Source organism: Diabrotica undecimpunctata, chromosome 9, assembly GCF_040954645.1.
Source record: "Diabrotica undecimpunctata isolate CICGRU chromosome 9, icDiaUnde3, whole genome shotgun sequence".
Taxonomy (NCBI): Eukaryota; Metazoa; Arthropoda; class Insecta; order Coleoptera; family Chrysomelidae; genus Diabrotica; species Diabrotica undecimpunctata.
In genome coordinates this window covers 83,209,051-83,353,229 of record NC_092811.1, presented here as the reverse complement: position 1 = coordinate 83,353,229, position 144,179 = coordinate 83,209,051, and the positions used below count along the sequence as shown (strand labels likewise).

The following is a 144,179-nucleotide window of genomic DNA, read 5'->3' as shown; positions in this document are numbered from 1 at the left end:
CGGGACCTTTACCTATTCCATACTTCAAAATGCATCAATGATCAACGATTTCTCGGGTATTTTAATAATTCACAAGTATTGGTAAAGTTTTGAAGTATCTAATGAAATAAATTTATTGCTGAAAAGTATTTATTGCTTTTATAATATAAATTTGGATAAGTGTGAACTGCTTTTAGAAACATCTTTTTGTTTTTATGTTGTTTTAGTAACACATTTGCTGCCACTGTTCTTGTGAGCGTTAATAGTCTGACTTTGTTTCGTAGCCGCGATGAAAAATGATTAACCTTAGACTATTGATTTTCCATAATTCTCTGAACATTTATTTGTTGCATCTTCTGATAAGGTGGCTATCTTCTAGTGATGTTGTCGACCACATTGACCCATCTTATTCGATTCACAGCATCTCGAAATAGATCAAGTCACGTTAGACCAATCCATTTCCAAAGATTGGCGAGACAGGATATACGTCTAAGTTCAGGGCCTCTTTTGCCCACAATCTTGCCTAATAGAATCAACTGTACAAGTCGGTATGTTCTTTAAGGTATTAATAATTTCTTTACTCTTTTCTTTACCTTTGGAGATTAGTTGTTAGTTGTGTTGTGTATATTTGAGACCCTTAACATACGTCTGTAGCACCACATTTCAAATGCTTCTAACCTTTATATAGCATCTTCTGTACGGCTCCAGCTTTATACTCCGTATAGGAGGACACTAAAGACGTAACATATAAGAATTCTACTATGTATATTGATACTTAAAGATAAGTTACAGATAATCTTAGAGGACCGTTAAGAGAGTTTCTGACGTTTTCAATGCGAGTTTTTATTTCGTAGCTATGATCCCAGGTATTATTAATACTGCAGCTCAGATAGCATATGTTCTCCATTGTTTCAACAGTGCATCGTTTATTGTATTTTGGGAGTTTAAGTTGGTATTCTTACCAATTATTATTTTTTTCTTTTTACAAGTTACTTCAAGAACCTCTTAAAATAAAAAAAATTTATTAAAATTTCCTTTATAAAAAGTATATTATGAATAAAAAAAATTTAATTTTTTATTAATATACCTTTTATAAAGGAATTTTTTAATTAATTTTTTGTGATACATGGTAAACAGCCAACTACAGGAATTTAGTTTCGTTGTGGCTCTTAAAACACATTTCATACTTCTATGATTTTTGTCCATGACTTTGCATGTACCTATTCATTTAACAAATTTCAAATCAATCTCGTATGTTGTTTTAACTTAAAAAACAGCTTAAAACCAATTTCACTTTATAATCTATCTTCAGTGTGCAATTTCATATGATTTTTCATATTACGTACTTGAGAAAAAGGCTTAAAACAAATTTCACACTTAAACGGTTTTTCTCCAGTGTGCAATCTCATATGTTGTTTCAAACCACTGGACTGAGAAAACAGCTTAAAACAAATTTTGCACTTGTATGGTTTTTCTCCAGTGTGCAATCTCGTATGTTGTTTCAAACCATTGGACTGAAAAAACCGCTTAAAACAAATTTCACACTTAAACGGTTTGTTTCCAGTGTGCAATCTCGTATGTTGTTTCAAACCACTGGACTGAGAAAACAGTTTAAAACAAATTTCGCACTGGTATGGTTTTTCTTCTGCGTGCAATTCCATATGGTTTTTCAGACTAGTTACTTGAGAAAACGACTTAAAACAAATTTCACACTTAAACGGTTTTTCTCCAGTGTGCAATCTCATATGTTGTTTCAAACCACTGGACTGAGAAAACGGCTTAAAACAAAGTTCACACTTAAACGGTTTTTTTCCGGTGTGCAATATCGTATGTTGTTTCAAACCACCCGACTGAGAAAACAGCTTAAAACAAATTTCGCACTGGTATGGTTTTTCTTCTGCGTGCAATTCCATATGGTTTTTCAGACTACGTACTTGAGAAAACGACTTAAAACAAATTTCACACTTAAACGGTTTTTCTCCAGTGTGCAATCGCATATGTTGTTTCAAACCACTGGACTGAGAAAACCGCTTGAAACAAATTTCACACCTGTAAGGTTTTTCTCCAGTATGCAATATAGTATGTGTTTTCAAATCACCGGAATGCAAAAACCGCTTAAAACAAATTTCGCACTTATATGGTTTTTCTTCTGCGTGTAATTTCATATGATTTTTCATATGACCTACTTGAGCAAAAGGCTTAAAACAAATTTCACACTTGTACGGTTTTTCTCCATTGTGCGTTCGCAAATGTATTTTCAAAGGCCTTGCTTCAATACACTTCTTAAAACAATCATCACACTTGTAAGGTTTTTCTCCTGTGTGCAATTTCATATGGTTGTTCATATGACCTACTTGAGCAAACAGCTTAAAACAAATTTCACACTTGTACGGTTTTTCTCCAGTGTGCACTCGCAAATGTATTTTTAAAGCACTTGCTACTCTAAACTTCTTAAAACAAACATCACACTTGTACGGTTTTTCTCCAGTGTGCACTCGCAAATGTATTTTCAAAGCACTTGCTGCACTAAACTTCTTAAAACAAACATCACACTTGTTAGGTTCTTCTCCAATGTGCAATCTAATATGGTGGTTCAAATTACTTGCCTTAGGTTGACCCATAGGTCTATTAATGATTTCCATTTTGTCTTTCTCTTGGGGTAATCCTAAAATAAAAACCTACTACATAAGAGAACATTTTCAAAACTCAGGTTTTATTAGTGTACTTAATTTAGCAATTTTGATAACAAACGTATTTTAATGGAGGTGAATAAATCATATATTTCAGAAATTAATATAAATCAAAACATATCAATTTATTAGGGGATCAGTTTAAAATTAATCATTTTGAAAGTATTTTGAATGAATAGGACTGCATTCTTAATATGATAGTTCAGTTATACAGTAACAAACACACAGTTTCAAGAACACCTACAATTTGAATTATATTGAAAAACATTGGGATTTAACACACACAACAGAAGTTATCTGCAAATTAGCATAACACCCTTTACGAAAATAACATTTTAGTTTAAAATCATTTTAAATCTGAAGTTTTGTTTATTCAGGACTGCTATTTTTTTCGTTCTAATATTAATACTATGTATATATCTTTATAGTGGAATCTATCATTTGCAGTATTTTAACCCTTTCAGATCCGGTGTCTATTGCAATGGACATACATTTACGTAAGCCCTACAACAAAATTAAACTCCTGTAAATTGCTGACAACTACATATTATTTATTTTGCATATCTCAGTTACTACTAGTCGTAAAAATTTTCAGTTTAGTTTGAATCATAGCCAAGTTAAGTGCTTTTAAAGATAATGTGACATGGCGAATTCACGATACCCCGGAAAGCGTAAGTAAATATCATGTTTCTTTAAGTCGTATTTGTTATAATGTTATATAATATGTTAACATTTGTTATATGTAACCAAATATTAGTTTTTACAGGATGTTTCAAAAAAAGGTAACCCCGTCTCTAGGGTAGGTAAAAAACTGAAAAATAATTGGGGTTTGCTTAGTAAAAAAATTTTGTAACGCCATCCGTTTTCAAGATACAGGGCGTTGAAGAAAAACAAATTTTACGCATTTTTTACGATTTTGCCGAAACTACTGGCAACATTGTAATGAAATTTTATACGAATATGTTTTGGAAGCTGATACATCCCATGAATTTGTTTTTATATCTGATTATCATAGAGGGCGCTAGTTACACGGATCGTACTAAGTATTAGTCAATATAACTTTTTTAAGAGTATAATTATTAATCAAAATTTCAAGTAAACTTAAACATCATTCAATTTTACGAAAAAGGTACTCCTAGTAAAACTCTATACTGTGTACCGTTTTCGAAATATTTTGATTTGAAAATTATGAAGTAATAATTGATGCTGGTAGTAATGATAAAGTTCTAATAGGTATACCTCTAGTTTCTCCAAGTGTGCCATGGAAATCTGACATTTATTGATTGTTATGACGATAAATCAACAATAATTAGAGTTTTGAAACCTTGTTATTTGTAAAATCAAATCAAAATGTACTCAAATGTTGAATACACTGACATGTTATTAACCTTAGGCGAATGTTTAGGATGTTCTAGTGCAGCTGTGACACGTTATGCAGAAAAGTTTCCTAGAAGAAACTTACCAAGTAAAAAAACATTTAGAGCCATTGAACGACGTTATCGAGAAACTGGGAATGTGAGACCAAATAAAATAAACTCTGGTAGACCAAGAACAACAAGAACAATTAATAAAGAAAATAATATTTTAAATTTACTTGATCAAGATCCAACAGTTAGCGTAAGGAATATAGCAAGACAAACAAATACTTCTTCTTCAAGTACTTAACGGATACTGAAAGAACAGCAATTACATCCTTATCATTACAGATGAGTCCAAGAGCTCTTGTCAGATGATCTACCGGTTAGAGTGGATTTTTGTGAAACATTGCAACAAAGGACAGCCCACAATAAAAATTTTTTTAAAATACATTCTTTTTACGGACGTGGCCACCTTTACGCGACAAGGTATGTTTAACTCCCACAATGCACACTACTGGTGTGATGAGAATCCACGAGTCAAAAGGGTATCACATTACTAACACTCATTTAAAGTTAATGTTTGGGCAGCAACTTTAGGTAACAAATTAATAGGTTATCATATTTTACCTGGAAATTTAAACGGTGATATGTATCTGGATTTTTTAAACAATTCCTTATTCGAGATATTAGAAGATTTAACGCTAAACGAGCGAAGATCTTTATTTTTTATGCACGATGGAGCTCCACCACACTTTGATAGAAGGTGTCGTAATTGGTTGAGTAATCATTTTCCGAATCGATGGATTGGTAGAGGTGCAGAAGCTCCGATTCATTGGCCTCCTCGGTCATGCGATTTTAACCCTTTGGACTACACCGTTTGGTCGTACATTAAGGAAAAAGTCTATGCTACAGAGGTAAATTCACGCCAAGAATTGGAAGAAAGAATTCAACGTCAATTTAATGACATCATAGCTGATCCCCTACCGTTTAGAAGGTTAATGGAATATTTAGAAAAAAGAATAGACTTGTGTATTCGAGAAAACGTAGGGCATTTTGAACACTTACTGTAATTGAATTTTATTTTGTGTTCTTAGTCATTTATTTAATTTTCTTCTTGTGAGTTTTGTTTAATTACTAACTGTTTTATACCAGCATCAATTATTACTTCATAATTTTCAAATGAAAATATTCCGAAAACGGTACACAGTATCGAGTTTTACCAAGAGTACCTTTTTCGTGTAAAATTGAATGATGTTTAAGTTTACTTGAAATTTTGATTAATAATTATACTCTTAAAAAAGTTATATTGACTAATACTTAGTACGATCCGTGTAACTGGCGCCCTCTATGAGAATCAGATATAAAAACAAATTCATGGGATGTATCAGCTTCCAAAACATATTCGTATAAAATTTCATTACAATGTTGCCAGTAGTTTCGGCAAAATCGTAAAAAATACGTAAATTTTTTTTTCTTCAACGCCCTGTATCTTGAAAACGGATGGCGTTACAAAAATTTTTTACTAAGCAACCCCCAATTATTTTTCAGTTTTTTACCTACCCTAGAGACGGGGTTACCTTTTTTTGAAACACCCTGTATAATAGTAGAAATATCAATTTTTATACTGCTTATTCGACATAGATAATTTATTGTTGTTTTTTGTCGATAACAAATATTAAAATATGATGTCCATTACAATGGACTACAGGTCAATATTAATATTTTTGTTTTAGGTTTTAATCCGGATAATCCAAAAGACCACGAGATTCTAAGGTCCTTTTTAGATGATGACGATGAATTTGAACAATTAGCTAATAATGTTTTATCTCAAATTGAAGATCAATCAGACATAGACGTCTGTAATAAAGAAATTGATGCGGAAATTGCTGGTTTGTCTATCGGTGATGCTCCAGGCTCTTCTCATGAATTATCTAATGTAGGTAAAAAATATTAATGAATACTAAACAACATTCTAACCTTTGGTATTTTTAGGAGGTGCAATTAATACATAACCTTGTTGATACTTTACAGAAGAATTTAATCATTAAAATAAACCATTTACCTGAGTATGACAATAAAAAGGAAGCATCCAGATGCAAAAATGTTGGGTGTAAAGGGAAAACACATGTTTTTTGTCAAAAATGTAATGTACATTTATGTTTTGTAAAGAACAAACATTGTTTCAAATATTTTCATTTAAATTAACTCAACATTTGCTTAATACAAATATACTATATTTAATATAAATATCGTTTGTGTTTATTTTCCTAAATTCGTATTATAGTCCCAATGTCCATTGCAATACACATTCTGTCAAACGACTACCTGTTAAACAAAAATGTCAAAAATATGATTTTAGCCTTTTACAATCTTCCATTACGAAGATTCAATAGAAACATATTTTTTTTTTCTGTAGAGAAAAAGTCAGGTCTGAAAGGGTTAACATGTGCAAAAAGTATTCTATCAGCAATTCTCATTCTAAATATTGGTGATATCTGAAAACTCATGATATCAAATAAAGTGCCAAACATTAGCATACTATGTAACAATAAAACACTGAAAACTTTGTTTTCAAGAGTTCCACAAGATTTATTTAAAATCTTATCACTACAGCTGTTTTATCTCTTGAGAAAGGCACTATGCCGAAACAGCTGTGGTGATAAGATTTTATAATAAATTTTGTGGAAGTCTTGAAAGTTGTTCAGTGTTTTATTATTACATAAAATGAATTTCCATCAAGTAACGGTTAAATCCATCACTTATTAGCATACTAAATTATCACTTATTTAGGAATGCAAATGGGAACGTCTTGAGTCCAAAAGATCCTTAATAGAGTAAGGATAAGTAACCATGGGCTCAGAACACATCTATGGACAGTCAAGGAAAGCAAACCTTCTCGAGAAGAGCTCCATAAACTCAATATGTCACCCTTTTTCGGAGTGGGAACGCTGGTTAGAAGAGTGGAACAACAAGGCACTTATATTGTCCTCCTGCAGCCCTAGAGGATAAGCGATAAGACTTTGCTGACTTATCAACCAAACACGTTAAGCTTTTATACCCACCTAAAGCTATAAAGCCCAGGTTGTGCATAATTCATAGTAACAGAGTAGATTGTACACTACACTAAGCCCGGTGCTCTCCACCGATGATATTGTTACAGGTATTCTTACTATAGCCACGGAAGTAGGAGAGAAGAAACTGGTGGTGTGTTCATTCTACTTTCCGGGTGATGAAGCTCTAGGTCCACCAAGCATTATAAGCGATATAGTTGCATATTGCCTAGGTAAAGGATTACAGCTAATTATAGGATATTATGCCAACGCATGCAGAACAAACATTACCGCAGGGAGTGAGTCTATTTTTAATTTCATCTTATCTGAGAGTTTAATTATATTCAATATAGGAAACAAACCAATTTGTGTCACTAAGGCACGCAAAGAAGTATTATATTTAACACTCACCACGAGCAAAGTAAGTGATATTATAACAAATTGATATGTGTCTGATGAATCCTCATGTTCGGATCACAGACATATACGATTTGACCTCAATTTATTTCCATCAGAAATTAAATACAGAAATCGTAGAGATATAAACTGGGTAGGATTAGAGAATCTCTCAGTAGAAATCTCAGGGAAAGTACGACCTTGTTTAAAGGCGTAGAGGCTACAAAGTCGGAAGCAGAAACGCTGAGCGAAGCTATAATGAAGGCTTACCATGAAAACTGTCAGGAAAAAAACAAGGAAGAATACGGGCTGTAATACAGTATGGTGAAACAACGGGCAGAAATCCGAAGCCTATTTAACAAAGCTAAAAGCAACCAAGATTGTAGCAACCTGCCTACAGGTATAAGCTAACGGTATACAATAAAAAAATGCGTAAAACCAAAAGGAATTCATGACGAGAGTTTTGCGAGGAGATTACAGATATTCCGGCCTGCTCTCGAGTCCATACAGTTGTCCATAAATGGCAAATTTACGGAGACCAAAGAGAACTCTTAAACACTCACTTTCTGGCCTCAACAATACTGAATGATGCAGATAGGCGAACCAACATAGGCCAAAGGCCGACTAGACCAAGTTCTATAGAATGGAATATAGAAACTGCAATCACAAAATCAAGCAGAATTAGATAGGCTATTAATAAATTTCAGCCACATAAGTCTCCAGGCACAGATGGCATATCCAATACTGTTGCAGATTGGATTAGAGGTCATATACTTGCCCAAGGTAGGTAAAGTATCAGACCTAACAACAAAATTATATAGACCAATAAGCCTATCGTCTTTTCTATTAAAAACGCTGAAAAAGACTTCTGCATAGGTGCATAAAAGACGAAGCGCTAAAAGAAAATCATCTAAGCAATCGTCAATATGCATACCTACCTGGTAAATCTATCATCTAATGGTGTAGGAATTCACCAAGCAAAGACAAGTGAAACAGTTCATTATAGAACATTCGCCAAAATTTACAGCAGACCTAATAAGCAAAGACAGGAAAACAGTCAAAGCCATAGTAGGTCTGTTAACAGGGCACTGTACCCTTAAAATTTGTTTAAATTTAATGAAACATTTTTAATAGTAGTTTTAGGATGTAATAAACTGAATTATAATTATTTTTATTGTATTGTTACGATAAATATACTGGCCTAACTTTTATGACTAATTATTCTGTTTTATTGTAGAAATTTCGGTGGAAGTCTAGATTCAAATTATGGTGAATTCTCCAACTTGATGTTCTCGACTATTCCAGTATATCAGGATTTCGTATATAAATACAACATTTTTATATGGAGGGCCAGTTAATACTCAAGACCCGCGCTCGCGAATTTGTACGTACGGATATAATAAATTATTGTCAGATAAGTTAATATAAATAAAGAAATAAATTAAATCCGTAAGTGTTATAAATATTGAACCTTTTAATAAATTCACAACAAATGGTGTCAGAGTGAGATCGAACATAAATTAGACTTATAATAATAATACAAGTGAATATTTGTAAATTGTGAAAATGACGACGATTTATGAGCTGACAGTGACTAATTTAAGAAGACATCTCGAAGACAGAGAATTAGCTTCTACCGGAAAAAAGGCTGAGTTAGTCCAACGACTAAAGAACGCTTTGCTAGAAGAAGGACTAGATCCAGAGACTTATATATTTGAAGATGCTGTTATCTCGTCGATTTCGAAATTAGAAAACAAAGTTTCTGACGATATTTCGAAAGTTTCTTCTGATGTAGCCAAAGTTTCTGGTGATGTAGCCAAAGTTTCTGGTGATGTAGCCAAAGTTTCTGGTGACATCGCCTCATTAGAAAACAAAGTTTCTAACGAGATTTCTTCGCTGGAAAGCAAAGTCTCTGCTAACATCTCTTCGGAAATCTCTAAAGTCACTTCTGAGATGTCTGCCCTGGACGATAGAATATCTTCATTAAAAAACCAAGTTGCTGCCGATATGTTAGCCTTCGAAGAAAAGATATGGAAAGAGATGGAAAAGAAGATGGAGGAAACAGGGACAGCAGAGAGAGGTAACAATCCGATTACAGTGGAGATAAAAGAAGACGAGACGAAATGTAAGTTGGAGACACGGCCGAAATTTGAAGGAAGTGGAGGTTCTATTCATGTTAAAGTCCCAACTTTCGACGGAAAATCATCATGGAACAACTACATGAAACAGTTCGAATCAGCCGCAAGAGCAAATGGATGGTCTGAAAAAGAAAAGGCGGTAAACCTGACTATCGCTCTTCGAGGAGATGCCTTAGATGTGCTTCAGACCATAGCAGTAGAGGAGACCGATGATTTCGAACAACTGAAGAAGAGGTTAAATATGCGATATGGCCACGAACATTTGGAGCATGTATATCAGTCGCAGCTTAAAAATCGTAGACAGAAGAAAGATGAGGCTCTTCAAGAATATGAGGTAGATATTGCCAGACTAGTACGATATGCTTATCCAACAGCTCCCGAAGACATGATGGAAAAATTGGCCGTTCAAACGTTTATTGATGGTCTTCGTGATCATGAAATGCAGAGAACACTACGATTAGCTCGTCACAAGACGCTGGTTGATGTCTTATCCGCCGCCCTCGAATACGAGTCAGCTACGCAGGCCTCTGGTGGGTACAGTAAAGTTAGGACTGTAGAAGAGGAAGGAGATGAAGATAAACTTGACCAGCTCGTTAACATGATGAAAAGCATGACATGCAAGAAAAAGAAGACCATAAAATCAAGAAACTCACCATCAGGAAAACCAGAACGAGTCAACCTTAGGGAGGCAGCTTCGACCCGGAACTCTTCCAAAGACCCTCTCATACTAATAGCTTCTTTGAAATGTCGTGAAGATAGTGTATATGTAGATGGAGACATAAATGGTAAAAAGCATACGTTGTTGGTGGATACCGGAGCGACCAGAACCATTATACGCCCGACAGTTATAAACAGCCGAAAGAAACTGTTACCAACGAGGTTGCGACTTCGGACCGCTACAGGTGAAAATGCCAACATTCATGGAGAAATCCAGGTACAATTGGGAATTGGAGCAGAAAAGTTCGTCCATACTGTTATAGTTGCTGACATCGAAGAGGATGTTATATTAGGAATGGACGTAATGAATATGCATGGATTCCAATTGGATTTTAAGAATAAGGTAATCAAAGTTGGCAACGAGGAGGTATTTCTCCATCCACATAATGATAACACTGTGCAAGCAGCCATTACAGAAGATACAGTCGTGCCTGCGAGAAGCGAAACGATCATAGTAGCGCGGCTACAGGGATTTGTGGACGAAGGGAGACCTGTTATGATGGAGCCTTGGAACCACGACGATGAGGTTGGCCGTGGAATCATAATTGGAAAGGAATTGGTGACTTCGGCTAAGGAAATTCCTGTGAGACTTATCAATGTCAACGACTACCCAGTGACCATAAAGAAAGAGACAAAAGTAGGAACTTGTGTACCTGTGACATCCATAATCCGTCAGGCGACAACATCTGATAATTCCAACGATAAATTCGACCAAATGGTTGCAGTTGCAGGACAGTCTCTAAATCAGATGGAGAAAAGGAAATTAAGGGAATTTCTTCGGCAGTATCGTGATATTTTCGTACCGAAAGGAGGAAAGACGGGAAGAACTACGGTTGTTAAGCATAAAATTGATACTGGTAATGCTAAGCCAATTCGTCAAACAGCTCGACGATTACCACAGGCGAAAAGAGAGGAAGCTGAAACGATTGTTCAGGAAATGAAGAAAGACGGGGTGATAGAACCTTCTACGAGCCCATGGGTCTCTCCGGTGGTCCTGGTTAAGAAGAAAGACGGAACGACGAGGTTCTGTGTGGATTACCGTTTGCTGAACAACGTTACCAAGAAAGATAGTTATCCTCTGCCTCGGATCGATGACACATTGGACACATTGGCTGGAAGTAAATTGTTTTCTACTTTGGATTTGAAGTCTGGATACTGGCAGGTAGAAATGGACCCAGTAGATAAAGAAAAGACAGCCTTCACCACAGGATCTGGATTGTGGCAATTCAACGTTATGCCATTTGGACTCTGTAATGCTCCTGCGACATTTGAGAGGCTTATGGAAAATGTGTTGAGAGGGTTATCTTGGAAAACATGCCTGGTTTATTTAGATGACATAATCGTCTTGGGGGAGACATTCGAAGATCATTTGAGGAATTTAGAAAACGTTTTTAATCGACTTAAAGCTGCCCAATTGATGCTAAACCCCAAGAAGTGCCAGCTATTTCAAGGTAAAGTCAATTATCTGGGTCATATAGTCAGTAAAGAAGGAGTGGCCGTGGATAAGGGAAAAATCGATTCCATTAAGGAATGGCCCAAACCAACTGACAAACATCAAGTGAGAAGTTTTCTTGGACTATGTACTTACTACCGGAGGTTTATTAAGAAGTTTGCAGATATCGCTAAGCCATTAACGCGACTTACAGAGGAATCAAGAGAATACCGCTGGGATATAGACTGCCAAAATGCCTTTCAAACGTTGAAAAAGCATTTAATAACAGCACCAATTTTGGGGTATCCACTGCCAGAAGGAGAGTTCATCTTAGATACGGATGCAAGTAATGTGGGAATTGGAGGAGTGCTGTCTCAGATTCAAGGAGGACAGGAACGAGTCCTCGGATATTTTAGTAAAGTTCTTTCAAAACCTGAGCGGAATTATTGCGTCACGAGAAGAGAACTTCTGGCAGTAGTGAAATCAGTAGAGCACTTCTATCAATACCTCTATGGAAGAAAGTTTCTAATCCGAACCGACCATGCCGCCCTTAAGTGGTTGATGCAGTTTAAGAATCCAGAGGGTCAGATAGCCAGGTGGATCGAACGACTCCAAGAATACGATTTTAAGATTGAGCACCGGGCCGGAGTTAGCCACAGAAACGCTGATTCTCTTTCCAGAAGGCCATGCTCAGCAGAGTGTTCCCACTGCAACAAAACGGAATCCAAGGAAGCAGCAGTGCTAAGAACGACGATTGTCAACGACGACTGGACGCCTACTAAGATCAGGGAAGAACAAGAGAGAGATCCAGTTATACAGAAAATCCGAAAATGGAAAGAGGAAAACCGTCGACCACCTTGGCAGGAAATATCAAACCTATGCTCAGTAGTTAAGACGTATTGGGCCCAGTGGGACTCATTTATCATCGAAGATGGCTTGCTTAAACGAGTCCTGGAAAATGATGACGGTGCAGAGAAAAGAAGACAGTTGGTGATCCCAAAGAGCAGAATAGCCGAAGTACTTCGTCAGTTACACGACAGTCCATCGGGAGGGCATTTTGGTGTAAGGAAAACCCTTCAGCGAATTCGGGAACGGTTTTATTGGATGAACAGTTCCGACGACGTAAAAGACTGGTGTAAGAAATGTACTATTTGTGCTACGAGTAACGGGCCTCACCGGAAAAGGAGAGCTCCTATGAGACAATATAATGTTGGAAGCCCGTTTGAAAGAATAGCTTTGGACATCGCTGGGCCATTTCCAGAAAGTGAAAATGGAGGCAAGTACATGCTGGTAGTAATGGATTACTTCAGTAAGTGGGTCGAGATTTACGCACTTCCAGACCAGAAGGCCGCCACCGTTGCAGATAAGTTGATCCAAGAATATATCAGCCGATTTGGAGTGCCTTTGGAGATCCATAGTGACCAAGGCAGGAACTTCGAAAGCGATCTATTCCAAGGAATATGTGATAGACTAGGCATGAAGAAAACAAGAACTACAGCATATCATCCGCAATCTGATGGTATGGTAGAACGGATGAATAGGACAGTTGGCAAATATTTGACAAAGATGGTGTCCGATCATCAGCGAGACTGGGACCAATACCTTCCGTTCTTCACAATGGCCTACAGATCTGCTGTTAACGAATCAACAGGCCAGACACCAGCGAAAGTCCTATTCGGACTACCTTGTGATCTAGAGTTTGGGTGTCGACCTGGAGAAGATGTAGCAGGTGAAGATTATGTGATCGAATTACGAAGAAGAATGGACGATGTACATGAGTTGGTCCGTTCCCACCTTCAGATCGCTAGCGACCGAATGAAGAAACGGTACGATACACAAGCCGAAAAGGGTTGCTTTAAGAAGAACGACAAAGTATGGCTGTATAATCCCAAGAAGCGAAAAGGTTGTTCTCCCAAATTGCAGCAGTTTTGGGAAGGTCCATACCTCATTATGGAGAAGATCAACGATGTCATCTACCGAATAAGCAAGATTCCGAAGGGAAAGCCGATGATAGTACATCATAACCGGCTGGCGTCTTTCGAAGGTGACCACGACGTAGATGAAGAAGTGGAAGTAAACCAAGTCCACGATGTGTCTGACCTCACGTTTGAGGAATTCATGGGTGCCTATGGAGGTACCGGTAAAGCGAGACATGGTGTTACCACTGAAGAAAAGCAAGATCTACTCGCGCTCCCCGATGACTACTCGCTGGCCCTCACCATCCCGGCCAGTATCAAAGACGCACCAGGGTTGGCATCCGTCTTTCGAAGGAAGTTTGGTCGAGTTGCAGAACTTCAATGCCAGGTGCCAGCTCCCGGTAAAACCTTGAAACTCCAAGATGCATCACGTTACCTTTTCTACCTGGTAACAAAAGACACTGCCCGTGACCAACCTACCTACCGAGATGTATGGGAAGCCTTACTTCAATTGAGAGAGCACGTACTAGAGTCCGACGTGCAAAAGTTAGCCATGCCAAAGTTGGAGTGCCGCCAATTAGATTGGAGGGTTATCCGAAATATGGTGGAGGAGATCTTTAAAGACACCGAAGTCCAGGTGTTAGTCTGTTGCAATCCGCATAGTTACTGGTGCGGAGAGAAAACCGTCCCTTGTCATTTTTATACAACTGGAAGTTGTAAAAGAGGGTCCAGTTGCCGATACCAGCATACAGTTCCGGTTCCAGTCCCGACAAGGTTCCAGGAGGAACCATCTTTTAAGAGGGGGGCAATGTTACGATAAATATACTGGCCTAACTTTTATGACTAATTATTCTGTTTTATTGTAGAAATTTCGGTGGAAGTCTAGATTCAAATTATGGTGAATTCTCCAACTTGATGTTCTCGACTATTCCAGTATATCAGGATTTCGTATATAAATACAACATTTTTATATGGAGGGCCAGTTAATACTCAAGACCCGCGCTCGCGAATTTGTACGTACGGATATAATAAATTATTGTCAGATAAGTTAATATAAATAAAGAAATAAATTAAATCCGTAAGTGTTATAAATATTGAACCTTTTAATAAATTCACAACAGTATTACATTTCCATTATCCTTTAAATAAAAAATTATAAATAGCAGACAAATTTGATGAGTTTAGATTTACAGATTTATTAATAAAAGTTTCATCTCAGCTCTTCTTGATCATTTACTGGATTTTTTTTGAGCAATGTTCGTTATAAACTATATTCGTTATATATATATATGTTCGTTATAATTGTTGAATCAACAGGTTTTATTTTACTGATATATAAATAGAACACTAATGCTTATTGTTATGAAAATGTGCAGCATTTGACTATACAGTTGAATATGAATATGTGCACAAGTCGTATTTTTGAAATGAAACTATCTCTCGGGATAATATTTTGCTCGGGCCGGGCCGAAATCCTATTTAGCGTGACTCTAGAAATCGAGACGCTTGTAGTAACCTTGCGGTATACCGTAATTATACAGAATATAGACACATATACACTCACTATAATTTTATATATTTTCTAAGAACAACTCGAGATAGACTGGGCTAATTATGATTTTAAAATACTGTATGAAATAAAACAAATAAAATTTAATGAAATTAAATAAGATTAAATATAAACAAAATAAAAAAGTAAAATAAAATTACATAAACTTAATAACATAGAATTATAAAAAATTGTAAAATTAAATAAAATTAAATAAAAGTAAATAGAACTTAAATAAAATTACTACTTAAATTGGAATAAGCTACAATTAAAGGTTAAACTAAGTTTATTGACGTTTCAATTTCCACTTCGGAAATCTTTCTCAAAATACAAACATTAGTAAATTCACTAATTTAATAATAATTAATAATTTAATAATAATTAATAATTTAATAATAATGAATAATTTAATAATTTACTAATGTTTGTACTACTAAACTAAATAAAATTAAATAAAGTTAAGCAAAATTAGGTAAAATTGAGTAAAATTAAATCAAATAAATAAAATTTTGTAAAATTCAAAATTAAATTAAATAAAAATTAAAAAATTATATAAACTTAAAAATATATAAAATAAAAATAAAATTATACAAAAATAAATAAAATGTAATCAGATAAAATTAAATAAAATAGAAGTAAATGAAATAAAATTAAGTAAAATTAAATAAAATTTACTTAAATAAAATTATAAAAAACTAAGTATAAAAAAATATAAAATTAAATAAAATTAAATTAAATTAAGCAAAATGAAGTAGAATTAAATCAAATAAATAAAATTTGATATAATTTAAAAAAATTAAATAATATTAAATAAAACTAAGTAAAATTAAATAAAATTAAACTAAATTAAATAAAGTTTAAATAAAATTAAATTAAATAAAATTATAAAAACAAATAAAATTATAAAAAATAAAAGAAAATTAAAAAAAATTTAAAAAAAAAATAAAAAAATTAATCAGATAAAATTAAATAAAAGTTAATAAAAAGAAATAAAATGACATAAAATTAAATAAGATTAAATAAAATAAAATAAAATAAAAATAAAATTAATTAAAGTAAACAAAAGCATATTTTAGGAATTTTATATTTGTTTATAGATAAGTATTTACAAATAGAAAGGGTTCAATGAAAATTAATTGTTAGAAATCAAAGATGAGTGACATTTAACTTGAAGTATTCATTTCATTTCATTTTATTAAGATCATTTCATTTTATTTTATTAAGATCATTTCATTTTATTTTATTAAGATCATTTCATTTTATTAAGATCTTCGGGGCATTTAATTTAATTTACTTAATTTAATCATTTGTTTAACAATAATTATTTATTCATTATTTAATACTTAGTTTTAGTATGTACTTGTATTATGGTTAGCATATTTTATTTTTGTTAAATTTTGTAAAATGGTGACACCCCGTAAATAAATAAATAAAAATAAATAAAAAAGATATAAATTTGTCTGAAACCAGAACTCTACCATTCTCCAATAATCTCTATTGGACCCACATACTCCCACATGATGATATTTCCCTCACCAAATTTAACAAGGAAGATACCAGTATTAGTACATTAAGAATTCTTTTTCTAGAACTCATAAACAAAAATAAATATAACATAGTTCTTTACACTGAAGCGTCAAAGACTGAAAGTGGTGTTGGATATTCTGTAACCACTGTACAACAGCCTATCGAACTCTCTAAAATTTCGCCTTGGTGTAGTATCCACACTGGAGAACTACTAGATATTTCACATGCTTTCAAATATGCCCAACAATATCCAAATACACACATAGCCATATGCTCTGATTCACTTTCCTCTATACACTCCATTAATGCTATATTCACCAACCATCCTATAGTCCAAGATATTCATGACACATATCAGCTTCTTATAAACCAAAATACTACTGTCATTGTCGCATCATCCATGGACAACATTATCAATATACAAATTTGCAACGATCTCAAAGCTAGACTGAAGAAGCTTAATTTATCCACCTGGCAGATTCACTGGAATAAAGTTACTTCAGCGCTGCATGAAATTAAACCCCCAGTGAACCTTCTTACCTAACCCAGTTTATCTCGAAAAAATATTGCAGTCATACAGAGATTTCATATAGGACATACCCATCTAACTCCAGGCTACCTGATGACATCATCTTCACAACCAAAATGTCAGCACTGCAATACGACTCTCCGAATCAGACATATACTTATTGAATGCATTTTTTATGCCAAAATACACCAACAGCCTGATATCAGTGCTAACTTCAACGAAGTCCTAAACAGCACAAACCAAATCAACAAGGTTATCAAATTCCTCAAGAAAAAGTCAACTGCTCAACAAAATATAAATGTTATGACAAGTATTTATTATTTTCTCTTTATGTTAATTTACATTATTTTGTAATTTATATGATATTACCATGCATGTTAGTTAATTTAAATTAAAAAAAAACTTATTCTTTGAGAGTACTGAGAGATGAAATCAAGGAGAGTAAAATATGTGAAAACTGTGGTTTTGGTATAGAATTTTCCTACAAAAATTGAATTTTCTTTTATAAAGAAAATCATTGTGCTGCGAAGATTTTCTTCCTTATGCCATTTTATAAATCTATGAATGATCAATAAGGAGTATTGATTTTATTTTTAAAAGATTTGGCATACGGGCTACTAATGGTATTATGACCAAACATGTAATGTTAATAGGTCAGTATCAAGCCAATTAAAAGTTTGTTAGTTTTCACAACAAAGACCTGCAAAAAAAGGCATAACGGCAGGTCATGAAAATGAAAAATTGTACCTTGGAAAAGTTGCGAAAATTTTGATTTTAAGAAAAATTCACCCTGGTTCAACTCTAAATTTCCTTTTTTTAGTTAATATGACATTTTAAGTACACAAAAAGGCATAAGAGATAAAATCAAGGTTAAATGTATTGAAATCTAAAAGCCTATATTAAAATAATATTACTTAGGTACTGATCATTATGTAAAAATTTTGAAATTTGAAAAAATAGTAGTTTGGGCGTTAATGGGTTAAAATCTCGAAATAAAGTCATTTCAGATGAAGGAGTCAATTTCATTTATAATTTTCCTAAAATAGGAAAAACCAGAAAATGTTTTTATGTTCCACTACTCTATATCCATAAAAGGTTGTGATGGACAGTATATAAAGTAAAACTGGATTAAATTTTAATACTTGTTTAATGTCTGTCCTACCTTTTATTCTTATATATAGATTTTTTGTTATTAACTTACCCATTTCATTTGTTTGTTTTTCTTCAAATAGTGTAAGTTTATTTTCATCTTCTTCTATTTCAGTCTTTAATGAGAATTCATTTAAGTCTAAATCATCAAATGATAATGAATCATGAGTACTTTTTCTATTGTGGTCCAGTTTAATTTCACTTTTAAAGTTATCTAAAAGTGCCTCATCGACCTTATTAGAATATATTTCTACTTTACAGGTATCCTCACTAAATTCTTGTTTTATTTCCATTTCATTAAACAGATTGTAAGTATTCCAACATAAATTTATTGGTTAAATATGGGTTTCCTACAACAAACCCATCAACAAACCTGCCATCAAACCTGCAAGCTGCAATAAACATAACCTGATAACCAGAAAACCAGAGAATAAGAATAACCGAACTGAACACAGAGAAGCGACAGTCCTTTGAAGTTACGTGGCCAAGGCGCCAATGACAGCTAACAACCAGAAAATTAATAGTTAGTGGGCATATCACACAATATAAATTTTTAAGAGCGTAAGCGCAAAATTTCGGGCCAATGTTTTTTAAATGCATTCATTTTTTTCGAATCCTGAAAAAACTAATAAGTATTTTTGAAAATTTTAAACGCAGAATGAAAGACTACATTATTACTGAGGGCCGAAAGTCCCTGAAAACTTCTATAATGTTTATTTTAATAAGTTACAGGTGTGAAAAAAAAGAGAAAATTTAGTGTGATTTTTAATTTCAAATATCTCATTCAAAAAAACTTTTTGTTTATTCTAAGGGACTTTCGGCCCTCAGTAATAATGTAATCTTTCATTCTGTTTAAATTTTTCAAAAATATTTGTTAGTTTTCTCATGATTCGAAAAAAATGATTGTATTTAAAAAGCATTGGCCCGAAATTTTGCGCCTACGCTCTTAAACGAAACAAAGAAATTGCTAAAAATCTTAAAATTACAACAGAACAAGACTTCAAAATTGCAAAAACATGGTTGCAAATAAACAAACTTACATTAAATTATGAAAAAACTAAATAGGGAGTCATCTACTTTTTGCTATATACAAAAGTTGTCTGCCAATTTTTAATTCGTTTCGTTTAATATGGTTTTTTAACTTAAATGTACACAAACCTAAAACGATAATCTTCTTTGGTGGTTCTTCGATATCTTCACCGTGGTCAATTGTGTTTGTCGTATTATATGAAAATATTGAAGGTACTGCGTCATGCGCCAATGTTTTTCTTCTATTTCCTTTTACAATAACATTATCTTCAAAATGCAGTTCACAAATCCTATAATTATTATAAAGTGAATCCATTTTGAATAAAAAATCTTCTCGTCTGCAAGCTTCTATCCACACTTTGGCACTACAAATTTTTAACAGAACAAATTTTAAACAAAGAACTTTTTCTGTATTTATAAATAATACTTTATTACTTACAACTATAAGAGTATTAGTATATTCTAAGTATATTATAAGTAATGAAATATTTAACTTTTGTCAATATCTAATCTTAATAAATTTACAGTTTTCTCCTGACTAAGTCACAAAAATGTCACTAAATATTGAGATATACAACAAATAAAGTTTTAATATTTTTTATTTGTAATTCCCATTTAAAACTCCTAAATATTTTATGTACTTCGATCCATATATTTGATCTTTTTTATTTATATTTAACGAATTAAAAATTGGCAGACAACTTTTGTATATAGCAAAAAGTAGATGAGTACCTATTTAGTTTTTTCATAATTTAATGTAAGTTTGTTTATTTGCAACCATGTTTTTGCAATTTTGAAGTCTTGTTCTATTGTAATTTTAAGATTTTCCCAATTATCGGTCTAATTATGTTTCCAACAATTTTTAGTTTGAGCATTTTAGTAATTTCTTTGTTTCGTTTAAGAGCGTAGGCGCAAAATTTCGGGCCAATGCTTTTTAACATTTTTTTGGAATCCTGAAAAAACTAACAAATATTTTTGAAAAATTTAAACACAGAATGAAAGATTACATTATTACCGAGGGTCGAAAGTCCCTTAGAATAAACAAAAATTTTTTTGAATGAGATATTTGAAATTAAAAATCACACTAAATTTTCTCTTTTTTTTTTTCACCCCTTTAACTTATTAAAATAAACATTATAGAAGTTTCGGGGACTTTCGGCCCTCAGTAATAATGTAGTCTTTCATTCTGCGTTTAAATTTTTCAAAAATACTTATTAGTTTTTTCAGGATTCGAAAAAAATGAATACATTTAAAAAACATTGGCCCGAAATTTTGGGCCTACGCTCTTAAATCAAATATTCTCGTCTATAAAACCCTCTATATATTTTTATTTCCTAAAAATACTATATTCGTATTGTTGTCTTCGAACGCGCTGACAACCGGCCACCATCTGTTGATTTTTTGACCTGAGCCTTCGGAGACTTGCGTCTTTCAATAAAAGAAATAGCACTGACACCAAATTTAATGTTTTCATTTTGAACTATCCCTTGGCAGACCAAAGTTTATTTTTTATAGCTCGGACAGACACGTCGGCGTCGGCTTACTGTTCGAAAGTCAAACCAATACTATTATGTAATATTTAATAATAATTACTGTCCAATATCAAATCTTCATAATTCATATCCGAAATTGGACAGTATAATTTTATCACCCAGTAGACCGAATGAATCTATTTGTTATTAAATACACACACGTAGTTAATTAGGTTACATACACATTTGGTCAATTATAAATAATAATTTGGACATCAGTCAAAAGTACTGACAAAGTTAAACAATTTACATAAATTAAATACACATATCACGCTAGGTACGCGAAAAATATTGACCCAAATAGAATTTATATAAAACTAATATCTCTTGACTAGAGAAGCATTCAATCAATATTCACTCAACGAACATATAGTCTTCAACGATCAACTTCATCAGTCTCTACTCAAAGTAATCCCGGGTCTACACCCATAGTGTACGTCTCAACAATAAACTCTGCTACTATTATTTGGTGTTTCCATTACAACAGAACGAACATCTTCACTGAGCCAACGAAGGGAATTTGTTCATGGTCCTATCGAGAAACAGAATACTTCAAGGAAGTTTGAGAGAGCCTATACAGTCCACGCCAGCAACACCCTCAGTAGCAGAGAGAGACCACTAGACCCGGGAGAACGAGAGCCATACCAAAGCCAAGAGCCACACTAGAGCCGAGAGCAGTACCAAAGCCAAGAGCCATACTAGAGCCGAGCGCAGTACCAGAGCCGAGAGCAGTACCAAAGCCGAGAGCCATACTAGAGCCGAGAGCGGTACTAGAGCCGAGAGCGGTACCAAAGCCGAGAGCCATACTAGAGCCGAGAGCGGTACCAAAGCCGAGAGCCATACTAGAGCCGAGAGCGGTACCAGAGCCGAGAGCAGTACCAAAGCCGAGAGCCATACTAGAGCCGAGAGCAGTACCAAAGCCGAGAGCCATACTAGAGCCGAGAGCAGTACCAAAGCCGAGAGCCATATTAGAGCCGAGAGCAGTACCAAAGCCGAGAGCCATACTAGAGCCGCAGAGCAGCCAAAGGACAGGACCGATTGCAGAACCCACCAGAAGCGAGGGATCCTCAACGTCTAAGAACACAAAAAACCGTAAGTTTTTGAATAATTACAAAATCTTCCAACTTTTACAATCTTACAATTTAACAAGTTTTTTTTTATTACAATTTAACAATTTAGAACAACAATCTCCACTCTATCAATCGTATAATAATGTACTTTAGAATGCATACCATTTAAATAATACAGAGAATTGATAAAACAAAAATAAACGTCATTCACAACTATAATTAACTAAACAGTAATTTTGTATGACAATTTGAAAAAAGAAACGTTCATACATATAGCTTGCTTTTAATTACAATTAAATATTTTATTTCGAAAAATTAAAATAATTACGTAGCAAATAATTTCATTTATTTTGATAACAATATATATATATATATATATATATATATATATATATATATATATATATATATGTATATATATCATTATAAGAGTGTGTGGATTACATCTTGACCTACCTCAATGCAAAGAATAGCACAGCAGGCAAGGTCAAACTCATATTTCGCTAAATTGCACATTCCGATAGAAAAGAAAGTGTTATAATACAGGTATACTTATTTAATACATAACGTACATTTAGTATTGTCTAATATATTTACCGCTGAATGTAAAAATTTTTAAAATAATCATGGAGAGTCTATACGTTAAGCAAGCGGAAATAGGAACAGAAATAGTGAAACTCGTTTCAAATACAAAAAAGGATTCCCAATCTCGGAAAAATCAACAATACATCCGGGATAGACAGGAAAAATTAGAAGAATATTGGGCAAAATTTTTAAATAACCACGAAAAGCTGCTAGAAGGGGGTATAACGAAAGAAAAATATTTTGAAACAAAATACTATGATCAGGTATTTAAGACATACATTGAGGGGAAAACCCTGTTGGAAGAATATGGAAGGGTGCTGAAAAGAGGAAAAGCACCGAAAGTAAAGGAGATACAGATAAGAAAACAAAGAATCGAGGAATTATTACGGCCAGAAAATGAACAAGACTTGCAGGAGGATGAAGAATTGCAGTCAGAGTTAAGAGAATACATGGAAAAGGTGAATACACTAATGATTGAAGCAGCAGTAAATGAGGAACTGGACGCTACAGATATTGGAGAAGTAGAGAGAATAAATCATCTAAAGAGGAAAGTCAGGGAAGTTTTAAAGAAAATAAGGCCAGGAATGCAACGGCCAGAAAGCACACAGAGGAGGGACGGTGTGACATTGCCGCAGGTAAAAATCCCTGTGTATGAAGGCAGATATGAAACGTGGAGAACTTTCCACGATCTGTTTACTAAAGTAATACATGAAAACGACCAGTTATCAAACGCAGAAAAAATGCAGTACCTAAAAACTCAAGTAAGAGGGGAAGCCAACAGAATGATACAACACTTAAACATATCCGAGGCCAACTACGAAGTGGCCTGGAACATGCTAAAAGATAGGTATGAGAACCCAAGGATGATATTGTTTAAATTAATAGACAGGATGCTACTAGCGCAGGAAGTAAAGGAATCTTCTGCTAGAGCATTGAAATCACTACATGACACCTTCCACGAAAGTCTGGAAGCCATAGGAGGGTTAGGAACAGACACGGAAGCGTGGAGCCCATTGATAGCCCGAATTATCATAACGAAATGGGACAATGAAACTAGGAGGCTGTACGAAAACCACATTGGAGACAGTAGAGAGATACCGACGTACAAATCGACACAAACATTCTTACAGCGAAGATTTCAGACACTGGAACTGCTGGAGTCAGAAAAAAGACAAGAGAAGCAAGGAGGATCTCTTAGGAAACCAAGAACACATTGCGTGATATGCAACGGAGATCACGGAGTACCGAACTGCAGAGAATTTCAGGAACTCAATGTAAGAGACCGGAACAGGATGATAAAAGAAAAAGGATTGTGTACAAACTGCCTAGCACATAAAAAAGAAAAACAATGTTATTCACAATATAGGTGCAGACACTGTGGCGGAGACCACCACCATATGTTGCATTATGAAAAAGGAAACACAAGCAACAAAAGAAACTCCAATGAAACGAAACGAGAACAAACACAAGAAAGAAATGGAAGAGATTCAAACAATAGAAGAAACGGGTACCAAGCTGATAGGTACAGAGGAGGAAATAATAATCCATACAACGCCAGAGAACAAAATAACGGAAGGCGAGAAAATACACAAGATACCAATGGGCCTAGGAATAGCAACGACCAGCAAAGAGGGCAGAATTCAGTAAACTGTGCAAGCCATAAGGAAGGTGAAGCATTACTAGCGACAGCTGTGGTACGCATAAGAGATGCGAAAGGAGATTCACACATAATGAGAGCACTAATCGACCAAGGGTCACAATGCGCATTTATAACGGAACAAGCTGCGACGACGCTAGGAACAACAAGGAAGCCCATACAGGCGACCATATCCGGGATAGGCTCGTCAGGAGAAAAAACAGCCAACTGGAGTATGAAACTTTTAATCGAAACTCATTACGAAAGTGACTTCGAGATGGAAATAGAAGCACTAGTACTACCGAAGATAACAAGGAATTTACCGGAAAAGGATATAATTCTACCGGACTATAACGAGAAAAATGCAATACTGGCAGATCCAAGATATTACAAGGTAGGGAAGATAGACTTACTACTAGGAGTAAAAGAATACAGTTACATATTGACAGAAGGGATGCACAGAATAAGTAATGGACTCCTGAGTCAAAACACCAAACTAGGATGGATAGTTTCGGGAATAGCACGAGAAAGGGAGAATATAAAAGCAGAAGTATGCTGTATGATATCAAGACAAGAAATGGACGTACAAATAAAGAACTTCTGGGAATTAGAAGAAGTAAATCAGGATACAAGTTTCTCAGTGGAAGAACAAGAATGTGAAGAACTGTATCGACAGACTGTAAAAAGGAATGAAGAAGGGAGATACGAAGTAAAAATTCCGTTTAGGGAAGACGTCGCAAAGTTAGGAGAATCTAAACAGCAAGCATTCGCCAGATTGATGCAACTAGAAAGGAAGTTTGCAAAAGACAAACAGTTAGAAGCGAATTACAGACAATTCATGGAAGATTATGAAAATCAAGGTCATATGGTAATAGCAGAAAACCAGGGAGATGGGTACTACTTACCTCATCATCCAGTGAGAAAAGAGGACAGTACTACAACGAAAATAAGAGCCGTGTTTGACGCATCAAGCAAAAGCTCATCGGCAGTAAGCCTGAATGATATTATGCACACAGGGCCGAAATTACAACAAGACTTGACAAATACACTATTACGATGGAGATCCAATAAGGTAGCATACTCAGCGGATCTGGAAAAAATGTTTAGACAAATCAGAATGGCAGAAGAAGACCAAAAATATCAAAAAATTTTGTGGAGAAAGGACACAAAGGACCACATACAAGAGTATAACTTAACGACGGTGACATACGGCACGGCCGCAGCACCCTTTTTAGCGTTAAGAACAATACAACAATTACAAGAAGACGAAGGAGCGAGGTTCCCGTTGGCATCGAAAATTGTAAAAGAAAACATGTATGTAGACGATATACTAGGAGGAGCTGAGACAGTGCAGGAAGCAGAAACAGCCCAAAAGGAATTAATACAACTGTTCAGAAAAGGTGGTTTCACTCTTAGAAAATGGTTGAGCAACGAAGAAAAAATAATGGAGAACGTACCGGAGGATATGAGGAACGTAGACTCGAAGGCATTCAAACAAGAAGAAGTACGGAAAACGTTAGGAATACACTGGTCACCTAAAGAGGATATAATCACATTCAAAATAGGGATAACGACGGCAAAGAAAATAACGAAAAGACACGTACTGTCAGAAGTAGCAAAACTATACGACCCACTGGGATGGATAGCACCTGTAGTAATTCAGGCGAAAATGTTCATACAGGAATTATGGGAGCAAAAGACCAGTTGGGATAAAGAATTAACTAGCAACCAACAAAGCAGGTGGAATACATACCAGGCGCAATTAGTAAATCTGGAGAAAATAACATTGCCCAGGTGGAACAACTTAAGCAAGATAAACAGAGTAGAACTGCATGGATTTGCAGATGCGTCTATGAAAGGATATGGAGCGGTAATCTACTCAAGGGTATTAGGCCCAGAAATTAAAACGAATCTAATGATAGCAAAATCGAAAGTCGCACCATTGAAAGGGAAAACGACGTTACCGAGGCTCGAGCTGTGTGCCGCGGTACTACTAGCAAATTTAATGAAGAAAACCCTACAAGCATTGAACAGGGAAAACATTGAGGTATATGCATGGTCGGACTCAACGATAACCCTGGCTTGGATAAGGGGATCATCAAAAAGGTGGAAAATGTTCGTCGCCAACAGAGTAGAGGAAATAAGACGCGTTATAGGACCGAAAAATTGGCATAAGGTAGATACAAAGGAAAATCCAGCGGACATCCTCTCACGTGGAAGTACCGCATCAGAATTATTAGAAGCAGAGCTATGGTGGAAGGGACCAACTTGGCTGACTAGTAACAAAACTTTAACTCAGGAATCAGAAGAAATACCAGAGACAAATGAGGAGGAAGTCAAAACGAAAATAACGGTGCACACGACAACGATAAAGGAGGACATATGCGAGAGATTCTCAAATTTAGAAAGAATGAGAAGAGTACTTTCATATTGTAGGAGATTTGCAGACAAATGCAGAAAAAAGAAGGATAATGGACAAAGTCAGATTACAGTCCAAGAATTAGAGGAAACGCTATTAAAAGTGATAAAGCACACACAGCACGCCTACTTCAAACAAGAAATAAATAAGCTGGAGAAGAAACAGCAATTAGACAAGAAAAATAAATTAGCGTCATTGGTACCATTCCTGGATAGACAAGGAATTCTAAGAGTCACCGGAAGACTGAGACACACGAATCTAAAGTACGGAGAAAAACATCCGATAATTTTGCCAAAGGATAGTGCATTAACAAAGTTACTTATAACAGATAGTCACGCAAGAAATCTACATAGCGGATTACAACAAACACTACAGTACATAAAAAGGAAATACTGGATAATCAACGGCAGAAGAACCGTGAAAGATCATCTAGCAAAATGTTTAAGGTGCAGGAGGTATAAAAGCCAAGCAGCACAACAATTAATGGGAGATCTACCGAAAGACAGAGTGAACCCGAGTCATCCCTTTACTAACACAGGGATAGATTATGCCGGGCCAATAAAAATAAGTACCACGAGAGGCAGAGGACAGAGGAGCTATAAGGGCTACATCTCAGTATTTGTGTGTCTGTCAACGAAGGCAGTACACCTTGAGGTAGTAAGCGATATGTCTATGGATGCTTTCATCGCAGCGTTCAAGAGATTTACGGCACGCAGAGGACAGTGCAACAACGTATACAGCGATAACGGAACCACATTCGTAGGAACAGCAAATTTGTTGAAAAAAGAAAATCAAAAAATAGATGACGAGATAAAACAAGGATTACTGGCACTAGGTACTCAGTGGCATGTCATACCTGCATATGCACCACATTTCGGAGGATTATGGGAGAGCGCAGTGCGAATAATGAAATATCACTTGAAAAGAATCATCGGGGAAACAGTTCTAACATATGAAGAATTGAGTACGGTGCTGGCATGTATGAACTCGAGACCATTATGTGGGTCATCAGAAGACCCTGAAGGGAAAATAGCCCTGACACCAGCTCACTTCCTTATAGGGAGAGAAATTATATCACCAAATCGGGAAGAAGAGCTTACGACTTATTTGAAGATGCCGACGAGGTGGAGATTAGTGGAGAAAATAAAAAGAGACTTCTGGAAAATTTGGAAACAGGAATACCTGCACCAATTACAACAGAGAAATAGATGGCATAAGGCGCACCCTAACATAAAAGAAGAAGAAATAGTTATAATTAAAGAAGAGGATACACCTCCAGGCAGATGGCCATTAGCGAGGGTAACAGAAACACACCCTGGAGCGGAGGGATTAACCAGAGTAGTAACAGTGAGAAAGGCAAACGGGAAACTGACTAAAAGACCCATACATAAGCTAATACGACTGGAAGAAGAGAAACAGGAAAAGCCGAAAAAGGCAGCAGCACTAAGATGGAAGAAAATACTAGTAGCTATAATGTTTTTAACGATGTTAAAACCCATAAAGGCAGAACCGTATAAAATATATAATCCGGTACCAGGATTTTTCACAGAAGACCTTGGAGAGGTCGTCATAGACCGGGGAACATTTCGAATAAAGGTGTTACTCGAAAAAGGAAGAATTCGAACAGAGCACCAACTAATAGGAAATATGATACAAGGCGTACGAGAACTGTGTCATGAGATAAAAATCGTGAATTGTAAGGATATAATAGAGAAATTGGAGGAAGGACAAAGAAAGGCGGAGTCAGTAAGCGAGGGGCTGACAGTAGAAATAAAAGGAAGGGAAAGAAGAGGAATATTAGGAACAATATTAACCTCAGTATTTGGAGTCAATGACGAAGCCTACAGTAACATTGAAGCATTAGATAATAACCAAAAGGAGCTAATAAAGGGATCACAGCACCAGGCGAAGATAATGTTAGAAACAATAACATCAATCAATCACACAGAGAACAGGATAAACGAGCAAATGAACAAGTTTAACAAAGCACTAATCACAGGTCTACAAGAAATTTCTAAAGGACTTAACGAAGTAGAAGACAAAGCAAAAAAACTAGAAACCGAATATAGCACGTTACGAATACAAACGATAGCATTACAAGTTATGGACTTCATAAACGAATATACTCAATTTTACGAGGGAATATTAAACCTTCACTATAACCACGGACACTTCATTGATATAGTGAAACCGGGTGAAATAACCAAATTAATAGGGAAAGCAGGGCAGATACTGCCTCAAGGGGTCGAAATACGACGACAACCCATTATAGAAACAGAAGTCAGTCATGACGACAGATATATAACAGTCATCGGCTACTTCATAGTGACAGGGAAAAATAAGTACAGCATGCTCAAAGTCACGGCCATACCACTTAACGTTGAGGGGTCGGTGTTGCGCACATTTGTCGCCCCAAGGAATCTACTGGTCGTAGATTATAACACACTGCACTACTTCGAATTGACCACGGAAGATAGAGAAAGGTGCTTACTGTTGACAAAGGCGCAGATAGCGTGCTCACCAACGGCTATAAGAAACATGGATACCCAACCAAACTGCATACTAGAAGAAATTTATGAGCGATCTAAGAATAGCACATGTCCAGTGGTAGCTAGGACAATACAGACAGCTCAATGGAGTAAGATGGGTACTCCCAACCTCTGGCTAGTTATCACGCCAGTCACGATACACATATCCATTATTTGCGATGGAAATCGGAGCGAAAGAGTACTGGAACGAGTCACATTCCTGAAGCTTTCACCCAAATGTATCGCCCAAACGAAAAATATTACATTACTCCCCACTAGCAGTGGGGTGGACAGAGCAGTGACGAGTTACCTGAAGTCGCCAATCACTCCCGTGGCCCAACTGGTGGCGAGGACACCCCGCAAGTTTAACACGCCTCTAAACACCTACCTTGACATACCAGGAGGAGAGCTACGTCATGTGTTACTTGAGGAGGAGAGTCTGGAACAAGAAATGACGCATACGCAGTGGCGATCGATTCACGAATCTAATTGGCATTATTTTGTGGCCACCGGGATCATTACTATAATGGTAATAATTGGGATACTCACGTTATGGAAGTACCGTCCTGTTGCACGACTATGTCGTTCAGGGAATCCACAAACTCAGACTAACGAACAGGAAGTACCTGTATTAGTTAGTAATCGGCACAACATTGTACGGTCGACTTCCCAAGTTGACATCCCACTATCCACATTTTCATCCAATTGCCCTAATTTTAATCTAGAGATAGAGTCGGACATTGATAGCTAGGGTACGGTTGGAAGATTTTGATTATTCTTAAACTATTTATAATTTATCATGTTTGAATTTTACTATGTTATGTAATACTTATATGTAAACTTTGAGTATTGACACTTGGGCCAGATTGCCCGATTCCGCAGTATGTCCAATATCAAATCTTCATAATTCATATCCGAAATTGGACAGTATAATTTTATCACCCAGTAGACCGAATGAATCTATTTGTTATTAAATACACACACGTAGTTAATTAGGTTACATACACATTTGGTCAATTATAAATAATAATTTGGACATCAGTCAAAAGTACTGACAAAGTTAAACAATTTACATAAATTAAATACACATATCACGCTAGGTACGCGAAAAATATTGACCCAAATAGAATTTATATAAAACTAATATCTCTTGACTAGAGAAGCATTCAATCAATATTCACTCAACGAACATATAGTCTTCAACGATCAACTTCATCAGTCTCTACTCAAAGTAATCCCGGGTCTACACCCATAGTGTACGTCTCAACAATAAACTCTGCTACTATTATTTGGTGTTTCCATTACAACAGAACGAACATCTTCACTGAGCCAACGAAGGGAATTTGTTCAATTACAAAGCAATAGTAATTACCTGTTATTATTCTTAGGAAATCTAAATAAACTTATTCCTTTTCCTGTCACAGATGAACATCCGCGAATCGCACAAATATATCCAGACATTTTAAATATAAATTAAACTTTTAACTATAAACTATAACTATAAACTTTGAACTATAAATAAATTATATAAATGGTCAAATGCACTTGTTGTGTCGAGTATTTACCATAGACGCCTTCGGACTATCGAAAACAACCAGAATTAAAAAATAAGCACGTGTTTTTGACAATTAAACAACTAGAATCGGGCATGCGTATACAAAAATGGTACACGCTTTTGGACCTGCGGCAGATTGACAGTTAACCTCCAGCCACACATGGGTTGACTGTGCTACCGAAGTGAGGGAACGTCGACGGAGAAAAGAAGAAGAGATCAGAGCAGCTGAGGTCTGTCAGAACACGATCACACGACGAGGTGACAACGAAAAAAACTCTAACAGTTTTCTTACTTGTTTTTAGTGTGTAGTTTATTGCTAATAAATCAATAAAACAGTTTAAAGTGTGCCCCGACTACTTTGCTTCCCGCAAACAGGCCACATTGGTGACCCCGAGAAAAAAAAACTATAAGTACACCGTTTTATACACAACTATGACAAACACCGACCAAACAATGCCAAACAATATGAATATTACACCGTGCGAAGGCGATGATCACTCATTAATTGCACGGGTAGGCATTAAAGCGCCAGAGTTTTGGCGGACTAAACCAGAACTATGGTTTCTCCGGCTAGAAGCGCAGTTTCGACAAGCCAAAATCACAACTGACAACTGTAAATTCGACCATACTATTGCTAGTTTAAACAGTGAAGTACTTATAGAAGTAGCAGACATAGTAAAGACTCCCACTGCTGGAAATGCCTATATACAACTAAAAACTCGACTTCTCGACAGGTATGGCACCAGCTCAGATGAAAAGATCCACAAGTTGATGGAACTCACTCTGGGTGACCTAAAACCCACTCAACTACTCCATCGAATGCAAGCTTTGGCCATGGATAGCATTAGTACGCAAGTTCTCAAAAATTTTTGGTTGGACCGCCTACCACCTTCAGTTCGAAGCGTTATATCTATTCTTGATGGACACCTAGAAGAACTTGCTAAGAAAGCCGATACGTACCTCCGGTGTTCCAGTTTTCCAGTCATGGTTGTTACCGAAAGCTCTATCTTAGACAAAACAGTGGCTGCATTGAGTGACCAAGTGAATGCTTTATCCAATAGATTAACTGTAGCTGAGGAAGGGCAACAGATTCAAATGACCAAGAGTACCAAGTCATCATCTGACGAACAGTGTTACTACCATCGAAGATTTGGTGCACAAGCAAAGAAATGTAGACCACCCTGCAATTTTACAAAAAACGATCAAAGGGCGCAGTAATGGCGGCAACCGCAGCCCCTCACATACTACGCCGCCTCTTTATTACCGATAGTGCTCTCCAACTTCAATTTCTTATTGATACAGGGGCAGACCTAAGTGTGCTTCCACGTAAAATCTGCACTGCGACTCAGCCCAGCACTGTATGCCTGTATTCTGCCACCGGATCGTGCATCCAAACATATGGTCAGAAACAGCTCACACTAAACCTTGGTCTAGGCCAACCTGTAACATGGACATTTGTAGTCGCAGATGTCACCACACCCATACTAGGAGCCGATTTTCTGACGTACCATGGCATTAGTGTAGACATGAGAAACAAACGACTAGTAAGTCCAAGTATGTCAAGCAGTATTACCTGTGTGTCTCGTCGTGTGAGGGCGCCAGAAGTAGGCTTATCCACTGCCCATCCCTATGATCGTCCAACTGTTGCTATACCAGAGGATACTGAAAGAGTCCAGCACTATATTGAGACTCGAAGTACACCAGTTTTCTCTAAACCACGAAGACTTCCACCAGACCGTCTTCAAGCTGCACGAGCAGAATTCAACGAGCTGATGCAGGCAGGCATTATCCGACCATCAAAGTCATCTTGGGCCAGTCCGCTTCACTTAGTTCAGAAGTCCAATGGACGATGCCGTGCCTGTGGAGACTTCCGCCGTTTAAATGCCATGACGAAACCAGATCGCTACCCTATACCGCACATTCAGGATTTTGCTAACCAGCTACATGGTAAGAAAATTTTCTCTTGCATCGACTTGGTACGGGCTTTTTACCAAATTCCAGTCCACCCGAAGGATGTCCAAAAGACGGCTGTAATAACCACCTTTGGGCTGTACGAGTTCCTCCGAATGCCGTTCGGATTGCGAAATGCTGCCCAGACGTTCCAGAGATACCTCGATCACCTTTTTCGAGAATGCTCATATGTGTATGTATACATTGACGATATCTTGGTTGCCTCGGAGACTGAGACTGAGCATGAGCAACACCTGGCATCAGTACTTCGGATTCTGGAAGCAAATGGACTCCAAATCAACAAGGATAAATCAAAATTCCGTAAACGTGAAGTAAACTTCCTGGGTACCACGGTATCCCCAACTGGCGTTCGTCCATTACCGGCTAAAGTTAGCGCGATTCGTAAGTTTCCACAACCTACGACCTATCGACAGCTACGACGATATATGGGTATGTTCAATTTCTACAGACGTTGGTTACCTAATGCTGCCAATGAGCTAATGCCACTAACGGAGTTATTGTCTCAGCAAAAGAAAAAGCAGTAAGAACTAACATTAACACCAGCAGCCGCAGCAGCTTTCACCAAGGTAAAAGAACTCTTGGTCGCGTCGACTGAATTGGTCTTTCCAGCACCAAATGCCCAATTGAACATGTCAGTTGATGCTTCAGATGCTGCCATCGGCGGTGTTTTGCAACAACTTATAGGTGAACACCTACAGCCCTTCGCTTTCTTCTCTCGAAAGCTTTCTAGAACGGAGCGAAACTACAGCACTTATGACCGAGAGTTGCTTGCCATATTCAGTGGCATACATCACTTCCGCCATTTTCTTGAGAGTATGCCATTTACCATATATTTATACTGATCACAAGCCTTTAACGTTTGCCTTCCAACAGCGACATGAGCGGCAGTCTCCACGACAGATACGTCAACTAGAATTTATTGGCCAATTCTCGACCGATATTCGACATATACAGGGCGCAGCCAATATCGTTGCCGATTGTCTCTCACGACCTGAAGTAGACGCTATCACAACACCCATTACTATTGACTATGACCGGCTATCCGAAGCTCAGACTACAGATGAGGGTCTTCAACAGACCCTGAACGATCCTGCCAGTTCCTTACAACTTCAACGCATAGTTCTACCAGATAGCCAGCGGCCTATTTATTGTTCAGTCCAAGATGGTCGTATACGAGTTTATGTGCCAACTGTGTTCCAAAGAGATGTTTTCCTGAAGTTCCATACGCAGTCCCACCCAGGGCATGCTGCTACATTAGGAATGATTGCTGAACGTTTTGTGTGGCATAACATGAATCGCCAAGTCAAGCAGTGGTCACGAGAGTGCATCCAATGTCAACGTGCCAAAATCGGACGTCACAGTGTTACACCTGTGACACCTCTAGGAATGCCAGACGATAGATTCGCACACATACATGTCGACATCGTGGGCCCACTTCCAGCAAATCAGAACTTTCGATACCTGCTCACAATCATCGACCGTTTCACAAGATGGCCAGAGGCCATACCTATCTCGGAGATTACAAGCGAAGTTGTCGCGCAGAAGCTCCTTGAGGGATGGATATCCCGGGTTTGGCGTGCCAGCAACCATAACAACGGACCGAGGTAGGCAATTTGAGAGCCAGTTGTTTCGCCAGCTCAATGGATTGCTAGGTGTACAACATATTAAAACCACTGCCTACCACCCACAATCAAACGGATGTATTGAACGTTTCCACCGAACGCTCAAGGCTGCTCTCATCGCCGCGGACACAGTATCGTGGGTTGAAGCCCTCCCTCTGGTCATGCTAAGCCTTCGAAACACTTTCAAACAAGACATTGCATGTACAGCCTCCGAGTTAGTGTATGGTACCCCAGTGAGTCTCCCTGGACAGCTGCTTGTCCCTAGTGCTGTTACACCCGACGAGCATAGTTTTGTCCAACGACTACGTGAGACCATGGGAACATTGCGTCCTGTACCGACGAGCAACCACTCAGCCCGCACTGCCTTTGTCCATCCGGATCTACAGACTACGAGTCATGTGTTTGTGCGGACCGATAAAGTGAAGCCTCCTCTTACACCTCCCTATACCGGCCCGTTAGAAGTTAGAAGAATACCGGAGTGTTAGAACGAAGTGATAAGTTTTTAACTGTGGATGTCCAAAATGTTCCTCAGCGAATTTCCATGGACCGACTCAAACCAGCATATATTCCAGCGGCCCAACAGTTGCAGGAAGAACATGCATATGCCAACCGTCTGATGAGCAACACAAGTCAACATAGCCGTTCGAAACCAGCAGGTTCCTCACTGGAGGGGAGCCCTGTTTCAGATTGACAGTTAACCTCCAGCCACACATGGGTTGACTGTGCTACCGAAGTGAGGGAACGTCGACGGAGAAATGAAGAAGAGATCAGAGCAGCTGAGGTCTGTCAGAACACGATCACATGACGAGGTGACAACGAAAAGAACTCTAACAGTTTTCTTACTTGTTTTTAGTATGTAGTTTATTGCTAATAAATCAATAAAATAGTTTAAAGTGTGCCCCGACTACTTTGCTTCCCGCAAACAGGCCACAGACCGTTCTGTCGCTTCTCTGTGTGTTCGGTTATTCTCTGTGATAACCTCAAATTGCTCAAACCAAAGAATATAGACGCATGCGTCGATATTCTTTGCTCAAATCTCCACGCGAGGAACCGCAAAGTGGGCGACGCCTGATGGTAGATTTCGATTTCACAACATCGAGTTAGAATCTATGGAGAAGCTATGAAGCGTCTATATTCTTTCAAAGAATATAGACGCCTAGTTTCATTGAATACTTTTTTTTTAATTTAAATTTTTTAAAAATGTTTCGTTAATTTCTAGACAGAAAAACAGTATAATAAAAACTTATGTGACGGTTTTTTGTTGTGTTGGAACAAACCTATTTTTAATTCAAAGTTATACAATTAAAAAAATAAATACTTTGAATATTGTAAATATCATACATTTTTAAGTTTTAAAATTAAAAATTTAACAATTTAATATATTAAAAATAAAGATTTTATTGTGAAACAACAAAAAAAAAGACAGTTTTCAAATCAATGGCATCGAAATTTGTTTAGGCGTAGATGCAGTTACCCGTTCGTACTCATTTCCCACTTCCCCCTAACTACATATTTCATTATGAAATTTTCGCCACGGCGCCACGCTTTGAGTTTATGCAGCCACCCTCAGGAGGAGTGTTTTGAAGTATAAACCGTAACCAAATCGTCCATTTGAACTGCTCTTCTATAAGCGTCTATATTCTTTAATATTAACGTGTGTATTAAAACGGCGTAGTTTATTAAAAAAATAAACTATGATTTAATTATCCCGCGGTAAACGCTAAAAACACGATATATTATACATAAAGATAAATTAATACAGTCAAATACTATTAATTTATTCTCTGAAGTACGAGCCATTACTTTGTTTACATATTTGTATACTAACCTGTAGAACGTTATTCCTGAAGATTTTTTATTAACATTGCTTCGGCTACTGCAACTACGTTGAGAACAAGAAACCATTATTATGCACTATCACAATATATTATTACAGTTTCTATGAAAGTATTATAAAACTAGAAATATTCGACAAACAACAAACGTAAACAAACATGTACGATCTGTCAAAAGTGTCAAAACAATCTTAACAATATGGCCGAAGTGAGGTCGTTTTTAGTCACGTGATGCCCTCTCCATAGATTCTAACTCGATGTTTCAAAAGCATCCACTTCGGGAAAACATTGAAATTGTCATTAATTTGTATACAATATAAGCGACCGGCTTATATTGTAATTAACAATGACTTCGACTTCAAAAAACTATTGCAGTGTTCTTCAATGTTATACTATTATAATTCACAAAAAAATTCCATACATAAGTTTCCGCTGGACGAGAATATGAGAAAAATTTGATAATGCATTTTGCGAATTGGCAGACCTGTAACCAAGTACATGACTGTGACGTTTACATTTTACTGAGAACGATTACTTTTCAAATAAGTGTTGAAAAATATTATTTATATTTTAATATATTTATATCTAATTTACTTTATAGTAACACCTGAAACTAAATTGAGAAAACTGAAAAATGCTGTTTTATCAGCTAAAGTGCCCAAAAGTCTCATGAAGTTATTAGTAGAAAACGTAAGTCGTAATTTACAAAATATAATGTGGCCAGCTCCCAAAATTGCATCACCCTCAACTAAAGATCTCTGCCGACCTTGCAACCACAAAAATAATTGAGATAATGTAAATTTTACTTTCCGTGTTTCAGACATACTGTAAAACAACAAACATTTAATTTTATTTTTATTCAGGTTTAGGAGTCAATTATCGCATGTATAAACTCGAATCACAAACAAATAAATTTTGAAGAACGTACTCCAACTTTTACTTTGGCAAAACACACGTGTAAATGATTTATATTAAACGTTTTATAGCTTCGAGATCAAATGACAAAATGATTTGTTTTCCCGAAGTTATCGTCCATCTTTGAAATCTTGAGCGCCCCCTGTCGGAATTGGCTATCGCGAATAAGGGAGGCATGGTACAATGAATACATTACACACATACATGAATACATTGTATTCATTGTACCATGACATGATACTACAACCACAGTATAAATATATACTGTGCTACAACTAACAAGATAAGTCAACGCGCATGTTCTTGCATCTCTCGCACACCTGTGACGTAAGCCCGAGACAACTTTATTGATGATAAGTTAAATGCTCTATCTGTTGCTATCCTGTGTACTTCAAAACGTAGTGAATTATATTTTAATTTATTCATTGATGTAGTAAAGACTTTGTTTATTATATTGTTATATAAATTTTGTGGTGTAAACATTCAGTTTACTGTAATAATATCACCTAATTTATTTATCGTACGCAACTTCCTCTCGACTACATGTAGCTACTTTATAAAGACGACTAATTATTTGGTTGCCATAATGTATTGTGCAGTAGTGGGTTGTTTAAACAATTATAATAAAAAAAGTAAAACTTTTTCGAAGTGTCGTTTTTTTGTGTTTCCTAGAGACAAACAAATGCGTAAAGTATGGGTCTTTAAGTGTTTTCAGCGAGACAAATTTAATGTAGAAACCGCGAGAATATGATCAAAACATTTTACAGAAGCTGACTATTGTTTAAAAGAAAAACTATTGAGATTGCCTGACAAACAATGGAATATTACTACTAATAGTATAATTAATTATGAAATTGTCACTGAAGAAATCTTTTCCTCGCTAAACCTTCCTAGTGGTGATACAGAAATTAACCCTGAAGATTTAATTGACAGTCATCAAGATTTTATTAATTCGAATATAAAAGGCCTGGAATGGGATGGATTGGAAAATTTAGCCGGTTTCATTGCATTTAAGTTACAAAAAAAAGAAATACTTGGATATATTCCGGACGCTATGGCGACACATTAAAAATAACAAAACATTATTTAAAAAACTTAATAGAAGCTGCAAAATATGTAAATGTTAGCGAAGATGTAAAATTACTTTTTTTAGATGTAAAATGTATTTTAAAATACGAATTCTAAATAAAAATATTAAATATAATTACAATATCCGCAAGAGAAAAATCACAAAGATTGTAAAATAAATAATAATAATGTACCGTTTTTAAATAAAACGAGCGGTTCGAATTTATATACATATATTTATTTATAACTTTACAGTTCGGTAGTATCTTAATAACTAACTACTTCTAACCTTGTTACCTATATATACTACAGTTACTAGGTTCGAGAATATTCTGGCGTTGTCCCACCTCTAATTCGCCTACGTGACCGGTTATTCTCTCCCGCACTCGATACACGGAGAAGCTTCTGGAAGGGTATTAGAGATGCAATGCAACCGTTACCTGGGCCATGCCGAGAGCATGTTTGTAACACTGCTCCCCTCTTAAATCTGATCGTCCCGATCAGCAACTCTATATGTAGGCACAGGATGGCGGAATCTACAGGACTCTCCAGCTCTGCATGAACCCTTTAGAAAGAAATAACAGTCTACTGACTTTGAAGGATACGATCTCATCGGGTTAATGCAACACACAGTAATTCGTACGCCGGTTTCTCGGAAGATTACTTCAAGCATGCTTTTGACAATCTTCCAATCCAGATTATCTAGTGCATGGCCGATCTTGGGTAAGGCCAAATTCTTGCTGTCGTAATTGCACACAATTTTCTTCAAATTAGTTAGAGCACGCCATATATCCTCGTAGCTTGCCCTGTCTGTATACGACTTCCTGGTCACCATATACAGCAAAGATCGAGAACCATCTTCTAATCTCAGTACTCTTCCAACTTTAGGCTGCTGGTTTTTTAACTCGTCCAAACGACCGAATTTCTTATAAAATACGGATGAGATTCCTTTAGTCATCTCAAGATCTTGGGCAACACAGTGGGCTAGAGAGACGTTATGCGGAACACTAAAAAGATCCTGCTGAACTTCTGTGGTCACGCCGAATCTAGCACTCTTTCTCTCTGCGTAATTTGACATAAATTCATTAAAGCTTGGTCGCCGGTCATCTTTGATCTCATGTTGAAGGGTACGTGCTTCCAGATGGTGCAAGACGATTTATGTGAACTACTTTTGGTTTACCTTTCGGCAACTTCTTAATTCGGTATATTACGTCATTTATTTTCTTTTTAATTTCATACGGACCTTCCTATTGTCTTTGCAGTTTGGGAGACAAGCCTCGACGACGTTGTGGATTATAAAGCCAAACAAGATCACCTACTTCATAGCTTTCACTCTTGCATCGAGAATCATATTTATTTCCATCATTCGTCTCTGGAAGGCAGTACTCTTTCCATCGGACTACCAACATTGTACTGTTTCATGGGTGCCCTCTTTTTACCAACTGGACCATTACTGGTTGCACACAGTTCACATTTCCGGCACCATCTTCTTACATCATCTTTACAGTTCACCCAATAGAACCGTTCTCGAACCTTTTGTAACGTAAAACTTCTGACACTTTACTTTTAGGTACAATCAACTGAAGCTTAGTTTCTGTACCATCATCGTTTTCAAAGGTTCTATACAGAAGATCATCTTTCAGCACTAGGCAATTCCATTGGCTCCAGTAACACTTGACTTCTGGACTACATGCACTAATGTCTTGCCAAGAAGGTCTTTCACTTCGACGCATCCAATCCAATACTCTTTTTATACATGGATCATCTGCTTGAGCGTCTTGTAGCTGTTGAGGCTGCCATTGATCATTAATGACGGTGGTTCGTCTCACGGGGCAAAGTCGTTCTTCTAATTCAAGAGAATGATTACGATTTGCACTGTATGGCCGTCTTGACTGAGCATCAGCATTTGAATGACTTTTTCCAGCCCTGTGTTCGATTTGTTCTAGCTTTCTGACTGTTGCATTATTTTCTTGCAATTTACGGCGAATGTGACCTACGTCGCCATCATTCGAACATCTGGTTTCGTGTCTCTTCGGCATTATGTTGCGAACTACTTTCCGTACGATTTCCTCCAGACGTTTCTCGTTTTGTTCGTCGCTCTCTTCAGAGGTTCGTACTCGATAGCTCCGTGAAACTTGACTAGCTGTTTCATGTTCCAAGGCAATACCGAGCGCTTCATCTAAAACTTTCGGTCTTGCTAGTCGTAAAGCTTTCTGTAGTTCACTGTCTCTTAACCCATTGACGAAGGCATCTACAGCAATTTCTTCCAAAATGTTGTCTGGTGCCTCTGGATATGCCAACAACGCTATACGAGAAATATCTGCTTCAAATTCTTGCAAACTCTCACTTGCTCGTTGGATTCTACTTCTTATTTGTACTTTGTACACTGGTTGTAGATGGGCATCTCCGTAACGTTTATCTAGTCGAGTGAACAAGGTCTGGTAACATTTTTCTTGACCCTTAGGAATTGATCTTAGGATATCCGCAGCATCACCTCGTAAAGCGGCAGTCAAGGAAACAGCTTTTTCTTGTTCTGTCCAATGATTGGCTGTCGCAATAGCTTCAAATTGTCTAAGGTATATGGACCAAGAGGACTTTCCATCAAATGGTGGCAATTTGAATCTCATATGATTTGTCATTTCGTCTCTCGGTGATTCTTCTTTCACTACCGGATCTAAGGCTACTGTATTAACTGGTGGTAGCACTTTCGTGTTAGTTATCATGGTCTCTAATTTTTTGATCTTCTCTTCTACTTCTCCTATCTTGTCGTTTACATTTTTCTGTATCTTATCGAATTTTCTCGAGACTTCTTCAAATTTCTCATTGTTTTGAATACATATTTCTTCAATTATTTGTGAAGTCTCGTCGAATCTTCTAAATACATTTTCGAATGTTTCATCGAATCTTTTGGGAACATTCTCTAATTTATTATCATCTCTTTTAGAAGATTCTTCTATCATTTGAGAGACGTTTTCAAATTTCTTATCATTTTTTCTGAAACTCTCTTCGATCTTCATTAAAACTGCTTCTTCTGCTGACTGAAAATGGAATGTCTCTGGGTCATCTCCATTCTTGTTAAGAACATTCTTCAGTCGTTCTTGGAGGATCTTCTTGGACCCGCTGCAATCTTCATCGCGTTCTTCTAGCTGCTCACGCAACTGTTTTACTGAGAGTTGTACTAGCAGCATCTTTGGTCAGGCACGCGTACTTTTTTAAAATGTTCAAAAGTCTTTTTCAAAAGTCACTGCTGAATTTATTTTTAAATAAATCAATTATCCTCACACCGTGATACCACTGTAGCGTGATTAAATAAAACGAGCGGTTCGAATTTATATACATATATTTATTTATAACTTTACAGTTCGGTAGTATCTTAATAACTAACTACTTCTAACCTTGTTACCTATATATACTACAGTTACTAGGTTCGAGAATATTCTGGCGTTGTCCCACCTCTAATTCGCCTACGTGACCGGTTATTCTCTCCCGCACTCGATACACGGAGAAGCTTCTGGAAGGGTATTAGAGATGCAATGCAACCGTTACCTGGGCCATGCCGAGAGCATGTTTGTAACAATAATAATATCCTGTGGGAGTTTTTGTCAGTGTTTCTATCAGGCGCGACCCCCTGCGAATGGGGGATGCTCTCTAGGTATTCTTAGAACCAATACCCAGAGGGTAGCAGGGATACCTGCCGTGGAACAAAAACTGGCACCTGGCAGTAGGTATAAAATGCACACCCATGAAAATGGAGTTTAATAATTTATGTCTAGGGTCGCTGCCTGGGGAACGCCAGGGCACGTCTGTGGCCGGCGCTGGACGTGACAGCATGCGGGACGTCGGTGGCAGGGTGTTGAGGAGGCGGGCCCCTGTCATACAATCAGCTACAGCCCAACAACAAGAAGAACCACAAATGAGCCAAACAACAGCAAGAGCCCCACTCGCTGAAGGTGCTGCGCTGGAACATCAGCCGGCGCTCTCAAGCGGGACGACCGAGGCAGCGCATGAAATGGACTGTGTCCATAAACGAAAATATTTTGCGCTTTTATTATTTATAAGGTGACAAACCTCGGTCAAGAAACAATCGGCTATCGACAACAACTGTATGCCGAATTTTGCAGGGAGTAATCTCAGCAAGAAACTCAACCTATTAATTAAAGCTCGGATTATAGGCAAAATGCCTTTTTTGTCTATTATAATTGTTTTTTGCACTTTTTGCCTTTTTTTTCGTAAATTCCGTCTATTTGTGCCTTTTTTAAAATTTCATGGTACTACCCATGATATTATTCTATTACTAAACCATTCATAATAAAATTTTGGGTCAATAATAAAATATCAATGGTTTGTTTATATAACAGATTTCTAGGAAAATGTACCTGGCCCTGATTCTAATTGAGATTTCGACTCAAAACATGTCGAAATTAATATGGCGACGTCGAAATGCGACTTTGCGAACCTTGTGGATTTCAGCTGAACTAACCAAACGACGTCACTAATTTTCGACTTATCGAAATTAATTTCAACTTCAAGAAAGTGGTTGAAATTTCATTTCGAGTCGAAATTAATCTGACATGACTGACTGGACTGGGAGAAGTGAACTTAGGTTCAGTTTAGGTAGGCGGTGTTTTGATCCTTGCAAGGAAAACTGAGGCAAAAAGTATTAATATGGCTGTGTTTTACGGACATTTGCTAGTTTTGGAGGAATTAGAGAGGATAGATATCCGACGCTCATAACGGAGGATAAGAAGAATGTTACGGGATACTCAAAATTCTTTTTCACTAAGTGATGGTCAATTTAGGCAGCAATTCCGGCTTAATAAACAAGCTGAAAATTATTTAATAAGGGTATTAGAACCATATTTGGAAGAAGGTGTTTATGCCTCTAGGATACCCAAAATGTTTAGGGTTAGTATTACTAAGCTGCAGTAAATTTAAAAATATATTAGAATATAACCACTAAGTCAAATCTTAGTGGTTATAACTTAAGTATCTCCCACATCGTCTTTTTTTCTTGCCATCTTTTCTTTCAATTCAAAATATAATTGAGAATGGCCAATATTTATGATTTAACAACTCAAACAAGAAAAAAAAGACGTTCACGTAACGTAAACAAAACAAACATTCAACAAGCGTAGTGCAGCCAATAAACAACAGGGCCAACCCAAATTTTCAGCAGTGTCAAAATGATAAAGTAAATATCCCCAGTTTTAACTACAATCGAAATGAATGAGAATCGCTAGCGATTGCGACTGTCATGGCGTAGTCGCTTTTAAATTTCGACATCGAAATGAAATAGAATCAGGGCCCTGATCGAGACTTGAGGGTTAACTATTTGGAAATCCCTAAGCTTTATTAGTTTATTATCAGTTGTACAGTCGGTTACTGTATCAGAGTTTAGTCACAAATTGCTATATCCTAGTTTAGTTTTGTTGCGTATACCGAAAAGCAAAGAACACGTTTTAAAACATTTTAGACATTTGTGTGAAAAGATGACATCTAAATTAAGGCTATGGATCGCAAGGTTAGTAAATGTTAAGTTAATGTCTACTTAATATCTACTAACTTTGTATGGATCGCACCTTATTCGGAACTTTCTCTAGAAGGAGATGGGCATTTTGTAAATCATACGGCAAATCGGTAAGTTTTATTTTTTCTCTTTTTTCTCGTCCCACAACATAACTAAATTCTAAAGCGGTTTTAGAATTCTAATTATTTTTTTTTAATTCTCAGATTTCAAGTAGAAAAAAGTACTTTATTGACCAGCATTGTGGAACCCCACTTCATAAACGTAATTTGGAAAAATTAAATTCCTCTAAGTTAGCCCAAATATCTCTGCGGGATAGTTTGAGCAGTTCAAAAAAAAAGGAGGAAGACGCATTTAAATTTGATTTATGCCAAATGATGATTGCATCCAACATTCCTCTATATAAAGTTAATAACCCTAGTTTTAAATGCTTTTTCGAAAAATATCTTAATAAATCCTTACCGGACGAGAGTACATTGAGAAAACATACTGTGGAAAAATGTTATGTGGAATGTATTTCAAAAATTAAGCGCGAGTTAGAGGGCAATTTTTTGTATATTATCGTGGATGAAACGACAGATGTATGCGGCAGGTATATAGCTAATTTAATGATTGGAATTTTGAACAAAAACTTTGAAAACCTTATTTAGTTTGAATTGAAATAAAGAATTGGAAAAAGTCGATTTATACAAGATAGTTTAACAAACCTCTTTTTACCCAACGCTATACCAGTGAATAAAATAGTTTTAATGCTTTCAGATGCTGCGGCATATATGTTAAAATTCTTATTTATATATCCTTATTTCGGGTACTTCGATAGAACATGTAAGTAGATTACTGGAAATAGTTTTTAACAGATTAAGTAGTTATAATATCAAGGTAAATGCTCAGAAATGTTCATTTTTTAAAAATCAGGTTGAATATCTTGGTCACCGTATAGACAAAGATGCTATTCATCCTACTAGTAATAAATTAAGAGCTATTAAAGAGGCACCTGAACCTAAAGATATAACACAACTCCGATCTTACTTAGGATTAATTAATTACTATAGTAAATTTATCCCTATGTTATCAGGCCGCTTAAAACCGTTATATAAATTATTGGAAAAGAATGTAAAATTTAATTTTAATGCAGAATGTAAAGCTGCTTTTTCCTTAAGTAAGGAGTTAATTGAGACAAATCAAGTTCTGGCACATTATGATAGTAATAAGCAAATTGTGGTTTTATGTGATGCTAGTTCGTACGGAGTGGGAGGTGTTCTTAGTCATCGGTACTCTGATGGTAGAGAAAAGCCTATACATTTTGTATCTGGAACTCTTAGTAAGGCTGAGCAGAATTATTCCCAAATTGAACGTGAAGCTCTAGCCATCATATTTTGTATTAAAAAGTTTCATAAATATTTATATGGTAGACAGTTTATTTTAGTGTCAGATCATAAACCACTTAAAGTAATCTTTAATCCAGATCGTAATATTTCAGTTATGTCGGCATCTAGAATAATACGCTGGAATGTTATATTATCAGCCTATGATTATAAGGTCGTCCTTATATCATTTAAAATATTATATAAAATTATTTGTCATAATTAGTATTTGATAAACTCCAAGCTTTCCCTATTTCACCCCCTACCCATCCTAAGGATGGGTAGGGGGTGAAAGTGCTTTTGGAAAACGAAACTACACTTCAAAATTTAGTCCGAGTTTCAACAGAGAGCATGGAGTCCCATAAGTTTAAATCCGGTGAATTATTTAACGGTTGCGCTAAACTCGTAGTGTTAAATGTGTTGTGTTTTTTACAAAATACGGAACAACTTAATGTAAGTGCTGCTGTAAGAAGTACTTCGTTGATGACTGGTGTTGGCTAAAGAAGCATTTACAATTTCAAAAAAGAAAAAGAACAGAGTAGAACGTTGAAATCGCCAAAAAAACTTAAAAAAACGAGTGTGTCAATCAAATTCTAGAATATTTACATATGACGAGGGTGTAAGAAGTATTCTACGGAGAATTGTTCATTGTGAATTTTTCATGAAAAATTTGCCGCCATTCTTAAGGCATATACATAACTTCATACAAGGTAATGAGAATATACAGCCGTTGTCTCTTTCTACTTTATACAGACTTCTGAAAGATATTGGATTTGTTTATAAGAAACGTGGCCGAAGAAGCATCATGGTGGAGCGAGAGGATATTATTCATTGGCGCCATAATTATTTGAGAACTATACGACGTCTGCGAAAAGACCATTGCAAAATCATATATTTGGACGAATCGTGAGTTAATGTTGGCCAATCTATAAATTACGAATGGTGCGATACTACGATACAAAACAGTCGTGATGCTTTTCTCAAAGGTTTAAGTACTGGCTTAAAAGCACCTACTACACGAGGTCCACGATATGTTTTATTGCATGCAGGTTTTTCAGGAGGTTTCCCTCCTGGCACACAGCGTATTTTTCTGGCAAAGAAAAATGATGGCGACTATCACGATGAAATGGATGCCGCATATTTTGAGTCGTGGTTTAAGGAGACATTAATATCAAATTTACCAAATAATGGTCGCAGGAATGTCATTGTAATGGACAATGCATCGTACCACTCCCGTAAAGAGAGATTCCCTAACAATTCCTGGAATAAAGCTGCAATCAAGGAATGGCTAGTGGAAAAAGACATTTTAAAGCGCGTGCTTTTAAAGATCAATACGATAAGTATCATCTTGATGAGTATGCTTCACAACATAATGTTTATATTTTAAGGCTTCCTCCATATCACTGCGAATTGAATCCTATAGAAATGGTGTGGAACCAAGTTAAGCGATATGTAGGTACCCATAATACCACTTTTAAAAACGACGAGGTACGCCAGTTGATCGACGACGGTTTCGCACGCGTCACAGAGCAAAATTGGCGCAATTATGTCACTCATGTTGTTGAGAAAACGTAAACTGAGATGTGGACTGCGGACAACCTGCAAGATGACGTAGACCAATTGATAATACACGCGAACACAGGGGAGAGTAGCGAAAGCGAATCCGACATCTCGGATGTAGAGGACGACTTTAGTATAATTAATTGAATATCTGTGAGTAACCTCGATTATTTAACACTGTATAACCAATAAAATGCATTTAGCAGTCCAATCAGAGTATGGGCTTTTCGGATATTGGGCTGGGTGCACGGAAATCGAGTTCCCGGAGGTTCCACCCTGTATATTTATAGCTATCAAGAAATGTAATTTAAAATATATTTGTTAGTTTAATAAAGTATAAATATAATATAATGTTAAATAACTTACACTATAAACCTTATACCTGCTCATCTGGTCAAGTGTGGGCAAGGAAAACCATCATCCCATATGGAATAACACAAGGTTTCGCTGAAAACTACCAGGTTGCTATGCCAAGGAACTAGGTAAACTTATGTTGTGTGTAAAAAATGCGACACTGCATTATGTTTTAACAAGGACAAAAACTGCACTTCAGATTTGCACAAAAAAAAATTTCATAGTTGATGTTAAAATTTCGCAGTGATTCAAGTGCGCAACTTGTATTTTACTAACATCGACGGGATTAAAAAATGTGCAAAGCTTTTTCGATATTCCCGTTCCTGATAATTTTTCACATATTTACAAAAGAAAAAGTTTTTCTTGGTTATTGGGCTGGGTGCACGTAAATCGAGTTACCGGAGGTTCCACCCGGTATATTTATAGCTATCAAGAAATGTAATTTAAAATACATTTGTTAGTTTAATAAAGTATACAGTTTTATAATAAAATTCTCGCTAAAAACTTAAGGTCTTTTTATTCAAATTCATGCCTCTTATTTGGCTACTTGAAGGCAATTATTTTATCAATATATTATTTTATAATAAATAACAGAGCCCGGCGTAGAGATCTGGGTACGGTTCTGTGACTACCACTTGGACCTGTTTGTATCGCCAAGCACAAGGCGTGAAATCCGGCAATTGTGCATTCCTATATTAGCCGTACTGCACTCTCGGTATTACATTTTCTATAGGTCCTTATATATTGTAACAGATAAGTGGCAGGAGGGTAGTATAATAAAACGTGTAAGTCCAATGACATATTTGGTTCAAGTAAATGATAGAGTTTTGTACAAACATGTAAACAGTATTAGGAAATTTTCAACTACTACAAACATAGAACAACCAAATACTTCACTGACTACAAACCATGGGTTAAGACCTGCAGTAGTTCAGGAAAATTGTAATTCCGAAATTGTCGACCCTCAAAGTCACCAAATGACTTCTGTTAAAATTAAGGAAACTAGTCCTGATTCAGAAGGGGGTCTACAGTTTGGAAGTCCTGTTAAAACACGAGATCATTCAATACCTTTAGAAACTATTAATACAACAGGTATTGAATTGGGACGTAGTAATCGTGTATGTCATCAACCATAGAGGTTGGCCTTGTAAACTTTTGATTATAGGTAAGGAGGGAAATGATGTGTATTTAATTGTAAGTTTCTGTGTTGCTTGGCAACGTTGCGTTGGGCTGTCAACGGTGACGGAGGACAGGAACCAAAAAGCATGGAGGCAAGCTCTTTCTCATCTCTGTAATATATATTTGATAATAAAGTAATTAAAGTACAATTTAGTATTTGTATCACGGGCTCAAAGATAACACACAGAATGATCAGTTTTCAATATTTTCACTAGATGTCACCCTATCGTACACAGATATACGACGGTGTCTCAAATTAGGCGCCTGTCTCGAATACGGTGCCTTTCCTCTATTATCAGTCGACGAAATATACGTTTCTAATAGGGACGTGTACGAACTCATCACTATATAGCCCCCCATAAAATTATTAGACCCTCGGAGATATAGTAAACTGATCACCGGCATCCTTTGGAGATTGGTAAACTCATCACCGCAGATAGGTAAACTCATCACCGGGATTTTTGCCTGGTTTCCAATGCGAAAGATTGCCTCTAACCTGTTATACTTTTCGTTTATACGATAATTTAATAAATTCAGAAATTATTTTAAGCAAGTTGCTTTAAAATTTAACTTAGATATTAATATGTCTCACGGTGTGGCCTATTAGACGGATCTGCTAATCTAAACGGTTTTGAGATCTAAAAATTTAGTTCCATAGGATTTCGATAGTGAACTTTAAAATGAAAATATTTGTCAACATGTGCTATTTTTGTTTATATCGGAGGTAGTCCCCAACTTCGTTATTTGATTTTCATTGCATTTTTATATTTCTTATTGAATTCTCGAGATAATTTGTTAAGCATACATTAGGTATAAATCTTACCGTTTTGGCGTTATTTGACTATCTTAAAAATAATAAACGATTTTGGACAGTTAGTAAATATAAAATATCTAAAAAATAGGAAAAGTTGAAAACTTGAGTGTGCTATTAGTGCATAGAAGTCGAAGTTAAATTTAATTTTTGACACGTGCAAAGCTTTACATTTTATGGCATCATTGGCGGAAATTTTTAAATTTCAAGTAATTAGCAATGCATTTATTGTGACAGAATGCATCAAAATGCTTAAGTACAGTTTGCTGTACTTTATCTTTTAATGACTTGTACAAGGATTCCACAACTACAGTGCTTTTAAAAGCAATTTTTTTACATTTTTTGGTTAGTTTTCGCCATTATTTGTAGGAGTCAGATGAGTTGTCCAATTCATTTTATAAACATCATGACAACTAACATCAATTAGTGTAAGATACAAAATAATTTTTATTCTGTAATTTGTACTAATTTTGTTTATTGTAGAACCCTGATGATGCAAATAAAGATTTTCGAAAGCATGGTAGACTAAAAAGAGTACTTTTTTGTCCTATCTTCGGCTGCACACCCAAATAGTCGTGTTTTGTAGTCTAACTGATCAGCGTTGACTACAAGCGTTTATCGCTTTTTCAGTATATATATATATATATATATATATATATATATATATATATATATATATATATATATAAATAAGGAGTCCAACTAAGTCGGTATCATATGCAAAAAATTTTTATTTTTAGTTTTATGAAAAAAATTTAATCTCTAGTTCTGAATGATCTAGAACTTCAATCATCAGAATCAGATATTAGTATTCTTTAGTCATTTAGGCGGTTCGGTAAACAAGATGAATTTTATTAAGACTTGAGAATATCCACAATTCATCTTTTTTTGACAATCCGCGTATACAAAATTTAATATCTGATCATTGTATTCTAGGTTTTAGATCATTTAAAACTTTTTATGTAACATAATTATTTCAAATTCATAAAACTAAAAATAAAAAGGTTTCACATATGGTGCCGACTTTTTTCACCATTTCGAATCACATTTATATAAATGTGATTTAAACAATTTAATCAGAAATCTCAAAATGTAATAAATATCAGAAAAGGTAATTTACAGCAACAAAGTAGTATTATGCCTTACCTACAAGAAACATCTTCTACAGTTAACTTAAAGAACTTAATTACGCTGATTTTTTCTGTTTGATCAGGATGATTCGCGAAAACCAGTGCGAAACAACTAAACAAAAACGGTATAAAATTTCTACTCACCAGTTGTATGACATTTAGCCTTACACCCTTTCGTCGCACAAATTCACAAAAGGCAATTCGATTTTTTTAGAGTCTTTCGCAATTGAAATTTGAAATTATTCTTAACCATCGTTTTTTGTCCGCGTTCGCTCAGAACGTAATCAATTAGCAGTTCACTATCCATGTTGAAGAAACAAGGGCAAATGAAGAGAAATTTTTCTTTTCGCATGATTTTAGGTAGCTATTAATAGAATTTTGTAAAATAAAAACCAATAAATTGCAGTTGCATTTAAGACATCTGGATTTGGATTATTCTGTGAAATTACCAGAAACTAGCCGTTTGCTAGGATTTTATGGTCTATCCCTGATCCGGGGTGCAGGTACGCCAGTGATCAGTTTACCGATCTCTTGGGGTCTATTTTGAAAACCCTACTTTTATGGCGGTGATGAGTTTGTACTATGTACGAGGGTATTTATGGTAATTGGTGATGAGTTTACGTGTACCCTCTAATAGAATAGATATTGAAAAAAAAAGAACAGAGCTGGTCATTGAAAGCAACCTGTTTTTTATGACTTTGATACACCAATGGCGAAAAATATTTTGCATAACCTAATTTCAAAATTTTTTGATGCTGGATTTGGGGTTGTTGGTATCGTAAGCGACATGGGCACGGGCAATATGTCATTATGGTCAAATATGAACATCGGCTATAATAAGAATTGTTTCATTAAGCATCCACGGAATGATTTGTTAAAAATTTTTTTTTTTGCTGATGTACCCCATCTTATGAAACTTTTAAGGAATCATTTGTTGGACAGTGGGTTTTGGTTACACGGTACATTGATTGACAAAACTTGTTTAGTGAAATTGCTTGAAATTTCTACAAGGGAACTATCAATATCGCATAAAATTACAAAGTACCATTTTCAATTGAAAGGGTTCCCACCGACAAAAAGTTAGACAATTACTGTTAGTTACTAGTTAGTCTAATTACTGTCACGCTCTGTTTCACGCCTTGGGAAAAGGTTTCAAAATTTATATTATTAATAAATAATTGGTTTGATCTACTTAATTCACGATCAAAATTAACGGGAAATTGCCCAACAAAAAATGCTTCTGGAACAGATTTGGAAAACCAGAAACAATTATTGACAGAAGTATCAAATACAATTGGCACTATAACTGTAGGAAAACACACATCTGTTATCCCATTCCAAAAGGGTATATTGCTAACAAATAGATCTTTGAAGCAATTATATGATTATCTTTATGTCAATTATAAAGTAGATTATATTTTAACATCACGACTGAACAAGGATGTAATTGAGAACTTTTTCTCTTGCATTAGGGGAATGGGGGCCAGTAATGACCATCCTCATCCCCTAGATTTTATGTATCGACTGAGGTGGTACATACTAGGCAAAAACTTAGCAGCTGTTTTTACAGAAAATTTAAACACCGAAGAAGACTGTTTGGTAAAACCACTAGACGAACCTCAAGAGAATGCAATTGAAAATACTAATTGCCTAACACAAAATATACTGGGAAGCCTAAGACAACATTCTAATAATTTACAAGAAAAAGAAGAAGAGGAAATGTTAATGCCATATACATTTATTGAACCACAGGATCACGGTATCCTGAATTATCGGTAAGTGATTCTTCCAACGATAATTTAGAGTTACTCCGACATTTTGAATGCGGAGAAAAAATTAACCAAGATGCTTTGAAATATATAGCTGGATACATTGCCTATAAATTCCAACATAAGTATAACTTAGGATCTAAAGCGGATAACATAAGCATTACCGGCATGCCGGATTAGATACAATTTATTTCAAGAGGTGGTTTATTAAATCCTAATGACGACTTTTACTTTTTGCTGCACAAATACTGGATCATGAATTTCATTAAACGCATGGGTCTTCATTATCACATGACACCAATTTATGTAAAACTTTAACTGCTAGGACCATGGCAAAATTAGAAGAAAATAATAATGTCATACCGTATGAAGTAGTCTATTCTTTAAGCAGAACACGTACATATATTAGATTAAGACATCTTAATAAAAAAATTAGCTTCGAAAACTGCAACAGAAAACTAGAAAAAAAAAATGTCAAAATTTACGAATTGCAAGATTTGAAGAAATAAGTTATAGTAATAAGTTCATGGCAAGCATCCGTTTGAAAAGGGCAAATATTATGCATTGTGCGTTTTTCATTGTAACTTCCCTATTTTTTTAAACTTATAAACCAATATATTATATTATGTGATATTATATTTAAGTTACTGTGCCGTGACGTCAAAGTGTGAGAGTAATAGACTCAATATTAATTTGCTCTCTCTGCGCGTTAGCATACCGGTGTAAGTGTATCGTGGGAGTACATACTTTGGTTGGTACTTTCCAACAAAACTTTCCCTCTACTTTGAAGATTCATTATAGATTGTAGTGGGAAATAGCATGTATCTAAAAAAACATATAAAGTAACTCAGCTTTCTAATAAAACAATCTCTTACCAATTGGGGTAGCTGTTGATGAAGATGGCCCTTGTATTGGGCAATCAAATGCATCTAAAAAAAATAAGTAACAGCTTCTCTCTTTAATTATTAAAAAAAAAATAGAGACAATGCAATGCAGCTTGATCGGAGGGATTGCTTATTAAACAACGTGGGGAACCTTGTCTTATATCCTCTAAAATTAACAATGTTATGAGCTCAAAACTCATAACTTATTTTTCCTTATTGGATTAAACCAAGTTTTAACCAACCAAATTAACATTTTTAATTTGGTACTTTTATTGATCTGTACATTTTATACTTATTATACACGACTGTATGTCGTAACTTAATTTATTGTTTTCTCATCATGCATCTAACCGGCGACCTGCTATTTCTATAACTCAAGGAAATACAATCATTTTTCATATATACTTTTCCTAAACAATCTGTAAACAATTTAAACATAACTTCAATAGGTCACGTGACAAAATCGTCGAATGAAAAGATGGAACATACTGATTACCCATGGTACAATGATGATTACCCAACCTCAGTAAAGTGGTGTCAAAAATGTCATCCAGTCGTCCAATGAGAAGATGGAATGCAAGTTGGCAATTAGCCTCTCGTCCATCGAGTTATTCAAGTGTGAGTATGATCTCGTCAAACCTCCTATACATGTTGCCAACCTATAATTTCTGAAATCGGTAGATTGATACAAAAAAATCGGTAGATTTAAAAAAACGGCGGTGAATTTAAAAAATGTTATTTATTTAATAAAAAATGTATAGAACAGTTAAAATTACGTTACACAAAAAAGTTAAACAATTATAAAGAAAAATATAAACTAACCTAGTTTTCAGTTGATGATGAAGAATTAAATAAATTATGTTTATTCGTGCAGGATAACATTTGTTTTTCAATAGGGAAAGTATAGCAATAATTATTACGTATGAGTTTTTTAGTATAGTATTTTTCATATAAAAATGCGTGCACGTCATCCAAGATTTACGACCTCAGAACCCCACAGCGTTGCCAAAACATCAGAATAGTTAGTAAGTGAGGAATTTTTAAAATGTCAACTATTTGTCAAACTATTATATTAACAGCAAATACACTTAGTTTTAAGATTACTGCAACACACTAAAATACATAAGAAAACATTTTAATACAAAATTATATATTCTAAATTTTAAACTTACCACTTTTAGAGCATTAATAATAAAAACGTCCCGCAATTATTTCTTGTTCAAAATAATCTATCTTATATGAAAGCTTATCAGCTTTCTACATACTGTTGTTTTGGCATAGCATAATCACAATAATAATTAGTTTTTAACGCTATTAATCCAAATTTAATATGTATTTATAAATACAATTTATTGATATATAATATATTATGATCAAATTGTGTAAGAAATCAAAACATAAACAAAATTCTTACTCTAAAAAAAAGCGGCAACACTTTAAACAATTTTACCACACGCTGAACTATCAAAAAATTTGAAGTATTCCCGTATCGGTTGCGTACAATTGTCTAATATATTTAATTAAAATTATTATTTTGTGGAATATTAGACTTTAAGAGTTATTTCATAAAATTTATATTATTAATAATAACAAATGTTTTTGGTTATTTAATCAATATAATTCTACAATTCCCAATATAATGATGATTAAATTTTTTCGGTTATTATATCATGTTGACGCCTATGAAAGATCGAGCAGTTCCGTATGGGTTTCGTATTATTAGCTGTGTTGGGAAAACTTGAACTCTAACGTTGACGTTCTGGAAATTTTATATAGGTATAAGTGACGTCACTTTATATAAATTGTGACGTGCACGCATTTTTATATGAAAAATATTATATGTAACAAGCCTGATATACTTTCTGCACTTAATTTGTTTCTCTGCTTTGTTTTCATTAAATTTATAGCTGAGAATATTCGTTCGACATTAGCCGAGGAGTGTGGCAAATATAATATGGAAAGCAAACGAACAAGATATTAAACAACATGGAATTGTCCCCAATTTAAGGTTTTTGACTTGTTACCAAAATATTATAGCATCATCTGAGAAAGTTTGAATTTCGTCAGTGTTTCTCAGTAACCGCCATTCACTGTCTAATGCTTGTTAAATCATTTTCCTTTATTAAATTGGAAAATAAAAGTGTAACTTGAGTAATGGAGCTTATTTGGCCACCTTTTACTATGCTTGAATCAATAAAATTGGAAATTAAGTGAAAATCTTCGAACTATTTGGCTACATGCTTCTTTATAAAAATTTAAGCACCTCAATCTAAAAAAAATTACTTAGTCACTTGTTAAATTTAACTGTAACAAAGATCTTGTAACATTGGCACCAAAATAAATTTCTGCAATAGGCAAATAGTTCGAAGAATATTCGTATTCAACATTGTCGATTTGAATTTTATTTAAATATTCCCTTTTAATAAAACAATCAAAAATATATTTAACCACGCTTTTAACCCTGTTATATAAATTGTTCAATTTTTAGGATTCTGATTGCATTTCTTTGTTAATAGTATTAAAAAATGGTAAGCTCAACTCCAGAAACTGCAAAAATAACTTTGTACAATGATCATTTAGTTTCTGTAAAATGTTTTCTGCAGATAATAGATCATTATTTGCTACACAGTCGGTAAAAAATAACTGTAGTGCTGCATATTGCTCTAAAATTCTACAAACCACACTATGTACCGATAGCCATCGAGTTTGCGAAGGATGCAGGATTTTATGAATTTTAACGCCACAAAATGTCTGCATACTCTGCAATTCTTTTAGGGCTAAAACCAAAATAATTGTATATCTCTGGTAAGATCTTCCACAAACCTCGGCAATTTTTCACATGAATAAGATGCGCATAAATGAAAAGAATGGCATATGCATTTGTCATTAATGTCATCAATGAATTTTTAGAGTCAAACATAACATTGGCACCATCCGATGCAAACCCTATTAAAGTTATCCTTATATGGAATTTCATTGTCATTAAAAAATGTTATTACATGATTATAATATAAATTACATTATATTATAATGCCACTGCATCCGCCCCAGTAAGTTTAATGAGACCCAAAAAAATATCCTGAATATTATTATTGTCATTAACATACCTAATAGTGATGTAACGAATATTCGCATTCGCGAATACTCGCATATTTTTGCATATTCGCGTTCGCATTCGCAAAATTTGTGCGAATGTTTTGCGAATATGAATATAAGAAAAAAAAATTATTTGAAGATTAGGTTAATAAAATAAAAATCCATTCACTTCTCAGTTCTTCATTAAGAAAACTCACTTTATTTTACAAGCTATATTAATTTTGTGTTTGTATTAAACGAAAATACTGCCCTCTCTTGTTAAAAAATAACAATTGTCTGTTTTTACTTATTTTTCAAGTTTGTTTTTAACAATAAGTAAAAACAGAGAACTGTTATTTTTTAATAATTAAAATTTAATAGAGGAATATTAAACTTTAGAAATAAAAGCTTTGACGCCTTTTCTCCTTCAAGTCTGTTTCGATGTGGCGTATAAAGAAGTCCAGCGCCACTAAACAAGCGCTCACTCGGGACACTCGTTGCATGTAACTAAATATTGCCGAACTACAGGAAAAAGAAGATCGTACCTTCCCTTTTTCACTTTCCACCATGTTAGAGGGTCGACGTCACCTGCCACGCGTTTTTCCGATGAGTATTCTGTGACAGTTTTATGGATTAAAAGATGGACAGAGTTTTGAAAACCAGAAAGAGCCATGTCATCTTATTCACTATCACTCGTATCCATCAGTAAACTCATCGTTTCTTTTAAGGACAGACTGTTGTGTGTTTCGTAATTTGCGCATTCATTATTTAATCTAACACGCTTTGCATTCGGGTAAAGTGAATTGGAAGATATGTCGGTTTCATTGTCTCTGAGCAAATCCAAAATATGCTCTATGACAAGCTCTTTAGTCGACGTATTTTTAAAAAATTTTGCTTTGTATCTTGGGTCAATAAAGGTCGCCGTGGCAAACAATATTTCATTCTCTAAACCCGAAAACTAGCGAATAAGCTCATCTTTTATGACGGTAATCGTATCACCAATGTGTTCATCGGATGAATCAAGATCATGAACAACTTTTTTCTAGAGTAGCAATTAAGGGAATTACAGAAGAAATAGAAACATCGACAGCACTTAACTCTCTGGTCACTTCTTCAAATGGTCTTAGTAAACCGATAAGTTTTTCAACAATCATCCACTCTTCAGAAGCCAGCTGAGGAATTTTATTATTTGCCGAAGCGTACAGACATAATGACTCTTTGACTTGAAAAATACGCTCGAACATATAAAAAGTGCTGTTCCACCTAGTAGCACATTCTTGAATAATCTTAAGAGGTTTTTGATTAAGTCTTTGTTGTATATTGGTATCTTGGGCAGCAGTCGAATGATGAAAATGAGTTGCCATCTTTTTGCATTTTGTTATGGCAGGCACGACAGATTCTTGGGCCTTCATCCCTGCTTTTAACACATTTTGAATCTTGTGACAAGTACAGTCAATATGTTTAACATTTAATAAGTTAACACCTTTTTTGATATTAGCACCTGCATCGCGAACTACACATTTCACTTTTTCTTTGGGCATTTCCCAAAACGACAAGATATCTTTAAGTTTATGAGCAATATTTTCTCCGGTGTGGCGGTCTTCATTAAACACTTCTGCTTTTAACACTATCATTTTCCTTTCAAATTCTTTTGTTATCCCATGACAAGTTAAACTCAGCGATGAAACTCCAGAACAATTATCACACCAAATGTCGGTAGTAAATGATAATTTTTCGCAGAGTTTTATTAATTCAAGAATTGTCTGACTTACTTTGCCAAATAATTTATCGCATATAAATGAAGTGAAATACTGACGCGACTTTAAATTGTAAGGAGGACACAAATGCTTGATAAGTCTTGTCAATCCAACACTTTCCACGAAACTAAATGGCAAGTCATCCAACGCAACCATTTCACTTATAGAATTATCCACTGCCAATGATTTCAAAGAATTATTATCCCACTGTTTCGTTTTATCGACAAATTCTTAAAGCAATATTTGTTTCATGGCAGATTTAGTACCTTGATGGGAAGATGATGCCTGTTCAAGTGACTTACAAGCAACTTGTTTTCGGTTTTCACACTCTTCTAATTTGGAAAACTCGGTTTTATGCACTGCCTTTAAATGATTTCTCATAGCCGTTGTAGTTCTTCTTTTTCTCGAATATTCTTTGTTGCACAGCTTGCATTTAGCTCGTTCAGTATCGAAAAGTGGTGAAAAATAAGTCCATATTTCACTATAATTTGATTTACTCATAGTAATAAATCGCTAATCACACTTTAACTACAAAATTCGCTTGTATTTGTGCACGAGCAGAGCAGGGCAAGTGGAGTGACTTGTGTCCCGTGAAATTTCTATTGGAACTATAACTCTCTCTTTATAACAAGTCAAATTTAATTATAACAAGAGAAAATAAGATCGAAAAACGTGCTTTTTACGTTTTTAGCCCGGACGTCACTATAAATAAATACCTTTTTAAACGACCCCTCAATAAACTCAACTGCCGCCTGCAATAAACTTCTTTACAATAAATACAACTGTTTCACATCTTTAGCAAATATGATAGAATGATAGTGGACAATTTAAAGCAGTTAAAAATGACAGACTTCTTCCAATGGACCGTGGAAGTGATGACGTACATTTTATTGACATCTGTCAGTTTCACTTTCCAAACAAACCTTGTTTAGTGTGGATAATTTGTATTTTTCGTTATTTTTTTATTTTTTTTTTACAGAATCTTTCCGCTTTTTGCAATATCTAAGTATTCTAATGATTACTACAACAATTTTACAAGGTTGTATAAATAATAAAGCATGTTGTTTTATAAAAATAGCAATAAAATGCATGTATCAATAAAGTAAGGTTAGAATGTCTTTAATTTAAACTTTTTAAACTATATTTCATAGAAATAGAACACTGAATTATGATGGTATTATCGTAAAAACACTATACTTAAAAGAAAAAGCAGCAGAGGAAGCAAAATGTTAACTTTATAGAAATTAAAAAGTCTTGAGATTGGGCATTTCAACTTTTGTTTGGAAAGTAATTGACAGTTGTGACGTCACACTCCCACTGTCCATTGCAGATGCTACACACCTCGCGCAAATGAGACGGCCGGCAGTGCCGGAGACACTTAAAATTGCCAAATTAAAAAATACTGAATATTCGCATTCGCGAATGTCGCTGGCATATATTCGCATTCGCGAATGTTTAAAAAATGACATTCGTTACATCACTAATACCTAACCACTAAACATAAATGTTTTATTGTACTTATATCTGTTGATTCATCCACGATCAAAGAAAATTTCTTTCTTCGTAATTCTTGACAAGTTGATTTGAAACTTTGACGTCCTAAAACATTTTGCACTATCGCAGATGTCTTTGTCCTAATACATGCTAGTCCTTCAGCAATTTTAGAATTGGAACAAATTTTTGAAGTTATACTTCTTTACGAGCGTTCGACTTTGGAAATTTCTGCGGGAGTGAATCGTCAAAATCATTACATATGTAAGAGAGACAGAAGATATATTTTCTCTCTCGAGAATGTATGACCGAGAACTCTCAATTTTGAAATATATTACTATGTCTAATTGACAATTTTTTTTCGTTTTTTTGTTCATACCTGGTATATGTGAGTTCGAATCCCAATACGAATTTCCTTTTTTATTTTTGAAATATTTAAAAACCCCATGTTAATCTTATTAAATACACTTCTCCAAGAAATTACCGCACCACTTGGAAATATTAAAATATTTTATTAGCGTTAATAAAAATTTCCATTGTAATGTTATATTTTGCAAGCCCTTTGTATATGCTATTCGTACACTCTATATTTATTGACTGTGTTTTATCGCTATAGTTTTTTTGTAACAAAACAAAAAGAAGCAAAAAATGTACTAATTCTATAAATATACTAATTTCCAAGTGTTAACGAATTTTATTCGGCTACTGTTTAATTGCTGATTATTGTTAATTATGTTTATTATGGAGCGTCAATCACGTAATTTAACCCGAGATGAATGTGCCCAAGCAGTGATACTGTCGGAAGAAGGTTAGAGTTACCGAAGAATTGGTCGTCGGTTTAATGTGTCCCACACATCCCTCTCACGGGTGTGAGACAGCGATCATTCCTCGAAACAGGGATCATACTCGCAGACCAGGGCAAGGGCGAAACCGGGTAATTACCCCTATTCAAGATCAATTTTTAAGAATTTCTGCTATTCGACAATGTTTTGTAACACATCGAAGTCTACAAATTCAGGTTTGAGACGTGCATGCTATACAAATTAGTACTGAAACTGTTCGCCAGCGACTTAGGGAATACAACTTAACACCTAGGATTGCCGCCCGAGATCTTCTATTAACTGCAGAGCATCGAAGGGGGAGACTACATTTTGCCAAAGAACACGTTAATTGGTTAGAGGCTGACTGGGAACGAGTGCTATTTACTGATGAATCCCGATTTTGTTTGTACAATAACGACAGATGTGTTCGTGTGTTGCGACGACCCAACGAACGATATGCTCAGTGTAACTTCTCACACACCACATTTTTTGGTGGAGGATCCGTTATGGTGTGGAGTGGTATTTCTTTGACCGCACGTACGGACCTAGTGGTCATACAAAATGGAACTGTTACAGCTGAAAGGTACATATTGGAGATCCTGGAGCAACATGTAGTACAATTCGGTTCTTATATCGGTGAAAATTTCCTACTAATGCAAGATAATGCCAGACCTCACGCTGCACAGATCGTCAGAAATTATCTAGAAGAGGTAGAAATTAACACTATGGAATGGCCAGTACATAGTCCGGATTTAAATCCAATTGAAAATATCTGGGATATCCTTGGTAGGCGATTAAGAGAGACACCGATCCAACCAAACAACTTACAGGAAGTGGGAGAGAGGCTGATCCAGATTTGGAAAGAACTAGACCAAAATGAAAAACGGCAATTAATTTTAAGTATGGGCCAACGATGTGAGGCTGATATACGTAGTAGAGGTGGAAACACTCGTTATTAGGACTTTTTTCATATTTTAGTTTACTTTTCTTATCATTATTTTTTTAGAATTTTCCGTTTTATTTTTTTTTTCTCCTGTACTTCAACATTTTCTGAAGATTAGGAAAATTGTTATAATTACTAATAAAATGTAGAATAAATATGGTAGTTTTATTTTTTATTCTTTGCCTGTTTGCAAATAAAATTAATTTATTGAAGTGGTGCGTTAATTTCTTGGAGACGTGTATATGTAATATACGCAAAAATACGAAATTTTAAAATAAAATGAAAATTTACAACATAATCTGAGTTGTTGGTTTTTTAATTTTATCTTCGATAAGCATTTTTTGAAGTTCTACTTCTATACGGGAGTTGAGTTGAGTTCGACGTTGGAAATTTGTACGGGAGTGAATCGGCAAAATCATTACATGTAAGATATAGGTAAGAGAGAGAGAGAGAGAGAAGATATATTTTCTCTCTCGAGAATAAAAATGTTCCTTTTGTAAATATAATATTATTATTTAAGTTCCACTTCTATACGCGCGTTCGACGTTGGAAATTTGTACGGGAGTGAATCGGCGAAATCATTACATATGTAAGATATAGGTAAGAGAGATACAGAAGATATATTTTCTCTTTTTTTTTATTTATATTATTATTTTTATATTAATAAAATAAACAATGAATTTTACTGCAAAGTATGTGTAAAAAAATTTTTTTGCATTCAACTCCTTTCATACATATATGAAAATAAAAATATACATTTTCATCAAAATATTGATTCAATCCTTCATTTACTATACTCCGCTTCTTCTTCTTGTGTCACTCCTGTCGGAGATTGGAAATCATCAAGGCTATCCTGACCTTGTTTACAGCTGACCTAAAGAGTTCATTAGTGGTACAGGTAAACCACTCTCTCAAATTACGCAACCATGACATTCTTCTACGCCCTGGATTCCGTTTTCCTTCTATTTTTCCTTGCATTATATTTTGAAGTAATGCGTATTTATGTCCTCTCATCAGATGACCCAAATATTCGAGTTTTCTTCGTTTGATCGTTGACAAAATTTCTGGATCTTTTCCTATCCTTCGCATTACTTCAAAGTTTGTAACTCTTTCAACCCAACTTATCTTCAGCATTCGACGGTAGCACCACATCTCGAAACTTTCAATATTTTTTATATTGCTCTGCTTGAGAGTCCAGACCTCTACACCTATACACTATACTCCTATCACAGGTCAAATGTTGTTTATATAAAGCAAACGATGCACCATATACCTAATTCTGTTTCTCTTTCTGCTCTCTCTTACCTATAGCATTACATATGTAATGATTGTGCAGATTGACTCCCATATACATTTGTAACGGCGAACACGTGTATAGAAGTATAACTTCTACCGGCAGTTCCACTGGACTGCCACACCCATTTTTGTTTTTTTTTTAATTAAATTTGGGAGATGTTCCATAGCGGTACATGAATCCGTTAAATACCTTGAAAAATATACAGTTTGTAGTAAATAAGTATGACTTGCCTTCTTTAATTTCTTCTTCTTGTGTTATAGAAGATATACCCGTTTTCATAAAACAAGTAATTGGTCTCTGTATAGCAATAGCCCTACATTTTTCTTTGTGAATATTTGTATTAGAATGTTTAATAATTGAGTCATCTCCACTTTTTATATTAATGTCTTTATTACAACTTTTACAAAATGCAAGTTCACCTTTGGTACTCTTTTTTAACCATCCTACAAACTCTAGTAATTTTCCCATTCTTCTTTATACTTTTGGAAATATTTAATTTAAAGTTAAGTTTAATTTTCACTCTGATTGAATAAAAACCGAAATATACCTGATAACTATACTATAAATAATATCATCCTTTTCAAGACCGGTTAAATAGTTTTATACTACATACATATACTTCATCTAATTTACTTACCGTTGCACGTCATCCGCGTCATAGCCCGTGAGGTCACATGATACCAACCCGAAATATTTAGGCGGTAGGTGTGTTCTGTTTCAGAATCACTTTGCCGAGTACACTGACATTAGAGCCACTAGACATATTTTATTATATACGCGTAGAAATAATATTTAAAGATTTCTATTAATGTTAACTTAAAGAAATACACAATAATATGTTTCATTTAATCTGTATAAATGCATTATAAAGTGTTTTTATGAAGAACATTTGTTAGGAACACACTGTAACTGTAAGCAAACGAAGATATTTTGGCATAAATTGGTAACGCATATTTGACAGTTGCGGTGTTGACACTTTTTATTTTACATTTTAAATCAAATAAAATAAATATCTATGTATTCCATTTTACATCTTTATACGACGCATACAAGCGGCTCAAATTGTTTTTAACAATATTATTTTTTAACTCTTGTTTTGTTTCTATTTATTTAAATTAAATATTAATTTGTTTTGTTGCATAATCCACTTTTGCAATAATTATGTGACATATTTGATTTAAAATGGATTCAGGATTTTTTTTATACTTTGGCAACTATGTCAACTTCGATCTCTGTCAATGATAATGACATGCAACGGTAAGTAAATTAAATGGACTGTACATAGAGTATTCCCATGTAGCAATAAATACTTCCCCTCACAGTGAAACAGTATACCTATCTAAATAAATATGTTACATGATCCTATGGTAAAATTCCACTATTTGGAAGAGTGATTTCATCGTTTAAACGAAGAATATCCTTAAATTTAAATGTACTCAGCGGCCCCCGAAAACTACCCGTTTAATTTGCGTTTTCTCATCAGAAATCTAAGAATGTATAATTCATTTATTTGTGCTATAATTATAGCTATATTTATAGCAGACGTGACCACAAGATGCCGTACAGTGTAGCCGATTCTTGTTCACAAGTAGCAGTTATGGTCATTCAAACCTGAATTCTTCGACGCATCGATTATTACCGTCATAAAAATTCCAAAAAAAATGAGTTTTTTCAATAGTAAAAATTGAGCACAAAATTGTATTGAAATAAATTTTATTTACATGTTCAGTTTTGTTACATATTTAAGTTTATAAAAGAAAAATCGATATTTTACATTTCATTCCCATTCCGTTTCAAAAATTTGGCAACTTGGGAATTTGTAAAGTATCGTAGCGGTAATACCACCGCACCTGCCGAAGCAAGAAACGTTCATTTACATAGGCGGTGCTGGCGAGAGTGCTTCTGTTGCATTTTGTGATTATATTTTTTGCGCTTGAAGTTTGTGGTGATAATCCTAGTATTATTGGAGTTTGTCGTTTTATAGTAAATTTTTAATTATATTCTGTAATTATTAAAACATAATGGATGAACAAACAAGTTGTTCCAAGTTCCAAGAGAAGACAGCAACATGTTAACGTCAGGAGAGAAGTTAGTGATACGATATGAAGGAATTGAATTGCATGATGCAGAAAAATAGCATCAAATATTAGCCAAGCGGTCGATATTTGTAGCAGTTTAACAAAAGTATCAATTAGCTGTTGTTTTGGATGACGACACATTTTATTTTCGGAGTAAAATTCCAACACTGAAAAAATTTCTCAAGGGCTCGAAAACAATTACTTGTTACCCAAGGTATCTCGTAGAGTATTAATCAGAACTATGCGCGAAATGAACTTTCGATATTTAAAAACAGAAAAAGTGTGTTATTAGAAAAAAAAAGAAATTATTGTGTGAAAAAGAAAATATTTTAAAGAAATACGTACACTTCGCAGCATTGGACGGAATAGTATATTACTTTATGAGGCGGAGAAGCATGACTTTTCTTGACGCGCCCGATATTACGCGCCGAACGAATTGAGGCGCGTAATAGAGTGACAACTATCAAAGTCGTCTAGATGTTAGAAATTAAAATAATTAAGTCGTCGGTGGAATTTGCGTCTCCCTGGTTACAGTTGTTTGACAGTTGTTTGCAATTATTAACGACAGCTTATTGTTGTTGCAACCGCAAGCGCAAATTTAGTGCGAAAATGGAAAACCTAAACGAAATTGAGTCCGCGGCTAATGATGCAGTAGCACGTTGGAATGATTGCTGAAAGTTGTTCTCGACCATCAGTATCATCAACAATTACCAATGCGTATCAAGAGTCGGGAACATTTTTGCACGGTTTCAATTTTGAAAATGCCTCATTAACTAATAATTGTACTTTTAATATTACTATAAATAAAAATGATGTTTAATTGTTGTTAATGACATGTGTATTGTTGCTTTGTGACATGTTTCATATTGTTGCCATGACAACATTTTTCCCTCCGCCGTAAAGAAATGGGAAAAAAAACTGCTGCCGGCGGAGACATCAAACTTTGACAGGATCAAGTTAGATAAGTAATGTCATCATTATTTGACGTTTGAAGAAAAAATATATTATTTGGATGAGACCTGGATTAATGAAGGTCATACAGTTGGAAAAGATTGGCAAGATTTAAATGTCAAAGGTAAACACGAAGCATTTATATAGAAGGCTGCTTTACAGGATTAAAAGCTCCATCAGGAAAGGAACGACGTTTAATCATTATCCATATAGGAAATGATACAGAGTTCCTTGATGATGGTTTGCTTCAATTTGAGTCAAGAAAAACAGGAGATTATCATGAAGAAATGACTTCCGAAGTATTTGAGCGCTGGTTTAAGAGAATCTTAACAAAATTAGAACCTGGTCAGTAACTTCCGCGACAGCCGGTTAGCATCAATAAGCTTTCTGCAAATTTATTTGTTTTTAATAGCTTTTTGTAACAATAGAACACTGAAAACTTCGTTTTCGAAACTTGCACAAAATTTAATATAAAATATCACTACAGCTGTTTCGGCAGAGTGCCTTTCTCAAGTGAGTCATTTACACATTATAGGCTTTAACGAAATACGTTGAGGAGGGGAGAACTGTTTGTTTCAAGTTAGTTAAAGAGTATAAAGTGGTTTCGTTGCGTTAGTGGTAAGATTTTATAATAAATTTTGCGAAAGTTTCGAAAACAAAGTTTTCAGTGTTTTATTGTTACATAAAATGGATGACCTTCAAGTAACGGTCGAATTAATCAATTATAGCTTTTTGCTTATGGCATTCTGTATTTTTAGGGAAATGTAGGGAATAAGCTACAAAATATATTCAAATGTTTAATTTACTGACGTTTCGATCTCTATAAAGATACAGTTTTCAAATATATAAATGATAGATATAAGTATTTATTTTTGTATAGCTTTTTGCTTCTGGAATTCTGTATTTTTAGGGAGAAATTTGAAAATAAGCCACAATATATCTATTTACTTGGTGAATTTACTGACGTTTATATCTCTATTCCAGAGACCGTTTTTAAAGTTAAAAAAAAAGAAAATAAATAAGATTATATAAATATATAATAATAAACAAATAAAATAAATGTGACTATCGTTTATATCTTTGAAAACGGTCTTTGGATATAGAGATCGAAACGTCAGTAAAAACCTGTAAATAAATTTATATTGTGGCCTATTTCGAATAAATAATATTTAAAAAATATAGTATAATTAACGTTGAAATAAAAGTGAGTGTACGCCACTGGATTTTCATACGTCTTTCCCCACTTATCTGTCTTCAAACGATGAAATCACTCTTCCAAATAGTAGAATTTTAGTATAGTTATGTTATTATTCAATATTTTGTTTAGACTACATCCGAGATCGACACCCACATTGATAATTGTTTTGATGCGTCAGCGGACTACCTATAGTTTTAAGAAAAAATTTGTTTGTTTTTACTATCGTTTATACATCAGCTGAAAACTTCTTAATAAATTTGTACATTTTCCTTCAGAGGTGTTATCACTTTCTCCTCCGAACACATTTATATAAAATAAAAATCATATATTACACAATACAAACAAAAATTAAAATAGTTCAAGTATAATACAGTGGCGGCTTTTGGGAGAAGGCAGGGTAGGCCGGGCCTACCCAATAATTTTAAGAGCTTTAAAATTGAAAAACATATATTCAAAAATTATGTTAATGCATGTAAATTACTTTTCGCATCGAATCGTATTCAGGCATTTTAAATATCATTAATAGGCCCGATCGGAACTGGCCGACCAAGCCACATAAAATCCAAGTACAAAGGTCAATTTTAGTCTTACCACCAATAGGATAAGTGGGTTTTCAAATATTTTTAAGAGGGGGTCATGACCCCATAACCCCGTGACCCATCTCTCTGGATCGGCCACTGATTACACATCTTCTTCTTTGTGTGCCGTGCTTGTATTCAAGCGTTGGTTATCGTCATATTGACAAGCTGATGAAATGATTCTCGGTCGGCAGCTAGATGAAACAGTTCCTCGACCATTCGACCTGTCCATTGTCTAATGTTACGCAGCCAGGACAGTTATTTTCTTCCGACCCAACGTTTTCCTTCGATTTTGCCTTGAATGATTAACCGGAGTAAGCGATATTTAGGTCTTCTCAACATCAGCGACATAACACATCCCTGTCTGACACCACGCTTAATAGAAACTTTAGCTGAAACCTCTTGGTCCACCTTAACACAAGCGGTCTGATTGTAGTAAAGATTTTTAAGCAATCTAATGTCATACATGTCCAGACCAACTGAGTCTAAGCATTGAAATAATAATGTACGTGGTACTCTATCAAAGGCTTTTTCGAAATCTATAAAACATACGTAAATATTTTTCCTAAAATCAATGCTCTTTTGTAAGAGTATTCGCATGCAAAAAAGAGCTTCTCGAGTACACATAGCTACATGTAATTTGCTGACTTGGCCTACCCAAAATTTTACCACACCAGCCGCCACTGGTATAATGATAAAAATCGGTAGATGAAGTTGCAAAATCGGTATATCGGTAGATCTACCGAAAAATCGGTAGGGTTGGCATGGCTAAGATATATTTGACATTCAATATATAAGCTTAACATACGTCAGTGTTGCCATATTGTCAATTATTTCATACTCTCACATCTAAAATTAAAAATTGGGCAAGAGCACTTAATATTATAATTATATGAAATAAAAATTAAAACAAACAAAAACGTGAAAAATAAATACATGATAAAACCGGGTGTAGTTTTGGTGCAGTCCAGTGTGATTTCGGTATAAGTTATACTTCTATACACTCGTTCGTCGTTACAAATTTATATGGGAGTTAATCTGCACAATCATTACATATGTAATGCTATAGGTAAGAGAGAGCAGAAAGAGAAAAAGAATTAGGTATACAGGTATATAGTGCATCGTTTGCCGTATATAAACATTTGACCTGTAATAGGAGTATAGTAAGTAAATAAAGGATTGAATCAATATTTTGATGAAAATATATATTTTTATTTTCATATGTATAAAAGAAATTGAATTAAAAAAAAATTTTTTACACTTATTCTGCATATAATTTTATACTTCTATACGCGCGCTCCACGTTGGAAATTTGTACGGGAGTGAATCGGTGAAATCATTACATATGTAAGATAATGAGTACGAGAGAGACAGAAGATACATTTTCTCTCTCTTCCATTCTCGAGAATAAAAATGTTCCTTTTGAATATATATGAGGCTATGAGTGCAATAACGGACCAACCCACAAAAATTCAAAATTTGTTTTATTGTAGAATATTAACCGTCTAGTTGAAATCTATCAGCTGCTTAGTGGACCAATCCACATTGTTCCATTGGTTCCTAGATGGCTGCACTAAAGTAGTTTTGGAACTCCATATTTGATAGGATCTTTGAGAAGCAAAGTGGACCATGCGCGGTTAGTTCACTGTGCCGCTGGCAGTTATATGTTTATCTATCATTCTTAATTGATATTTTTAGATCTTTTTGTGAATTATTGTGACTTTTAATTATTGTGAAATATATTTATTCTATTGATATGGATTTCGATGAAGATACTACAAGTAGAGGTGAGTATGTATATTTTATAAATAAAAAAGTATGAAAGGAAAAAAAAAGTTTCTAGGTTATGATTTTATTTTATTTTTCTTAGATAGTTTTTGCTTTCAAATAATTTAGTTTTTTATATTTTAATTTGCTTTTAATAAATTTAGTTGCTATTCTTAAAAATTTGTTGTAAGTAGATGTGAGGTAGGTATATTTTGTAAAGATAAATAAAAAAAAGTACGAAAGTAAAAAACGTTGTCTCTAGGTTATGATTTAATTTTGTTTTTCTGGGATAGTTTGCTTTACAATAATACTATTTAGTTGTTATTCTTAAAAAATAGATAAAAAAATTTCTCTATGGTTCTAATTTGTGCGTTTTATTGCAGGCGGCTCAGCCTCAGAATCAGATCCATATGTGGATTCTGGATCGGAGTACTTGCCTTCGGATGGAGATTTGGCGGAAACTAATAGGGACGTGGAAAAAGGCAACGATACAGAAGCAGATATCGACAAAGCGGAACCAACGACATCTAGTAAGCCTAAAAAGCGTGTCCGCAATCCTGAAAAATGGAAGAGAAACATAACCAAAAGAAAAAAGTGTGCTGGACAAGAGTATGAGACTAAATCGGGTAAAATTGTACATTCAAAATATTTTAAACCATTTGAATGTAAATGTAAAGGAAGGTGTTCATATTTGATTCCAGCAGAAAGGCAAATGGAACTGCATAACAATTTCTATACTTTAGAATCCTTCGACTTGCAAACTGCATATTTATTTGCTCTGATTAAAGTCGTTAATAAATTGCGTAGCTACACTCTGAACCAAGAATCTAAGAGGGAAAAAACCAGACTTTACTTTTTACCCAGTCAGGAAGGTGTGGAGCATAAGGCGTGCAAACCATTTTTTCAAGCGGTATTTCAAGTTTCTGCCGGTAGATTAGACAGACTGCTCAAACGTAAATCCATAGGAACACCACCACCTTGTGATAAACGTGGCAAACATCCACCGCACAATAAAACATCTGACGCAAAGAAAATGGAACTAAAGGAGTTCATTGAAAAATTCCCATGGTACGAATCAAATTATGGGCGGGAAAAAAGCAACCATAGGAAATACTTGTCTCCGGATTTGAGTCTCGGTAAAATGTACGAGTTATATAAAGGTGAAACACAGAATCCCCTATCCTATTTTATTTTCCGAGAAACGTTCAACAAGGAATATAATTTACACTTTCATCCACCAATTACTGACTCTTGTAAGAAGTGTGATTTATTTGTAGTTAAAATAAAAGCAGCCACTAGTGAATCAAGTAAACAACTCGAAACTGAAAAAGAACTTCATCAAAAGAAGGCGAAGAGTGCTAGAGATTCTTTAAAAAGAGACACCGAAATGGCAAAAAATGGAAACGCATCAGTCATCTGTTTCGAGCTAATGAAGACTTTACCTACATCTGTGCTTACCGCAGGAATTTGTTACTACAAGCTGCAATTATGGACCTACTGCTTCAATGTTCATGAAATGGGAACCAACAACTCATTTATGTTTGTGTGGGATGAAACCGTCGCCTCTAGGGGTCCTCAAGAAGTAGGATCCTGCATCTTATTTTACATAAAAAATTTCGTAAAATCGAAACGACTTATTATGTATTCTGACCAATGTGGTGGTCAGAATCGTAATATTAAAATGTCATTACTATGCAATTATATAACTGCATCTCCAGATTTTACCGTGGAAGAAATAGACCACAAGTTTCTGGTAAGTGGTCATTCTTACTTACCGTCTGACCAAGATTTTGGTATAATAGAAAAAGAAAAGAAATTCCACCCGCATGTGACATATCACATATGACAAAACAAATTTTTTTTGTACGAAATTGCTTGAAAATAATACAACCAACAGGAAAGTTTCCGAATCAAAAACCAAGGTAGAGTAACTTAAAATTCAATGGTTAAGGTTTAGGAAAGACTTTCCCAATACTATCTGTAGTGTCGTAAGCTTAGACAGTGTGAACCCGACCTTAGGGTGTTAGCTGACGGCTGTCTGGCAACCGTCAGCTGTCAACCTAAAAAAAGGACACTTGTAAAATTGCTGTAAAAATATAAACATTTGTGTTCACCCTTTTAGCGGGTATTTTAGTAAAAAAAAACTATTTACCGTAATTGTCGTATTATTACAAGGATACTACAATTATTTGGCGACGAGAAAAGTTGTGAAAATTTGGGTGAAGCACAAAATATTGTATTTTTTTACGGAAAGTTGAATTTGGAATTTGCAAGTCATGTCCTTGAACCAGGGTAATTCAGAAAACGTGGTTTTGCCAATCCAACCGACTGTTACAGTGGTTAATACTGGGAACATTTCGGCATTAGCAGTTTTCAAGTAAGGTGATGATTTTGAAGTAGAAGAACGGCTAGACCAATTGTTTATGGCAAATATAATAGAGGGTACACGAAAGGTTGCTGTTTTACTTACCTTGTTAAGTGAAGAGGTATACAAGATTTTGAGAGACCTATGTAGCCCTGAGAAGCCGAATGGTAAAGACTTTGATACTTTAATACAGTTATTAAGACTACATTTTAAACCAAGAGTGTCTGTCTATCGCAGAAGGATTGTTTTCGATTCATTAAGACAGGGCCAAGAGTCTATTAATGATTGGTATTTAAGGGTTAAAAATGCAGCTACACAATGTGATTTTATGGACAAACTGATGTATAGAGTCCAAGATAAATTTGTAACAGGCATGAGGCCAGGTCATATATTGGACCGTTTGTGTGAGGAGAGTCCGTCCAAAAGTTTTCAAGAACTGTTAGAGATAGCTTTGAACAAAGAAGCAGCCTTGAGAGAACAGTCCAGAAATAATGCTGAAGTGAATAAGCTACAAGAAATTAGACAAAAAGCAAGTAGTACTTCTAGTAGTACTATTTCCAGAAATGGTGAGAAAATAGTGGAGACATAGTGATAAAGAGAGACATAGTGATCCAGAAGACTTAAGGTGTAATTTCTGTAACAAAACCAAGCATAATTTTAGTAAATGTAAGTACCGAACATTTATTTGTAAAAAATGTGGCAAAAAGGGTCATATTATGGCAGCATGCAAATTAGAGCAGAATCGTGTAAAAGATATAATCTTTTAGCGAAAGCCGCTATCGCTTTATTAAATTAAATTAAATGGCCAAATATATGGCCTAGGAGGACAAATTCGTTAAACTTCCCGTGCTCGAATCGGTATCAATAAAGTGTTATGATCATTTCGGCCTAGCCCAGCCTCATCAGACACTTTGGGCTGATACAAATTCAAACTCGGAAAGTCCAACGAATGTCTCCCAAAACTTCACTACAACAGTAGTTAGCTACAAAGGCGCCATCTGCTTTGGCGGCCGTGAACGAAAACGATATGATAATATCGTTTTCTGTATCCTCTGCGCTATGCGAAATGTGTAAAAGATATAATCTTTTAGCGAAAGCCGCTATCGCTTTATTAAATTAAATTAAATGGCCAAATATATGGCCTAGGAGGACAAATTCGTTAAACTTCCCGTGCTCGAATCGGTATCAATAAAGTGTTTTATCAATAAAGCACGGGAAGTTTAACGAATTTGTCCTCCTAGGCCATATATTTGGCCATTTAATTTAATTTATTAAAGCAATAGCGGCTTTCGCTAAAAGATTATATCTTTTACACATTTCGCATAGCGCAGAGGATACAGAAAACGATATTATCATATCGTTTTCGTTCACGGCCGCCAAAGCAGGTGGCGCCTTTGTAGCTAACTACTGTTGTAGTGAAGTTTTGGGAGACATTCGTTGGACTTTTCGAGTTTGAATTTGTATCAGCCCAAAGTGTCTGATGAGGCTGGGCTAGGCCGAAATGATCATAACACTTTATTGATACCGATTCGAGCACGGGAAGTTTAACGAATTTGTCCTCCTAGGCCATACATTTGGCCATTTAATTTAATTTAATAAAGCGATAGCGGCTTTCGCTAAAAGATTATATCTTTTACACATTTCGCATAGCGCAGAGGATACAGAAAACGATATTATCATATCGTTTTCGTTCACGGCCGCCAAAGCAGGTGGCGCCTTTGTAGCTAACTACTGTTGTAGTGAAGTTTTGGGAGACATTCGTTGGACTTTCCGAGTTTGAATTTGTATCAGCCCAAAGTGTCTGATGAGGCTGGGCTAGGCCGAAATGATCATAACACTTTATTGATACCGATTCGAGCACGGGAAGTTTAACGAATTTGTCCTCCTAGGCCATATATTTGGCCATTTAATTTAATTTAATAAAGCGATAGCGGCTTTCGCTAAAAGATTATATCTTTTACACATTTCGCATAGCGCAGAGGATACAGAAAACGATATTATCATATCGTTTTCGTTCACGGCCGCCAAAGCAGGTGGCGCCTTTGTAGCTAACTACTGTTGTAGTGAAGTTTTGGGAGACATTCGTTGGACTTTCCGAGTTTGAATTTGTATCAGCCCAAAGTGTCTGATGAGGCTGGGCTAGGCCGAAATGATCATAACACTTTATTGATACCGATTCGAGCACGGGAAGTTTAACGAATTTGTCCTCCTTGGCCATATATTTGGCCATTTAATTTAATTTAGAGCAGAATCATTTGGTGGAAGAGGAAGAAAATGAGAATATACTTTCATTGTACAACTTAACCCTTTCGGTCACGCTTTTTTTTAGTGTAATGAAATATATTTTGTTAATAATTCCAAATTATTCCCAGTTATGGTACTCTTTTGTAAGGTAAGGTCTTTTAGTAGGAATATTAGCATTTTTTTTAATAAAATAGGGCCCGTTTTTGATGTTGTCAATTGACAAAATTGTGACTAACTGTAATATTTACTTAAATGAAGTTAAAATTCTTGTGTCGTCAATTGACGACACAGTGACTGAAAGGGTTAACAGACATTCAACAAGTTAATTTTATAAAGCCACTGTATATTCCAGTTGTAGTTTTTACTCTGGAGAAATTGTGAATCCAGAAGGGAAAATTACTGTAAAAATTTCTATACAGAATGTTTCAAAAATTTGTAATTTTACAATAGTCAAGAAAGCTACTAAAATGTTGTTAGGTCGCGATATAATTAGTAAATTTAACATGTCTTTAAAAAATTCCAAAATAACAATGACCTAGCTATTCAAAATAAAAACAATGAATTGGATAAAATATTGTCAAAATATTCAAAGCTGTTTCAAAGGGAGTTGGGTAGGTACAATGGGGAAAAAGTTACTTTAGAAATAGATGAAAATGTAAAACCAGTTTTCCACAAACCTCATCCCTTACCATTTGCTTTTCGGGAAAAGGTGGAGGTGGAACTAAAGCGGTTCGAGTCAGAGGGTGCTATTGAACGGGCAGATAATTCTCTGTGGGGAACACCATTAGTACCAGTTATGAAACCTAATGGCAAAGATATTCGTGTTTGCGCTAACTATAAAATCACAGTAAATAAATATTTAAAAGATTTCAACCATCCATTGCCCCGTATTGAGGACATTTTCGCCGAGTTACAAGGAGGACAAAAATATTCAAAACTCGATTTTCTCAATGCTTATAACCAGTTAGTACTAGATGATACAACTAGTGAGTTATTATCTTGGAGCACACCTCTAGGTATATATAGAATAAAGCGGTTACCTTATGGCACGAAGCCAGCCTGTTCTATTTTTCAAAATGTAATTGAAAAGGTTTTGCAGCGGTGTCGGGGTACAGTAAATTTTCTGGACGATGTAGTAGTAACAGGGAAAGACGATAGAGAGCATTTAGAAAACTTGGAGGAGGTGTTAAAGCGACTAAAGTTGAGCCGCTGAAAAGATGGAATGATCATGTGAATGGCACGCACTCTTAAATATTCCTCTTCCTATGTTATCACTTTTCCCACGTTTACACCGCTCAACAAAAACGAACTAACAATGTTGCTATAATATATTTATACCGTTTTTTAGAGGTTATTGATGTACATTATTTTTAAACATTTTCACAAAATTCACCAGCCGGCGAAACTGAAACACAAATCATGATACATAAAACATTTAAGTTATAGTATCATAACACAAATAATGACGGTGTAAACAGTTTCCCATAAGGTCTAGTTTCGAGCGCCTGTCGATGCCTGCATTAAGTGATCATGCGACCTTGAATTCCATGTTTTCATCGGCCAGGGTATAGAAAGAGCAGGGTTTAGATTAAACGAAAAAAAATGCGAATTTTTCAAAGAAAACATTTATTATTTGGGATACAAAATATCACAAAATGGGTTGGAAAAAGACGAAGAAAAGGTAAGGGCAATCATAAGTGCTCCTAGACCCAAAAATATTACAGAGGTTAGGGCTTTCGCGGGAATGATAAATTATTATTCTCGTTTTTGTGAAAATTTACAAGGGAAATTAAAACCCTTATATGAGTTAGTAGGGAAAATGAAAAAATTTAAATGGACAAAACAATGTGAAAATGCTTTTCAATATGCAAAGACTGAGTTAGCTTCACAAAAGATTTTAGTACATTATGACCCAGATAAACCAATTCGTTTAGCGTGTGATGCGAGTGATTATGGAATCGGAGGAGTTCTGTCTCATGTTTTACCAGATGGGAGTGAGAGGCCTATATGCTATATCTCGAGGGTATTAAACAAAGCAGAGCGAAATTATTCTCAAATTATGAAGGAGGCTCTGGCTGTCTACTGGTCGGTATCTAAATTGTACCAATATTTGGCGGGACGGAAGTTCGAAATATTAAGTGATCACAAACCATTGAAATCGATCTTTGGTGAATATAAAAGCCTACCGAAAATGGCGGCGGGTCGAATTCAAAGATGGTCTTTATTTCTAGCTGGTTTTGATTACACTTTTAGGTTTATCAGAGGAGTGGATAACTCAAGAGCAGATGCGTTGTCACGATTGCCTTTACAGGATGACTATGAAAATGATGAGCCTGAATATGATTATTTAAACATGGTTGAGAGTTTAATACCTATAGATTCAATAAAACTGAGATCAGAATCAAGAAAAGATCCAATTTTGGGCAAAGTGTTCAATTTTATTAGATATGGATTTCCGAAGCATACAGAAAATGAACTATTGAAACCATTTATAGCTAGGAGGCAGGAGCTTTTTATTGAGCAAGTAATTATAATGTGGAGATATCGCGCGGTAATTCCTGTTGCACTGAGAGGGCAGTTACTTAAAGAATTACACAGTAATCATGAAGGTATGACGAAGATGAAGTCCAGCGCCCGTTCCTATTTCTGGTTTCTGCTCGAATCGGTATCAATAAAGTGTTTTATCAATAAAGCACGGGAAGTTTAACGAATTTGTCCTCCTAGGCCATATATTTGGCCATTTAATTTAATTTATTAAAGCGATAGCGGCTTTCGCTAAAAGATTATATCTTTTACACATTTCGCATAGCGCAGAGGATACAGAAAACGATATTATCATATCGTTTTCGTTCACGGCCGCCAAAGCAGGTGGCGCCTTTGTAGCTAACTACTGTTGTAGTGAAGTTTTGGGAGACATTCGTTGGACTTTTCGAGTTTGAATTTGTATCAGCCCAAAGTGTCTGATGAGGCTGGGCTAGGCCGAAATGATCATAACACTTTATTGATACCGATTCGAGCACGGGAAGTTTAACGAATTTGTCCTCCTAGGCCATACATTTGGCCATTTAATTTAATTTAATAAAGCGATAGCGGCTTTCGCTAAAAGATTATATCTTTTACACATTTCGCATAGCGCAGAGGATACAGAAAACGATATTATCATATCGTTTTCGTTCACGGCCGCCAAAGCAGGTGGCGCCTTTGTAGCTAACTACTGTTGTAGTGAAGTTTTGGGAGACATTCGTTGGACTTTCCGAGTTTGAATTTGTATCAGCCCAAAGTCTCTGATGAGGCTGGGCTAGGCCGAAATGATCATAACACTTTATTGATACCGATTCGAGCACGGGAAGTTTAACGAATTTGTCCTCCTAGGCCATATATTTGGCCATTTAATTTAATTTAATAAACCGATAGCGGCTTTCGCTAAAAGATTATATCTTTTACACATTTCGCATAGCGCAGAGGATACAGAAAACGATATTATCATATCGTTTTCGTTCACGGCCGCCAAAGCAGGTGGCGCCTTTGTAGCTAACTACTGTTGTAGTGAAGTTTTGGGAGACATTCGTTGGACTTTCCGAGTTTGAATTTGTATCAGCCCAAAGTGTCTGATGAGGCTGGGCTAGGCCGAAATGATCATAACACTTTATTGATACCGATTCGAGCACGGGAAGTTTAACGAATTTGTCCTCCTTGGCCATATATTTGGCCATTTAATTTAATTTAGAGCAGAATCATTTGGTGGAAGAGGAAGAAAATGAGAATATACTTTCATTGTACAACTTAACAGACATTCAACAAGTTAATTTTATAAAGCCACTGTATATTCCAGTTGTAGTTTTTACTCTGGAGAAATTGTGAATCCAGAAGGGAAAATTACTGTAAAAATTTCTATACAGAATGTTTCAAAAATTTGTAATTTTACAATAGTCAAGAAAGCTACTAAAATGTTGTTAGGTCGCGATATAATTAGTAAATTTAACATGTCTTTAAAAAATTCCAAAATAACAATTAATGACCTAGCTATTCAAAATAAAAACAATGAATTGGATAAAATATTGTCAAAATATTCAAAGCTGTTTCAAAGGGAGTTGGGTAGGTACAATGGGGAAAAAGTTACTTTAGAAATAGATGAAAATGTAAAACCAGTTTTCCACAAACCTCATCCCTTACCATTTGCTTTTCGGGAAAAGGTGGAGGTGGAACTAAAGAGGTTCGAGTCAGAGGGTGCTATTGAACGGGCAGATAATTCTCTGTGGGGAACACCATTAGTACCAGTTATGAAACCTAATGGCAAAGATATTCGTGTTTGCGCTAACTATAAAATCACAGTAAATAAATATTTAAAAGATTTCAACCATCCATTGCCCCGTATTGAGGACATTTTCGCCGAGTTACAAGGAGGACAAAAATATTCAAAACTCGATTTTCTCAATGCTTATAACCAGTTAGTACTAGATGATACAACTAGTGAGTTATTATCTTGGAGCACACCTCTAGGTATATATAGAATAAAGCGGTTACCTTATGGCACGAAGCCAGCCTGTTCTATTTTTCAAAATGTAATTGAAAAGGTTTTGCAGCGGTGTCGGGGTACAGTAAATTTTCTGGACGATGTAGTAGTAACAGGGAAAGACGATAGAGAGCATTTAGAAAACTTGGAGGAGGTGTTAAAGCGACTAAAGTTGAGCCGCTGAAAAGATGGAATGATCATGTGAATGGCACGCACTCTTAAATATTCCTCTTCCTATGTTATCACTTTTCCCACGTTTACACCGCTCAACAAAAACGAACTAACAATGTTGCTATAATATATTTATACCGTTTTTTAGAGGTTATTGATGTACATTATTTTTAAACATTTTCACAAAATTCACCAGCCGGCGAAACTGAAACACAAATCATGATACATAAAACATTTAAGTTATAGTATCATAACACAAATAATGACGGTGTAAACAGTTTCCCATAAGGTCTAGTTTCGAGCGCCTGTCGATGCCTGCATTAAGTGATCATGCGACCTTGAATTCCATGTTTTCATCGGCCAGGGTATAGAAAGAGCAGGGTTTAGATTAAACGAAAAAAAAATGCGAATTTTTCAAAGAAAACATTTATTATTTGGGATACAAAATATCACAAAATGGGTTGGAAAAAGACGAAGAAAAGGTAAGGGCAATCATAAGTGCTCCTAGACCCAAAAATATTACAGAGGTTAGGGCTTTCGCGGGAATGATAAATTATTATTCTCGTTTTTGTGAAAATTTACAAGGGAAATTAAAACCCTTATATGAGTTAGTAGGGAAAATGAAAAAATTTAAATGGACAAAACAATGTGAAAATGCTTTTCAATATGCAAAGACTGAGTTAGCTTCACAAAAGATTTTAGTACATTATGACCCAGATAAACCAATTCGTTTAGCGTGTGATGCGAGTGATTATGGAATCGGAGGAGTTCTGTCTCATGTTTTACCAGATGGGAGTGAGAGGCCTATATGCTATATCTCGAGGGTATTAAACAAAGCAGAGCGAAATTATTCTCAAATTATGAAGGAGGCTCTGGCTGTCTACTGGTCGGTATCTAAATTGTACCAATATTTGGCGGGACGGAAGTTCGAAATATTAAGTGATCACAAACCATTGAAATCGATCTTTGGTGAATATAAAAGCCTACCGAAAATGGCGGCGGGTCGAATTCAAAGATGGTCTTTATTTCTAGCTGGTTTTGATTACACTTTTAGGTTTATCAGAGGAGTGGATAACTCAAGAGCAGATGCGTTGTCACGATTGCCTTTACAGGATGACTATGAAAATGATGAGCCTGAATATGATTATTTAAACATGGTTGAGAGTTTAATACCTATAGATTCAATAAAACTGAGATCAGAATCAAGAAAAGATCCAATTTTGGGCAAAGTGTTCAATTTTATTAGATATGGATTTCCGAAGCATACAGAAAATGAACTATTGAAACCATTTATAGCTAGGAGGCAGGAGCTTTTTATTGAGCAAGTAATTATAATGTGGAGGTATCGCGCGGTAAATCCTGTTGCACTGAGAGGGCAGTTACTTAAAGAATTACACAGTAATCATGAAGGTATGACGAAGATGAAGTCCAGCGCCCGTTCCTATTTCTGGTGGCCATCGCTAGATAACGAGATTGAGCAGCAGGTCAATAATTGTAAAGTTTGTTGCCAATTGCGGCCAGATCCGCCTAAGGCTAAGCTGATGAAGTCACTGGAGTCTCACTACATTTATGAAAAAATACATGCTGATTTTCTAGGGCCCATTAGGACAAAGACAATTTTAATTATTGTGGACACATACACTAAATGGCCAGAGGTATTCGTGATGAACACACCTGATTCAGAAAATACTATTAGTAGATTTAGGGAATGTTTTTCACGTTTTGGTATACCGCGTATAGTAGAAACGGATAATGGGACCCAATTTACATCCGAAAACTTTATTGATTTTTTGAGTAATAACGGAGTTAAGTTTGTAACATCTCCACCCTCTCATCCCTCAACTAACGGGTTTGCAGAAAACTGTGTTAAATCGGTTAAATTAGGATTAAAAAAAGCTCTTTCAGATGAAAAAAATAAAAATGTGCAACTGGAAACTTTGATTTACAGATATTTATTTTCATATAGAAATTCGATACATGCTACTACTGGTATGTCACCTAGCAGTATGATGTTTAAAACTAAGGTACGTAAACGTTTAGATTTATTGTCTCTAAAAGGGGTTTCATCAAAAGAAAAAGCTGAAAATCAAATTTTAAATTATAAAGGAAAAAGAGAAGATAGTTTTGTAGAGGGGGATAGAGTTTGGTGCAGGGACTATCGAAATCCAAATAGAAAAATATGGGTAGAGAGTGTAATAGATGAAGTTTTAAATGATAGGATTTATTTGTGTAAACTGATTCATGAGAATTTGATTTGGAAGAGGCATTTGAATCAAATTCGGCGGAATCAATCGGATGTAGTGGAGGATCAGGTTGAAAAAGTTTATAGGGAAGGTCTTGAAAATAAGTGGTCAAGTGGCGAACAGGGGCCTAGTGCTATACATTTGAATGTCCAACCAAAATTGTTATTAAACGAGTCAATAAACGAGCCCTATTCTCAAACGAATGAGACTCTGGGACAGGAAGAAATTAAAATCAATGAAAGTTTAGCTGATCATCCTTATCCTCAGACTGCATCTGAAGTTACAACTGAAAAGGGTCAGGTTAATATAAGTGAACGACCAAAGCGTAATATTAAACCACCCCAGCGCTTGAATTTGTGAGGGGAGGTATTGTAGTGTCGTAAGCTTAGACAGTGTGAACCCGACCTTAGGGTGTTAGCTGACGGCTGTCTGGCAACCGTCAGCTGTCAACCTAAAAAAAGGACACTTGTAAAATTGCTGTAAAAATATAAACATTTGTGCTCACCCTTTTAGCGGGTATTTTAGTAAAATAAAACTATTTACCGTAATTGTCGTATTATTACAAGGATACTACACTATTTAATATAAGTATTCGAACAATGAAGATGTGTATTTTGAAACAGTGGATCTTAATAAAAGGAAATCTGTTTCCAAGAATACAATGGAATTGCCACTGCTGTATCCAAATGGTAATACCATTAACGAAGCTAAAAAAAGATCTTCTTCAGTTAATGGAATTGATACCCCCTATACACCATGAATTTTATAAAAACCTGAGATCTTCAGCGCAAGCAGCCGGAGGTGAACTAATTGGCCCATTTGACGACGAAGAAGATTAGACATTCTAACTTCTGATGTTTTTTTACACACTCTGTGGTAATAAAGTCTTTGATGTAATATTGAGTGTATTATTTTGTGGGATAACCCATTCACTAACTAAAAATATTTTAAATGCAAAGTGGACCAACCCACATTAAAAAATCGTATATAGGTATTTATCCAAAATTTATTATCAAAATGTATTAAACAAGTAATATATATAACATACTTCCATTCATTCAAAACAAAAAATATTCTTAAACAAGGTTATAGTTGATCTCCTAATTTTCACTTTTTTTTCAAACCCATTTTCTAACACTTACTAATATTGGGGTTAGTCCGTTATTGCACTCATAGCCTCATATACAGATTGAACGAATTTAAAACGGAACATACGAAATCAATGTATTTCGGCTTAACTCCGCTCTAGGTGGTTGGCCAACAAAAGGTTGTCAAATAATTATATTATAAAAATCCAATAATTCAGCGGGCTGCTGGATTCGGAACTCATTCAAGAACAAGTCAAAACTCCACCCAAATAGGTTGCCTAGAATCACTGAAAAAACTAGACTAAACAAGCAGTTATTATGCTGTCAAACCACTTATCGCTTCCTTATAGTCCAAGAGATAGAGCCGAAATTTTGAACTGATCAGTAATATGACATTTCTCTATTGGAATATATTCATTGTAACTGGGTTAAGACTTTGCCTTACAGGCGGACGTCCCTCGTGGTACAGGAAGTGGCTATACAGGGATAAAGTTGTCATTTTTTTCGGAAAAATTAACGATCGATAATATGGCTGAAAATTTGCCCAGAGTAAGATCTTGGTATAACTAGACGAAATCCCAAAGGGCGGACGCGAGAGTAGATACATAAGGTGTGGCGGACAGGGGTGAAATTGCAATTTTTTGGGGAAAAATTAACGATAAGAATATGTCCGCCATTTTCATGGCTCATTATTTAGCCCCTAAAAACTTTAAATCCAAAAGGGCGGACAGCTGGGTTGGTACAGAGAGCCACAAAACGGGGTCAAATGTACCACTTGCCTGCGCATTTTAGGTCTCGGTAACAATTTTCAACTGTTACTATTCTGAGAAGCGTCAAGTAGAGTTTTCCTCAAAATTTTCCAAAAAAATTTCCGTAAATGAAAATTTTCGTAATTTTTTGAGGTAAAATCTAATTTGTAGAATCCTTTCGATTTTCTGTAAGTTATACCATGATTTTTTTCCAAAAATTTTCAAACGATTTTTCCGATAAGAAAAAAAATTTAGAAAAACTTTTCTAAAAATTTGATAAAACTCTACGTCATCGGCTGAATCTTTTATAGAATATTTTGTAGTATTAAAATGATATTATGATAATGTTTTTTTTTCCAAACTAAAGTCATATTTACTTTACAAATCACATTTTTTTCTTAAATATAAATATTTTACGAATGAATTTTTAATTGAATAAATGTTTGATATTTGATATTTTATTAAATTAAAGTAATTTTATAATGGTAATTATTAAATATTTTTGGTATAACAAATAGTAATTTTACTTATTTTTATTACAATAAAAAGGTTTTTAAATTTATGTTGCATAAATAATGATTGTTCAGATATAAGAAAAATTTGATTTATTATTACATTAATAATCAAATACAAAATATATTATTTCTATTTATCAATAGATAAAATTCAATTTGTAGAATTCCTTTAACATTTTACAAATAATTATTAATAAAAATCAATTTAATAGTGGAATTATCAATTTTTTAAGTTTTGAAATTTACTTTGTAGATATTTTCAATATTTTTTTTACCTTTCAAATTGATTGAATTTTTTTTCATTAGTTAATTATAATTTTACAAATTCTGTTTGGACTGTTTGGAATGTTGCATCATTATTATTTTAAAATATTAAAATAATAATGATGCGCGTTCATTTAGATCAGTAATTCGAGACGCATGCGCTAAATGTAATAAGTACCAAGATGCTCTTATTCAACTTGGTGAAACTGACTTCGATTGTAATGAAGTTTTTGAAACCTTAGAAACTTTCGTATGTCACTTATATGGAACAGGACTGACGAGAACAATTCCAAAAAGAAAAGTAAACGATGTAAGATTTTCACTATTTAACCGGCAGTATAAGTTGCATGATGTGAACGAACCTTAAAAAAAAACTGAAAAATTTCGATGCTTCAAGCTTACCACCATGTCAAGATGAGTTACACCAACATCTACTGCGAGCTCATTATATTTCAAATATTTGGACAAATGCTCGTAAAAAAGTACCAACAGAATTGATTGTTGAAGAACATGGTTGGGAGTTTGAAGATGAAACATATAAATTCAAATGGTTTAGTGGACCTCAGATGCCAGAATCAGTTCGAGAAGTAGTGATTGAAAATGAAAAATAATTGAAATGAATGAGAGTGAGAAAAATGACGAAATTTTTAAAGTTTATCTAAATTTTTCGAAAAAAAAAAATCGAAATCTAAAATCGAAAGAATTCTACAAATTAGATTTTACCTCAAAAAATTACGAAAATTTTCATTTACGGAAATTTTTTTGAAAAATTTTGAGCAAAACTCTACTTGACGCTTTTCAGTATAGTAACAGAAGTGAGCATACAAATTTTCAAATCAATCGGTATAAAAATATCATAATAAAATCAGTTTGAAAATTGTTGCCGAGACCTAAAATGCGCAGGCAAGTGGTACATTTGACCCCGTTTTAAGGCTTTCTGTACCAACCCAGCTGTCCGCCCTTTTGGATTTATAGTTTTTAGGGGCTAAATAATGAGCCATGAAAATGGCGGACATATTACTTATCGTTAATTTTTCCCCAAAAAATTACAACTTCACCCCTGTCCGCCACACCTTATGTATCCACTCTCGCGTCAGTCCTTTGGGATTTCGTCTAGTTATACCAAGATCTTACTCTGGGCAAATTTTTAGCCATATTATCGATCGTTAATTTTTCCGAAAAAAATTACAACTTCATCCCTGTATAGCCACCTCCTGTACCACGAGGGGCGTCCGCCTGTAAGGCAAAGTCTTAACCCAGTTACAGTGAATATATTCCAAAAGAGAAATGTCATATTACTGATCAGTTCAAAATTTCGGCTATATCTCTCCGACTATTAGGCAAGCTCCTCTTTCCTTTAAAGGAGACTGATAGTTGAACAATATTTTATACAATGTCTATCACCAGGTATGGATTTATTTTTGTCCAAGTTTTATATTGGTCCACTATTTCAAATGCAGTTCAAACAGATATATATTAAATTGTATGTTCCGTTTTAAATTGGTTCAATCTGTATAATATTATATATATATATATATATATATATATATATATATATATATATATATATATATATATATAAATATGTTACGAGCAAAGTCCGAAATTGGACAATCCTAGCATTGTACGAAAATTATTGTCCATTTCTAGCATTGTACCCCCAAACTGTACAATGTCCGAAGTGATCAAAATTAAAAATGATTATCGAAACGCTCATCGATTCGAATCGACTATTATTGACAAGCGACACACCAAATCATAAATCGAACATTTCTTGTTAATTATTTGATATTTGTATATTATTTTCTATTTATATAAAGTTGTTTTTTTTTTTTTCGAAAGGATAATGTGATAAAAGGCTGTGTCAAACTAAAATATAAATAATAAGAAGAAATTTTTTTGCAATAGAGTGATAATGTTAATGAAACATTTTAATCACTATAATACAGGGAAGATGTTTGTAAAACATTTCAGATTTTCAAGAGATGTGTATGATAATTTAAAATAATTTAATCCTACAATCCAGAAGTCAGAAGCGCTAATTAATTATGGATTTATAACCTCATTGATGTTTGGTTGTTTTCAATAACAAATGGTGAATAATAGTAAAAATCGATCTGAATCGATATCTGTCATATTCTCCCAAACTTTGACGCATGGCTACTTATTGAAATTCGAACATTGTACAGCCATTCTTTTATACAAAGTCCGACAATTATGTCATTTCGGAGATTGTACAGTAAAGAGGTACAATGCTAGAAGTGGACAATATTTAAAGTAAAAAAATATTTTATGAATGCTTTTTACATTCGAAATATACATTCGAAAATAAACTCAAACCGTGGCAACAGAATAATAAATAATCAGAATGCCCACTCCGCTTGAAAAAATAAGTACGCGCATCTCGTTCGCGCAGATGGAATCAGCCATGTTTTAAACTGAACCACTGATGTTCAGTGACATTTTATCTGGTGTGCATAGAAAAATTAAACCGGTTTAAGTTATTAACGGCAACTATAGACAGAATATGCACTATTTTATTCGTACTTCTACAGTTTAAGTTTATTCGTACTTTCTGTAGTTTAAGAATAGATTAAATTATTAAAAATGTACTAAATTAATAATCTCTAAAAATTTAAATTACAGTTCTGTCATAGCTTGTCACAAATTTCTCAATTCGAGTCTGTTTCCGTTTAAAATATGGCGATCGTGTCCTGACAAACTTCAAAGGCGGCATCTGAGGGTGGGCATTCTGATTGTTATTTATTCTGTGGCCATACCTGACACTTTGATCGACTTCGATCGATTCTCTCTAAAGAAACAATACTTTATTAAATACAGCATAGCATATAAAAATAATAAAAGTTTCTTAAAATACAGAGTCTAACTTAAACATACTTTCATAAATTTTAGTAATATTTGACATAACGTAACATAATTATCTGACTTAACGTGTAACACAAACATAACTGTTTACTCCAAAAAGTAAGCCAATAAATCATAACGTCAACCTAATCCTATGATATCCCTAACTACAATATCTATCATTCGGTAAAGCTTTTCCACAACATGAGGACCTTTATACTTGGGTATAAGTTTTTATTTATATGTGGTGTGGTATCATTATTCCCAATCATAACATATTTTCCAGGTTGATAAACATGAGAAGGTTTATGACTTTTATAATACATTTTTCCTGTTACGCAACTATTCTTTCTTCTGCATTTAATCTAATGGCTTTCAAGCATCTTTCTTCTTCATCTAGTAACTGCAATGTCTCTCTAATATTATCTCTAAGTTTTCCTCTTTGGTCTCTACCAAATAGCAGTTTAGCGGGTGTTTCTTCCGTAGACCTATTTATACTATTATTTATGCTAAACTCTACCCCACTCAATGATTTTGTCCAATTGGTCTGATTTTCATTCGAAAATTTACCTAACATGGGAGTTAATAACCGATTTACCCCCTCAATTTGTCCATTTGCTCGAGGACATTCTGTAGTAATGAATGTATGCTTGATTTCATACTCCTCCATAATTTCAGAAAATTCTCCTGATGTGAAACAAGATCCTCGATCAGAGATTATCTGTTTGGGAACCGAATAATAACAAAAATAATCAGCTAAATGTCTAATAACCTCAAACTTCACTAGTATTTGTACTTTTACAAGAATAAAGTTTGACATATTTTGTAAATCCATCAATAATTTCAAATATATATTTTTGTTTACCTACTGCTGGAAGAGGTCCATAGTGATCTATGTGAATTACTTCAAAAGGTAAATTTCCTTTAGGTATATTATGTAAATAGCCCTCTTGTTTACCTGATCTAGGGTTTTATTCAACACATTTCAACAAATGTTAATATACTCCTTAATTTTAGTTTTAATTTGGGAGACCAATATGTTCTTGTAATTAATTCATAGGTTTTGTTAACATTAAAATGGCCCATATTGTTATATGTGTGTAAAATGTGACTTTCCATATCTTTTGGCACATAGAATATTTTTCCTTTGATTTTTCTATAAACTAGTCCATTCCTTAATTGCACTATATTTTCATCTATGGTTTGTCTGATGGCTAAAGTTTGTTGTAATGTATTTCCTTCTAGAATAAGCACACTATTTATTCGACTCAAAGCATCAACATGCCTCATTCGATCCGCTGGCCTATGTTCAATTGCATAGTTATAATCCTGTAGAGTAAGACACCATCCCATAATTCTAGGGTTTATGTCTTTTTTGGACATGGCTAACTTAAAACTGTCACAATCAGTTAAGACTTTAAAAGAAATTCCTTGTAAATACACATGAAACCTTTTTAATGAATAAATTATTGCAAGACATTCTAACTCGAAGCTCATAATCAATAGTTCTTTTTACTGAAAAAGAATATAGGATGAAATTTCCCATCTGCTTGCTTCTGCAATAATATTGATCCATATCCCTGTGAACTAGTATCACAATGCAGTTCAATTTCTGCATTTGGATTATATATATAGCTAAAATAGGCTGAGATATTAACTTATCCTTAATTATTTCAATAGGTATATGTTCTTGTTTAGTTTCAAATTTTGAATTTTTTCTTAGTAGATCATAAAGAGGTTTGGCTATAATTGAAAAACTATTTATAAATTTTCGAAAATAACTTTCCATACCCAAAAACCTGTGTACCTGTGTAACATCAGTTGGTACTGGGTAATTCTTTATGGCGCTAACATTGTTACGATTTGGACTAATGCTCCTTTCGGCTAACAAGATATCTCAAAAATTCAATTTTCTTGTGCAAGAATTGACATTTGTCAAATCTAAGTTCTAATAAATTGTCAACTAGAATTTGCAAAATACTTTCTAATATTTCATTTTCAGAAAATAATTCAGTAGCAATAAGTATATCATCAAAATAGATTAGAATTTTTCCTTGTTTAACCAATTCACTAAATACTTTATTAATAAAAGGTGTAAAAACTGATGGGCTGGATGACAATCCAAAAGGCATTTTGCAAAATTCATATTGCCCAGAAGGGGTAATAAAAGAAGTATACTTCCTTGAGTCAGGATGCAAGATAACATGATAAAAAGCATTTTTTAAGTCTAAGCTTGTGAAACATTTTTGTCTTTTAATTGGTAAAGGAAACTGATCTCGTACTAAGTTTTTATTTAAAGTTCGAAAATCAACACATAAGCGATAATCTCCAGACTTTTTCTTTACAAGTAAAATTGGTGAACAATAAGATAAACTACTTTCCTGAATAATATTTTGTTCTAAAAGCTCTGTGATTATTTTATTTAAAGCATGTTTTTCTACAAAGGTCATACGTATTGGATGAAAAGCAAAATGTTTTGATTTATTTACAATTAAGTTCATGTCAAAATTAACTTTAGGTTTATCTGGTCTCCCCACATTTATATAATTTTTAGTAAAGGTATCTTAAACTATACTCGATTCAGCATATGTTAAAGCTGGATCTAAATTAGGGCAATCATATTTTCAATAAATAAAACATATAAGTGATTTTTTCCTCTGTCTGAATCTCAACTTTATTCTTGTTGAAAAGTTATTGGACCAATCAATTCATGATCCTCGATCTCGCTTTGGCTGGCGGCACTTGTTCATTCTGTGCCCTGGTCGGCCACAGTTGTAACACTTAATATGAGTAGATTGTTTTACCTGCACCCCTGTTCGACTTGAACATCTATCAGCTGGAATCTGGGCTGTTAATACTCTTGTGCTAGAGCTTCCCTCATCTTTAACAACGTTACTCATTAGTCTGAAAATGTCTTCGGTACTATTAATTAATTGATGGTAACATAATTCGAACCTGGTTTTGCAGCATTTGATCACCATCTATTATGTAGTAAATCATTTCTCGATCATTTACACTAGCATTGTTACCTAAAATGCGCTTTTCATGAAAATAATTTGAAAAAGCTTCGCCTCTCCTCCATCTCCTGCTTTCCATGGTTTTTCTTAATACTACTGGATTTATTTCAGCATCATACATATTTCTAATTGCTTGCTTAAAGCCATTCCAATCCAATGAAATAAAATCAGGTTCACTTAAATACCAGTCCTTGGCTCGCTCTGTCAACTTAATGGCTATAAGTTGTATAACATCTTCGGCAACTGCATAAACGGTTTTAATTTTTTTCAGTTCGGTCTAGCCATACGGCAACATTACCACTTTTCCTGTTGGCTAAAAACTCTAGAATAAGAGCCAATATTTTCCCATTAGAAATCCTCATGGTTTGCTTCGTAATTTCATTTCTAGCCTCTTTTTCCTTTTCATAGGCTAATAAAGCTCGCACTGTCGCCTGACTAACATCATTTACATCATGGAGTTGAATCCACATCATGGAGTTGTATTATTATTATTAACATATGTTATTATTTTTGTTGTTTATATTTATTGTAAACGTATACTTTAATTTGTTCCCATGTTTTATTCTTAAATAAGGTTAAATTTTTATTAATTAAACACTCCACTTCGTGTTTTTTTGGAGGAACCTTTTCTTTGATATGTTTTTTAAAAAAAATTTCCACTGTTTCTTTTTGCTGTCGTGTCCAAGGCACTAATCTTCTCTTTCTGGATTTCTGTGCCTCAGGGGTCGTTGTGGATGATTGTGGTATTTCACTTTCATCGAGAGTATTTTCAAAACCAATACCATTTTCAAAATCATCATTTTCAATATCTTCTAAGATTTCATCATCTAAGTCAATTTCACTTAAGCTTTTTCCTTTATGTTTTTCTATACCACAACTTTGGGGTAAAAGAAGTAATTTGCTAATTTTAGCTGTTTGGTATACATCGTTTGGAAGCCGATAAAACTCAGCGTGTGTTCTTTCCGTATGACCCATAAATGATGCCAACTGTTCCAGCTCAATCTTTTCCATATTGAAAATTTGAGTAATAGTTGCCAAGTGTTTTCTTAGTTTTTTAGATGTTAATAGTAATGATTTTGTTGTATCTCCTAATGCCTTTGTTACATGCTTCTTTACCACTTGGTAACCATTTAGGGAATTTTTTGACGTAGAAGTTGCGAACAAAAAAGCATTATCTTTTATATGTTTACTTCTTACGGATAGAAGAATTTGTATGGCATTTAAATGTCTTTTATGAAATAAAATTGGAACGCCCCGTCCTCGTTTTCCTCCGATAACAATTCTTTTTAAGCTGCTCAACAAAATTTTCTCCGTATCTGTTATGAACTTTTGAAATTCCGAAGAGGAAGTATTTTCATAATTTTTTTCGAAATCTTCAACAGTAATCCTCTGTAGTTCTCCAACTCTTCTTCTATTAAATAGAAGCACACTACAAAAGATTCCTTCACTTAGGTGTTGAAACGCACATTTGTTCATCACATCAGAATGTAACAGCTCAATGGACTCGTTTATTAACTTTTTCAAATAGTTCTCGAAATTCTGAAAAAATCAAAATAATTAAATTATTACTTTTGTCACAGTTTTTTAAAATTTATTGTTTACAAAAATCGGTAAAATTCGGTTCATTCATAAAATTCTGACACGACTGAATCCTACTCGACATGATACTGATAGAAAGAGCATTCAAGCTCCAATCAAATGTCAGGTTATTTCAAGTCACAATAATGAAATGACCACACCCAACCCAGAAAACATCCCAATACCTTCAATCTGCATTTGATCTGTGGGTAAACCAATGACCAACAAACAAAAATAAGTTTTAAAACTAACGAAACTTGTCCTCAGGGGGGTGTGGGATTATCCAGATCCCTTGCCCCCAGCAGATTCGGTCCCTTACTAACAACACATTGGGGATCGGCACTCGGATATGGGGTGGGCAAAAGCTCATTCCAATAAGAAAAAAAGACTAAGAACAAGAATTTATAACCTTTGTAGTTTAACAGGTAAAACAATGGCGTTAGTTGATGCACTGAAAAGAAGAAGAATCCAAATTGGGTAGGTATAAGAGTATTTGCTAATAAAGAAACGAAAGAGAAAGTTGTAAATGTGATAAAAATGACTAACAGAATAATATCCGTGAAATTTGTACTTACAGAGAAAAGTTGAATATAGTATATGTTATGTGCCACAAGTGGGAAAGCTTTCTATGATTAGGTGGTAGACTTAGAAATATTCCAACTAAGAAAAGACTCATAATAGGAGGTAATTTCAATGCTCATGTAGGCTAATTAAACAGAGGAAATGAACATATAGATGGAGGATACGGCATTGGAACTAGAAATAGCCCAGGAGATGATATGTTGGACTTAGCAGTAGCACTAGCTATGACCACTTTTAGTAAATGCTTTTAGAAGAGAGAAAGCCAACTTATCAAATTCAAAAGCAGACAAAATCAATTCCAAATATGTATCGTAAATCAATCCCTGATGTTAAGATTCTAAAGTAATAATTAGTGAAACTGTAAGCCAACAGCATAAAGTGCTGGTGCTAGACATAGAAGTAAAATATGAAATAAAACCAAAATATCGAGGAGAGTCACAAAAACAATTAATTGACGTTAACAAGCGAAAAAGAAGTTCAATTTAGAAGAGAAATAGAAGAAAGAATGTGTTGGAACATGGAAAAAGGTGTAAAGTTATAAACGTCATATCTTTATTAATTTATATTTAAATAATTATTTTATTTTAATTTCTCTATTAATTTATAATTCTTTAACCTTCAGTTTCCTTTTTACTATTTTTTCTTCAAAAAATAGTTGGCGCCCTCTCTCTCTTTCTGTCCCGTAGAATAAATATTCGCCCTCTCTCTTTCTGTCCGGTAAAATAAATATTCGCTCTCTCTCTTTCTTTCCGGTAGAATAAATATTCGCCCTCGCTCTTTCTGTCCGGTAGACTAAATATTCTGTTCTATGTTGACAGAAGAGCTAATTCCATCATAGGCATACGTCCTACGGCATCTGTGCTATACTTCATTGTAGTCGCTCCCTACTTTCTGTCAATCACCTTTTCTAACGTAGTGGGAATATTCTTTTTTGTCTGTAATAAATAAGCTTCATTTTATGGCCTGCAGCAGAAATCTCTCTAAAGGAATCTCGTACGTATTTTTTAAGAAGTTCGGTCGTTTGGACGAGTTAATAAATCAGCAGCCTAAAGTTGGAAGAGTACTGAGATTAGAACCTCGCTTTTGCTGTATATGGTGACCAGGAAGTCGTATACAGACAGGGCAAGTTACGAGGATATATGGCGTGCTTTAACTAATTTAAAGAAAATCGTGTGCAACTATGACATCAAGAATTTGGCCTTACCCAACACAGGCCATGCACTAGAAAATCTAGATTGGAAGATTATCAGAAGCATGCTTGAAGTGGTCTTCCGAGAAACCGGCGTACGAATTACTGTGTGTTGCATTAATCTGAAGAGATCGTGCCCTTTTTGAGTGACCCGAGTGTGGGCACATCTCTACGTTTTTGCTACAATTATATGTAGCTTCTTCAGGAGAAAGAGAGCGGATTGAAGGGGCTCACGTCTGGCAACCTTAAAACTCTAGTCTTAAGATTAAATGAGATTAAACAATCTACGATTTACAAATGACATAATATTGATAACAGAAAATTTAAAAGAAGCCGACTCAATGATAAGAGACCTAGAGCAGGCAATACAAAAGTTGGTCTGTATAAAGTCATAAAAAACACTGATAACTCATTTGGTACTCAGGGAACTAGGTATATCTTTAGAACAAAATTATTAAGGATGTCGACAAATACAAGTATCTAGTATCAAGAAAAGGTAAAGGATGTTTTTAAAGTACAACGACAACGTACACCGTAAAAAAAATTAGAGATCTATCAACGAAAAATGGAGCCAGCTATGCGTGGAATTCGAATCCAAGATCACGTAAAAGATACACACATACGATCAAGAACACAAGTATAAGACATAATACTACGAATTACGAAACTAAGATGGAAGTGGACAAGACATGTTGAGAGATTGAATGATGACTGTTAGTCTTTAATAATAATAAATCGGAGACTCTAGGCAGACAAGAAAAGTAGAGGTAGACCGCCGACACGTTGGAGTAACGATATGAAAAGAGTAGATGGCCACTGGATTAGGGTGAAGGTCTATGTCTAGCAGTGGACTAAACACCAGGCTGGGTGATAATGAGGATGTCGAGATTTCAGTGTTGTAAACACCGGTTATGTATTTAAACTCACTATATGTGAAGCGGGCAGGGTTTCTCTAACACCGTATAAGTGTAGCTGAATAAATATTTCGGCTGGGTACAAGTAATTAATATTATAATTACTTCGGATTATTCCTTCGATTTTTGGTATATATCCATTAAGTGGTAGTTTTTTTACTGTGTGTATTTAAATAAAGTACTTCTTACTCAGTAGAAATGTATTTCAATTATAAATAGTATACCTTTAAATTGTTTGATAGATAATGCAGTTACCATTTATTTGCTCCCTGCTTTATATAAGAAATATTATCACTTACAATTATTTTTAACACGTGATCGTATGATTCACCGTGTGGCAGTTAAAACTTAAGAGCGGTGTGTCTTCTCGGGTCGGCAGTTGAACGTAAAGAGAAAGAATTCTGTGCAATCTTTCGCAGAGTTAAATTTTGGACCGCGCTATATTGCAGCGAGGGGTAGGACGTGGGAGCGCTGTTGCCAGTTTGGATTAAGTCCGAACAATATGTATAAAACAGTGTTTGTTAGAAAATTTAACAATAATTTAATTATATCAATGAATTAAGCATTGAATAAAAAATTATGGTCCCTATGAATTTTTGATACTATAAAATATCCATAATGGAATTAGGTTGTGACTGAGTGTGGTTTATATGTAGGAAAGTATCATATACTTAACAGTAATTTATCAAAACTTATCTTCTCATCAAAGCAGATTTTACAGGTAGCTCACCGAAAATAATTACAGCAAGGGTCAAGAAAATACTAGAATTCATCTATTTTATTCATCTATTAAAAAATAGATGTGGCAATAATTATTCATGTTATTATTATGGAATTATGTCGAAAATACTCACGCAGATATAACGAGACACCACATCAGAAAGGGAAGGTAGAAGTTTTACAAATAAACACATTCATACTTATGTACTATCTTGGATAATCACGAGACGAAAAAAGTTAAAAACTTACCTTTATATCTTCTGCAGATGGTATAAGTGTTGGTTTGTTGGATCCGTTGATTGATAAGTTTTGGTTAGCTTCACATGATACTTGAACAGACCAGTCACTTTCAATAAGGGTTTTAAGAGTACGAAATTGTTCGAGTTTTGTAGTTGATGAAAATTCCTTTTGAAGTTCCATGTATATACTACTGTCTATTGCTGATTTAATCAGTGCTCCCATTTGCATTGCAAGCGATGGAGACCTATATGTACGATTTGTTTCACTGTATCCTGCAATTACTTTAGTTGCTTCAACAATATATTTGAAATAGTTAGCAGAAAGTATATCAACCAGTCTAAGTTTATTGTTTTTATTTATTTCTCGAACTTTTATTAACATTCTGGCTAATCTGCGCATATTTCTTTTTGCTACGGCTCCCAAATGAGCTTCTTGATGATGCGTTATATATGTTCTACCAACTTCGCATATAAGATAGTCTTTTTTTGCAACTAATGATATGTCGTCCGCTCGCATAAAATTGAGTACTTTACCTGTTACCAGTGGATCGTTCGGTTCAAATGTTCCACACATTAAAGTATGTCCCTCTTTTTGTGAATATATTTTTTTGGATGGGTTAGGATTAGAAGTACATCTTTTGACATGTCGTCTTAAGGTTTTTGAAGAGTAATATCCCCTACAGAAAATACACACAATAGTACTTGAAGCATTAATTTTATTTAATCTTACAGGTACCATCTCTCCGGTTATAAAGTCACCTTCACGGCGTAATTTATCAATAAGTGTCTTTCTTTCTTTGGAATTTTTTTTCACTGACAAGATTTTTTGTACTTCTAACTGATCTGAGTGATGCCGTTCCATATGTCTAAAATAATTTCCTACTTCTATACAACAGAATTGACAGGCATGCTTCCTTTTCTGCCTGGAATTTTTCTTTTTATTTTCAGGAACGAATTTATTTTCTTTTAACGTTGGCGTGGAGCCAAGGTATGATGAACATTGCGGTTCAGGAGAATTATGAGAAATTACAGAAATGATTCTGTCGGAAGCAGTTAGCGATATAGAATGTAAATCCTCAAAACTATGTTCGTAGTGTGATCCTGACATCGCCAAAAATGAAGGATCAGACCAACTTAATCTATTCTCGTGAAAATTAGATAATTTATCACAGTCAAGTTTATTAGACTGATCCATATTAAAAATGTCGCTAGACTCGAAAGCATCCTTGGATCTCATTTCAATTGAGGTGTTTTCAGTTTCGATGCAATGAGGAACTAAAGTAATTAGTGAAGTTTCAGTTATATTTAAATCCAGAAGGCCGGACTCATTTTTTATTGCTGTATCATTTTGAAGTTCTTCTTTAAAATATTCTGAAAATTAAACAGTAAATCAATGATATGATTGCGTTAAAATTATATGGCTGTAGGAGATGTAAGAATTTTACGTTTTGTAATAATACAAAAACAAATCACTTAAACTAAACTGTATTGTAGAAAAAAAAACGCATGTAAAATATTTTATAAACGAGATATTTAAAAATAGCGTCCTTATCCTAAGGCCGTCCGCACATGAAACTACTAAAAAGAAACTAAACTAGTTGGTAACTAGAATTACCAACTGTTTACTAACTGTGACTCGCACACTACGCTACTGAAAATTAATAGAAAGGAGTCACTTCTTGCCTGTACGAGAAGCTTTTTTATAGGGTGTTTAAATTTTAACCTTTATATTATATTATTGAGTGTTATTATAGCGTTAAAAATGTCACTCACTCGAAAAAATTATTAAGATAACACAATCTGTTTGTGTTCTACATAATTATGTACGAAAACGGGAAGGAATACCATATAATATATCATTCCAAGCCTTTTCAGTAATATCTTTACGCGAATATTCATTTAACGTATAGTTGTATAGGCAGGGATGTTTTTTCACTTCTTGCACTAATTTTATATTAAACGATTGTTCTACCAATTTCGCCATTTCGCGAAAACTTTAAACTTTAAAAATATCACAACAAACTAGAAACTAGTCCCCAAGCGACCTGCACGTCCAGTCTGCTGTCGACCGATCACTGATGCATTATGCATTAGAGATCGGTTACTAACTATAGAGCGTTCCACGTTAAGAAAATAACATTGCGGAGATAGGGCCATGTATTTCTTATGGACGATAGAAGCGCAGCGATGCCACGATGAACACAAGCACGATTCAGGGTTGTATAATTTGTATTTTCGTTTTCACAGACATGAATTAAATTAATGTTTTTTAACGTAATTGACCAAAAGTACCCATTCGAAACAAGAGATTAAAAGTAGGGAAAATGATTTTAATTAAATAAATAGTATTTACAAAAGATTATTTTATTTTATCTTATTTTAATTATAGTAACGACAGTTTATTTGTTTTTCGGTAAGAATATCATATACCATGAATCATAGAAATCAGTAGAAAATATTGCTTAGTTAAATCACGCACTTTGCCGGCTATTAAAGATTTAAAAGCAAATAAACGGACCGCTTGGAATACATATATACTACTACTACTAAGGATTTCCACAGTTTTCACTGTCTTCCTTCACTCAACCGTTTTCTCCAATTTTCCCTGTCATTCCAGTCTGCATCTCGCAGGGTTCTTTTCTCCATAGCCTCGTCGATTTCATCTCTGAATGACCTTCGGGGTCTTCCTCTCTTTCTTCTTCCAATCGGGCTCCATTCTGTGATTTTGTTTATCCAGCGTCCTCTGTCCGCTCTTCTGACGTGGCCGTACCAGGATAGTCTCTTCTCCTCTATATAGTCGATTATGTCTGATTGCACTCCCATTCTCCGCTTAATCTCTGCGTTTTCAATTCTGTCTCTTTTTGTAAGTCTACAGCTTCTCCTCAGGAACTCCATTTCTACTGCTCTTATTCTACCTCTATTTCTCTTGTTTATTGTCCAGTTTTCGGACCCATATGTCAGGATACTTCTTGTCAGGGTGTTATATATTCTCTTTTTTGTCTTTATCGTAATGTTCTTATCCCACAACACTGAGTTTAGTTGTCTTATACAGTTTCTTGTTTGTCTCAGTCTGTTGTTTATATCTTCTTCTGTTGTTCCCTGGTTCGATATTATGGTTCCTAAATACTTGAATTTATCTGTTCCATTTATTTGTCTTCCCTCGTCTATCTCTAGGTTTCTCATATCCTTGTTTTCTGTTGTTAGGTATTCGGTTTTCTCTAAGTTTATTTCCATTCCGTTGTTTTTATATTCTTCTTCTAGTTTTCTGAGCATAAAGCTGAGATCTTCTTCATCTTGTGCGATGACTACTTGATCGTCGGCAAAACGTCTGGAATACATATATCTAATTACTAATTGCAACTTAAAATAATACGGTGTACGTATGTCAGCGATTTTATGTCGTTCTCTGAGACTACATCATGATAATAAGGCTTTGTGGTTCTTCAGTTGTTATTCTGACTTTACAGTTAAATGTTAATTGAAAATGGAAATTCGAAAAATATATCGACAATCTAGTAAACCGTATGCCTGAGAGTTTTGGCAACACTGATCTCCATAAGCCTAATGTTATTTTCTTAACGTGGAACGCTGTATAGTAGCGCTGTGTGCGGATACTCTTTAAAATACATGGACTGTAACTAATAAGCAACTGATTGGTAACTAAAGTTACCAACTGGTTTCTTTTTAGTAGCTTCATGTGCGGACGGCCTAACACTGATGTGATGAGACTCTTTGAGGGTCGACCTTCTTCTGTCTGCAACTAAATGAGCCCCTCTCGAGGGGTGTAAAATGAAGGGCGGGTATAACTTAACTGAAAGTGGGGGTTGCTTGAAAGTTTTAACATTTAAGCCGCCTCCCTTTAACGCCTGCAGGGGTTCAACAAGTAAAAGAGTTGAGTTAAAAGTTTCTTTCACTGTTTGTTTCACTGAAGCTTAAGTTACTGATCTGTGGGTAGGACGCACACCTTTGTCACTGGTCGCTTGAAACAACCTCCGTTATTTTTAATTGTCATTGCACGAACTATTCCGTCACTACCCGCATGTAATTCAGTCACTCTACCCAGGCACCATATTAAGGGTTCAGTCCCATCTTCCGTCACCGTCACTAGACTTCCAATTCTGAGAAGACTGTTGAAATGTTTTTTCCACTTAAGTCGCTGCTGGAGGGATGAAATGTATTCCTTGGACCACCTAGTCCAATAACCTTGGATCATTTGTTGCAGCCTTTGGAATCTGCTAAGGCTTTTTTCCTTGACGTCTAAGAAATTACGTTCAGATATTGCGGTCAATGTGGATCCAATTAAAAAGTGTGCTGGAGTAAGAGGAAGTAAGTCGGAAGGGTCGTTAGACATTGGTGAGAGTGGTCGTGAGTTTATGCAAGCTTCAATTTGACATAAAACAGTGGAAAATTCTTCATATGAAAGAATTGTATTGCCAATGACACGCTTTAGGTGAAATTTGACAGATTTTACTGCCTCTTTACAAACTCCGCCAAAGTGAAGTGATCGTGGCGGAATAAACTGCCAATTGTTACCTTCCTTGCCAAAGGGTAAATTACCCATAAGATAGGTTTCTAATTTAGGAGCCGCTCTACAACAGATAATACAATCGCGAACGATTTTGCGAACCACTCGACGTTCATTAAAGGGCCAACATTTTTCACGAATGGAAGCTAATAATATTTGAGGACCGCAATGATTTAAGGTAAGATACTCATTTCGTACATGAATAGTAGTAAAGTGGTGTTTAGAATCAAGGACAATGAGATGTTTTTTATCGTAACAAAAATCAGAATTATGCAGTCTTCCACCAACGCGGAGTATTTTATCCTTATCGATAAACATATTGAGGGTAAGTAGTTTACTTTTACAGACAACGTTACAATGTCTTTTAAGGTGTGTCAAATCCTCATAAAATGTTTCATTTTGTACTAGACGAATTATATATTTTAAAGCATTATCTATTTCCTCACAAGAAAGGTTGTCGAAACTCCTTCGTTTAGGAGAAAATTTACAATTATTTATAAAGCGTTCTACATAAGCGATAATGCGTTGTAGTTTTACAAATGAGGATATTTTAGTGATGATGTCCAATTTCATGTGAACTCTTGCGATAAGAGCTGACACTGGTCGAAGCTCAGGGAGTTCAGAAGGTTCAAATGTTCTATTAGGCCAATGAGTTTCTGGTTTAGCTTCAGATGAACGAATATAAATGCAAGCACCATATGCAGTGGTGGATGCATCTGAAAAACAGTGTAGTTGAATTGACTTGTAGTTTGTACAAATTACATGCCTAGGAATTTGTAACTGATTAAGCTTAACCTGTTGAATCTGATATGTAAACCATTTCGTAAGATATCCATGGGCACGACTTCGTCCCAGGAAATTTTTAATTTCCACAAGTCTTGGAGAATAATTTTAGATCTTATAGCTACAGCCGAAAGCAAACCTAGTGGATCAAATATTTTCGATATAGTGGAAATAATAAGCCTCTTTGTAACTTTATACTTGTGCTCTATATGCTGAACATTGAAATGAAAAGTGTCAGATTTTGGACACCACAATAAGCCTAAAGTTTTGATAGTATCGTCAGCTCCAATTTCCAAGGAAACATTATTTTGGTTCTCAAAGTTTAAAATAGGTGCGTTTGACTTCCATTTTCTCAATTGGAAACCATGACGAGACAATAATGCGGAAGTAAGTGATTGATGCGTTTGATATCTTCTATTGTAGAACCACCTGTGTGAAGATCGTCGACAATTGTGATCGTGCGAAAATTATAGAAGATATAAGATATGTCGGGAAAATCGGTTGCATACATATGTGCCACTTCTTGAAGACATCTAGTTTCAAGAAAACTAGCAGAAGCAGTACCGTAAGTTACGGTATTTAAAGTATACGTTTCGAGAGAGTTTGTATGATCAGATTGTCATATGATCTTTTGAAAGGAGCGTTCTTCCTCCTTTATCAGTATTTGTCGATACATCTTTTCTATGTCGGCTCTTAGTACAAAACTATGTTTACGAAGACGTGAGATGATAGTGAAAAGATCATCTTGTAAATTCGGTCCAACCATAAGAATGTCGTTCAGGGAAACACCTGTACCTGTATTGACAGAACCGTCAAAAACAACATGAATTTTATTGCCTCTATAGACACAATGGTGAGGAAGAAAGAACTCAGACACTATGGTTTCAAAGGGTGAAACGGACATATGGTGTAAGGATAAATATTCATCGATAAATCGAGTGTAATCATCTTTTAATTCGAAATTCGCATTAAGCTTCTTTTCAAGAGAATAAAAGTTGCTGTAGTCTTAGAGTCGCCTAGATTGTCCACGGAAAATTTCAAGGAAGTGATACTACAAACCTACCAGAAGAATTAAGAGAAGTCGTTTTTAAGAAGTGATCTTCACAAGAAAATTCTTCGTTAGACAAAAATTTTGTTTTTGGGCATTCTTCAATTTCCCAAAATTTTTGAAGTTGATCTTCAATGCTCAAATTGTTTATAGTCGACAAATGGCATATGTAGTTCTGGCTGCAAGGGTATTGTTTGGAAATAATGGACCTGAGATGATAGAGAGAATAGAAGATGAAATATTGAAGTCTGGATCGGCCAGAGTAATATTAGAAGGGATATTAAGTGTTTTCTTATCGAATGTGAGCGAAGGTAAATTTCCTTGAGAAAAGTTTATAGTTTTGGATTTAAATTTTACTGATGTTCTGTAGCTTACAATAGAATTTGTTTGGTTTATACCAGAAATAGAAAAAATGTGTTTTGGTTGTAGGCAACATTAGAAGGTTTAACAGGCGCTGAGAAATGAAATTACTTTCCGAGCCGTTATCTAGAAGCGCACGAGCCTCGTATTCGTTACCTGAGATGTCAAAGACGTTTATTTTTACCGTTTACAGCAAATTAGTAGAGTTGTGCTCAAACGAAACGTTATGAGCTGAGCAAGGTAAACTGCTGATGGTTTGATTACTGGTTTCAATAAGCTTTTGTGAGTTACCTTGAAAGTGTAAAAGTGTGTAGTGTATTTTCCCATATTAACGACACCCGGAAGATTTGCATTCCTTATTGAAATGACCACTATTTTTTTCCTAAGTTAATGGCACTGGCAAAGCCAAAAGGCCAGTCATGTTTTCTCATAGTTTTATCATCCATTTCCATTATTTACATTATATACATATTAATATTATATACATGTTAAATTGGGATACAATATTTTTAGTGTGTTAGTAAATGCCGAAATATTTTGGTTACTTATTTTCATTTTTATTGTTTTTTTTTTATATCAGTATATATAACATTGTAAATTTTCTTTTATTTTTATTGTTAATTTCTTTTTATTAGTATTTTTTTATTGTTTAATATTATTCATTTATCGGTTTGATTTTTTTTTTGGTTTTATTTATATATTGTTTTTTTTTCGTTTTAGGCTTACAAATTTATTCATATGTCGCAATACTGCTTACAAAGTAATATTAGTAGATTTTACATACTGATATATATGATGTTCTAGATACTATTATCCTCTAATATCAATAGATTTGAAACATTTATTGGAAATTTCATTTTGTACGATATTACTTAAATGTTGATAAAACTTATCAATTTCTATTTTTTTTAACGGGCATTCTAAAAGAATATGTTGTAAATCTGCAATTTCATCACATAAACATTTATTATTATCTAACAACCCTATTTTATGTTTATAGGCTGGAAATAGTGCATGATTGCAGCGCATTCGACTTATTATCCGAATAATTGAACGATTACGTGTATTCTCAAACCAGGGTTTGACCACTATTTTTGGTTGTATATTTTTAAAAAACTGTCCTTTGTCTCCACATTTATATTTTATCTGCCACTTTTCCTTAAGTTCCTTTCGAAAAATTGGAATAAAATCAGACTCTGGTATTTTTATATTGGACTGAAGAAGTGGACTATTTGCTAAATAGTCCACTTCTTCATTGTCTTCTATACCCTGAATGGGCTTTTATCCATGATATATAAATTTGTTTTCCTCTACTTGATACATTTTGATACAATTCCAAAATATCAAGAAGGATGTAATTTAAATTAGGATTCAAACACAGATTATTAAGTTTTTCTACCGAACTTTTAGAGTCTGTAAATATGACAAATTTATCCTCTTCTTGTTCTAAACACAGATTAATTGCTAATTTTATGGCAATAAGCTCAGCACTGAAAATTGACATCATGGCCCTGATTCTATTTCATTTCGATGTCGAAATTTAAAAGCGACTACGCCATGACAGTCGCAATCGCTAGCGATTCTCATTCATTTCGATTGTAGTTAAAACTGGGGATATTTACTTTATCATTTTGACACTGCTGAAAATTTGGGTTGGCCCTGTTGTTTATTGGCTGCACTACGCTTGTTGAATGTTTGTTTTGTTTAAGTTACGTGAACGTTTTTTTTTTCTTGTTTGAGTTGTTAAATCATAAATATTGGCCATTCTCAATTATATTTTGAATTGAAAGAAAAGATGGCAAGAAAAAAAAAGGCGATGTGGGATATCCTTAAGTTATAACCACTAAGATTTGACTTAGTGGTTATATTCTAATATATTTTTAAATTTACTGCAGCTTAGTAATACTAACCCTAAACATTTTGGGTATCCTAGAGGCATAAACACCTTCTTCCAAATATGGTTCCAATACCCTTATTAAATAATTTGCAGCTTGTTTATTAAGCCGGAATTGCTGCCTAAATTGAGCATCACTTAGTGAAAAAGAATTTTGAGTATCCCGTAACATTCTTCTTATCTTCCGTTATGAGCGTCGGATATCTATCCTCTCTAATTCCTCCAAAACTAGCAAATGTCCGTAAAACACATTAATACTTTTTGACTTAGTTTTCCTTGCAAGGATCAAAACACCGCCTACCTAAACTGAACCTAAGTTCACTTCTCTCAGTCCAGTCAGTCATGTCAGATTAATTTCGACTCGAAATGAAATTTCAACCACTTTCTTGAAGTTGAAATTAATTTCGATAAGTCGAAAATTAGTGACGTAGTTTGGTTAGTTCAGCTAAAATCCACAACGTTCGCAAAGTCGCATTTCGACGTCGCCATATTAATTTCGACATGTTTTGAGTCGAAATCTCAATTAGAATCAGGGCCCAGATCTGATAGTTTGTATATTAGCTTAATAATTTTGGAAGGATAATATACTGCACAGCCAACTCCATGTTCCGATTTAGATCTATCAGTATAAACTTTTTCATACTATTTCCATTTTACTATACAATCTTGATAATATTCTTTTTGTATAATGATATTGTTTTGACAGAAATAGCGAGCGTTAATATGGGTCTTAACTGGAGAAAGAAAAATTTCATAAGAATAATTCCATAAACGAATTCCATTGGATTTATAGAGTTTTTCATATCTGTGTACATTGGTAATAAAACTTTCAACTAATAATGGTATTTTTTTCTTACCCCAATATTTAGATGTTAAAACCAAACCAGCTAAACGAGATATTTTAACCAACAACTTGGATTTCTGACTTCTTAACTTTAACACGAATTTGTCAGATAGAAATCTTCTCCGAAGATTCAATGGTGGTTCACATGTTTCTGTTTCCATAACGTCTACAGGCGTACTTCCCAACTATCCAATACTGAGTCGAAGACATTTGTTTTTTATTTTATCATTTTCAATTTATTTATCAATATTTATATTATATTATATTTATCAATTCAAAGTTATGCCATTTGGACTCTTGAAATGCTCCTGCGACATTTCTGGGTCATATAGTCAGTAAAGAAGGAGTGGCCGTGGATAAAGGAAAAATCGATTCCATTAAGGAATAGCCAGAACCAACCGACAAACATCGAGTGAGAAGTTTTCTTGGACTATGTACTTACTACCGGAGGTTTATTAAGAAGTTTGCAGATATCGCTAAGCCATTAACGCGACATACAGACGAAGCAAAAGTGATCAAATTTTAATGTTTTCTGTGCTTTAAACTAGTAATTGTGCCCAAATAATCAAAAAATACAGAAAAAAATTACAAAAAAAGTATTATGAATAAAAAACAATTTACATAAAAGGCAAAAAAAAGTATATCGTCGCAATAACCGCATTATGTCGTAACCCACCAACACTTGATTTTAGAGGAGAAGGAAAAAACTGTCATGTCATTTAAAGCAAATTTAAAAAATTGTAATTAATATGTATAAAGTTATTTCATTGCTAGATTAATGTTTTATTACGTTTTAATTGGTTCTATTACTTTTTTCTCGTTAACGGTGGCTTACGACATATTGAATTTTACAATTTGGACTAATTCTGTGGATTACGACATATTATTACATAATTGGGCTATATATATAATATAAATAGAACAGACGAAAATAATTAAAATTGATTTTATTTTGTTCTTATAATTTAAAAGGAATTTTCTTCCCCTATTGCCATGCATTTGTCCATGCATGTGCTTCACCTTTCACCATTCATTCTGCCTTAATCTCATTATATCTAAAGTAGGCAAGTCCTGTGTTATGAAATCTGGTTTAATAAAAACTACTGGTAGTTTGTAGGAAAATTTTTTATTTACTAAATTATAATAAACGATGTAATAGTAAGACGATTATCATTATGTAAAGTGAGGTATGTTGTAATAAGCATGACAGTCTTTGGGAATGACTGGTTTAAGTTCCTGTAAATGCTTGAATTTCGATGCAGACATTTTTCTTGGTTCTTTATTAAGCTTGTTCCAAGTGATGGGTGCTGCAACTTGAATCATCCTTTGAGGTAATATCTGCCACTCGTGATCAAAATTTGTTTTGTAAAGTACCTCCCCTCCTGGAGTGTATTTGATTGCTCTTAGGTCAACAACTTTGTTCGTACCTGCTCGAAGTGACTTGAAGCGATTTTTTGATGAATCGGAGTAGTCAATAAATTCATCATAGTTCATCCACTTGGCAAAATAAGGCATAGGCTTAGATCTTGCAGTTTCGGTAGCTGTCAAATAAAAGCTTGGTAGAAAAATTGGCTTGTTTTTAACTTTCTTTTCAATATTCGCATGAACAGAATCACACTCCATGTGAGTGTGTCCAACTTCGAGATATTTCTGAATTATTGTTTTTTTATGATTTATCGCAAAATCTAACAGAGCATTTCCCATTATACAATTTCTATTTTGATACGTGCAGCCATCGGAATAAATTAAAATTTCGTCGTCATCTTGGCAGTGGGTTTGCAGGTAACGAATTAATATTGTAGCAAATGTTGATGCTTTTAAGTCAGTGTCAGTTTCGCTAAACCAAAAACATACCGTATATTTAGTGGCGATATCATACACAGTCAGGTTATGGCAACATAATTTTGTTTTAAAGTATGCTGAACTTGATTGTATTGAAGGGGCCACCTTAACAGCCTGTAAATCCATTTGAATAAGTCTAGTTTTTTTGTTAACAGCATCTACTTTGTCTTTCTCCAGTTCTTCTCTAGCTCGATTTTTCCGATCTACATGCTGTTTCCAGACATCTTCGGTAATATTTCCTACTTCATATTTTGTGCAAGTGTCACATTTATCTTTTTGGATAGTATGTAATGACATATTTTTATCTTTGAAAACAACTGAAAACTTAGTTTTACTTAAGGGTATTCTACCTTTGTTTTTAACGTGTTCACAGTATACTGAGTATAATTTTGACAAAGAGTCAAAACATTGCTCTACAAAAAATTTTGAATTGTTCTTTCTATAATAATGCGACGGTAACTTTGGTAAATCGTCTAAAAATTGTTCTAATATAACTTTGTCTTTCAGTTTCTTGTTAGATACTTTACGAAGTGAATTCTTGACTTCTTGAGATTCAGCCATTCCGTGTTTACTATTGATCACCCAATCACGGACAGATCTCTCCCCAATAGAGAAAGTTGACAGAAACATGGTTTTGCACACAGGAAAATTTTCATTCTCCACTTTAAGCGTGTATATAAATGTTTGTCCTCGTCTCGAATGATCTGATGTTGTGTATCGACGTTTGGGTTGGATTGTCTGTACTAAGCCAGCTATGTATACTCGCCTTTGTTCCCATGATGTTTTCTCCCAGAATCATTGAAAAATTTCCAGCCTTTGATCCTCTTTTATCTTGTGACATTTTTGGAATTTCTTACAATATTCAGACGTACAACGGGGTCCAATACTCTTATTTGTTCTTGGCTTGTTATGGGTTACTATTTTTCCTTTTCTTTCATAGCCTATATATTCTTTACCTTCTAATCTAAGTTTTTTATTAACAGCTCGATACCATTTTGATTTTTCAGATCTAACAGCCCTTTGTTTTCTTTTCCTTTTTATGACTTCTTCGTTGATAACTTCATGGTTTTCTTGAGCAACAGATGTACTTTCGACTGTCACTCCTTCTTCGAGTTGTGTTCCATCTTTTAAGGCCAACTCTGTTTGATTTTTTTCATCGGCTGACGTATTTTTAACTATATCCATCTTTACTAATAATTGTACTTCATTTTGTGCGTTAACAGTCTCTAAGTTCTTTTGTAGATTTTTTGAAAAGGTAATTTCATTATCATCAATGTTTTCATCAGAGCGATCTGTGCATTCCCCATTGCTCTCTTGAGTAACAAATGTACTTTCAATTGTCACTATTTCCTCAACTTGTATTCCGTCATTTAAGAAAAACATGGTTTGATTGTTTTTAACTCCATCCGTGTCTAGTAATTGTATTTCATTCGTTAGGTTAATAGAATCTAAGTTCTCTTGCACATTTTTTGAATATGCAATTACATTATCGTCAAGGTCTAACAACATAGCATAATTTAACTGGTCATCAGCATGGGTTGTACTAGGAAGAGTCAGAGTAAAACCATTATTTTCTTTATTTTCCTGGTTACCAAGATCAAGAGGAATTGTTAGGTCATCTGCTTGACACTCACTGTGTGAATGATTTTGAACAGGATAAATAACAGAGTTAATACTACATACCAAATTGCTTTCAGTGTTCGATTGAATGACGGTTTCCTCCATATCACATAACGCAAGTATGCGTCTACTTCTGCTATTCATTTTGCTCTAAAATAAAAAATTAACCTTATAAGTTATACTAAATTTACAATAAAGATGCAGTAGAAATAAACAAACCAAGACACGTTAAGTGCTACTAGGAACACTCCCGAATCATAATTTACAATGTATATACATTGTAAATCCCAAATCATGGTTTCCAAAGTTTATACATTGTAAATTATGATTCGGGAGTGTTCCTAGTAGCATTTAACGTGTCCTCGTTTGTTTATTTCTACTGCATCTTGATTATAGTATAGGTTAGAAGAGTAAAATGATGAAATTACACGCCCAGTTGCTAATTATCAGACTGTTTTGTACTTACCTTAATATTAGAAGAGCTACACAATACTTTGAATACTGTACTTAGTATTAATTACTGAATAAACAATAAAAAATAACAAACTTTTACAGAGTTTTGTAGGTTTACTTCAACTGTGAAAATAATACTATGTTTTCACGTTGTTGTAATCTGTCGTAAGCCACATATATTTTAACGGTTTTGTGGGTTTGGACAAATTGCACTGGTAATTTAAGCGCATTGTCGCTTCCGACGTATTACTTAAATATTAATTGTGGTTTAGGACAAATTACGCTGGTAATTTAAATGCATTGTGACTTCCGACGTATTACTTAAATATTAATAGAAAAATAAGGAACATTCTAGGGCTTACGATATTTTGCAGAAACATGTGTCTTCAACAACAGAATTAAAATCTTCAATAATGAAAAAAAAAATTTTTTGTGGGTTACGACATATTGCGGTTATTGCGACGATATATTCATGTCTTAATAAAAAAACGTAACTAAAACATATTAAATATCAGAGGTAAATCCTCTTGTTATACAGTGTAATGGGTATGACATTGAATGAATGGATGAAAACTTGTTATTTTTATTGTTTACCTTTTTCAGTTTTTTGGTTTTCTTCAAATGGGTTCAGTTTATTTATATCTTGGTTTATTTCAATATTTGTAGAATATTCCTTTATATTTATGTCTAAATAATCACATGCGTCATGTGTACTTTGTACAATGGATTCCTCCTTAATTTCACATTTAAAGCCATCCAGAACAGCATCATCCCTTCTCATCATCAAGTCACAATCCTCTATTTCTACTTTATAGGACTCCTCACTAAATTCTTGTTTTACTTCCATTTTATTAAACTTAATTTACTTGTATTTCAATACTAATTAATTTAATGTATTTCAATACTAATTTGACATCCAAAAAGCGAAATCACCATATAAACTCCACAAAAAAACTTCAACACAGTGCCACGCTGCTGGATGAGGGATGACTCGGGACTCAGGACGTGATATGAAAGATACTTATCACTGCTCAGGACTCGGGAATCATCAAGTAACAGGTGCAGAAGGCTGAGGCACAGTAATATAAGCGTCTATATTTTTTGGTAATATTGCTAAAGAAGTTGAGGTTCTAACAAGTGTTTGATATTTATAGCGGGAAAATTATGTCAAACCAAAGGATATTCTCTCCTCAAATTTTCTATATCTCTTGTTATACAAAGGAACTTCCCAAGCTATCTCGACTATCTCTCATATCTCCTGTTAAGCTATATTGTTTGAGTTGAGATAATAAAAAACCTTTTTTGGCCGAGTTTAGCGAAAAAACAAGCTGAATATAGCCGCAAATGTCAACCATCAGTCACCACAACCAAAGAATATAGACGCTATATATATAAGTGATATAAGCGTGATAAGCATGCCCGGGTATCTCTTATGGGAGTGACAGTCCTCTGAAATTTGTATTTCCTAAGGACACCAGAGGGCGTAGCATTCATAGCAAAGCTTCGTGACTGCGCAATACCGCAACCAACAAAACAAGTACGCCATTTTTATTGTGGTTTCGACACAGTGTTTTGAGTTGTATTATTTGCGATTAAATAATTGTTTGTTTTTTTGCCATCATATTTAAATAATTACGGTTTTTAACTGTTGCGTTAATGGTTGTAATAATTACAATAAGGATGCTCAAATGCATATTTTTCCAAAAGATAGGGCGGTAATTAGAAAATGCTGATATAAGATTTTATTTATTTTTTAATAATTGCCTTAAAATGTCCGATGTTGTCCCAAACTTCTTTCTTTCACGTTATGATGTGTATTAGAATTGTTGCCGATATAGAATTAGGTAAAAGTTTTTTAGGAATTAAAATTATCGCCATTAAAAATGTGGCAATTCTTCAATGTTTCAAGAACTTTTTCTACAAAACTTTTGTTTATTTGTCCTTTTGTAAAGCACCTCTAGAAATATACTATGTAACATTATTTCACAGAAAATATTAAAAACAAACTATTTATTTTTTAGCTTTATGATATTTGGATTAACAAAATTGGCAGAGAAGACTTGCACAATTCATTTTGGACCAGAAGCCCGCTATGTTGGATTGAGATATAAGTCCACCTTGAAATGTGATGCTATTCCTTCTCTGTTTCTGTGTTGTAATTTATAGAAACTACAGAATAGCCACTGTTTAACCAACTACATTTAAATACATGTAATTAATGTTTATATAAAAACGTAAAAAAGAAAATAAAGTAGAAAAAGAACCAAAGTTTGTTTTATTTTTGTAATCAAACCCTCAATATTAATCTTTATATTTGAAGAATTACGAGAAGATTTTTTAAAAAGATGTTGCTTTCCTAAGGCCGCCAGATGGCGCATTGTCCAGAAATAACCTACACAGTTTCCTATCTATTCAGTAATATATATTCTTTATCTATGGTGATAAGCGTCTATATTCTTTGCCACAACCATGAATTATTTCGGTTTGCCGTTTGGCTTGGCAGTGTTGGGATGTTTTTAGAATGCATCTGTTGTATGTTAAAATATAAAGAGAGTTAAAAAGTACATATCAATTATACTATTTTATGAATTCTGCAATTTTTAATTTATATGAAACAATAACGAGTAATAATTTGTCTCTCTCGAGATTAATTGCAAACATCTGTTGCAATCTGGCAACTGCTGATTTAACGATTGCCAAATCTATTCCCTAATCTATCAAAGGGTAATTGCAAAAAAAATTCTAATAATTAACTGTAATTAATCTCAAAAGAAACAAATATTTACTCAATATTGTTTTATATATATTATAAATTGCAGAATTAATAACATAATATAAACAAAATGTACTTTTCTTTTATATTTGAAGCATACAGCATCTACATTATAAAAACATGTCAACACTGCTAACTAAACTGAAATTATTTGTTCCATGTTTGACATTTACGGCTACAATCAGTTTGTACTTCGGTAAACTCAAAACTCAACCCATTTTTTTTTTTTCTATGAATAAATGGGGAAGATAGCTTGAAAACCTTCAGATCTGTTGTTATTGACGTTTAATGAAAAAAGAAGATGATGATTAACCTACAAATGAAGTTTTTTGAATTTTTAAAATGTCAACACTAAATACATTAAATTTTTAGTGATTATTTATTGTTCATTTGTTCTGTAATATATGAGATGTATATTCGTTATGTCTAACAAACTCATTTGACAAAATGCATCTATCGAGAATACCTGCGGTAGCAGGTACATACATGAGAAGTCCCAATTTTGGTTCTATAGTTTTTAAACAATCCTGTCCTGTGAACAATTCATTAAGGTATCTGTAGTGTAGAATGCGTATATATGTGTATTTTAAGAGTTTTAAATTCTCAAACAATTTGATAATTCCGTGATGTAATTCCAAAAAATTAAGGAGACATTCAACTAGTAAAATACTTTTTTATAAACTAGATAATAATATCAAGAAAATCTTATAAATGATCATTGGTTAATGTTGATAATTATAGATTCAGATTGCTATGGTATTGTAGTAAAATATTTGGAATTTTAAGATACCTGGTCTGCATTAGTTTCAATTGTTACCAGAGTTATCTACTTTCAAATGACAACATCCATGCCAATTTTTTTTATTACAGAAAACATAGACTTTATTATTCTTTTGTCATGTATAATATTTATATAAACTGCTTATGAATTGTTATATCACTGCTTCAGAAGAACAGTGACTGAAGTGCAAAAAATAAAAAAATTTTATGAGAGGCAAAAACTCAAACTGTTTTTGTTTATTCTATACCAAAACTTTGTATGAATAGTTGCAACTTTGAAAGTGCTGTCTTAATAAGACAATTGGGCATTACATCAACTAGCATGTATCCCTTTACAAAGTAAAGACTATAATCGACAGTTATGTAAAACATATTATTTATTAGAATTTTTACAAACAAAAAACTGATAATTCTACAATATATAAACTAACATATCAACATTCAAAGTGAACAAAATGTTCATATTTATGTACACAATTTAATTACATAAATTAGGAACTGGCTTGCAATAAAAAAGATCATTAATGCATAAAACTAATTTTAAACAATACTGATTATTTAAATTATAATACAGACTCAAAGAAAGGTATATAAAATCTTTTACAGTCAATTAAACTATTTACTTCTTTTTTAATACCGGGTATTGGAATGTTTTTTTGAATATACAGGTTTTATTTGCATCTCTCTTCAAGGTTTTAATTCAGAAGTGCGCCCTCTTTTTGACCTAAACTCTACACAGGCCCATTCTACTTGTTTGTAGCTTGTTTTGTACATGAACAAAGAGTTGTCTTTTTCTTCTTGTCTTCCAAACTGAGCACCATTTTATCACAGATAAGTTTTATATACACAACAGTATCAAAATTCATTTCTTTTACTTCCAATGGATTACCAATTTTCTTTGTAGACAGAGTTGCAGAGATGTACTGGTCAAGAACGTAAATTTGATCAGATTTTTTGATTTTTGTCACAGACTTCTCTATAATACTGTGAATGACGTCCCCTTCTTTTTGGGTATGACTGTGAATCAGATGTTTAAGCGTTATGGAATTGATTTTGTGGCAGTAAACAGCATAGATGTATGTAGCAAGCATGTGTCTGAAAAAAATCTGTGATTAACTATTATAGAAAAGGCTATTATTACACTTGAAAAAACTATTGATTAATGACTAAATAAATGAATACTTTTATTTTACATACCGATTTTTTTGTTGACTGCCACAATTATCGAAATAAAATACTAAGTCCCCTCCAGGGTTTCTTTGTGATAGTTCTTCAAGATAGTGTAAAACACACGAAGCAATTTCTGTACTCCCCTGTGGCGAAGACTTTTATGACAAAAGAAACAGCAAGATTTGTAGTTTGTGATTCCTGTTACCTGCAACAATACAAAAAAATGAATAAAAACTGATAGAGCTACCTACAAGTTAGAAGAAAAGTATGTAGTAACTATCCTTTTTACTTATAGTCAAATTATAACACCTTATATAGGACTTTGCCCTGTATGAAAGCCAACAGGATCTCTTTATTAAAAGCTTTCTCATTGTCTCTTTGTTTCTCACCTTGACTTAACTCTTTTTTTTTTTCAAGATGATTTCTGTAACTGTTATCATTTTTTTGCAAAAAAAACCGATGTTGAATTCTGTATTTAAGATTCTTGAGTATTTATCGTAACTTGCCCTGGGCATCTTGGCAGATGACCTCTTTACTGAATAGTTTCGGTATAACTCAGCTGTAGAAAGGTCATTGTCAAAAAATTTTCTGTTAGTGTCTTTTCTGACGTAGTGACTTTCAATACGAGGAACTGAATTGATGTGGTCACATACAGACTTCAAAATTTCATAATTAATCTTTCTTTAGTTTTGATGCTTGATTCTATTATTCGTGGGAATAATTCTAGTTCCATTTGCTTTGGCCTTAATAACTATTCGCACTGTTCATTGTAGTTATAACGAAGGTATTTATTAAAAAAGTTTTAAAGATTCGAACTCTTTTCCCTTCTATTGGAATGTAAAAGGCAGAATTTGGATTTCTGTGTTTCTCAGCAGATATGTGACTATATTTAAGATTTAGCTTTTCGATGGCAGAAGCCAACAAGTCTCTCTACTTTTGCAACATGGCCAGTGCCCAATATTCTGTAAATAACTGAGATATCCGTGTTTCACCAATCTTTTTAAAACATGACAGCACGCATCTCTCTTTATTCCATTCCAATATGGCAATCCCATTTTTTTGTTGATTATTTTGATGTATAGGTCTGACCACTATTTCTTAGTCTTTTAGCCTTTACTCTAATCCAATTATCAGGGTTATGTTTTCTTTTTTTTTGCTTTTTTAGGAACTAAAGAATTTTCTTCGTTTTCAAGTCTTTTTGAATTGTTACAATATTTACTCTATGATAAAGAAAAGTTATCACTTAAACCTGAAGAAAAATCTTTGTGCTCTTCAGCACCATCCAGGTGATTGTATTGTATTCTAGAGATTTTCCTTAATTTAATAATTGTTGAGCTTCTGTTGTCAACAATGTATTTGGGAGCAGTCGTTCTTGATTTTGGTATCACATAATACTTAGTACTAGGAACATTCTCAATTGAAACTGTGTCGAAATCCAAATGTGGATAGATGGCCCCGGGGTCTACTTCTAAGGCAAATGAACTTATATTTTCCATATTACCCTTAATATTTTCACTAATATCTTCATTCAAATCGGTAGGAGGCACATTAACTGGATGTAGAATGGTATTGTGGGTAGTTTCAGAATTACTCTTATTAAATCCTATATTCGCAACTGTAATTTCAGTAAATAGATGTGAGTCCGAAAACATTTTGGAAAAGCAAATGAATGATAACAAAGGTGTGTGAAAGATTATTCATTTAAAATAAATTATCTAAGTTTTAATGTATTCCAACTGTAAAAACAAATAATTTTAGTATTTACCTGCTATTTTACATTACTAATGTATTGTTTTTTTATAAAACTTTTTTTAAGTATAAAGCCCTAACTACTCAAATGAGTAGTCAAATTTTAAAGCAACACTGACGCAAAATACAAATGCGACAATATTCAACTTAACCTGTTGTTAAAAATAAAACAAAAATGGAGCAATAATGGCACAAAATACATTTACGTCTTAACATCTTAAGGTATCAAAAGAAAATAATGAGATTTCATAGAGGTAATGGATTTTAACAAGTTTACCTGTACACAAGTTTATCTGTTATTTACAGGGTCAGAGCTCTTGTCAAAATCCATTACCTATAATAACAATGACAACTTACGTCGTTGTTTCTCCAAATTTTTAAACAAAAACAACACAATTTATAAGTGTCACTAACAGAAACTGCACTTGCGACGTTTTTTTACAAGCAGCATGCCACCTGAATTGTTAGACGCAACTAAACAATGTATCATTGTTTTGCCAACGACTGCCTAATAGTTACTCATACAAATTGAAATTGATGCAACTGCCATCCAGCAGTAATGTGTGGTAGTACACATACATAAATATTATTCCATAATTATTAGACCTTTTTAGGACAAATTGTGGTTTTAACTCAATATTGAATATTTTGCACTTAGGTCACTGTTCTGCCAGAGCAGTGATAAGCTCTTTGCAGTATAATAATATAAACAATTTTAACATATTGGAACTAAAACATTTTTACTAATTCATGAAAGTTCTAATTGTATTGCTAAAGTTTGAGCATTTGTTAAAATATATTTTTTCTTTTAGCTATACAATAGTTAGATGTAAACATAGAAAATCTATCTACAAAAGGGAAGAGGCTAAAAAGCTACGCTTTTATGTTGTTACAAAATATGTTGAATATTTAAAAAATTTTGATAAAGTTCTAGCAAAAAACTTCCCTGAAACTGTACAAACTTATAGACTGTTTATAGATGGAACTAAAGAGTTTATTAAAGATACCAAAGAATATTTCAGGATTATTAGGATACTAAATACACCTGGAAAAAGTTTTGCTAATTTACTTAGAAGAGAAATGGAATTATATCAACAGATGCCAAAAGATATGAAAAAAGTAGCCCCAGTGTTAATTATATTCTCTATACCATTTGGATCTTATGTGATTTTACCTTTAGCATATATGTTTCCTCGTTACTTACTATGTTCCCATTTTTGGAATTTAAAACAAAAGTCAGAATATCAAATATTAAGTTTAAAGGATAGATTAACTCATAATAGACCTATTTTTCGACATTTGCAAAGTCAGATGTATTTTTTGAAACCGCATTGCCTTTACAAGTCTTGGAAAGAAGTAGTTGGTAAAATAGGCAGTGGTGTGCATCCTACTGTTGGCGAAATTGCTAAGTGTAAAGAACTCTTTATGACCGAGCCTTACCATCTCCTTTATTTAAGCAGCAATCACATAGTAAGTAACTCCTATAACCTTACACCTTATATTACTTATATGGCAGAAAGGTTTTTGATTATATATTAGTAACTCCTATACCAACATAAGTATTGTACTGTGCAAATGAATGGGAATGAAACATTGATTGCTTTTTATTATTATTCATTATATAAATTTCCATAGTTGTCAATATCCTTTTTTTAGATCCAGATTTGATATTGTTTTCGCAGTTCCAAAACTTTCTTGTTACATTATCTACCTCCTCCTATACATTCACATGGATTAAATAGTTTTGCATTACCAAATTTTAATATTTTAAAATTATTTTCTGAAAATTTATGATTATAAGTACCTGATCTTTTTCTTTATTAAAAGATCATTGGTTTATAGATAATTTGTTTTTTGTAGTACATTTTTTTAAGGCCATTTTTACCTATGATATTTTACATTTTGCACGTTAAGTGACATTCACAATTTGTGGCAAAATGTGAATGGTAATTATCATCAATAAGGTCATGTTTATTGAGGATTTGCAAACAAACAGCAAACTCTTGTGCAAGAAACTGAGTGAGGCAAAACTGTTGTGCCTGTGTGTATTATAATAGGTTTTTCTGTCATCCCAAATCATTGCAATTATATTGAATTCATAACAGTTCGATTAAACATCAAATTAGCATGAGACTCTGATTAAAACCTGATCAATAAACCTGAAGAAGTTGATTCACTTCCAGGAGCATAGTGTGACAAAGTAAGGGATACAATGAAATCTGTTAAATAATAATAGCAAGACAAGAGAAAGGTAAATATAATACTATGGGTTTTGAAACACTAGACTTAAACTTTATAGAAATTTTGTAGAGCCTTTTGATAATATGGAATGAGTTACAGATATATGATAAGCAATGTATTTTTATAATAGTGTCTTAAAACTCCACTCTCAATATTACAGCTAAACACTGGTAATGAATCATCAGTATCTAAAATCTCTTGGGACTCTAGACACCAGTTATTTCTATTTTCCTTGTATATAAGACAAATTATTAATTATAATGAACATCTTGAACTTATTTCCTGTACTAAATTTCACAGAACAAGGAATAGTTATTTATTTCATATTCCGTTTTACCATAATTACTATTTTGAATGAAAATCAATCTCAATTCGATTTGTTTACTATGTCTTACAGCCAATTTAAAAAAATAATAAAACAGTTGTCATAGCAGAGAACAATCGAACACACGTGTGTTCGGTTATTCTATGGTTATAGCACATAGCTTGAATTGTTTTTTTTTTCTACAACTTGTGTACATTTTGTGATTTGTTTATTTTAATATATCAATTGTTTATTTTTTATTGCGATTATTACATTGTAAATGGCATATTCAGATTAATAAAGAAATAAAAGTATGCTTTCATGAAGGTGTGTGTGTGCTGTTGGTTTCTTTTGACTGTGGACTTAATCCATTAGCCGAACTAAACTTTCATGAAGGAGAAATGAACAATTTATATAACTTTGGGCTAGTTTTTTAGTTGCCCCATTTAATTTGCACAACTGTATATTACATTAACTAAATTTTAAATTTTAGGTTCATCTTTTAAAAATGCATGACATGTCAGTAGGCATATTTTTCAGAAGGAGTCGATTGACTGAAAGAGCTTATATTTTAAAAGAAATGGATAAAGCAATAATGAGAGAAGGTGGTGTACATAATTTACCTATAGATGCTCTTAAGAAGGCTTGCTATATTCGAGGTAAATTAAAAAAAAACATTTTTTTATTTAAAAATTATTTTTTTATCTGGACAATGAAAATCTGCATCAATTGTTGAGAGTTATTAGCTAGAGGACATAGACATAGAATTTTGGGATGTTTGATTTTTTGAATTTTTTTTTGCAAATAACACTACTGTTGCTAGAGAGCAACCAAGGAAATTAAATATGTTTAGTGGAACTAAATAATAAGATAATTGACCCTATATTTGACACTGTCCGTATATTTGACAGGTTTTATCAATAAAGCTAAAAATTAAGAAAATTGATCGATCCTCAATTCAGTATATTTGTGGTAGTAACGCCATCTTTCATTTGTTCTGAAATTACTCACCCCGACTTTCTTACTCAGTTGGTAGTCAAAAAAGCAGTTGTAATGAGCATGCACATGGTGTAATAGCGTCTGTTGTGTTTTGATGTGGTGAATAAATTAAGGTGAGTGAAAATTAGGTTTCTTTTAAAATGTGTTCTACAATGTTGCTACTGATGCAAGGAAGGTTTTGTTGCTTGATATAACATTTATTGTCTAAATTTGACATGTAGGTGTCAAATATAGGGACACCCAACTAAAGTCTGGCAAATATTAAATGAAACTATAAATCAGAAATCACGCTCCGTACGTTGTCAAATGTAGCGGAAATCACGTGCTCTTCATGAATTCTAGGAAATTTTGAATTCGATCATTGGCGGCGCTTAAGAAAATGTGGTTTCTTGCGGTCACTTAACATTGTAACAGTGGAATATTATATTTCTGCTTAAAATAATAAAAATGATACATTAGATCTAGTTTATAAAATAAGTTCTCATTCACATTAATAATGTTTCGGATGAGTGGAAGTCGACTATATACCTAAAGATATAAGATACTCAAATATATATAACTAATGAGAAAATCCCAGTAGTTGGCTGTATACCATAGTTAAAAAACTTATACAGAAGTAAAAAACTTTAAAATTTGTATATTGGTGTAAAAACATTTAATTAAAACTTGAACTTGTTAAAAGTGTCGTCCAAAACTTATAGATGCATAATGTTTTCGATCTAGCTCAGATCATCCTGTATCTGGTTTTGGTACTAGCACCACTAAAATTACAGTGGAGACATCAATATATGGTTTACATATTTAAATTTAAAATATAATGCGGCCCTAGGTCGATGACAACGGTTGTAAATGTTAATACTTAAAGAGCAACATGCTTCCTTGCTCGACTTGAACACGTCGTTCTTGTCAGTTAAAACGACAGTTTTAAGAGTTTGTCTGTGTCGATTTCGACTTTAGCGAAAATCCAAGTTTCATCTAAAAATACAACTTGCCTCGGACTATCAGACGTTTTATTGTTCATGTATTTTCTTTAAAAATGCCACCGTTTTGAAACAACATTATAGAGTTCACATAATACTTATCTATCTATTATTTGTCTTTTTATATCGAAAAACTAAATGTTTCAGCACTCTCCACAAACTTGTTAAACTAATATTACACAGTTCCTTGTCTTTTATTTTTTTTTAACACAACACTAATTGTTACCTGTTCTTTGGTTTTATACATATTATATATAATATTTTTAATTGTAAGTTTAATTGACCGGTGCAAACCTAAAGTTTTTAGGTCGACCCTAAAGTTTGGATGTCGACGATTTCTCTTGCTTACTTATTTATTTCATCCTCACTCAGTCATTAATTCTTCGGAATGTCCTCTCTGAGATACCGCAAGCATCGCATGTGCGTTCTGAACTGCCATAACAGATGTCAATGGACCCATATTATTTTTTTCCAAATTGAAATAACTTTTGACTTATTACCTCCGACTGAGACAATGTTTCTCTCAAATACTCGTACACATTAGACACTATTTTTTAGCTTCCTAACTGTTTGAGAGAACTTTTTACATTTATACTCTCCCTGCTACAACTAGGTTCTTCCATTTTTATTTAATTAAACAATATTTAACAAAAGCAATATATCTTTAAACACAAAGCCACCTGTATACTTCTAACACACAATGTACTGTAATATTTTAATTAATTCTAATTTATTGTTCTTATTTTAATTTATTAAAACACGATAATTTATATCAATTTATTAAACCACTGTACAACAATTTATTTGACTAATAATACACATAATTTATCTATCGGACGTTACAATTTAAACGCGAGCGCGAGCTTCTTTTTTGACTGTCCCCTTCAATGAAAGCTCCGTTATTATATATGAGAATACAGCTTTCGAGAGTTCAGGCGAATCCTTCTGATTATACTAGAAAGTAAATCGGCCGGGTCATCATCCGACCGGTTTCTGGAAACTTCGAAGCGAGTGTTTCAGGTAGATTTCTGCCAGCTGATCGAAGGGTCTCGTAGAATCTACAACATATTAGTGAATAAACAACATGTTTACAGGTTTTTAATATGACTCATATTTTTACGTAACGTTGTCCCCTCTTAAAAGATGGTTCCTCCTGTAACCTTGTCGGGACTGGAACTGGAACGATATGCTGGTATCGGCAACTAGACCCTCTTTTACAACTTCCAGTTGTATAAAAATGACAAGGGACGGTTTTCTCTCCGCACCAGTAACTATGCGGATTGCAACAGACTAACACCTGGACTTCGGTGTCTTTAAAGATCTCCTCCACCATATTTCGGATAACCCTCCAATCTAATTGGCGGCACTCCAACTTTGGCATGGCTAACTTTTGCACGTCGGACTCTAGTACGTGCTCTCTCAATTGAAGTAAGGTTTCCCATACATCTCGGTAGGTAGGTTGATCACGGGCAGTGTCTTTTGTTACCAGGTAGAAAAGGTAACGTGATGCATCTTGGAGTTTTAAGGTTTTACCGAGAGCTGGCACTTGGCATTGAAGTTCTGCAACTCGACCGAACTTCCTTCGAAAGACGGATGCCAACCCTGGTCCGTCTTTGATACTGGCCGGGATGGTAAGGGCCAGTGAATCGAGAAGCACGAGTAGATCTTGCCTTTCTTCAGTGGTAACACCATGTCTTGCTTTACCGGTACCTCCACAGGCACCCATGAATTCCTCAAACGTGAGGTCAGACACATGTTGGACATGGTTTACTTCCACTTCTTCATCCACGTCGTGGTCACGTCAGACATCATTGATCTTCTCCATAATGAGGTATGGACCTTCCCAAAACTGCTGCAACTTGGGAGAACAACCTTTTCGCTTTTTGGGATATAGAGCCAGACTTTGTCGTTCTTCTTAAAACATCCCTTTTCGGCTTGCGTATCGTACCGTTTCTTCTTCACCTGCTACATCTTCTCCAGGTCGACACCCAAACTGTAGATCACAAGGTAGTCGCATCTCGCGTCCGAATAGGACCCTTGCTGGTGTCTGGCCTGTTGATTCGTTAACAGCAGATCTATAGGCCATTGTGAAGAACGGAAGATATTGGTCCCAGTCCCGCTGATGATCGGACACCATCTTTGTCAAATACTTGCCAACTGTCCTATTCATCCGTTCTACCATACCATCCGATTGCGGATGATAAGCTGTAGTTCTTGTTTTCTTCATGCCTAGTCTATCACATATTCCTTGGAATAAATCGCTTTCGAAGTTTCTGCCTTGGTCACTATGGATCTCCAAAGGCACTCCAAATCGGCTAATATATTCTTGGATCAACTTATCTGCAACGGTGGCGGCCTTCTGGTCTGGAAGTGCGTAAATCTCGACCCACTTAGTTAAGTAATACATTACTACCAACATGTACTTGCCTCCATTTTCACTTTCTGGAAATGGCTCTGCAATGTCCAATGCTATTCTTTCAAACGGGCTTCCAACATTATATTGTCTCATAGGAGCTCTTCTTTTTCGATAAGGCCCGTTACTCGTAGCACAAATAGTACATTTCTTACACCAGTCTTTTACATCGTCGGAGCTGTTCATCCAATAAAACCGTTCCCGAATTCGCTGAAGGGTCTTCTTTACACCAAAATGCCCTCCTGATGGACTGTCGTGTAACTGACGAAGTACTTCGGCTATTCTGCTCTTTCTTGTCAAGGTGGTCGACGGTTTTCCTCTTTCCATTTTAGAATTTTCTGTACAACTGGATCTCTCTCTTGTTCTTCCCTTATCTTGGTAGGCGTCCAGTCGTCGTTGACCATCGTCGTTCTTAGCACTGCTGCTTCCTTCGATTCCGTTTTGTTGCAGTGGGAACACTCTGATGGGCATGGCCTTCTGGAAAGAGAATACTCGTACACATTAGACACTATTTTTTTAGCTTCCAACTGTTTGAGAGAACTTTTTACATTTATACTCTCCCTGCTACAACTAGGTTCTTCCATTTTTATTTAATTAAACAATATTTAACAAAAGCAATATATCTTTAAACACAAAGCCACCTGTATACTTCTAACACACAATGTACTGTAATATTTTAATTAATTCTAATTTATTGTTCTTATTTTAATTTATTAAAACACGATAATTTATATCAATTTATTAAACCACTGTACAACAATTTATTTGACTAATAATACACATAATTTATCTATCGGACGTTACAATTTAAACGCGAGCGCGAGCTTCTTTTTTGACTGTCCCCTTCAATGAAAGCTCCGTTATTATATATGAGAATACAGCTTTCGAGAGTTCAGGCGAATCCTTCTGATTATACTAGAAAGTAAATCGGCCGGGTCATCATCCGACCGGTTTCTGGAAACTTCGAAGCGAGTGTTTCAGGTAGATTTCTGCCAGCTGATCGAAGGGTCTCGTATAATCTACAACATATTAGTGAATAAACAACATGTTTACAGGTTTTTAATATGACTCATATTTTTACGTAACAGTACTTATAACTCTGAGAAAACTAAATATATACTGACTATATACGCACCCTTTCTCCGCTACTGACACGCTTCCTGGTAACATTAATTGCGACCAGGGCCGCTTTATCCATTAGGCAATATAGGCAGTTGCCTAGGGCGACAAATTATGAGAGGGCGGCAAAAATACTGCGCAAAAAAATATTTGTATATAAAAATTAAAATCGAATAACATTTTTTTCCAAGAAAATGTTTAACAGTGAAATGAAGTTCAGAAATTGGCTACTTTATTCTAGATCGAAAAATAGTGTATTTTGTATTCCTTGTTCCTTGCCATCTATTTCAGGCGCAATCGACTTCTTTCACTACAGGTTTTAATGACTGGAAGAATGCTGGCGTCACATTAAAACAACATGAAAAATCAAAGGGCCACAGGGCCCTTTGATTGTCTTGAGTTTATTCAATCGAGGTAAATTTTAAAAAAAAAAAACAGAATATACTGTTCCATAACAAGAACGTTCAGAAGCGAAGTACAATACTGGCGCAACATTTTGCAACGTGTTGTTGCAACAATAATTACACTGACCACAAGAGGACTTGTCATTAGAGGAGATAATTCAGTTATGGGATCAGTTCAAAACGGCAACTTTTTAGGTTGTTTAGAACGCAGTATTTGATCCTTTTTTACGTGAGCACATTTGCTCCTAAATTTGAAAATATTGGTCAAGGGAAGTGTAATTATCTGTCAAACACTATATACGAGGAACTAATAATTTTGATGGGATGAAAAGTAAGAAGAACGATGGTTGGCGAATTAAAGCAAAAAAAAAATACTATTTTATAATAGTTGATTTGATACCAGACGTGTCTCATGTTGATCAGCTAGTATTTTTAGCATTTTTAGTTCGCTATGTTCCTGGTGATGGTATGCCGACTGAAAGATTTATTAAGTATATTCCATCTGAAAGTTACAAATCTGCTGCTTTGGAATCGACAGTGATTTCGACTTTAGAGGAATGTATCATTGATTTAAGTGATTGTCGCATCAAGCCGTATGATGACACTTCCAATATGTCTGGAAAATATTCAGCGCTGCAGGCCAGAATAAAAAAGCACAATAAACTTGCTGAGTGCGTACCTTGATCTGGACATTATCTCAATTTGGTAGGATCTTTGACAGCAGAATCATGTCTGAACGCCACTTCCTTTTTCATTGTTTTACAAGAATTATATACATTTTTCTCGGTTTCCACATATAGATAGAACATTTTTACTGACAACTTAAATCACCAAGCGTTATACACTGGTTTCAGCGAAATAAAAAAAACGTTTCTATATTTGAAAAAATTGACACTTTTGAAATGGCTTTATTAGCTGGCATTTGGCAACATATTTTAGAAAGAATGAACCTATCCAATAAGTATGTCCAGAGTCCTGCAATGGATCTGACTTTTGTCGTTAAAGAGTATGAAGCTCTTTTAAATTACTTTACCTCATTCAAAAATAATTTTGCCATTTATAAAGAGGAAGCTAAACGATTGTGCCAAAATAAAACTTATAAAGAAATAAGAAAGAGAAAAAGAAAAATTTAATTTGACGAGGGGGCTGATGATGAACTAAACTTTTCAGCTAGTGATGAGATGAAAATCCACACATTCTATATTATAATCGACACTCCGATAAGAGACCTGAACAGACATCTGGAATCTTATGGACTTATTTATCAACGTTTTCGTGTTATAACAGATTTGACAAAATTAAACAATGAAGAAATTATTAAAGATGCTGAAAATCTGATACAAATTTATAAAGACGACCTAGATACATCATTCATACATGAATGCATTCACTTAAAGGGTCATTTGTATACCACAAGAAAATCACCAATTGACATATCTAAATATTTAAAGAAGAGTGGATTAAAAGATATTTTCTCTAATTTTGATATAGCTTTGCGCATTTATTTGTGTATACCAGTTGCCAACGTGTCCGCTGAAAGGTCATTTTCGAAAATGTCAAGAATTAGAAATAATTTCCGATCAAGTATGAAGCAAGAACGTCTTAACAATTTGTCGATTTTGTCCATAGAAAGTGACGTAACAAAGGCGATAAATTATGACGACATTATAGACGATTTACCAAAGAAAAATCAAGAAAGAAATCACTAATGTGATCGAACCGGAATGACACCTTTTTCTGTTTTTTTGTCGATTTTGTCCATAGAAAGTGACGTAACAAAGGCGATAAATTATGACGACATTATAGACGATTTACCAAAAAAAAATCAAGAAAGAAATCACTAATGTGATCGAACCGGAATGACACCTTTTTCTGTTATATATATATATATATATATATATATATATATATATATATATATATATATATATATATATATATATATATATATATATATATATATATGCATACATATAAACATCGTAGTTTAAATCCATTTTTAATATATTCTTATTTAAATAAAAATTGGCATCAATTGACCTAAATGCGGCCCTGATTGCGATAGCTAAACGATACGAAAAACCAACTGATTACGCTCATAAATCATTTCCTTCATTATTTGCCGAACTATATTAATAATAGATATTCTTTTTCTGTATCCATCGCATAGAAATTACGTATAGTTTTCCTTTTTTGGTATATTTCACTAACAATGTTTTAAAAACCTAAATCTGACACCCCAGTCAAATTTAAAATCAAGAGGTGTCAAAAATAGATATACGAAAGTTGCTATGTGAAAAATTGAATTAATTTAACATTATTTTTTTTTAATAAGTAGGAGGATCTGAGTAGAGATATAAAAGCCTGTAAAAATAGTATGTGTTGTGTTTCAGCAGCTAAACAATTTAATATGCCACTTATAACTTTGATGTACATAGTATGAGGAATATTTCCCATGGTTTCCCAAAACCGGTTTTCCCGTAACCAACTGTTAGACAGTTTTGCTCTGCTTGTGAAAAGGTTGAAGAGGCCTAATAATTTTACAAATGGTAGGTCTAGTAGACGTTGGTTTGAAGAATTTTTGCAGCGACATCGGGAATTAAATCAACGAATGACCCAAAACCTAACAAGCTCTAGGTCTGCTGTCTCAGAAACAAATATCCGAAAGGTTTGAGGAAATCAATGAATATTGTGTTGAAAACAACATTGAAATCACCAACCCCAGACAAATATGTAACGCTGATGAAACAGCCTTTTTGTTGTCGCCAAAGGGCACAAAAGTTCTTACTAAAAAGGATCAAAAATAGTAGGAATGTATCACTATACTAATAGCAGGTAAATTATGTTAAATAATAACACTTTTATTATTTTAATACATTTTCGTGTTTTTAGGCAATGCTGCAGGTGAAGTAGCTTCGCCGATGATAATTTTAAGCTATGAACGGACCCCTAAAAATATAATATTAAAATGGCCACAACTTGGCTGGGTAATAAGACGCTCGAAGTCTGGCTGGATGACAGCTGAGAGTTTCTTTGAATTCATATCCAATAATTTTTAAAACTGGTTGTTAAAAAATAACGATCCATTTCCAGTTGTTTTATTTGTTGATGGGCATAAATCCCACTTAACTTACAATTTAAGTGCGTTTTGTTCCGAAACCTAACCTAACCTAACGCCACCCACATTTTACAACCTATGGATGTAGTCGTTTTTCATCCATTAAAAAGTGGGTGGCAAAATTAAGTTTATGCTTGTAGATTAGAAAATAAAAAAAACCCATAAAAAGGAAGATATTGCGCCATTCCATAATAAAGTTTTGCAAAAAGTCCTTGGTTCTGGAAAAGAGCAAATACTAAAAAATGCGTTTAGGAAATGTGGATTATATCCATTCGACGTTAATGGTGTCGATTTCTCCAAAGTTTTGGAAAATGAAATTTCATCAACTCTGTCAGATGTACAAGATACATGCCCCTTGAAATCAAATAAAGTTAAAGATGATTTAATAGGTGCTTTAAGGGTCGTAGGATAATTTGTAGACAAAAATTTACTTAAGAGCTTTCGAACTAAGGTGAAATTGGCTAAATGGAATGGAAAGGTAGAAGATATAAATTTAGTTTTTCTTTTGAAGAATCTGAAAAAGGTACAAGAAAACAAGCTTCCTCAAGGAGAGGTTTCGAATGATATAATAATGGAGGTTGCATGTTGGTGTTGTGTTGGGAGGACATAAATTGGGAATACAGAAACAAGAAATTTTAGATGACTGAGAAAACTCGGCAGTCATTAAGGAAAGTGTATAGGCAAATGTAACAATATTAGATAAAGAGGATTGTGGCGAATTAAACAAACAACGAACTATTACGAGATAATTACTAAAAATTAAATTAACATCAACTATATTTCCTTCGATAACCTGGAGAGATGAATGAACTTTAATTCATAGGTGCAAATAATCTTCAAATTTTAAATGGTTGCAATAAACAATCAAAACAATGTATAGGTTCAGGTAAAACTAGGTAAGGCTTACCGGTGATTGAAGTTGGTTACCATGGTTTACACTATTTTACGAAACAACGAAAAAAACGAATTTAATATGTCTACAATGGTTCACTGTCGAGTTGCGTCTATCTCTCTTATCAACGATCACTCTCTTGTGGTTAGCGAGATGCATTCCCCGAACAGTACTATAGGGATCGTAGGGATACAGAGAGGACAAATGTATAGATTAATTTACACAATCATATTTGAATTTAAACAAAGATACTATTATTTTAGACCCTAGTAAGAAATGTGAAGAACAAGCAGCACACTATAAGACTTCTTATCATTAGTATAGATAGAGTGATGGAGGGCGAAAATATAGTTTTGGAAAACACTAGCAAATATGTGGAGCAAACGAATTATAGAACTAAATATATAAATATAACTAAAATAATAGAAATAGTAGGAAACAAAAGAGAAGATGGAACGATTTTCGAGGCTGATGGGAAAATTAATGTAGCGAGAAACTAAGTGATAAGACAATTAAAGTAAGAGAAACAAATTGGAAAGAAAAAGAAATGACAAATACAACTTTGGATAATAGTGAGAAATGTAGCAAGAGATGAAATAACAATTAAGGGACTGAAAAAGATAGAGAAAGAAATCGTCGATAAAGAAGTGATAGACAAAGTAAAGGAAAATAAAAATATGATTTTAAAGAATAATAAGGATGCTCTATTGATACCCTTCCCGTATCTATTTTGTTTGAAGTACAAACAAAAAATCAGTAAGAGCCAATAAAGAAAAAGTTCCAAGTGTATGTTCCTCAGAACAGCGGAAAAAATATTATTTGAAAAAGAAGAATGAGAAAGAAAATGCAATTCTAGATAGAAAAGAAAGTGAGAGGAGAAAAAACTTCAACTTCAGGAAGAAAAGATCAGTGAAGAAACTTTGTAAACCCAGCGCAGTCGAATTTGTGAAGAATATTTTTTTTTAATGAAAAAAATACTGAAGATAATTCAGTTGGTGTCGAAAATAACGAAACTGCTCCAAAATCTGAAACTAAGGTGACCGACTACGTTATAGTTCGTTATGAGGGTTAAGAATTCCCGGGAAAAGTCAAAAAAATGGCTTACTTACCTAAATATGTAGATACCTATGTATCTTTTGTACGTTTATGTAATTGAAAATAAAAATTTTATTTTCAGTAAAAATAGTTTATTAGCTTACCACCTAACAACAATTATTATTATCAATTTTATATTCCCTAAGTAAGTGTAAATGTAAGTCAAATATATATACAATCCACTGTCAAATTTTTTGACACTGTCAAAATTGAATACAATTTCATGTCAAATTTATGAACAAAATCAAAATTTTGCTGCCAAATTTGGGGTCACTATTATAACCTAGTTTTAAACGGTTTTATGTCTTAAGGTGTCAAATATAGGGTCAATTATCTTACAGCAGACAAAGAAGAAATGGTGATAAATAAAAGCAAATTGAAACTATTTTTATATATAGAGGAAATTTTCATAAACCAGCATATGATTAAAATGAAAGTGGCATTAAAAGAAAGAATGAGAAAAAAGGGAGAAGGGGAAAACTAAGAAGCAGTTTTCAATAGTTGATAAATAATGAAGTCTGGAACTGGAATTCTAGTGATAATTATATAGAAAACAATAAAAATGCATCAAATCTCAAAAAACCAAAAATCATTTACAAAAAATAAACAGTGGAAGTTAGATGATAAGGTGAACATATATTACGGGTAATCTTAAAGAATTGAAGAAAGAAAAAAATTAACAAAGGGGTACTAATCCAGGAAATATCTAAATTATTATAACGATGAGAGGACTCGTTTCCCACCCCTTACCCCTAGAACCATCAGTCAGTCAGTGCAGTGTTGACCTTGACACTGTGGTTGCACTGTGATCAGTACCTAAAGATTTGAGTGTTATTATCGTACAGTACATCGAAGTGTAAAGTTTTTTTTATTTTGTGTTCGTATTTGCTATGTCGCAAAAACATTTGAGATTGCCAAGAACTTTGACATCACTCCCTCCACATTAGCCACAAAAATAAAAAATAAAGAAAAGTACGGAGTTGACGGTGGACTGTCCAAAATTTGCAAAAAGTCTAAGAAAGGTGAGCTACAGGATGTCGATGAAGCTGTTTAAACAGTGCCGTGAAAAAAATGTACCCGTTGGAGGTCCCATATTCCAAGAAAAGGCTCAACAGTTTGCAGAACAATTAGGGCATGCAGTCTTTCGAGTCAGTAATGGCTAGTTGGATCGGTTCAAAAAGAGACACGAAATTAGTTTCAAAAAAGTTTGTGGTGAAAGTGCTGCCGTGGATGATGTAACTTGCGAAGATTGGAAAGCTAAATTGCCAGACTTGACCCGTGGATACAATGCAGATGATATCTACAATGCTGATGAGACAGGGCTTTTTTTAAGTGCCTACCGGACAAAACGTTAGTGTTGAAAGGAAACCCTTGCAAAGGGGGCAAAAACAGCAAAGATCGTTTGACAGTCTTACTCGTCACTAACTCGTCCGGTACAGATAAACTGAAACCTCTCGTCATAGGAAAATCAAAAAAACCCAGTTGTTTCAAAAACGTATCAACCTTACCAACAGACTATACAGGTAATAAAAAAGCGTGGATGATCGGAGAGGTCTTGATGACTGGCTGAAACAAACCAACAACGCGATGAAAAAGAAGAAGAAACACATTCTTTTATTTATCGACAATTGCACTGCACATGAAGATATTCTGTTGCTAACAAACATGAAAGTTCAGTTCCTGTCTTCAACACAACGTCTAAACTCCAACCGCTTGATCAAGGAATAATACAAAATTTCAAAACCAAGTACAGAAGGGAGGTTGCCCTTCAATTCTTGAACGACTTGGAATGCCAATCTCCAACCAAAATTAGTGTGTTAGATACTATGTGGATGTTTACAAAGGCATGGAACAATGTTAACGATAAAACTATTGTCAACTGTTTCAAGTGAATGATCGTGACCAAAACCAAGATTAGGACAATCCAGAAGTTCAACAACCAGAAACAATTGAAGGATGTTGGATGAGAGTGAGGGAGGCTTTAAACATGGACTTGGATTTTTAAGAGTTTGTCAACTTGGATGATGATGTTGCAATCTGTGGAGAGCTCACTGATCCTGAAATCATATCTTCCGTGGCAGGGGAGCAAGAAACAGTAGAAGCAGAAGACGACGTAAATGAAGAACTCGTTAGTCAACCAGATTTTATATCAAAGGACGCAAGAGATGCCCTCAATGTGTTGAAAGTGTTATTTTCAAAAAAAAATGCTTTAAATGATGGTGTTGTTAAATCTATCACTGTGCTGGATTGTGAAATGGATAACCTAACACAACAAGGTAAACAATCAAAAATTACTGACTTTTCAGCGGTAATCAGGGTACTCAATAACGATGGACATAGATGGACGTAGTAAAAGTAGTTTTTTATTTGCTTATTTTTATTTATTACATTTCCAACACGAATTTAACTTTGTCAAATAAATTACGTTATTCTCAAAAATATTTAGGATTTTTCCCCGGTTTTTGGTAGCGTACTTTTTAAGTTAAGACACAGGTCTACAGTTATTTTGTAAATCATTATTTGTTAAACTGAGGTTAAGTGATGAGAAATTCGTTATATAGAGGTTTGAATTCAGCTCTAAGAACCTCTTCATAACGAATATTGGTCGCATTTAACCTCGATATAACGAACCCCGTTATTGAAAAATTCCCGATATAACGAATTTTTTTTTCGGAGCTTTCAGATTCGTTATACCGACGTTGTACTGTATCTGTAAAATGGTTGTATTGTAAATTCAATATCCTTTCGTATATTTGTATGTATTTCTGTATGAATTCCATTACTTGTTGAGTGATCGTTTGTATTCTAAGTGTAATGTATTCTTTTTCTAATGTCTTTGATTTCTCCGTTGAGGCGTTAAGCCCTTTAGATATTTCTTGCATCCCTTTAATGAGTTCATCTTGAAATCTGTTTATCCTCAGTTCCGTATAGTTAATCGATGCTATTGTTTCTAACATAATCTTTGTCTGATGGTGTGCTCCTTTTATTAGTTGCGTTTGATTCTTGTCGAGTGCCTCTATATCGCTATATGCTTCATTGTTCACTTCAAAAAGAGATGTTAGTACAGTTCCTAATACTCCTCTCTTTTTCCTTTGTTTTATTTCGATTGACAGTGATTCACTTATCAGTTTTGCTCTTCCTTTTTCTTCATTCAATTTATCTAGTATGTCATCGCAATTTATTCGAAATGTACCTGTGGTTATATCACTTATGACCTCAAGGTGTACGGCCTTTGTAGACAGATACACGAATATCGCAATATATCCCTTGTAACTTTTGTGTCTTCTGCCTTTTGTATTACTTATTCGTATTGGTCCCGCGTAATCTACCCCTATTTTTGTGAATGGATGTGTCGGGCAAACTCTGTTTGGGTAAATCTCACATAAATTGCTGTGCTGCTTGTCCTTTGTAACGTTTACATTTTACGCAGTTGTTAATTCTTGCTTTTACGGTTCTTCTACCTTTAATTATCCAGTATTTCCTTCTTACGTAGTGTAATGTCTTTTGTAGTCTACTATGTAAGTTTATTGTATTCTTCTTCTTAACATGCCATACACCAAAGTGCGTAGGCGACTATCTCATTACTAGAATTCTGTTCTTGGCGGCGTGACACAGCTCTGTATTGTGTATTCCTGTCCATTCTTTAATATTTCTTAACCAGGATAATTGTTTGCGGCCGGCTCCTCTCCTACCTTCGATCTTCCCTTGTAGGATTAACTGTGGTATTTCATATTATCAAGTTTATTGTATGACTCTCCTTAATTATTAGTTTGGTCTATATACTTTTATTTGGTAGTATTATAGAGTAGTAGTGTAGTTTGGAGTAGTTCTGTATGCCTTAACCTTCCTACTGCTAAATTTGCTTCCTAAATTTGCTACCTCTATCTGTAACGGTTTATTTTGCCTACTTCATTGGGTGTCACTTATAGGGAGTTGAAAGTAGGGACAGCAATTACTGGGCTGGAGATAGGGTAAGCAAACAAACCGAAACGTTTGAGAACGGCCACTCTTGGTTTGGTTGGAGAGCTGGGTCGTAAGTAAGTGAATAAAAGAGGGACTGGATGGGGTAACTACAAAGAAAGAAATCAAAAAAATACTTACATAGATTTTCTGGACAACAAAACACAATTCCTAAACTAATTGAATTTGGACGCCGTTTAAAAGAATCCTCTTGCTGGATAGAAAGAAAGGCTATTCTTTCCTATAAAAAATATTAAAGGGTGAAAATCTTTTTAAAGGAAACAATTCTACAACTCTTGGTTTAGAGGGAAAATTATACATTTATTATGACTTCACATTAACAGTTAATACAAATAATATTAGCAAAATTTATAAACAAAACTTACAATGGCGCTATTTGTAACCATTTACAACAAGCTCCAGACGTTGGGAATACTTACAGGAATTTAAATTATTATTAAAATGAAAATATCTAGATTTTTCAACGGAGCTTACATTGAGGTTATCCTTAAAACAAAACAATTCAAGTTTATGGTTATGTACCAATTGTCAAAAAAAGGGATAATACTGACTGTCATATTTCGAAATGAAATACCAACCCTTTTTGTAATGTTAATTAAATTTTTAAATTAATTGCACTTAACTAATATGACATTTAGCTAATCCATAAAACTTATCTCTCCGATCGGAAATAAATTTCATTTATTTACAATTTTTTAGTTTGTCATGAAAGCAAATTTTTTTATTAATTAATGAAACATGTCTATTTTTACTTACAAAAATTTTAACAAAAAGTACCTTATATCACTCTGGCTGATGTATTTCCTTTAAGAAAGTTTTTGGGATCGGAATTGAAACACTGCAAACAAACACACAACTGTGTCCCACCCACATAAATCATGGAACATAAAAATGGGCAATTGGACCGTGGAAATGGCCATTTCTTTTCAACAAACTGCAATCTTGTGGACCTCTCAAATGATTGGAAACGCCGTCTTACAAATCTCTCAGATAAAACACAGCAAAAACAATCGACGATTAACTCAACAAAAACTGCCAGATCACATTTTGAGTACAAATTCACCGTTAAAATTAAAAAATTTGCCAGATTTGAAGACTACACCCGCAAGCTATTTCTTCCGAATCTTACCCAAACTTAACTGTCTTTCTTCCTCTCGGTTTAGTCGACCTTCATAACCTCTCTCACCAGTTCTCGCTGCTGACCAATCGGAATTTTCTCAAATGACGCTTTTTACGGGATTATGGACCTTAAGAGTGCTGGGCTTTGAAGATTGTAAAAATTAAAACGTAAATATGACAATTATTTAACTACGCAGTTAAAATTTTTCTTAGGTGTGTCGCAAAACACTTGTATAAACAAAAACTTCAAGGAATTTTTATACATAGCCAGGGGCGTATTAAATAATTTCTGTACATTAAATATTCGATAGTTATAAGGAAATTATTTATGCTACATATCTACTTATCTTTCATTCCTGAGTGTATGTATATCTTGCCTAAAGTGAATGAGTTGCGTGTATTTTATTACTCTGAGCAATGTTTCCTCTAATTCTTGGACGGTTAACTCCTTAGATCTGTCGTTCTTTTTCCTGCAGTTCTTTGTAAATCTTTACAGTACGACAGTACTCTTTTCACCCGTTCTAAGTTCGAAAATCTTTCACATATGTCTTCTTCCTTTGTTGATGTGTTTACTGATATTTTTGTTTTGATCTCTTCTTCGTTAGTTTCAAGAGTGTCTATAGTTATTGGAGTAAATGTCTGTTTGTTTGTTAACTATGTAGGTCCATTCCACCAAAAATCAAATTTTACTAGATCGGGTGCATCTATCCCACGGAATATAATATCCGCTGGGTTGTCTTTTGTGTCAACTTTGTACCATTTCTCGGGTACTATCATGGTTTTATTTCCTATACTCTGTTTGCAACGAACATTTTCCATCTCTTCGTTGTTCCTTTGTCCAGAAGTTCTAATCTCTCCTGTACGTAATCTTTCGTCTTTCTAATTTTCGGATCTTTCTTTATATTTGTTGTAATTTTAACTATATCGGTTCCAATTGTCGCTTGTTGGTTATAAAGTGTGTAGATTTTCCTAGTTTTTAACTCTGATGAATCCGTAAAGAGAGAGAAAAATAAAAAAGAAGTTGTATATTTTCCCAATTGTCTAGAATATAATTGCTGAATTTGCAAGGTAAAGGTTTATTGATGTAAGAAATAAATGATATACAATTTGCTTTATCAATAAATTATATGAATAAAAATAAAATAACGTGTTGATCTAATCATTCAAAATAAATATTTTTATGATTAGTGGCTTTTGTTAATGCTGAATTTTTTAATTGTCTGTATATCTATCTATTGTGACATAATATGAGACTATATGAATTCGAAATTCAACCTATAAATGAAAACATAAATATCCCATATACAGTTAAATTTCATGAGATCCATAGACCTACAAATGGCTAGTATTTCGCAGATTAAAACAAGTACGTTAGGCAAAAGTTTGTCATTATTTCAAGAATTTTGTCGGATTCTTCGATACCTATTCCATTATATCGGTTTAATAATTTAATGTAGTATTGCTTTTAGGTTTAAATCCAACTAATATGAAAAATGAAGAAATGATAAAATGGCTAACTGATTGGATTCAATTGTCATCCCAAGTTGATAAAGATTCATACTCTCTACTGCTTCATGCACCCGTATTACTAAGCTACAATGCACCTTCAAACTGGATGCTTATCTATAAGGAAAAATACGATTAAAACCAGTATATTGCATATTTTAATATGTTACATAAAATGTGTAAATTTTTTATTTCATGTAGTATTACAACTCATCACCAAAAGTTGGAAATAAGAGATTTTTGGAAGTACATATATTTATAACTACTTGTTTCAGTATTTTGAATTAATAAGTTTGTAAACGTGTTCTAAAATACACAGATCTTATTCTTGATTGTTTGATGTTTATTATATTGTACCATATAATGTTTACGTAAGGTAAATCTTAATGAAAAATTAATTGCGGTATTAGCGAAGAAATTACGAAAAGTGACATTGTGTTAAAAATTGTCAAATTGATGCTACCAAGACGTCTTATTGCAAGGATTGTGCAATAGAAAACAAAACTGTATTAAAATATGTCTCTTGATGGTTTTTTGTTTAAATTTTACTTACAGTAGATACTTTAACCCATTTATGCCCTAAACTATTTTTCTTTTACATATAGTTTATTTTGATATATGTTGCGTTTGAATGATTCAAATTATGTGGAAAAAGTATTTAAAAAATTATGACGTCATTAATACATAGTAGACATACATACATGGGTCGTTATCGACCCATTGGGCAAATCGATTGCTTAATCTGCAAAAAAGATAACTCCATTTATAATATAAATTTAATAGGATTGTCAGGGCAGACATTTTGTAGTTCGTTAACACTCGGTGGTAAGCGGCTATATATTTATTTCTTTATTAGCACACAAATCCACTTCTCAATTATCATTTTTGACGTTTACATCTGTTGGAAGTCCGAACTAGAGAAGGTACACTCGCCTTGTTGCGAAATTTATTATTTAGTACCGCTTGCAGCTTATCCGTGCCATTGAGGTATACCCTGAATGCCAATAGAGAGGCAGGCGGACACCGTTATTTCTTTTCGAAAGTAATATTCTTAATGCAATACGGCAACATTGTGAAAACTCACCCACAAATAACCCATGATACAAATACAAATACAAACAGATAAGATACCGCGCATGTAGGCGTGGCTTATGTGACGTCAGCTTGTGCTAAATTTCGGCATATTGTGTTTTGATATTTATGTACATTTACGGTTCATAGCCAATATATAGTAAAATAAAATTTTGAGAGTGTTAAAGGCTTTACATTTTTCGCAATATTAGGTGTGCAGTGTATGGTTGTGCCGTTGACAATATGTGCAAGAGTTTTGTACCCGGTACAGCATTTTATAGCTTTTCAAAAGATAAGGAAATGCAAGCTGTTTGGAAACATTTGTGTAAACGCCAGGATAGTTTTAATGTTAAATTTGCTCGTGTTTGCTCTAAGCACTTTATTGAAAGTGATTAAAAACGTAATTTAAAACATGAATTGCTGGGGTATACACCAGCAAAACATCGTTCTTTTAAAAAAGACGCTGTTTCGTCAATGAATTTATCTAAAATAAACAGAACGAGAAGGCGAATTTTGATATAACGAACCGGCAACATAAAAGACAACAAAAAAGACTTGTGGATGATTTATTATACTTGACCATTATATATTGACCAATAATCAGATATAGGGTTACCTTCCGTCCCTTGCACATATTTTATTATATATTTTCCATTGTTGCGAGCTACGCCGATATCTACCTTTATATATATATATATATATATATATATATATATATATATATATATATATATATATATAGATAAAGGTAGAAGGAGATAAAATAATTATAAACATATTTTAGCATATCCTGATGAAGAAGCGAATAAATTTTGAGAAAGCTAAATAAAAGAACAATGAGTTTTACTTATCCTGCCCTATTAATGACTTATACCTCAAAATAAAACGTCAGTTTACCTAACGTCTCATATATATATATATATATATATATATATATATATATATATATATATATATATATATAATTATATATGTTGTGTATGAAAATCACATTCCACGGTTTGCAATTGGTGGCATTCGGCCATGGCTAGCTCCATCAAACTTCACTCTCATGGGAAAAGTGTTATTTTCTACAATATACTAGTTTAAATACTTAAGCTTAAATTCACGTAGTAAATAAAACATCTACTAAATTATATAAGAATTTCAATAGTTCATTTCATCCGCAAGCATGGATACATTTTGAAAATTTAGCACAAGGTGACGTCATGCGCGAGATGTACGAGTTTAGTGCGTGGCAATATCATATCTTGTATCCTTATATCATGCAAATAACCATTAAAATCAGGTGGGTCGTAATATTTCATGAGGGTACCATCGGGTAACATCATGTCATCAAAACCAACGTGCAGTACATCTGTTAATAAACAAAATAAAAAAGGTGGTTGTCTGTGAGAGAAAAGCAAATGATAAAATCGGTTTATGAGGGATTGCGTAGAAGATATCCAGATATGCTTATAGAGGACGTCGCGGCATTGTCTGGAGATTTAACGAAAGTATCGACTCGTACGGTTTTCCGAATAATTCAAGGTAACAAACATATCCAATCCATAAAGGACGTGCAAAAAAGGACGATAGTACGAAAAGTATAATCCGAGGAAAAGTTCATGGATTTTATTTTAGGAACGAACTGCCCACCTTAAAGGCTATTCAACGAGAAGTTAATGCAGACGCAGATGATACTTTAAATAAAATATCCATGAGAGTATTACAAAGAACTTTACATGAAATGGACTTTCGGTATGTGAAGAGAAATCGGAAAAGTTTGTTGATCGATAGAGACGAATTAGTGATATGGCGGAGAAAATATTTGCAAAAAATTCGTGATTTTAGACGACTTGGTAAAAAAATTTATTATACGGACGAAACGTGGTCATACGAAATCCAAAGTATGGCAAGACTTGAATTATTAAAAGTGCGCGACAGGCTTTCATTGAGGGACTTTCAACCGGCTTAAAAGCACCCTCGGGCAAAGGAAGACGTCTCATTATAACGCAGATTGGAAGTGATTCAGGTTTTTTACAAGATGGTTTAAATGTGTTTACCTCAATCAAAACGGGCGATTATCATGAGGATATGAATTCGGATGTGTTTGACAAGTGGTTTTCGTCTATACTGACTTTTGTAGATCCTGGTTCGGTAATTATAATGGATAATGCACCTTATCACAGCCGTCTTATGGAAAAAATACCGACTTCTGCATCTCGAAAGGCAGATATAATAGATTGGTTAAGAAGTAAAAATATAGATTTTGATGAATCCATGATAAAGGTTCAATTACTTGATATAGTGCGCGAACATAAGAGTTGATACATCAGATTTGCAGTAGACGAAATGGCACGCGAGCATGGCATCACCGTATTAAGAACTCCACCGTATCATTGTGAATTGAATCACATAAAGCTAATATAGGCACAAATAAAAAATGAGGTAGCGCAAAAGAATACAACCTTTAAATTAAAAGATGTCAAATTATTATTAGACCAAGCCATACAAAATATAACCGCTTCCAACTGGCAGTCATGCATTAAACATACACAGAAAGAACAAGATAAAATGTGGGACGTAGACACGCGTGTTGATGTTCTTATAGAGCCCATTATCATTACTCCAGGAGAAGACAGTAGTGATAGTGAATTAACAACAGGAAGTGATTCAGAATAAAAATATTTCTTTAAAATAATAACTAATAGGTACAGTTCTAGAGATTTTTTGTTGCTACATTCGGAGACTACCTGTGAGATCCTTCGTCCTACCTGGTTATAATTTTCTAAGTAGGTATGTACCTAATAACTATATTATTATTATTATGGCAAGTTTGTTTTTCACAATTGTAGTATAGATTAGGTTGCTGGGTCTAGAATTATTATTTTCTGTAAAGAAGTTGGTATTTATATGTTAATATGGATTTTATTTAAAAAAAAAAAAAAAAATTGTACATTCTACCGATCTCAAAGTCGATCACAAAGCGACTAAGTTATTTCGAAACTATTACCTATTTACAAATTTATTCACATTTACTTAAAACTCTCATGTAGAAATTGATTGTAAATAAAAGTTCAAAAGAAAAAACAAGGTTGTTTCGGGAATTCTATTATTTCCATTTTAATCGTATTTAATTGGAAATTTCCAGGTATTATATTTGTGTTCTTGGAAATTGATCAATTTGAATGCTACGTTTAGTTTAAAACGCATATTATGACTAACGAGGGTTTTTTAAAAGGTTAATCTGACAATTCATCTACAGTTTGATGTCTTAACGGTGGAAAATTTTATAAAAAGCAGTGGAAGATATTCTATTGGGGAAATGCAAGGCGATACAATAGTTATTAGTTATTCTTACGTTTACTACTAAAAGTTTCGTTTATATTTTTAAGTTATTTTCTTTCTTGTTTGTTATGAATTTAAGATATTTATAAATAATAGGTTTTGTTTATTACAAATTATTACGAACCAGAAGTATATTCGTGACATTTCATTATTATAAGGGAGAAAGTTTTGCATTTAAAATATACCTAATATAATTTAGCACCTCGACACTGTAAGGTACAAAAGGACGGCCTAAGTAAGTATAATTTAGCATTTGAGATGTTGTAAAATAAACATGTACATATTTCTTAAATTAAAAATAATATAAATGAATGAAAGTATTGTGTGTATATCTGGCTTACACAATTAATTGTTAAGACGTAATATTTTGAATACAATATTTTTACATAACATTTTAACAAAATATATTTAACATAAATTAACAATTTTACCGTTGACGCAAAAATATTTTTATGTGCAAGTTTCCTATTATTTTCCTTATTTTAAAAATATACACGCCACCATTGAATTACACGCGTCTCTCATCTCGGACCCCTCGAGGATCTATCATTTATAAGCGATAACCTGACAATCCTATTGAATTTCGACTATAGGTATACTAGAATATGGAGCAGTTAATTGGGAATTTACGAAATCTAACCTAGCATTAAGATATTTTATGTTATCTAGTCCTAAAAGACCATCGAAACTTCTATAAAAATCAAAAAGATGGAACTTAATCTTACCTTCCTGATTAAATTCTGAAAAAATGGGGATTTCTGCACAAAAGTCCTTCTTTATACATTAAAATACTGCGGAAACAACAAAGATTTAGAGGAACCTGTAACTACCAGTAACTTTAATGGAGGATGATGAATCTGAATATATGATAGTTCTCTTTTATTTGTGGAAAAATTTAATTCTATTAAGTCAGCTGGTTTTGAAAGATGCTGTCTTGAAAATTTTGATGATGCTCTTCATTAACAATATCATAAGCTTGTTGATGAGAAGTCTGAGGAGTATATGTATATAATGCTTTTAATGGCACACTAAATTATTCTAATTTTTCTTTTTCTGTTTCTCAATTTAATCTGTCTGTACCAGGGGCGGCTGGTCCTATGAGGCAGGTGAGGCAGTGCCTCACCAGTATCAATCGACTATTTACGTTCTTTAACTACAATTTAACTTTTTGGAATTTTCTAAATAACTTTATTTTCATTATGATAAAAAATTAAAATATGTACACCCCTGATGTCTTATCTTTGTATATTTCTTCATAATCTACGGGCCGGACAAGGGACAAGCTTAAACCACAAAATATTAAATAAACAACGGCTCCATTTTCCGCGCCAGCTTCTAATATATCATCTGCGCATCTCATTCTCTCTTTAAAAATTATAGCCGCCGAGGCAAGCCTCACGGCATTGCTCTGTCTGACATATTAGACATCACATTATCTAGCGAAATTCAACATGATTTATTTATTTTCTGCCCACGATTTCACCGAACAAGAGAGGAATGCCGCTCTGGTTTGGTGTAGTTCTTTTAATTAGCAGCGTTGCCGTTTGGGTACAAAGGTACCCAATTCGCTACATTTTTTCCCTCGGGGTATAAAAGTACATTTTAAATAAAACATAGATTTTTATTTGAAAATTGTAACAACATTGTTATGTTGTAGTAGAGTATTTTCCTTTAGTAGATGGTACTATACATATTGTTCTATTGTTTTCCGATTTAACAAAAAATATTTTTTTTCTATGCATTTACCAGATTGGCAACATTGGTACATTTTGGAACATTTCTGCAAAATTGTTGTAGTAAGAGTAAGTAGTAGTTAAATTACTTCCTGTTGACCTCTTTGTGCGGCAGGATCACGTTTGACGTATCTCGTGTTGTTTTTCATTAAAAAAACGGTAAGATTACATGTTATATAATAAGTGCAGTGCAATTCTAATTAAGTTTTTTTAATAATTTTGGTGGGTTTGTTTTTGTCTGCAGGATTTTCGGTTTTAGTGAAAAATGGATTTAGCACCGAGCACTTCGTCACAACTTTCCCAGGTAAATGTAAATATTCGTAATACTTGTGATCTCGTAAATTTTTTAGTCAATCAGCAGAATTTTTCAAGTCATTCATATGAAGATAAATTATATATAGTTAAAGTCGTAAAACGACCTATTCCAGATTTAAGTAAACATCTTGTTTCTATCGGTGGCGTCGGAAAACCAAATCGGGGATTTCAAAATGCATGGTACGAAAAGTTTGACTGGCTTACGGGTAGTATAACATTAAATAAATTGTTTTGTTGGCCATGCATTTTATTTGCCACAGCTAATACTAGCGAGAGAGTCGACAGATTCACTTACCTCGGAACTACCCTCAACGTACAATGGGACTACGCTCAAGAGATTAGATCCAGAATTGAAATGGCACTTCTTCTTCTTCAGTGCCTTATCCGGTCCGGATATTGGCGATCATCAAGGCTATCATGGTTTTGTTGACTGCTCTGCGAAACAGCTCCGCTGAGGTCATCCCAAACCATTGTCGGAGATTTTTCAACCACGAGATACGACGGCGTCCCGGTCCTCTTCTGCCAAATACTTTACCCTGCATAACAAGTTGAAGAATTCGATATTTTTCTTCGTTCCGCATCACTTGGCCGAGGTACTCAAGCTTACGTTGTTTAATTAAATTAAGCACTTCTTTTTCTTTTGTCATGCGCTGAAATGGCACGGTCTACATTTATTAAGTTGAGATCCTTGCTGTGCTGCAGTGATCTCAGTTTGGGAACCAAGATGCGAATAGTGAGGTGCTACGTTCTTCCAGTGTTACTGTATGGAGTTGAAGCCTGGACACTGACGCAAGCCACTGAAAAACGAATCGAAGCCTTCGAGATGTGGATATACAGGATACTAAAAATATCTTATGTGGACCATGTCACCAACGTTGAGGTCCTACAGCGCATGACAAAAGAAAAAGAAGTGCTTAATTTAATTAAACAACGCAAGCTTGAGTACCTCGGCCACGTGATGCGGAACGAAGAAAAATATCGAATTCTTCAACTTGTTATGCAGGGTAAAGTATTTGGCAGAAGAGGACCGGGACGCCGTCGTATCTCGTGGTTGAAAAATCTCCGACAATGGTTTGGGATGACCTCAGCGGAGCTGTTTCGCAGAGCAGTCAACAAAACCATGATAGCCTTGATGATCGCCAACATCCGGACCGGATAAGGCACTGAAGAAGAAGAATACTAGCGACAAAGTTTGGTTCAAAAGTGGTTATACTGATTTGAAAAATTTGTCTCGGAGTCTATTGTTACACAATAAAAGTTCTCAACATATTACATCGAATTGCAAGCTTACTCTTATGAGAAAACAAAAGCAAAATATCGCCACAGCACTAGACAATTCGCGTAAAATAGATATTGAAAATTTCAATGCTAGGGTTAAAGAAAATCGGCAAATTTTAAAAAGCCTTATAGATATTACGTTACACCTCTGTATGCAAGAGTTACCGTTTAGGGGGCATGATGAATCTAATGAATCTTTAAATCGCGGGAATTTAAAAGAGCTAGTTGTTCTTGTTAGTAAATTTGACACTAATTTAAAAACATTTTTAGAACATGATAATGACTCTAGATCAGTTTTTTCTGGGACATCTAAAACCATACAAAATGAATTAATCGATTCAATTGCTTTTGTTATAAATAAAAAAATTGAGGAAGAAATTTCAAAATCATTATTCTTTTCCTGGTAGGTGGATGAGACTACTGATATAAGCTGCCATTCACAACTATCCGTTATTTTTCGATACGTAATAAACGATAAACCAGTCGAACGATTCATGGGAGGCAAAAATTAAATCTATAGCGCCTCAAGCCTTGTTCATTCATTGCTATGCACATGTATTTAATTTAGTTTTAAGTAACGCATGCAGTTCAATTCAACAAGTTAAAGTTTTTTTCTCAACCTTATCCGGTTTTTCTTCATATTTTTCTAAATCTACAAAGCGTACCCAAGTGTTAGAACACATTGGAGGAAATCGTATACCTTCTAATGTAGCAACTCGCTGGAATTTTACTTCACGCGCAGTTCTCACAGTTACCTAATAATAATAAGGATAAATTACTTGAGACCTTTGATTTTATTATTAATAGTCGCGATTTTGATGCATTTGATATGGCAAAAATCTCAATTGAAAAATCATTTATAAAATCACAGGATGAGAACGTTTTTATAGACGATGTAATAGATCATTTTGCAGAACAGAAGTCTCGCAGAATTCCTTTAATTTATAAAAAACTTTAAATTTTAGAACTCAGTTTTCCTTTTAGAATTTATATTTTTTGAAATTTTTCTAAAATAATTATAATTTTTAAAAATCGTGAAATAAAAAACCAAAAAACAAAATTTAACCCTTTGTTTAAGTTTATTTAACGTAAACGGCCTCACGTTATGATGTCACAAAATCGACCTTCCGACTAACATCTTACGACGAGAACGATCAATGGAGATATGCTAGACCGAAGCTTCAACTGAAGGGATATGTGAGAGCGTGAAGAAGATGGCACTAGATTAGCAGTCGCCATTTATAACACTTACTAACAAATCTCCCAGATAAAAAATACCTACTAACCCCCAAAAAAAATATAAAAATCCCAAAAAACTTAATAAAAAATATAAAGATTCAAAAAAAATATAAAATAATAAAAAATTCACAAAAAAATTATAAAAATAAAAAAAGGCCACGGGAGAGGCCACCTAGATCCTTGAGGCTACAACTTGGCCGCTAACCAAGGTGCAGGCTCAAGGATTAGAGCTCCCTCGTTTTTCGTTCGCTTTTATCTCACGATACGAGATTTCATGATAAACCGGAGTAAGTCGCTTAACGACACCTTGGGTATCATTTAAGTTACATTTATGAGCACCCTATTACACATGGTGCTCATAAATACAGCTCAATCGCGGACTTTTTCAAAAAGCCGTCAGCCCTTATGTTGCACCTTCAGTGCACATAAGGGAGGGTGGAGGAGGGCTTAGGAGAGCTTTGAGGTGAGGATGACTTTTGTTGATCCGCGCGCGTATCGTCAGAAGTCCTTCTCACGCCAAGTCATTGTTTGCTGGCGCGAGCAATGCCTCCTTAGCCGGGTATGACTGGAGCAAAGAGAAGCTAACCATAATAATAATAATTTTCCTTAAGTGTAGTGTGCCTCACCATCTTGTACTATCACGAGCCGCCCCTGGTCTGTACTTAGTACTATTCAGGACTTTTCTAGTTTATCTAGTCCCGAAAAAAGGCAATTAGAGAATATGATCTCTAAATTTGTATATCTTTCATCAACGGACAAGTTGGGTCGTACCTCCTTAATATCTCATACTATTGAGGTGGGAGATACCACACCTTTTAGACAATATCAGGTTGACTTAGAAAAGGAAATTGATTCCATGTTAGAGTTGAAAATCATTGAACCTTCTACGTGTTCTTACTGTAGTCCGTTGTGGTTAACAAAGAAAACAAAGAAAAAGATGGATCTTTTAGGGTCTGCTTCAATGGTCGAAAGTTGAATAGTATCACTTCAAATCGGGATGCTTATCCTATTCCCCAAATAGATATATATATATATATATATATATATATATATATATATATATATATATATATATATATATATATATATATATATATATATATGTATACATATATATATATATATATATATATATATATATATATATATATATATATATATATATGTTATTTGTTAATTTCACTATCATCTTTTGTTTATTTGGTTTGCCATGTTGGAA

General features: G+C 34.2%; 5 protein-coding genes and 1 long non-coding RNA gene across 15 annotated transcripts in view; 2 read left to right on the top strand and 4 right to left on the bottom strand.

Annotated features, from left to right (window-relative positions):
- The window catches only part of LOC140450200 (uncharacterized), a 171,466-nt gene extending 152,615 nt beyond the window's left edge, over positions 1-18,851 (bottom strand). For 7 of the 9 annotated variants that reach the window (XM_072543663.1, XM_072543671.1, XM_072543672.1 and 4 more), the window contains exon 1: positions 18,483-18,851. In XM_072543663.1, the coding sequence (XP_072399764.1) occupies positions 18,483-18,723 (241 nt within the window). In that variant the 5' untranslated portion in view covers positions 18,724-18,851. Of the gene's footprint in view, positions 1-111; positions 2,658-18,482 lie in introns of those variants that run through there. The other 2 variants (XM_072543664.1, XM_072543669.1) reach the window with 2 other exon arrangements.
- A 12,365-nt stretch (positions 18,852-31,216) lies between these two features.
- LOC140451198 (uncharacterized) lies at positions 31,217-32,002 on the top strand. Its single transcript, XM_072544934.1, has one exon. The coding sequence runs from the start codon at positions 31,217-31,219 to the stop codon at positions 32,000-32,002; it is 786 nt and encodes a 261-aa protein (XP_072401035.1).
- Positions 32,003-56,870: 24,868 nt separating this feature from the next.
- Positions 56,871-57,758, bottom strand: LOC140451197 (zinc finger BED domain-containing protein 4-like). Its single transcript, XM_072544933.1, has one exon. It carries the CDS (start codon positions 57,756-57,758, stop codon positions 56,871-56,873), a length of 888 nt encoding a protein of 295 aa, XP_072401034.1.
- A 24,857-nt stretch (positions 57,759-82,615) lies between these two features.
- LOC140450199 (uncharacterized) lies at positions 82,616-108,760 on the bottom strand. The gene is made up of 3 exons (XM_072543660.1): positions 107,946-108,760; positions 93,993-95,353; positions 82,616-90,299 (listed from the first exon to the last, which is right to left on the bottom strand). Exons 1-3 carry the CDS (start codon positions 108,196-108,198, stop codon positions 89,265-89,267), a joined length of 2,649 nt encoding a protein of 882 aa, XP_072399761.1. The 5' UTR covers positions 108,199-108,760; the 3' UTR covers positions 82,616-89,264.
- A 1,617-nt stretch (positions 108,761-110,377) lies between these two features.
- LOC140450197 (LETM1 domain-containing protein 1) lies at positions 110,378-134,326 on the top strand. Of its 2 annotated transcripts, none has more exons than XM_072543658.1 (4): positions 110,378-110,675; positions 114,636-115,293; positions 116,862-117,027; positions 133,946-134,326. In XM_072543658.1, the coding sequence occupies exons 1-4, from the start codon at positions 110,572-110,574 to the stop codon at positions 134,131-134,133; spliced, it is 1,116 nt and encodes a 371-aa protein (XP_072399759.1). In that variant the 5' UTR covers positions 110,378-110,571; the 3' UTR covers positions 134,134-134,326. The 2 variants fall into 2 exon arrangements, with proteins under 2 accessions (XP_072399759.1, XP_072399760.1); XM_072543659.1 differs by having other exon boundaries at positions 110,384-110,675; positions 133,958-134,326.
- LOC140450198 (uncharacterized) lies at positions 111,594-132,603 on the bottom strand. Its single transcript, XR_011951985.1, has 4 exons — positions 132,147-132,603; positions 131,490-131,589; positions 112,102-112,279; positions 111,594-111,999 (listed from the first exon to the last, which is right to left on the bottom strand). It is a non-coding gene; the product is annotated as an uncharacterized lncRNA (long non-coding RNA).
- Positions 134,327-144,179: the final 9,853 nt, after the last annotated feature.

Bases quoted from the DNA above. Each gene is read 5' to 3' on its own strand.
- LOC140451198 (XM_072544934.1), top strand. From the start codon at position 31,217: ATGACAAACACCGACCAAACAATGCCAAACAATATGAATATTACACCG.
- LOC140451197 (XM_072544933.1), bottom strand. From the start codon at position 57,758: ATGGTTGCGTTGGATGACTTGCCATTTAGTTTCGTGGAAAGTGTTGGA.
- LOC140450199 (XM_072543660.1), bottom strand. From the start codon at position 108,198: ATGGAAGTAAAACAAGAATTTAGTGAGGAGTCCTATAAAGTAGAAATA. The intron at 95,354-107,945 runs GTAAACAATAAA...TTTAATTTTCAG, and splicing joins AAACCAAAAAACTGAAAAAG to AATATTTTAAAGAAGAACTT. The intron at 90,300-93,992 runs GTAAGTTTTTAA...TGATTTTTTCAG, and splicing joins CATCTGCAGAAGATATAAAG to AATTTCGAGAACTATTTGAA.
- LOC140450197 (XM_072543658.1), top strand. From the start codon at position 110,572: ATGCATCTATCGAGAATACCTGCGGTAGCAGGTACATACATGAGAAGT. The intron at 115,294-116,861 runs GTAAGTAACTCC...TTTAAATTTTAG, and splicing joins ATTTAAGCAGCAATCACATA to GTTCATCTTTTAAAAATGCA. The intron at 117,028-133,945 runs GTAAATTAAAAA...AATTTAATGTAG, and splicing joins GAAGGCTTGCTATATTCGAG to TATTGCTTTTAGGTTTAAAT.